The 144,179-nt window shown below is 34.3% G+C and overlaps 11 protein-coding genes and 1 long non-coding RNA gene across 13 annotated transcripts; 5 read left to right on the top strand and 7 right to left on the bottom strand.

Moving 5' to 3' along the window:
- The first annotated feature begins 30,822 nt into the window (after positions 1–30,822).
- LOC112762804 (uncharacterized) lies at positions 30,823–32,457 on the top strand. Its single transcript, XM_025808641.1, has one exon. The coding sequence runs from the start codon at positions 30,823–30,825 to the stop codon at positions 32,455–32,457; it is 1,635 nt and encodes a 544-aa protein (XP_025664426.1).
- A 1,478-nt stretch (positions 32,458–33,935) lies between these two features.
- On the top strand, positions 33,936–35,678 carry LOC140180490 (uncharacterized). The gene is made up of 3 exons (XM_072221692.1): positions 33,936–34,211; positions 34,410–34,762; positions 34,994–35,678. The coding sequence occupies exons 1-3, from the start codon at positions 33,936–33,938 to the stop codon at positions 35,676–35,678; spliced, it is 1,314 nt and encodes a 437-aa protein (XP_072077793.1).
- Positions 35,679–49,800: 14,122 nt separating this feature from the next.
- Positions 49,801–51,692, top strand: LOC112765318 (uncharacterized acetyltransferase At3g50280-like). The gene has a single exon (XM_025811225.3). The coding sequence runs from the start codon at positions 50,006–50,008 to the stop codon at positions 51,449–51,451; it is 1,446 nt and encodes a 481-aa protein (XP_025667010.1). The 5' UTR covers positions 49,801–50,005; the 3' UTR covers positions 51,452–51,692.
- Positions 51,693–58,221: 6,529 nt separating this feature from the next.
- On the top strand, positions 58,222–59,457 carry LOC112765510 (uncharacterized). The gene has a single exon (XM_025811407.3). The coding sequence runs from the start codon at positions 58,648–58,650 to the stop codon at positions 59,242–59,244; it is 597 nt and encodes a 198-aa protein (XP_025667192.1). The 5' UTR covers positions 58,222–58,647; the 3' UTR covers positions 59,245–59,457.
- Positions 59,458–61,647: 2,190 nt separating this feature from the next.
- On the bottom strand, positions 61,648–64,828 carry LOC112765162 (26S proteasome non-ATPase regulatory subunit 7 homolog A). The gene is made up of 10 exons (XM_025811041.3): positions 64,433–64,828; positions 64,266–64,358; positions 64,072–64,153; positions 63,263–63,359; positions 63,021–63,096; positions 62,840–62,898; positions 62,530–62,652; positions 62,296–62,353; positions 62,129–62,214; positions 61,648–61,952 (listed from the first exon to the last, which is right to left on the bottom strand). Exons 1-10 carry the CDS (start codon positions 64,617–64,619, stop codon positions 61,881–61,883), a joined length of 933 nt encoding a protein of 310 aa, XP_025666826.1. The 5' UTR covers positions 64,620–64,828; the 3' UTR covers positions 61,648–61,880.
- Positions 64,829–69,359: 4,531 nt separating this feature from the next.
- LOC112767164 (WUSCHEL-related homeobox 5) lies at positions 69,360–70,938 on the bottom strand. Its single transcript, XM_025813044.3, has 2 exons — positions 70,523–70,938; positions 69,360–69,779 (listed from the first exon to the last, which is right to left on the bottom strand). The coding sequence occupies exons 1-2, from the start codon at positions 70,806–70,808 to the stop codon at positions 69,526–69,528; spliced, it is 540 nt and encodes a 179-aa protein (XP_025668829.1). The 5' UTR covers positions 70,809–70,938; the 3' UTR covers positions 69,360–69,525.
- Positions 70,939–90,535: 19,597 nt separating this feature from the next.
- Positions 90,536–93,168, bottom strand: LOC112766488 (probable aquaporin PIP-type 7a). Of its 2 annotated transcripts, XM_072222424.1 has the most exons (5): positions 92,719–93,168; positions 92,264–92,562; positions 92,031–92,171; positions 91,746–91,753; positions 90,536–90,975 (listed from the first exon to the last, which is right to left on the bottom strand). In XM_072222424.1, the coding sequence occupies exons 1-5, from the start codon at positions 93,053–93,055 to the stop codon at positions 90,891–90,893; spliced, it is 870 nt and encodes a 289-aa protein (XP_072078525.1). In that variant the 5' UTR covers positions 93,056–93,168; the 3' UTR covers positions 90,536–90,890. The 2 variants fall into 2 exon arrangements, with proteins under 2 accessions (XP_072078525.1, XP_025668170.1); XM_025812385.3 differs by having other exon boundaries at positions 90,536–91,753.
- Positions 93,169–100,697: 7,529 nt separating this feature from the next.
- On the bottom strand, positions 100,698–101,396 carry LOC112762803 (uncharacterized). The gene has a single exon (XM_025808640.1). It carries the CDS (start codon positions 101,394–101,396, stop codon positions 100,698–100,700), a length of 699 nt encoding a protein of 232 aa, XP_025664425.1.
- Positions 101,397–122,397: 21,001 nt separating this feature from the next.
- Positions 122,398–124,801, bottom strand: LOC140181097 (uncharacterized). Its single transcript, XR_011875754.1, has 3 exons — positions 124,624–124,801; positions 124,479–124,533; positions 122,398–122,720 (listed from the first exon to the last, which is right to left on the bottom strand). It is a non-coding gene; the product is annotated as an uncharacterized lncRNA (long non-coding RNA).
- Positions 124,802–131,031: 6,230 nt separating this feature from the next.
- Positions 131,032–132,384, bottom strand: LOC140180489 (uncharacterized). The gene has a single exon (XM_072221690.1). It carries the CDS (start codon positions 132,382–132,384, stop codon positions 131,032–131,034), a length of 1,353 nt encoding a protein of 450 aa, XP_072077791.1.
- Positions 132,385–135,002: 2,618 nt separating this feature from the next.
- On the bottom strand, positions 135,003–135,431 carry LOC140180488 (uncharacterized). The gene has a single exon (XM_072221689.1). The coding sequence runs from the start codon at positions 135,429–135,431 to the stop codon at positions 135,003–135,005; it is 429 nt and encodes a 142-aa protein (XP_072077790.1).
- A 184-nt stretch (positions 135,432–135,615) lies between these two features.
- Positions 135,616–139,138, top strand: LOC112762801 (uncharacterized). Its single transcript, XM_025808639.1, has 2 exons — positions 135,616–135,682; positions 138,687–139,138. The coding sequence occupies exons 1-2, from the start codon at positions 135,616–135,618 to the stop codon at positions 139,136–139,138; spliced, it is 519 nt and encodes a 172-aa protein (XP_025664424.1).
- Positions 139,139–144,179: the final 5,041 nt, after the last annotated feature.

Raw genomic sequence — 144,179 nt, 5'->3', positions numbered from 1 at the left:
CACAAAAAAAAAAATCAAAATAAAACCTTTTTCATTTAAATTAATTTTTTTTACATGATTAAGTTTAAACTCTTAAAAATTGTTTTGCATAAATTCAATTTAATAAAATTATTATAATATATAAATACTTTAAGTAGTATAAAATGTATAATTATATCATCAAAAAAAGCAACAAAACAATAATTATGGGTCATTGACTTTCTTTATTAGATAGTATATATTATTCATAATTATGAAATGTATTATTTATATTGATTACTTTTTAGACTTTTGATTCATTTTATTCTTAGATGTGTATTATTTAGTTATATCCTTTCATAATGTTAAAAATGGGTGATGATAGTTACACACCTAAATGGATGTGTATAATTAAAACATTTATTGAATTTAAATGTGAAGAAAATAAAAATAGAAATAAAAAGAATAAATACGTGACACCATATTATATTCTTCATAATAGTGGTAAAATACTAAATTAGATGAATAAAAGCAAAATACTTATTTATTAGGTGCATAAATACTATTTTGACAAAAATATTTCTCTAACTATATATCACTCCCTCGTATAAAAAAGAGCTACATTGCTCTATGGAAATCTAACGTAAGTTAAAGTTTCACAAATTTGTCAAGCATAGTATGCTAATAGAATTAACAGAATTATCAAAAACAGATTGTTAGTCATAGAATTTGTTGGTTAGTTGATTTTGATCTCTTAGTTTTCTTGACTTGTGACTAGTATATATGTATGCTGCACTTCTTTTCTATAAAAAGCAGTGTTATTTCTTGGTAAATACACTATAATTCAGTATTTTTTACACAATAACATTTTTATTTTATCATACGTTTACAATTTTCAATTTCTAATTTTTTCTGCAATTTTTTAGTTTATAGTTTTTTGTTATGCAAATGTTCAGTGAAAATTCTTTCATGGTATCAATATTTAGTAGCTTAAGGTTCTTAATCGATTCATAACTGAATTTGTATAAAATTCATCCTTCTCTTCAATTAATAATATCTCTAATTCAGATCTTTCATCAAATTACAAGTAGTTTAAGATTGCTGAATCAAAAGCTTTTCAATCTAATCTAAGATAAATTAGGAGAGAACAATCATAGAACTTGGCAACAACAAGCTATTACAGCAATTTATGGCCAAGATCTACAAGAACGTCTTTTTCCAAATAAGATTTCAACCAGCTTTCCTTTAAAAAAGATAGGTTTGCAAATAAAGAATCTACTACATACAAACAATGGAGGCAGGAGTATTACAATTTAATATCTTGGAAGTTAGCTACACATCTTTCAACAATAAAATGGTAGGACTTCAATTTGCTTATTATTGAACAAACTAAAGCAGAGAAAATGAGAGCAGAGAGCTAACGCAATATGATGAAGGTTTTGAATATATTCCTCAATTGTATTGTACAAGAGTCATAGATAGATAGATAGATAGATAGATATAGCAATGTGCAGAAACAAATTCTTCTAAATGGAATAACAAACTCATAACAAACTCTGTCTAGTCAGTAATATAATTCTAACTAACTACTAGACTTATTTATATGATTATCCTTAATACTCCCCTTCGAACTTAGAGGGGAGGCATCACTGACTCTAAGTTTGGACCGAAATTTTGCAAATAATGTGATGGAGAGAGGCTTTGTTAGTATATCGGCAATTTGATCTTGTGCTGGGATATGAACAACATAGAGAAGTTTCTGATTTAGTACGTATGTCTCTAAGAAAGTGTAAGTCAAGTTCTAAATGCTTACAATGGTTGTGTAAGACGGGGTTAGCAGCTAATTGGCAAGGACTCAAATTGCCACAATAAATTGTTGGGGGAAGAGGCTGAGGAATCTGAAGTTCTTGCAACAATTGTGTGATAGAAATAAGCTCAGACAAAGTAGACGCAAGAGATCTATATTCGGCCTCAGTACTGCTGCGGCTCAACTTTGTTTGTGACATTTCCATGAAATTAAGTTGCTCTTCAGGTAAATAGAATAGCCAGTGACTGATTTGCGGTCATCCATATCACCACCCCAATCTGCACCTACAAAAGCCAAAAGTCTGAAATCAATGCATTTGTTGAAGATTAATCCATGTACTGTACCTTTTAGATATCTGAGAACTCGTTTTGTAGCTTTCCAATGCAGAAGAGTTGGGGCATGCATGAATTGTCACAATTTATTAATGGAGAAGGACAAATCGGGTCTTGTTGTAGTGAGATATTGTAAAGCTCCAATAATAGAGCGATACAATTTGGGATTTTCAAATGGTTCTGAATCATGTAAAAATAATTTCTGATTAGAGAGCATAGGAATAGGCACTGGGTTTGCTTCCAGCATTGAAGCTTTCTTAAGAATTTCATGAGCATACTTTTTTTGAGATAATAATATCCTGCCATCAGATAAGTAGATAGCTTCCAAACCAAGAAAATAATTAAAAGTTTTCAGATCTTTAAGAGAAAAAATAGAATTTAATTATTTGATCAAAACCTCAATTTCTTGTTTATTGTTTCCTGTAAGTACAATATCATTAACATAGACTAGAAGGTAAGCAACTGAATTAGGAGTTTTTCTCACAAAAAGAGATTCATCAGACTTAGTATTAATGAAACCAAACTGGTTTAAAGTGGCAATAAGGGTTAGAAACCAAGCTCTTGGAGCTTGTTTCAAACCATACAAAGCTTTATTCAACTTACAAACCAAAGACGTATTTGGATGAGAGTAGCCTTTAGGTCGGTGCATGTAAATTTGTTCATTTAATTTGCCATTGAGAAATACATTGTTGAAGTTGAATTGCCTCAATGGCCAACCATTTGAAAGAGCAATTGTTAATATAATTCTGACAGTGGAGGGTCTAATTACTGGACTAAAAATGTGATCATAGTCCACACCCTCAGTTTGATGAATCATCAAACTGATAAATCCCAAGTTTTACACTGCATAAGGGCTTGGAATTCTTGATCCATAGCTGCTTTCCAGTTAGGATTGGTTAAAGCTTGAGTGACAGTTTTTGAAATTTGTTTTGATAATTCTGGAGTTATTGAAGTAGTGAGAATTTGGGGAGGCTGTCTAATAGACTTTGATCTTGTAATCATAGAATGTGTATTAGTAGTAGTAGTAGGTGGTGGTAGTGGTGGTAAACATATCTCAATATTCTGGATTGAAATTTGAGATGGTGGACATACTAATGAGGACTCTAAAAGTGTATGGTGATGCAGAGGATTCTGGTCTAGGAGATTCATTATTAGGAGTAGTAGTGGTGGTCAAGGTAGGTATAGAAGGTGTTAGGTAATTGTTAGAGTGTGTGTTGTCAGGCTTAGGAGAAATCTAAATTGGTATGGTAGACATAGAATCTGATGAGGTATTTGAAGAAAAGAGTGGTGCTGAAGGAAAGAGTGTAAAATATGAAAATTCTTGTTCATCAAATATCAGGTATAAAATCAAATTAAAAATGAATAATTAACTTAATCAAAGAGAAAAGGTATATTAGAAAAAATATGAAGATACAATGGTAAAATAATAACATTAGGGCTGAAAGCGTCATTAAAAACTTAATGAAAACGGTAAAAAGAAAAGTTAAATAAAAAAGACAAAATGGTAAAATGTGACAAGGATGAGACATTTTAAGAAAGAGCCGGGTACAAGTTTTTATAAAAGAAGGGAGGAGAAGTCCCTTAGAAATAAATTCTGTTGAGATGTGTCGCGGAAGAAGAAACTGTAAACCCCAAGGTGCTAAGAAGTACCTGGTAGAGCGGACTTCCATCCCACCAGGCCAGAGACTATATGAACGTGGGGACTCCCGTCATATGGATTGCTACTCACTGAGAGCACCTTGTATTTTTGGTCCATTCTTTATTAGTGTCGCGATTGTATTTCGGGTACTGGTGCCCGATCGACCCAGTGGAGTAGCCATATCCGGACTTGGACTGGGTAACGTCGGGCTGCGGGTAGCCAACTGACACATGAGCTCATGATCTGCGTAGGACCAGACATGCATCATACTTGGTTGCTGCATTTTCTTGCTTGTTGTCTTCTTACTTGTATATGTGACTACTATACTGTTATATACTTGTGATTGCATCTGTTTGTATGATTGATTACTGTTGTAGCCTTATAAACGATTAGACTTAGACTGCGGACCTCCTTAGATTTTTCGTATAGTATCCTACTGGAACCTTAAGTTCTCACCCCCATTTTCCCATGTCCGCAGATGGGGACCGGCGTGATCTTCTTTGAGTACCCAGCGTACGGCAGGTACGTGGATCCCGTGATGGAGAGGGCGGTATTTTGGGATAGTCCACGTACACGCACCTACTATCTTCCTAACTGTCCTTTCTCTTACCCTCTGCCCAGCAAGGAGTTTGATCCTGACATGCCTTATGATACACTGCTATCCGAGTTTCACCCTTGTAGATGCCAGTATCCTTTTTCGCCTTACCCTATGAACATGGCAGAGCCAATACCGGAGTCTCTGATCATTGACATACCCGAGTATCCACCATAATTCAACCCCGAAGAGGATCAAGTAGTTCCTGACGTACCTATGCCTGACGCTCCACCACCACCCCCTGTAGCCGAGCCAGGATTCGACAGATCAGGGGTGCCTGAAAGCTCTGGTTTTGCACCTTCAACCGAGTTTAGCTCAGATGCGTGGATTAACCAGATGATGGCGGATCTGTACTCTAGCTATTTTGAGACCGGGGAAGAGGATTCCACAGAGGATGCGAGTAGCAGTAACATCACTAATGTGTCAGAGTGATTCCGTCGCTTCAACATATTGTGACAACAGTTTCTGGAGATCTAGTATCAACAGCAACAGCAGTAGTAGTAGTAATCTTAATAATAGTGGTCCTTGCCCTCACTCTTGAATAGCTTTTTTAGAGGGCTAGCTCTTTTTATTTATTTCATAATGTAGATCGGGTCCCAGTTTAGGGTGGCTCTTGTGAGCCGGGGCCTGTAAGTGAAAGATGAAGTATGTAATTAAGTATGAATTTGGATTTTGTGATGAATTAAGCCTGTGGGCATTTCATGTATGATATGAGTATGCTATGCTATGCTTTTTCCGTTTCCTATATTAACTGCTTAATTTATAATTATTCTAATATGCGCGACTAGATACACGATTCTCGACTAGCGCTACAGGCTCATATGCATACACTTAATATATAGTCTAAAGTATCTAAAGTCAGCTAAATAGTAGCGCCTGGCTACTAGTCTTGGTCATGACAGGCTAGAAGTTGGGTCGTTATATTTTCAGCTTTTGTTCAATTCAAAACTGTTATGAAATATCTCACAAGATATAAAATTAAAGAGTTTCAATCAGATCATAGTGGTGAGTATAGTTCACATCGGTTCTCAACCTTTTTAACTAATAATAGCATTCTTCATAGGCATTCTTACCCTCACACACATGAACAAAATGAATTGGCTGAAAGAAAGCATAGACATTTGATAGAAACTACCTTAGCTATGCTTTCTACAACATCCATACCTTTAACCTTTTGGGATGAAGCTATAGTTACTGCAGCATATATCATAAATAGATTTTTCACACAAGTATTAGATGGCAAGATACCTTATGAAGTTCTCTTTTAACATTTTAAAGTATTTGGAAGCACATATTATTCCCTCTTAAGACCTTATAATAAAACTAAGTTTAATTACAAATATGAAAAATGTATATTTATTGATTATGCTGCTAATCATAAAGGGTATAAGTGTATGTCTAAAACTAGCAAGATATATGTCTCTAGAAATGTTACCTTTGATGAAATGCATGCATTTTCCATACAAAAAATTATTCTTATCTTATCAAAATATTTTAAACATCAAGCATTCCAGTGAGAAATTAGATAATTTTTTTTATTTTGTTCCTCATACTATTCTTGCAATTGCTAAAGTTATTCCTTCTTATAAATCAGATTCTATATCACATACTAATATTTTGTCCTCTTCACAAGCCTCAAATAATATCCCTAACCCCCTTCTATCTCTACTGATTCCACAGCTCCTACACTTCCCACTTTTGGTTTTGAGGTTCTTCTCTTTCCTGAAAGTACTAATCCTTCTATTGAAACTCCTTAACCATCTCAACCAAATTTCAAAAATATTTCTACCAAAATATATCCTATGATTACTAGGACTAAAACTCAAAAATTAAAATCCAAGATTTTCACTACTATTAACACATATAGATCTCTTGATGATGACATTCCAAAGACTGCTACTGCAGCCCTAACTATTCCTCATTGACATCAAGCCATGAAGGAAGAATTTAAAGTCTTGGTTAGAAATAACACATGGACCTTAGTTCATCCTCCACCTAATGCTAAGATTATAGGTTCTAGGTGATTTTTGCTGTAAAATGAAACCCAGATGGATCTATTCAAAAATAGAAAGCTCGATTAGTGGCTCAAGGCTATATCTAATTTTAAAGTATAAACTTTGATGAGGTATTTAGTCCTGTTATTAGATCAACGACCATTAGATTAATTCTGAGCTTAACTTTATCTAAGAATTAGGTTATTAGGCAATTCGATTTTAATAATGCACTTTAGAATGGTGATCTTAAACAAGTTATTTATATGAAACAGCCCAAAGGCTTTGAGATTAATGCTTATATTCAGTGTTGCAGGTTGAATAGGTCTCTATATGGTCTTAAACAAGCGCCAAGGGAGTGATTTCTTAACTTAAACAATACCTTGTCTCATTTCGGTTTAAAAAATGCTCAATCGGATACATCTTTATTCATAAAGCAATCTGCCATATATGCTATCTATATTCTTTGTTATGTTGATGATATCATCATCACTGGAAATGATCCTTTTGAAGTCGATTCTATGACTAAACAATTGAACTCTATTTTTACCTTAAAAGATTTAGGAGAATTAAGTTATTTTTTAGGCATTGGGGTTAAGAGAACAAATTTTGGACATTTGCATCTCTCTCAAACCAAATATGTCACTGACTTGTTGTCTAAAATTAACATGGAAGAAGCATCAGCAATGCCAATTCCTATGGTATCCTCTTTATAGTTGTATTCCACAGGTTTTGAAGATTTTCAAGATTCCAAACTGTACAGATCCACAGTTGGGAGTCTACAATATTTATTTGCAAGCTGAGCCAGTTTATATGATAAAAATATAATTGGGGTTTAATAAATTCAAAGTATTAAAATCCTAATAGAAGGGGGACACGAAAAGAATGGCACCAAGAAGAGGAATTTATTAGCATAAAGAGACACAGCGGAAACATAAAAGATAGATAAATATTTTCCTATTAGACCTCTAAGATACCTGTTCTTAGCAACCTAGGTCACCGAAAAGGATTCCCTACTAGACCTTCAAACAACTTGTCCTTGACAACCTAGATCAGAGGGACGAAAACTGAAAGAAACCACCACGCAGATCACCTTAGTGTTGGATCCTCCAATCTTCCTTATGCAACAAGCGAAGCAAATCACTCACCTCACTTCTCACACAATAAAAACGTGCTTAAAGCAACTGAAATTTATTCCTGTAAAAGTTATTCCAAATGGTCTCACCAAAGGTGTTTAAATAGGCCCTTAAGGCCTTAACAAACTAACAAAAAGATAAGATAAGATTTTAAAATTTAAATAAGATTTGATCTTAATGGATTAGATCAGATTTGATTTAAAATTTAAAATTTCTAAAAATATGATAACTAATTTAAATCAGATTTGATCTTAATGGATTAGATCAGATTTGATTTAAATTTAAAATTTCTAAAAATACTACTAAGCATAGCAGATTTAAAACAAGTCTTCTAACAAACTTTTGACCACATAACAAACTAAAAAAAGTCTAAAATTTTGAAATTTAAAGATAAATTATGCCTCCCACTGAATTTGGAAAGCATTATTAGGCTTCTTGCTATCCTGACTTAGCCCAATGGACCTTGCCCATTCTTACTTGGTTAGAACTTGATGTAACTCCATATGTATAAGCGTTGCCAAGTTCTCAAAGCTCTCCTTGAGCTTCTTTGCACGTGCTCTAGTGATGGGGCCCTCTGAAAGTGTGAAATTTTTATTCTGTCATTTTGTCTTAGAATCTCCAATTGTCTTTCCAAACATGTATCATTATACATAAGCCTTTGCTTACACATTGGAAAGCTGTTAAAAGAGTGCTGAGATACTTAAGTGGAACTAAAGAATATGGCTTGAGTTTTCACAGCAATTCAGATTTTAGAATCTATGAATTTTCTGATCCTGATTGGACATGTGATCTAGAGGATCGAAGGTCAACTTCAGATTTTTGTGTGTTTTTCGGCTCTAATTTAGTATCTTGGTCTTATAGGAAATAACATACGGTTAGTAGATCGTTAATTAAGGCAAAGTTTAGGAGTTCGGCCTCTTGTGAAGTTGAAATTGTATGAATCGAAAATCTGCTAATAGAGCTAGAAGTTCATCTTCAAACCTCACCTATGATATTTTGTGGCAATTTAAGTGTTATGATGCTAACTCAGAATCCCGTTCTTCATGATAAGTCCAAACATTTTCAATTGAATATCCAATTTGTTCGAGATAAAGTTCAAAAACAACACCTTCAGGTGACGCACATACCTTCAGGAGCAAACTTAGAATTATTCCAAGACCAATCATAAGTTTGAGGGAAGATGTCTAACATAGTATACTCACATAATTAATAGAATTACCAGAAACAAATTACTAGTTATAGAGTTTGTTAGTTAGTTGGTTCTATGCTGCATTTTTTTCTTATAAAAAACAGTGTTATTTTTTGGTAGACACACTTATAATTCAATATTTTTTGCACTAACATTTTTATTTTTTCATTACGTTCACAATTTTCAGTTTTTGATTTTTTCTGTAATTTCTCCGTTCATAATTTTTTAATGTGCAAAAATTTAGTAAAAATTCTTTCAAAATCACTGAGATTTTGAAAATTGAAATTGGTCATTAGAATAATAAAGTTAGATGTTTAAAATTTAAAAATTCAATTAAAATTTAATTGTATAAAATATATATTTAAAAAAATATGTTTTATTATTTTAAATTGATTTAGTGTTAAAAAATTGAATCGAATCGATTAATTAATTTGTTTTTCGACCAATTTTTTTATTTTTTTACTGATTCATTACGATTTTTTATTTAAATTGGATTAATTTAGTGACCAATGCTCAGTTCTCAAAATCATTCAAATCACACTTTCTTTTTTTTCTTCTGAAGTTTTTAAAACTCCCTGCACCAAAAAAAAACCCAATTTTAGTTTATTGTTCCCCCAAAACAACACCATTAATTTATTATTGCCACTAGAAACAAAGATTGATTTGATTTGTTCACCGATAAGCTGCTTTGACATCTTTCTTCCTAGGCTTGAAAAAAACAATAACAACAATAATAATAGTAGTAGTAGTTGAATGCAGAGTTGTGTAATACACTAATTCATGTGTGGTCATGTCGAATGTTAAATAAAACAAAAATTAATGTCGCAATCATCAAGCTGTTAACACCAACCAATGAATATTTTTTCCTGCAAAGACCAAGATCCCATCATTAATATCATGGCAATTTGGCGAAGTTCATCTCCCCGCAACTCCCCAACCCTATACACCTAAGGAAAAAAAGAATAAATAAATGAAAATTAAATTATTGAGTATAGGTATTTCCCCGAGCCACTAGCTAGGTAGTACAGTGTTGATTTAGAAGACAATTTGCAACCGATATTCATCTTCATGCATGCATTTGGAGGGTGCATGCGTGGTTAGTTGATCTTATCTTTTTGACATAATGTAACAATAATTTTATATTTTATAATAAGACTTCAAAAGAATATTCACAATAGCAAATGCTAATTATGCATGCTCTCCATATATAGATTACTATAGACCATGTTTGGTAAGTTTGTTAGTATATATAAAATTCTAAATTATAACGGTTATACAAGTGTTATTAAAATTAAAAATATATTTTTTTATATTTTGATAAGATTTTTTTAGTAATATTTTTAAAAAACATTGTTAAATAATAAAAAAATTACTTTATATACTTTTTAAAATATCATAATTATTATATTGTAGAATAGACATACTAAAAATTATTATGTATATTAAATTAACAAAAAATCTGGCTGGGTGAATAATATAAAATTTTGTACAAATAGTTCAAAATTAGATCTCATTTTAGATATTATTTTATTATACGAAGATTGTTCTCACTATTATCATCGAAAATATTCGAACTAAAAGATAAAAACAACTACTAAACGAGATTAGAAGTATAACATAAATTCTTATATTAGTTCCTAGAATCAATATTAGAAGTTAGTTGCATAAAAATATAAAAAGACTGCTCTTAAGTCTTAATAACTATTAGTGGGTCTTGGAAATTAATTCACTTTAAACATCCTACTAATCTTCCAAAACATAGATGCATCCAAAAGTAGCGACGATTTTCAAGAACAAATCTCAAAAGAAATATATAAGCTGCAAAGTTCTACCTGTTGGTGACGGTAATTGTCCAAGTTCAAGTCACTGCTGATATATATTCATAGTGCAGGATGGACAATAATAATGGAATAAAATGTACCTAAATAAAAAAAAAAGAAACACATAATGGATCATGGAAAAAATATATATAGCATGATATTATATGTATGTATGGGGAATAATCTACGCCAACCACTGCACATATGCGTTATTGATGTATATAGTAATTGACCATAGATGATGCATCTGATCTATCCAATGCAACAAATTAAATTTGAGTTGGAGTACTTAGTGGTTTGCACTTCTTTGTTGGAATACTTAGTGGTTTGCACTTCTTTATCATTCAATGGTCATAAAATTATTTATTCTAAAAATTTTAATCAATAAAAGAAATATGATTAAATAATTTTTTTATATTGAAATTATCATGATTTTTTTGGATTAATAAAAATTAAATTTTTCAATTTATATTATAAAATTATTTATTTTAAAAATTTAAATTTAAAAAAATATATAAATAATTATATTTTTAATATAAATAACAACAAGAATATAAAATCTTTTTCTAAACTGATAAAAAGAAATGCTATATAGCCAATAGTTCATCAATGTTTAATCTAAAATTTAATTTTTTATATATTCACTTTCTAATATTTTAGAGAACTAGTTAAAGAGAGTTGGAGTAGCTGTCATTATAAAAAAGCAATGTTATATAATTTCTATATAGAACAAAAAACTAGAACATGAAAAATAAAAGAAGAACTAGAACGAATAAGTAAAAGAATATCTGAAAAATATTTTTTATTACATAGTGAAAGAAAATTTTTTTCTTATCTTGTGGAGCTATGCATAACATGCTATATGTACAACACAGACTCTCTAAACAAAACCTTAGGACTTTCAAAATAAAAAATAGGGTTAAGGACTTTTTTTTTGTCTCTAAAGTTTGGGGTTAAAATTACAATTGTTTTTGATCTTTTTTTTGTATTAAAATCATCCTCAACATCATAAAACGTTATAAAATTATCTTTTTTACTTTAAAAAGATAAATTTACCTTTACAAAAAATAAATTTTAAAATTAAAAAATATAAAAAATAAATTATAAAATTAAAAATTATAAAATTAAAAAATTAAATCCCATTCTCTTTCTCCATTCCAGATCCCACCATCATCTTCAGCCTACCCCTTCTTCATCAACATCCTCTCGTCTCTCTTATCTATCCCTAAAATAACGACACCCACGCAGCTGTGCTGCCAGCCTCCCAACTGGTGCTGACGAGCTTCCATCCGCAGCAAACCGCCACCTGTCAACTCACTGGCGACGACGACCACAGCCACCACAAAGAGAGTCTCGAGCACCGTCGACCAAGTGCTGCACGTTCTCTAGACCTCTTCGCTGGCGACGACGACCACGGCCTCACGAACGGAGTTTCGAGCACCATTATTGTTACCCCGCGCAACCAAAGCTCTCAACCCCCGACCCTATGCCGTCCGTTCCTCCCGACGAAGAAATTGACGGCATCTCGTCACCACAGAAGACGACGTCAACAACCACGCGAAGGTAGTCCGTCTCTTTCTCGCGCCTAACCACAGCCTCCGTCAGCCCTAAACCCACTGTTTGTGTTCTGTTTGTTGTTTTTCTTTTTTTTAAACCATTAATTGAAAGGAACAAACATGAATAAATTAATTATTGTTAGTGCTGTTGTTGTTAGCAGAAGAGATATGGTAGTTGGTAAGGAAGAAAATTGTTGTTATTCCTTTCTGTCTTTTCTTCTATTGTTGTTGCTAATAGTATTAGTGGATTGTGAGAAGGAGTCTGTGGGTTGTGTCTGGTAGTGAGAGATGAAGGTAGAGGTGTGGGTGATTCGGTGTATATGGTGATAGGTGCATGAGATTCAGTGGGTTACTGGTATTGGATGTGAGGTTGAACGGTGGTGGGTGGGTGAGAAGAGCTTGACTTTCATCAAAAAGCAAAACGGGTCCCCTCCCAAATCTGGTGCATATGAAGTAATTAATAACTTTTGTGATGGAATATTATCTTTAATTTCTGGAGCTGGTGGCAAAGCTTCCGTATCTATTATTTCATTTATCCCAGCATCTTTTGCAATGTACTTGTGGCCAATAATGTAACTAGAATGAAGAGTTTTGTTGGGAAAAGGTTTTTTAATTTTAAAATTTATTTTTTGTAAGGGTAAATTTTTTTTAGGGTGAAAATGATGATTTTATAACATTTTGTGATGTTGAGAATGATTTTAATACCAAAAAAAAGTTGGATACGATTTTGATTTTGGCCCTAAACCTTAAGGATGAAAAAAGTACTTAACCCTAAAAAATACTATCATAACCAAATTCGATTCTCTTGATCTTACTTTTTTGTTTTGCTAACAACTTCTAAAATAAGGGAATTTACATTCTCATCCTTAATATCTAATAAAATTGAGAGAGTACGTAAAGAAATTTGTATATTAATTATTCAATTGAGAATAGAAAAGAATGACTAACTATATATATACACAAATGTAAAACAAACTAACAAAGTTTTAAATTTTAAACTATGCTAACAAACTAAAAGAGTTTTAAATTTTTAAACTTCTTTATGGACTTCTGAAGGTAGTTGATTTAATATGTCCCTGCAAGCTGGAGAATGGTATATATCGAGAATCCCAGCTTGGAAATGAAACGGTTGAGTAGGCAAAGGTATAAGGTCCCACATTGGTTGGGGAGGGAAACGAAGCATGCTTTAATTATAAGGGTGTGGATACCTCTCCCTAGTATGACGCGTTTTGACGAGTGAGTGTGGGGGCTTTTGGCTATCATCCCTATCATCAAAGTCAAAACCGTGAGGCCTTGTGTGCCAAAGCGGATAATATCGTACTAGCGGGTGGTCTGGGCTGTTAGAGATGGTATCATAGCTGGAGCCCGGATCGATGTGCCAGCGAGGGTGCTGGGCTCCTGATGCAAGGCGGAAGTCAGCCAATTAAGAATTCAATATAGAAATAGCGTTGTGAGTACAGTTTTTAACCAGTTAAAATCCGCTCATCAATTTAGAAAGGTTGTCACAAAATTAGAATAAAAATACTGGGAGTATGAATCCCAGGTCGTCTCCCAACGAGTTGACAAAAGGGTGCTATCTTATTAATCAGGAGTATTCCGAGAAATTTGAGAGTTGAATGCCAGAAAATAAATAATTGTAAATTAAAAGAGAATTATATATTCTAATTAAAAAGCCTTGGCTGGGGGAATGATTAATTGGAAATTTCATCTTTGTTGGAATTCTCTCAAGTGTAGTATAAAGAGGTTGTTGTTTTCACTTAATTCACCCTTACTAAATAAAGGAAAGTCAAGTGATTGAACTAACTCTTATTCGCAAATCCTAGTCCTCTCCCTTGGGAAGGTCTAGCATTAGTAAATAGAGAATTAGCCAACAACTTCCAATTTAACTAATCACTTGAGCATTCCAACTCAAGTGTCTCCTTTTAATCAACCCCCATGTCAAGTAGGGAATCTACTCCATTGACATGAAAATTACTTGCATAGAATTAAAAAGGGAATAAAAAGAAGACATGATAGATAATAACTACAAATCAATTAAAAGTAAAAGTAATCCTTTGCATTAATAAATTCTAAAAATAATCCAATTGTAACTCTAAACAAGAATTAAGAATATGGAATAGTAAAGAAACAAGGAAACAAACTAGAATAATATCTTCAACGGAGGTAATGACTCTTCAATATCCAAAGCAAAAGCATAAAACTAAGAATATGTGAATGTAAAAGAAAACCTAGAGGAAGAGTAATTTCTCTCTAAATTCATATCTAAAAACTAAAACTATGCTAATGAGAATCTGTGTTGAGTCTCTGCTCATTTTCTGGCTCTAGTCTATGTTTCTGGGACGGAAACTGGGTCAAAACTCGGCCCAAAATCGCCCCCAGCATTTTCTGTTATTTCTGCAGATCATGCATGTCACGCGTACGCGTCAGTCATGCGTACGCGTCGCTGGTTGTCTTGGCGTGTCACGCGTACGCGTCATCTACGCGCACACGTCTTTGTGCAAACTCCAATCAATGCGTACGCGTCAGGTACGCGCACGCGTCACTGTAAATTTCTCCATGTCGCGCGCATGCGTGAGCCATGCGTGCGCGTCGATGCTCGCTGGTTATCTCCTTAGTTTCTTGTGTTCCTTCCATTTTTGCAAGCTTCCTCTCCATTCTCTAAGCAATTCCTGCCCTATAAAGCCTGAAACACTTAACACACGGATCATGGCATCGAATGGTATAAAAGAGAATTAAAATACACAAATTAAAGACTCTAGGAAGCAAGTTTTCAATTATAGAACAAAACTAGGAAGGAATTGTAAAATCATGCAAATCATATGAATAAGTGGGCAAGGACTTGATGAAACCACTCAATTGAACACAAGATAAACCATAAAATAGTGGTTTATCAACCTCCCCACACTTAAACATTAGCATGTCCTCATGCTTAGCTCAAGGAGATCAAAAGACTAAATAAGAGAAAGTAAGACTCATGAGATGCAACCTATGTATGAATACAACTATATGCTAAGATGATTCTGCCTATTTGGTTAAGAGTAAATAAGTTCTTCAAGACAAACATAAGTCAAATTCTACTAATTCAAATTATACAATAAAGACAAGTAAACTTGTAAGAAGACAGCTCATGAAAGCAGGGAACATAGAATCAAGCATTGAACCCTCACTAATAGTGTATGTACACTCTAATCACTCAAGTGTATAGGGTAATCATCTCTAGTCTTCTCTAGTCATGCTTTCTAAACTTTGTTCTTCACCTAACCAATCAACAAGTATTTAATGTACCAATACAAACATCATGAGGTCTTTTCAAGGTTGTAATGAGGCTAAGGTAAAGGTGAGGGTATATATATGGCTAAGTGAGCTATAAATTGAATCTTTGATTAACCTAAACTCTTACCTATACACACACTCTATATACTTTTAAAATCATGCCTAGCTACCCAAAAATTCCACTTTTGTATTACATACTCATGCATCAACTTTTCTTTTAATTTTATCACATATGCATTGATTTTTCATTAACTTAATATTGGGGTAATTTTATCCCCTTATTTATTTATTTAATTGAATATTTTATTTTATTTATTTTTTTAAATGAAAGTAAATATAACTTATCAATGCACATGGATTTTTAATTTTTTTTCTGGTTTCACATGAGTAGGTACCCAAATTCTCAATATTTTATTAAAGTAAAAATATAACATATTCCCTTATTAACCAATGTTCCCACAGTTTTTCCACACTTAATTGACACACAATTTCTATTTTAAACTAACCAAAGATTCAATTGGGGTAATTAATTTATTTTTCTGCTTAAGGCTAGTGATGTGGTAAAATATAGAATAAATGGGGATTAAAAGGCTCAAAGTGGCTAACAAAGGTAAATGGAAGGGTTGGCGATTTGGGATAAGTGAGCAAAAACAATTAATGGCCTCAATCATATGCATGCATATAAATACATTAAACATTGGACATATAGGATGGAACAAAGTAAAAATTACAATTATAGAGAAGAAAACACACAAGAATAAAATATTATGGTTAAATAGTGTAACCATACAATTAGGCTCAAAAATCTTACTGGGTTGTGTGTTCTTAGCTATCATTCATGTTCCAATTTACAATCTTCAAACAAATTTAACAAAAAGTTTTAATTTAAATTAGTGAAACATTATAAAATAAAGTCTTGAAAAGAATTTTAGTTACTTTAATCAAGCAAACATACATGCAACCTATTATTATCATGCAATCTATTCTATCTAACAAAAGAAAAACTAAAATGTTGGTGTTAAGAAGAAAAATTTACCTCCGGAAGTCAGCTACTGACCGACTTCCCCACACTTAAAGCTTGGCACTGTCCTCGGTGCCATCAGTTAGGAACAAAAGGGGCTGGTAACAGCATCTCCACAGTCGGGATTGTCATGGCTCCCTGTTCTAGTAGATGAAGCGGAGTCCGGAGTGTCTGGTTCTTCTTCAGGTGGGTGGTTGCCAACAATCAGCTCCTTGAGGTATGTAAATTGGCGCTTGTTGCGGTGCTCCATTCGCTTTGCCTGCCGGTCAAGTCGGTCCAACCTCTGAAGTATCTGTAGGAGCAGCTGATTTGTTGAAGGTGCTTGTGGTGTGGAAGGAGAAGGAATATCTCCGGCCGGGTCTGTGGTCCGGCTGATAGTGGCTGCTGGTGGTCTGATATACTTCCCTTAGGGGGTGGATTTTAAGGTCCCACATTGGTTGGGGAGGGGAACGAAGCATGCCTTATAAGGGTATGGATACCTCTCCCTAGCATGACCCGTTTTGACGAGTGAGTGTGGGGAGCTTCGGCTATCATCCCTATCGTCAAAGGTAAAACCGTGAGGCCTTGTGTGCCAAAGCGAACAATATCGTGCTAGCGGGTGGTCTGGACTGTTACAAAAGGTTTGGTGAGGAAGGAACGTGAACTAATTTCATAATCCAGGCTTGAGCTTTTTGTCGAATACGGTGACAATCAACCTCCAGATTTTTGGTCCTCTCATGAAAAATCAGGTTGGATATGTAATGTACTCTGGTTATCGCAAAATAGAACCGGAGGTCTTTCACAAGTAATGCGAAGGAATTGCAGCAGATTTAATATCCATAAAGGCTCACATGTTGTGTTAGACAAAGCATGATACTCTGCTTCCACAGAGGAACGAGAACCAGTGGTCTGCTTCTTAGTTCTCCAAGACACTAAACAATCCCCAAAAAGAAGCAGTAGCCATAAGGAACGGCGGGGGCATCCGGCCCAATCGGAATCACTAAATCCACAAATATGAAGAGTAGAGTCTCTAGGAAAATACAACCCTTTGCCTAGACTATTCTTGAGATAGCGAAGAACCCGCATTGCAGCTTTATAATGAGCCTGAGAAGGAGAGGCCATAAACTGGCTAAGCTTCTGGGTGGCATACATAATATCCGGTCGAGTAGTGATCAAATAAATTAACTAGCCAACAAGACGGTGATAAATAGAAGGAATCTGAAAGAAGAGGACCATTATCTTGGTAAAGCTTAATAGTACTATCCATAGAGACAGCAGCAGGTTTAGTACCAAGTAATCCAGAATCATCTAATAAATTAATGTATATGCTGAGAAAGAGAAATACCCTTTGAAGAGTGAGCAACTTCAATGCTTATAAAATACTTTAGTGTACCAAGATCCTGTTGTGTTAAGAAATTAACTAATTTTAATTGATGATGACAAACATTATTTTATTAGATTAATCATCCAATTAGTTTTTAATCATGTTTGATAAAGTGATGCAGGCCAAAATTAAAAGAAAGAGTAGCCCAAATGCAAGGAATCAAAATCATTGCTGGTGGGTTTTTCTAACACTCGAAGCCCAAAGAAGAATAATGTAAAGCAACAGCTGGGCTAAATAAAAAAATCCAACCCAAGCCCATGAAGACTCCATCAAGCTGAAGATCTCCAAAGCCAAAGTTCACAAGTTTGCTTCGGTCAGAACCTCAGATAAAAAGAGAGAGAAAGCTTCGTTCTTCCTCTTGCTCAATTCATCAAAGAAGAAAGAAAGAGAAAGGTGAAGCAAAAGCAAATGTCTAATTGCCAAAAACAAACCGTGTTAAGCTAAGTCAGAAGATAAAGGTGATTTATTTCCATTTGCATGCATGTTAATTTCTTCACTCCTTCTCCAACTTTCTGCGATACCATTTTTTGTTAAATGAAGAAAGAAGTCTTTGATCTCTACTGCTGTAAAATCAATGGTTCACAAAGTTTCTTGGAGTCAAAGCACACTTTTAATGGTTCAGATCTGGGATTAACATTAAACAACTTTTTCATTGCTTCCCTGAGGCTTTTATCAAGCAAAAAAGGCTCAAATTAAAAATTCCTAATTTAGGAATTAGTTGAAAATGGTGAAATGGTAAGTTGGTAGCACACAGCTCGAGGAGTTGACTTTGAGGAAAGTAGTTCAGCAACTTGGAAAGAGATACGAAAGAAAGATTTTCAATTTTTTGAGGTAAGGAGAAAGAACCAGAGTATGAGTTTCATTGAGAGCTTCTTGAGAAAGGTTCAACATTTTTGACAGTGCTATCTAAAGAAAGAAGCATTCCACCAAGATGAAGAACTTGATAAGTGCTTGCTCAACCCGGTTAAACTCATAGCAAAAGAGGCTGTTAAAGTATCAATCTCCTTCATGTTTTACAGATTGTAATTTCATTTTCAATGTTTATCTTTCTGTAATTTCTTGAGTGGAAAAAGGCTGAAAGTGAGAAATCAAGAAAAAGCCTATGAGTGATAAAAGTCTGAGTGAAACACTTGAGAGAAGAGTCTAGAGTGATTTCAGATTTCTTTAGGTTAGTTCTTATTTCTTGTGTCTTGTATCTAGTACCAGTGAGGTACCCATTTCTTAGTTTGGTAAGCACTAAGAGTGAAGATTTAGGTATTAACATAGGCAAGTCAAGTTAGGTTAGAACTTGAGAGGGAAAGGATTGTGTCAATCCCATGGAATTGGTGTATGTAATACTTTAACTATAGTAAAAATTCTACCATTGTTGCGGTGGAGACTGGATGTAGGTTGCATAGCACAAGGCAACTAAACCAGGATACATGATGGTGTCAACTTCTCTCTTCTCTTATTTGTTTTGTTTTTTGATATTCATGAGACAAAACGAAATTGTCTCATAAATTTTCTGCTGCTGAGTTCAAATAGATTCAGACTGAAAGTTTGTAATTAAATGGATATTGCATTAAAGTAAAAGAAGGCCATAGATTCAACCCCCCTTCTCTAAGCATTCTACAACCTTCAATCCTTAATCTTAAAATTACAGTCTAAAATCTTTTTAATAAAAGCAATTTCAGCAGCAGAATTTTCAATAACAATGATGTCATCGACATAAACTAACAGAATGCATATGTCATTGCCCAGAATTTTGACAAATAAATTATAATAAAAAATTGTCTGCTGATAACCACAAGAAAGAAGAAGAGAAGAAAGTTTCTCATACCACATTCTTGATTGTTGCAACCCATAAAGAGATTTCAGGTGCTTGCAACACTGATTGGGACGGGATAGAGTAATACCAGGAGAAAGTGCTATTTAAACTATTTATGTTAAATTGCCGTGTAAAAACGTATTATTGACATCCAATTGCTGAATTGACCATCTCTTCATTGATGCTAAGGCAATAACAATTTTGATCATTGCAGGTTTCACCATTGGTGAGAAAGTCTCGAGAAAATCAACCCCCTCTTTTTGTGTAAAACTCTTTGCTACGAGTCGTACCTTGTATCTCTCAGTAAAACCATCCGCCCGGCATTTAATCTTGCAAACCCGTTTGCAGCCAATGGGTCACACTTTTGGAGGGCAGTCCACTAATTCCTAAGTCTTGTTTAATGCCAAGGCAGCAATTTCCTCATTCATGGCATTTTTTCAGTGAGGGACCTTTTATTCTTCCTGAAAACTCCTGGGTAGAATACAAAGATGAGACATATTTATTATGTGAAAGAGAAAGGAAATCAAGAGAGAAAACTGATGAAATGGGATACCTAGAACTTGAGGAGCGAAAGGTTTGAGAATTAAGAGAATGATTTCAAATAAAATCAGAGAGATGAGAAGGTGGTCGGGACTGGCATTGGCTCCGGTGAAGGTGAGGAATTGGAGTTGGTGGGGAGGCACAAGTAGCTGGGGAGGTGGTTTGGTCAGAAAACGAGAGAAAGGAAGGGACATGAGATGAGGGTGGTGGTGATGGGAGAGATGGTGGCGATGGTGAAGTGATATGGGAAGGATGTTGTCTGGAGAAGATAGGTGTTGGGTCATGCAATATTTTACTTGGTCCAATTGGAAGTGAGGGAGTGTTTGGGCCATGGGTAGTGGGCTGGGAAAGATTTTTTATCAACGGAAAAATGTGCTCATGAAAAACAACATTTTTAGATACGACAACTTTCTTATGATCCAAAATATAGACAATATAACCCTTAAAACTATTTTGAAAGCCTATAAATATAGTCTTGTGTGTCTGGTATGAAATTTAGAACGCTGATTAGTGCTAGTGGAAACAAAACATAAACATCCAAAAATTCTTAAATCATTAAAGTTTGGTTGTTTATCAAATAAAAGCTCAAAAGAAATTTTTAAACTTGACAATACAGGATGGAACTCTATTAATCAAATAAACAGCATGATGAATGGCATAGCACGAAAAAGTAAGAGGTAAATTTGATTGAAACATAAGAGCGCCTGCAACATTCAAAATGCGTCAATGTTTACATTCGACCCTCCCGTTTTGGTGGGGAATTTCAACGCAACTTCGTTGATGAATGATGCCTTGAGATGACTAAAAATCATGTAAAAGAAATGCAGGCCCATTGTCAAAACGAATAATTTTATCCATTGTATTAAATTAGATTTTTACTAAAGCTATAAAATTCTTAATGTGTTGTGACACCTCACTCTTCGATTTTAGTAAAATGACCCAAGTAAATCGGCTAAAATCATCCATAATAGTTAAAAAATATTTGTGATTATGAATAGAGTTTTGGCAAAAGGGCCCAAATATCTAAATGCAATAATTCAAAATTAGCAGTTGCTTTATTTATACTAATATGAAAAGGAAGCTTTCTTTGTTTGGAAAAATGACATACATCACAAACTTCATCATGGTGTAATGGAATAAAAGAAAATTGTCTATGTAATATGTCTAGTCTTTGTCCAAAAATGTGTCTTAAATGGAGATGTCATAATTTGAAAGGCGTGAGATGAGTGGTATGGGTGGAGACGACGGAATGTGGTTGCAACGAATTATTGACAAAAAATGTTTGTGTAAAAACATACAATGCTTCTCGTAAGCTACCCAAACCAATTATCCTCAAGCTGTTCAATTCATGAAAGAGACAAGAAAAATTTGAAAAAGTGATTTGATAAGAATGCATATAAGTAATTTTAGATACATAAATTAGATTGAAATGAAATTGAGGCAAAAAAAGAACGTTGGAGAGAGTTAAAGAATTTGAAATTTTAACTACACCAACATAAGAAGCAATAGTGGTAGATCCATTTAGAATGTGTACGATCATGGGTTTGATTTTAGAATAAGATAAAGAATTGGACAAATTTGAAGTAATATGGTCAGTAGCACCTTAATCAATTATCCAAGCATCATTAAATATTGATTGAGATGAAGAATATTTTAAAATAAAGAAAGTTGAAGAAGAGCATAAATGATGGATTTTTAAAATTGGGCTTGGGAGAAGCCCAATTTGAGAAGAAGGAAGAGTTGTCTCATCTTTGGTTTGCGGATGCATGAGCCTCAGCTTTCTTCAAAAAAAAAAAAGTCATAAGAGTGTTATGTTGTGCTAGTGTCAAGCTAAGAACCATTTCTGGTGGATTACCCTTAGCGTCTTTCTCACGTTTATTTTGAATACTGAAGGAATAGAGAGGTGCGGCAGCTGCGCTATTGACAGAGTAGTAGTGTGATTTGGGAGGCGTGGTCGACCAGGAAAACACGGATGACTTGGCGGATAGCAGTGATTTGCATAATAGATGTCAACGGTGTGGCCTATTCGTCCACAATGAGTGTAGATTTTCGACCGAGCACCTCCGCGCGCGTCCTGCCTCGGCAAGGGAGGAACCATGCCCCGACCTGAGGAAGGGCATCGGCTATCGATGGCAGTTGTCAGAATTTTTTGTTCATCAGGAATGCTAGAGGCAGCGAGCAATTGTCGTTCATGTTGGATAACCATGGCGAAGACCTTAGTTGCTGGTGGAAGAGGATCGAGCAAAAGTAATTGGGATCGAACAACTGCAAATCGTTCGTCGAGCCCTTTCAAAAATCGAATAACAAAATCCGTGAGTTTTGATAGAACAAGCAAAGATGAAGGGGTCGGGAGTTTTGCATCTCTTCCCATAAAGTTTTGAGTGCTATGTAGAAGTCAACAACGGATAGGGAACCTTCTTCAACCCATATATTTTCTCTTGGAGTTCGACAATGCGGAGAAGATCAGTCTGTGAAAACCTCTCACGAAGGTCCTACCAAACAGAAGAGGCAGTAAAGAGGTAAATTACACTCTGGGTTATGGATGGTGATAAAGAATAAAAGAGCCAGAAGAAAACAAGATTGTTGCATCTCTCCCAGACAGAGAACAGAGGGACATCAAAAAAAATTATGCCAGTGAGGAATCCATATTTGTTTTTGGAGATAACTACCATAGAAAAAGAGCGGTTCCAAGAGTGGTAATTATTTCCAATGAGCACAGAAGAAACAAGAACACAGGTAGGATTCTCACTTGGATGTATATAAAAAGGGCTAGTTGGATTTTGAGAATGGTTGGCATCATCCGTGGTGGGTGAAGGTGAACCACCGGAAGAGACTAATGGTGAAGGTGAATTTTTTGGATTGGTTGTTTTAACCATGTATCGTCATCAGCAGAGCTACTAGGAGCTCTGATACCATAATTAAATTGAGAGAGTACGTAAAGAGAATTTGTATATTTCTTATATATATACAAATGCAAAACAAACTAACAGAATTGGCCATGGAACCATTCTGAGTTTATTTTTCTATTTTTCAAATGATACTGCAGATAAAGACTTTGTCAATATATCAACTCTTTGTTCTGTCTGAGGGATATGTACAACATGCACTAAACTGTTTTTCACTTTATCTCTAACAAATCGAATATCTAACTGAAAATTTTTGGTTTCATCATCATGTAAAATTGGGTTAGAGGTCAATATAATTGTGTTGAGGTTGTCACAAAAAATGGAGAAAATGGTATGCTCAACTCAACTTTCAACTGTTTGAGAAGGTTATGAATTCACACTATCTCAACTTCACAAGATGCAAGGCTTCTGAACTCTGCCTCTATAGAAGATCTACTGATTGTTAATTGTTTCTTACAAGACCAAGACATTAAGTACTTTCAGGAAAAACACAAAAAATGGAAACAAATCTCGTATCCTCTAAATTAGATGCCCAATAAGCATCTGAGAAAGTATATATCCTGAAATCAATGCATTTTTTGAAGATGAGGCCTTGATCTTTGTTCCTTGCAAGTATCTCAACAACCTTTTAACAGTTTTTCAATGAGATAAGAGTGGTCTATGCATAAACTGATTCACTTTGGTCACTACAAAGGCCAAATCAGGTCTTGTTACAGTTGCATATTGCAATCTATGCATCACAAACCTATAAAGCCTGAGATCCTCAAACTCCTCAAAACCTGCAGAGGTTAGTTGCAATGAAGAAATCATAGGGGTTGCCGTTGGACTAGTCTCTTTCATCCCTAATTTAGATAACAAATTAGATATATATTTAGTTTGGGAAAGATGGAGGCTACTCAAATATGTTTTCATAAATTCTATGCCTAGAACATAATTTAAAGGGTAAAGTACTATTTTGATCCCTAACATTTGGGGTGAATCTTATTTTGATCCTTAACGTTTTAGTGATCCTATTTTTATTCCAAAACATTTAAAATGGCATCAATGTTATCCCATTGCCAAATTTCACACTAACAATTAACAAAATCTATATACTATTAATAATACTTTTATTAAAACTATGTTTGCTCAACCTCTCTATCCTACTTTGACCCTCTTAATAAGTCCAAACTTCATTCTCCTACTCCTTTCTTCTTCCTCTTCAAACTCCTCTTGGAGAATTAATAGTGTAAAAGGGAGAGAAAGAATAGAGTAGGAGAATATGGTTTGGACTTGTTGAGAGGGTGAATGTAAGAGAGGGAGGTTGAGCAAATGTAACTTTAACAAAAATATTATTAATAGTACATCAATTTTGTTAATTGTTAGTGAGAGATTTGACGGTGGGATAAAATTGATGTCATTTTAAACGTTTTAGAAAAAATATAGGATGACTAAAATGTCAGAAAGCAAATAGGATTCACTCCAAACGTTAGAATCTAAAACAGTACTTCACTCCAATTTAATTCACCTAAGTCTTTAAAGAAAAAGATAACATTGATCTAGTTATTTCATCAATTTTATAATTTCATCTTGATCATCACCTGTTACAATAACAACATCAACATAGCAAAGAATATATATCACAAAAGTATCTCTTGATTTTATAAAAGGGGATGTATTTGACTTTGCACGATTGAAGCCAAAGGTGGACAAAGTGGTGCTAAGCTTTAGAAACCAATCTCTTGGAGCCTGTTTTAGGCTGTAGAGGGATCGATTCAGTTTGCATACATATGTTTCTGGATTGATCTCAAATCTCTTTGGCTGCCTCATATTAAAAGGCATTGTTACCTTATGAGCCAACCTTTTGAAACAGCAAGGCTTAAGACAATCCTAATGGTTGTTGGTCTTATGACCGAGCTAAAACCTTAATCAAAATCAAAACCTTCATTTTGATCAAAGTCTTGAGCTACAAGTATGGTCTTATAGTTTTGTATCTGGCTATTAGAAAGTCTTTTTACAGTATACACCCATTTGGAGCCAATAACCTTGGCATTAGGTGGAGTATGAATTAAAGTCCAAGTGATAGTCATCATAAGGGCTTTATACTCTTCTTGCATAGCATTGTACTAGTGAGGTTGTTGTGCTCACATTCTTGCATTGGGAGGATTTTAATAACCTGCATCAATGGATAAAATAATATAATACGCTTTTAGTTTTAACTTTTCTATTTTAGATCTTGTATTCATAGGATGTTGACTTTTGGTCTATTTGGTAAGCGGTGTAAAGTGGTGTTCTGGTGCAAAATTTTGATGAGTATGATGTGATTCTAAAAAAGAGAGTTGTAATTCAGTGCAGAAAAAGGTGTGGGTCTAGTATTGTCATTGTCTTCTATAGGCTTATTTAATGATGTTGAATTAAGAGTATTATGTGGAGTAGTATCATCTTGGTGAGTTGTAGGTGAAACTGATGAAACTAAGGAATTATATATTAGCACTTGAAGTATCTGTGAAATCAAAACTTCTTATAGCAGAATTAGCAGAATCACTAAAATTTGGCACAAAAGATTTATTTGTAGTAGTCGAAATCAGTGGAATAATAGTAGAGGATGCTTGCTATTTTTGTATAGATTGTGCATGAAATAATTCTTGGTAAGAAAAATTATATTCATCAAACAAAACATCTCTTGAAATAAAAATTTTACCTAATGGTGATAAAAATCTCTAATCTTTGTGATCTAAAGCATATCCAAAAAAATACATTTATGTGATTTAATGTCAAGTTTATGTTTATTATAGGGCCTCATTAAGGGATAACAAGCATTGCTAAAAGTTCTTAACATAGTATAGTAAAGAATTTTTGCAAATAATACCTCATAAGGAGATTTATTTTGAAGGATAGTAGGTGTTGATAACCTAATCAATAAGTGGCAGTGACCACAGTCTCATCCCAATATGTGAGAGGCATAAAAGCTTGAGAAAGTATTACCAAACTGGTTTCAACAATGTGGTGATATTTTTTATCAACTCTATCATTTTGCTCATGTGTATAAGGGTAAGAATATCTATGTAAGATGCCTTGTTTTGCTAAGTAATCTTTAATATGGGAGGTAAATTCACTTCCATGATCAGTTTAAAACTCTTTTATTCTACATCTATCATCTAGTGATGAGGTTTTTCACTAAAGATTTGAATTGTAAAAATGCAAAAAATACTTTGGGATTGATTCTTGAAAGAGGTGTCTTTCCAAAAAATCTTGGCCTTCAATGACAGCAAGACTTGTTATTGCCAAATTCTATGATTAGTAAAATGATAGGAAGCCATTAGAATTTATTTTTTTTGGTCATTACTTAGCTATCAATTTAATTCTTTTAGTCTAATAATCCAACAACACACTTTATCTCATACTTTTAAATATTGATGGCTAAATAATAACAAAAAATGATAAATTCTGATGGCCCTCTAGCATTCTTTCTATAATTATTTCTCATCCAATTTGTTGCCAATTACATTTTGAAACGATTTTAGTACGAAAGAAGAAGAATTGGAGAGAATTTGTTGGGTGTTGATTCAACATTATTGGATATAGTAGAGCTTGCGATGCCATGGATCATTGACCAAAAACTCTAATACCAAAAAGATATTTGGAGTAGTTGTCACTGCAAGAAAGCAATACTATAGAATAATAATTGGGGTGACAACCTGACGGAGAGCTTGTTGTTATTTGGACAACGCAGTTGAATCTTTCATGATAGATGTCATGAATTTCCAATTGCCTAGGAACTTTGCATTACCAATGACTCTGACTCCTTATGATGGCATGTGTGATCCCAAAAAACAGGTTAAAAAATTCGCTCCATTATGATAGTAAACGGTGTTTCTGATCCTATCTTATGTTGTTATTTTCCTACTTTTTTAGACGGCCCTACACTTGATTAGTTTTTCTCTTTGTCTGCAGATTCTATTTCATGCTTTCAGGAACTCGCCAAGTTATTTGAAGAGCACTTCGCTGCATCTTTCATATATCTATATGACTCCGGTTATTTGAACACTATCAATCAAGGACAACATAAAAGTCTTAGGGAGTATGTCACTTGCTTCACTAAGATAGCAATGAGCATCCCAAACCTCCACCCAACACTACAAGAAAAGTAATATTTGTAAAAAAAAATTGTTACAAAAAACCAGAATTTTGAAACAAAAAGAATTTATAACAAAAAAAGGCATGTTGCAGTATGTCCCGTTACAAAACATTTTTGTAACAAAAAATGAAACTGTTACAATACAAAGTAGTATTTTGTAACAAATTTTTTGTACAAAAATTGAAATTTGTTACAAAAGTGATAACAAATTTAACAAATAAATTCTTTTTTGTAACAATTTAAATTTGTATTATAATATTTTGTTACAAAATACTACTTACTTTTGTAACATTTTTTATTCTTAGTTACAAAAATAGATTCATTTTGCAATATTTATTTAAATAATTGATATATCAATTAATTTTCTAAACGTGCTAACTCAACATCTATATAATATATAATCATATAGATAATTAAAATATCTTGCATATAATTAAGATTCTTTTAAAATAAAATAAGTTCTATAAATTCAACTAAATACAACTTTTTCCTAACATAAAATTTGTATCATGTAGAATTTATAATCCTTGACTCTTCTAACATGTTTCAGGCAATATAAAGTCTAGCATGTTGTCATCAATTTTGTACCCCTGCAAACATAAATAACGAAAACCAAAATTAAAAACAATTTCGTCCAATTGAACATTAAGATAGAAGTTAAAATTAACTAATTCTTTGAGAATCTATTCTCAAAGTTTAAAACTAACTAATCAAGGATACAAATTATCAAGAATTGACAATTCAATATATAAAATTTGGGCTAATTAATCATCATTCAATCACAAATATACTTGACCTGTTTTTTATGCTTTTACACTCACAAAATTTCATACAAAAAAAGTGAGATTCATGTCAAAACACAAGAACAAAAACATGCAAAACAACCAAAAGAAACCAAATTTAATCCAAATTTAAATTACTTCCTTTAAACCAAATTTTAAACTCCTTTCATCTCATCCCAATTTAATCTACTTCCTTTAAATATAACTATTTCTAGCATTCCACACACCAAATTATAGCATAAAAGACAAAGCACCATACCTCTTTTACTTTATTTGCCATTTTTAGTTTTAGCCATGTTTCAAAACATGACAAAGCATTCTCTAACTATAGCCACATCAGATTTCTCTCCTTCAATGCTCCCAAAATACTTAAGAAAATTTTACATCTAAAAAAAAAAGATAGTGGACAATTTTTATGATCTCTCCATACAAAACACAATTTAAGAACTCTTCCAAAATAATGTCAAGTCTAGCCAACTTCTCTCTTATATTGAGTTTTTCATGCAAAATAAAATATATATACTAAACCTTATTTAAAATTAAAAATATGTAGATAAATTAAGGACAAGATGTGAAAGATAATATTACAAATTATCAGAAGAAAAATAACATGTTATTCTCAATAACAATTATTTATCATAAAGCAGCATAATATAGGGACAAGACACAAAGCTTTATAGTGCACACTTAATAAAGAAAAAGAAAGCTAAGAAACACACAAATCAACATGTTTGCAATATCAAAGTCCTGCTAGGTAAGCAAATAATGTAAATCATCCCCCTCTCCCCCAAAGACAAAACATCAAGCAAAAGCTCTTTATCACTTGGTGCAAAGCAGACAAGGTAGGATGGTTGATAGAAACATAAATGAGAATCGGAATAAGAATAAGATGAACCACATAATTTGATTCTTCTCATATTTTTACTTCATAAAGAAACATAATCATACTATAAAGTTTCATAAGACAGATTTGACTTGTGATGACAACAAAATCGATCATCTCACAATTATAACAATATATAATATATATTGATTACTTATTCAGTAACTTAATAATAAATTTGAAGTTCAAGATCATCTATTTTCAGAATTAGGACAGAAGAAAAAGAGAAACTCTGATAACAAGATAATAGCTCACTTCTTACACGCACAGATGCACTAGGCCATATTAGATCAAGCTAAACACAACACTGAATAATTTAATAAACACAACACTGAATAAATACAAGAAGAACGGTTCCATAGTTAAATAAAAAAAAGACAACATCTGAACAACAAGAACAGTTTCACAATTACTGTACAACAAAATAATCTAAATTACTCATAACAAAGAAACCTAAGAAAATCATTACTCATAACAATAACAGTTCAATAATATTCAATAATGTTCACTACTCATCATTAGTAATAAACTCATTCTTCAGAATAGAATGAATTAAAGCTTGCATCCAAAAAGTTCAGTAGAAATCAAAGTTAGGTCTTTGAATCACAAAAGAAAGTTCATCCCCAAAAATTGAAAACAATGAAAAACTTTATATTAAAATGGGAAAGGAAGGGTTATCGGGGTTTACACACTCAAAGGCTGCTTTCCATTGCTGGCGCAGAGAACAAGGAAGACGAGGAGAAGCGGCTGCGACGCCAAGGAGCTATCAGCGACGGCGATGCCAAGAAGCTATCAGAGATGGCGTCACGGCTTCGGCGACGGCGGCGGAGCCTTGGCGACAATGGTCTCATCCTTCACGGCGCGATTTCTCTGTCATGGTGTCTCCTTTCTCAACGGCGCTCTCTCCCCTGGCGCGGCACGTCGGCGGCGAAACGGGAAGCTCCTTGCAAGCGGCAGACCAGCGGCTTGAACGACGACGATGGTGGCTGGGCACGACGACGACTCCTCCGACAGCGGGCTTGTGGCAGGAGCGACGCTATATTCAGATGAACCCAAATCGCTTTCCAAATTCTTGTAGCTTGAAACAAAGAAAAAAACAAATCTACCGAAGGTTTTATTTCCAAAAATTCCATTAAAATTTCAAAACACCTAAAAAAAACCAAAACGCCCAACCATTTGAATAAAGTTACGGCGGAGCACAATTTAATTGTTTCAAAACATCACATTCAAACCCCATAAACGGCAGTTTCACTCGAAGTTCTTCTAATACACAATTATATGCATGTAAAAGTATTTAAAATAATTTTTCCTATGAAAAATGCAGTCAGCCCTATTGCATGGTGATACGTCACCCACATCCTCGGTCGCCCGGAATACTCGGCACGCAAAAATCTGAGGCTGGCGTTACATTAAACAAACTCAGAACGTGAGCAGATAAGCTCGGCCTCACCCGTTCGAATAATAAGGCACGTGCTCAACAAAACCTACTCACCTAAACAGAATATCATAACCAACCTATAAACTAGGACTTATCCACCAACGGGTAAAAATAACTCCTATAAAACCGAGCTAATATCCTCGGTTAGGTCTCAGGTTCTATCACTCTCAGTCTTATACTCTTTACCCTAAACTCATTTACTCAAAATCACTACTGACTTGAGCGTCGGAGTATCTTGTGCAGGTATTCCCGCCGCGGTGTTTGATTTTGGCCGACGTAAAGCTCTTCCCCTTCATCGGTGATTTGCTCGGAAGCGCATAAGCTCGGCCTCCCTAGTGTTCGGACGAACCACTTGGCGCCCACCGTGGGGCTTCGAAGTACATCTAACCCCACTTTTTCCTTCGTTTAGTCTTCTACTCTATTTTGCAGGATTTCCGATCCTCGGACATGGCTGACAAGGAAAATCCACAACTCTCACAGGACGACCTCCTGGCTCAAATCGCCGAGCTTCAGGCGGAGGTACGAAGAATAGCCGAGCTGTCAACACAGAACAGTGGAGAAAACTCCTAAGGCTCGGCTCAAGGCGCTACAGACCCTCAAAACATCGTCCCACCGAAGGAGAAGCTCACCCTCGACAACCCCTTCTCCGAGGAGATCACAAATTACCAGATGCCAAAAAACTTTACGCTGCCCACCACGTTAGAGCCATACAAGGGATTCGGCGACCCCCGAGCCCATGTGAAGAAGTTCCAGTCAATGATGTTCTTTAACGGCCCTAACAATGAGCTCGTCCTCTGCCGAGCATTCCCCACATACCTAGATGGTGCTGCGTTACTCTGGTTCTCTAAACTTTCTGCAGGTTTGATTTCCTCCTTTGAAGACCTCGCCAGATCATTCATTGATTATTTCGCTGCATCAAGAATCTACGTACATGGCTCGGACTATCTCGGCACCATCAAACAAGGTCAGCACGAGAGCCTGAAAGACTACATGACCAGATTTGCTGACGCCACTATAGAGATCCAAGACTTGGACCCAGCCGTTCACCTGTACGCTCTCAAGGCCGGCCTCAGGCCTGGCAAGTTCCGGGAGACCATTGCCATAACAAAGCCAAAGACGCTAGAGGAATTCCGAGAAAGGGCGGCAGGTCAAATGGAGATCGAAGAACTCCGAGAAGCCCAAAAATCGGACAAACAACCACATCGGAGAGATGAAGAAAGAACTTTCAGATTGCCAGGCAACAGGGACACTAAGAAACCTTCCAAGCCCGCGTCAAAGTACAACACATACACCAGATTCAATACCAGAAGAGAGAACATCATCAGAGAGATCCTTAACGCCAAAATCATAAAGCCACCAGCCCGAGCAAGAAACTACCAGGATCAAAGGTTCGTGGACAAGACAAAGCATTGTGCCTTCTATCGGAAGTTCGGTCACACTACGGATGACTGCATCATTGCGAAGGATCTCCTAGAAAGGTTAGCACGCCAAGGGCTTCTGTGCAAATATATCGAGACCCGGAAGGGCATAGGAGGAAACTCGGACAAGGTAGAGCATAAGCAAGCAATGCCCAGCGACAAAAAAGAGAGGACGACTCCTGATCGACCAAGAGGAGTCATTAACCACATATCAGGGGGACTTGCAGGCGGAGGAGAAACAAGCTCGGCCAGAAAGCGAAGTTACAGAGCAATGCTAGCAATCGAAGGAACCATACAACCAAGGAAGGACAAAGAACCAGACGTCACAATATCCTTCAACCAAGCAGACTTCAAATCGGCAAGCCCTAACCTCGACGACCCCGTGGTAATTTCCATCCAGGTCGGAGAACTGTTGGTAAGAAAAACATTGTTGGATCCAGGTAGTAGTGCTAATGTTTTATTTTACTCTACTTTTACAAAAATGAAATTATCAGAAAAATTGATACAACCCTCCTCCGGAGAACTAATTGGGTTCTCCAGAGAGAGAGTCCCCATCATGGGACACATATGGCTAAAGACCACAATGGGAGAAATTCCTATGTCAAAGTCAATTGATATTCAATACCTAATAGTAAACTGTTACAGCCCTTACAATATTATACTTGGGAGACCTGCCCTGAATTTATTCCGGGCAGTGGTGTTCACATTACATCTGTGTGTCAAGTTCCCAGTGCAGGAAAACAAGATCGCCACGGTATATGCCGATCATCAAGAAGCTCGGCAATGCTACAACGCCGGCTTAAAACCAGTTCAAACAAAACATGAAGCTCGGCCCCAGGTTCAAGCAATCCACACGTCTGCCAACAGCGACACTAGCCGATCTTGACCCAAGGGAAGACCTCGGCGAAAGACCTTGGCCAATGGACAATCTTCAACAAGTAACACTAACAGCAGACGACAAACAATGCACATATGTTGGAGAAGCATTAGAAGGGGCAGACCGGGCAAGACTCATTCACATACTACGTGAGAACGCCGACCTTTTCGCATGGACACCAGATAACATGCCTGGAATAAACCCAGAAGTCATCTGCCACAAGCTAGCAATTGACAAAATAATCCGACCAGTTGCACAGAAGAAAAGGAACCTCGGAGAGGAGAAAAAACAAGCACCACTTGAAGAAACCCAGAAGCTCCTCAATGCAGGCTTTATCAGAGAAATTCGCTTCACCACATGGTTGTCCAACGTGGTAATGGTAAGGAAGAGCTCAGGTAAATGGCGCATGTGCGTCGACTTTACAAACTTAAATAAAGCTTGTCCTAAAGATGCATACCCATTGCCTTGCATTGATAAATTAGTTGATAACGCCTCTGGTTTCAAAGCTTTGAGTTTTATGGATGCATACTCTGGCTATAACCAGATTCTAATGCACCCAGAAGACCAAAGCAAAACAGCTTTTATAACAGAACATGGGAATTTTTGTTACAAGGTAATGCCCTTTGGCCTAAAGAATGCAGGTGCGACATACCAAAGGCTAATGGACAGAGTATTCCAGCAGTAGATAGGCCGCAATATGGAGGTCTATGTAGATGACATGGTAGCCAAAACACCTATGCAGGGATCACACTGTGACGACTTAGTAGAAATCTTCAAACAACTCCGAGCATATAACATGAGGCTCAATCCAGACAAATGTGCATTCGGAGTACAAGGAGGGAAGTTCCTCGGATTCATGTTAACGTCTCGAGGCCAACCCAGAAAAATGCAAGGCCGTACTGAACATGGCAAGCCCAAAAACGGTAAAGAAAGTCCAGCAACTTGCAGGACGAATCGCTGCTCTATCACGTTTCCTACCCGCAGTGGCAAAGCGATCTTATCACTTTTTCCAGACATTCTCTAAAGGCAGGAAGTTCAACTAGACAGACGAATGTGAGAATGCTTTTACCGAACTCAAACAACACCTAACATCACCACCAATCCTCTAAAGGCCAGAGACAGGTAAGCCACTGTATTTATACCTATCAATATCTAACCATGCTATAAGCTCGGTCTTAGTAACAGAAACAGGAAGAAAGCAAAACCCAGTATACTTCATCAGTAGGGTACTACAACCAATAGAAACACAGTACCCGAAGATAGAACAACTGGCGCTAGCACTAATCACCACAGCAAGAAGACTGCGGCACTATTTATAGAGCCACACAATCATAGTACGAACGGACCAACCGCTAAGGCAGATATTAACCAGACCCGAGCTCGCCGGCAGATTGATAAAGTGGTCGGTCGAACTCTCCGAGTTCGATATTCATTACGAATCAAGGAAAACACTGAAGTCACAGGTGCTAGCCGACTTTATATCGGAGATGACTAATGACACACATAATACAGAGGTCAGTTGGAGCATACATGTGGATGGAGCGTCAAACAAAGAAGGCAGTGGAGCAGGGATACTACTAAAAGAAGGAGACAAAGTGGTGGCCGAGCAGTCACTACAGTTCTGCTTCAACGCAAGCAACAATCAGGCAGAATACGAGGCCCTACTTGCTGGACTAAAGCTCGCCCTGCAACTACACATACCTCGAATAACAGCCTACTGCGACTCTTCGTTAGTGGTACATCAAATAAAGGGCAAATTCCAGGTAAAAGATCCTTTGTTAGAGAAATATTGGCTCATAACAAAGGATCTAATTTCAAAATTTAAAGAATTCAATATTATTCATGTAAACCGAGAACAAAACACCAGGGCCGATGTGTTATCTAAGTTAGCCACAACTCGGCAAGTCGAAAACACATCGGCACTGTCCCATCTAACACTTGACAAACCAAGTTTTGAGCAGGATACAATTTTGAGCATTACACAGGTCCCAGATTGGCGAACACCTTTTCTCGATTACATCAACACAGGCACTATGCCAAATGATGAACCAAACTTACCGCTCTTCCGAAGAAGAGCAAGCTTCTATACAGTGCTCGGAAACACCCTATACAGGCGGGGACATTCACAACCACTACTCAAGTGCATCAGCAAAGAGGAAGCCGAGGAAGTTATGGCTGAAACGCATGAAGGAGTCTGTGGCAACCATATCGGCGGCCGAGCATTAGCAGCAAAGATCTTGCGAACAGGATACTATTGGCCGACGATAAAACGGGACTGCATCACAAAGGTCAAATCATGTGATAATTGTCAAAGGCACGCCACCCTATAAGAGACCCCAGCCGAGGAGCTCCATACCATAGAGGTAAGCTGGCCTTTCGATAGGTGGGGATTGGATATCCTCGGACCTTTTCCGAAAGCGCCAGGCCAGGTAAAGTTCCTCTTAGTGTCAATTGACTACTTCTCTAAGTGGATAGAAGCACAACCACTAGCACACATAACAGCAGAAAAAGTGCGATCTTTTCTATGGAAAAATATCATATGCAGATACGGTATCCCAAGAGAAATAATCTCGGATAACGGGAGACAATTCACAGATCATAAGCTCGCCACTTTTCTGACAAATTTTAACATTAAACATCACTTCAGCTCAGTACAGCACCCGCAGACTAACGGACAAGTTGAATCAGCTAACAGAATTATCTTGCATGGATTAAAGAAAAAGCTCGACGAAGCTAAAGGAGAGCGGGCCGGCCTCATTCCAGAAATTCTATGGAGTTACAACACCAGCATCCAATCTGCCACAGGGGAAACTCCCTTCAAATTGGTATATGGCGCAGAAGCGCTCATTCCAGTAGAGGTCAGCGTCCCAATGTTAAGGACCGAGCTCTATAATCAACCAAATAATCAACAAGCTCGGACAGCCGAATTGGACCTTGTAGAAGAAGACAGAGACGTTTTCGCCATAAAGCAGCGAGCCAGAAAACGATACCTAGAGCGAAGACACAACAAAAGAGTAGTTCACAGGTCTTTCAACAATGGAGACCTCGTACTCAGACGAACAGAAGATGCTCGAAAACCACCAGCACATGGCAAATTAGCGGCAAATTGGGAAGGTCCTTTCCGAGTTCTCCAAAATCTCGGAAAGGGGGCTTACAAACTAGAAACCCTCAGAGGAGAGCAGCTACCAGGAACATGGAATATCTCCTCTCTAAGGAAATATCAGTCATAACATAGTTTGTAAAATAGCGAATGATGGTACTCTTTTTCCCCTCCGAAGGTTTTTTCCCAAAAACACACGGGTTTTACTCGGGGAGGGTTTTAACGAGGCCGGACGCAACAAATCATTGTACCCATACAACCCACTGTGCAATCAAAACAGTTCTCATCCTAACAGTTAGCATACATTTCAATTAATAAACACTCCGAATTATCCGAGCATTATCCTCGGAACCCTAACATCACGAGCCGAGCATATTCCTCGAAAAACTTTCACCATAAAAATAAGTCAAAGTTTTTCCAATGAAAAAACTAATCCGAGCTTCATACTCGGAATTCAAAATGCGCATCATGAGCATATTACTCGGAAAAATCCAAATAAATACAACAAACATCATGTTTCCCAAGCAAATCCTAAAGGACCATTCTACCATAAACACTTCTATTAGAGCTAATGCTCTTCATCAACAATCAAGAAATAATTGCGACCGTCATCAACACACACACGCAATTTTGAAGAGAACACATCATCCTCATGACTTTGTTAAAGCAACCATCGACAAATGCCGAGCTACATGTTCGGAAGCCAAAATATCATTACCAAGAGAAAATCTTAAAATTGTTCAAAGTCAAATCCAAAACATACTACATAGAGGTTACAAAATAAAGCACAAACTAAAGACCTAATCTGCCTTATCACCTATGCTAGACTCCCCGCTATCATCTGAAGCAGCAGCCTCGTCACCCACAAGCTGCCCATTTACAACCACTTTAGTCGCATCAAGCATGTCCGCATCTGACCCGGGAAACAGCACCCGCACTTGAGAAACAGCACACTCGAAGCCTTGTGCGTATGACTCGTAAACCTCAGTCTGCAACTCCTTCACCCTCGACCCCAAGCGATCATTTTCAGCCTTAACGGTCTTCATCTCCTCTGCAGAGGAGAGGTGAAGGCGTTTCTCCTCAGCAAGCTCGGACTCTTTCAACCTTAACGAGGAGGACAATTCCATAATAGTCTTCTCCTTTTTCTCCAAAGCTGAGGACAGCTTGGCGACATCTAGGGCAGACTTATGTTCTCTCTCAAAAACTAGCTCTTGAGCATGACCAACAGCTATAATACGTGTACCAATCACCTAAAACAAAACCAAAGAACATCAACACAATATAACAACACACGCATACTAGACAAAACACAACCTTTACCTGCATAAAACGGCTCACTCCTACATGACCGACATCCTCAATCATCTTCATATCATCTGGGAAGCAACAAAGCTCATCATCCATGACAGAAAAAGGATACAGTTTTCCCCATAAAGACCAGCTATGAACATCTTCCGAATAGCCGTGCAGCCTTTTTTGAGATTCATAAGCAGACTCCACTCGCTGAAGCTCCATAGAAGACTCTCCTTCCTTCAGGAAAGCCTCAGCAATCTTCTCTTTCGCAAGACCCCTCTTTCGTTTAGACTTAAGGGCAGGCTCGGGCTGAATCACAAGACCTTTGTCAGCATTGGTAGCCGAACTCTCCTTTTCAACTTTCTTCCGCTGATTGAAGAATGACTTCAAACCAGCAGTAGTAATCGTAGGCGCCTTGTCACCTGCACAGAAGGCCAACAGAATAAGAACAAACAAGGACAAAACAACAACAAAGCAAAAACAACTAATTTACCTAGATATCTCAGAACCGCCTCTCTATCAGAATCCCATTTTAACAACTCGGACACAGATAGTAACCCCTTTGGGCCCAACCTCTCAAACAGAAACTCCATCACAAGTTGATCATCAACCGACCTATCATCCACGTCTAAAGCTTGCACAAGTTCGGAACACCAAGACAGAGGGAACTTCTCAACAAGAAAATCATTTAGATAGAACGGAAACTCCTCTGGTACACTCCTCACTTTAACATACATGGTTTTAAAATCCTTAAAAGAAGACTTGTAAAGACCGAAGATAGCACGACGGGGGTAACTACTAAGATTAACCCAAAGACCTCGATTAACCCCTTTAGCCTGAAACAAAGAGAAGAACAACCGAAGAGAGGGCGGCTGCTCAAGGAATTCCATCAACACCTCAAAGGCCCTAACAAACCCCCAGGAATTTGGGTGAAGTTGACTCGGAGCACAGTTCAACCAATAAAGCACACCACATTCAAAATCAGTAAAAGGAACCCTAACTCCCAACTCAGTAAAAAGGCAACTGTACATATAGAAGTAAGCCCAGTCCTCACGAGAATGGAAAACCCGGTCATCCACAAGGAAGTATCTCTATCCTTATATCGCTACCACTCCTAACCCAAACATTCGAACCCAGCATGTCAACAGACTCCTCATCACTAAACTGAGACACATACTCCTTAACCCTAGAGTCAACCCAACCATACAAACTCCCCTCACCCTCATCAGGAATTTTACCTTCCATAAGAACAGGGAACAGAGAATCAAAATTAAAGAAGAAGGAGGCAGCGAGAAAACAAATTAACACTCACCTTTCTTGCTCATTTCTCCAAAAACACAGAAGCACCCAATACAAAAAAGAAAAATACTAGGGAAAGCAAGCACGTTTATTACATAGTGAAAAAGCAGTTACATATGAAACATTTCCCTTTGATCTACCCCCTCGAAAAACCCACGATCAAAGTTCAGCGAATCAAACGGTCAGGGGCTCCTCGAAACTTGCAACACAATCAAATCAATCATTCATTAACGCACGAAGAACCACGCAGGCAATTAATGCTACAAACCGTTTCAAAACACAAATACGCCAAAACTAAGACAAGCTCGGGGGCTATAAGGAACACACATAACAAATAAAGCAACCGAGGATTTTGCCATCCGAAGTGTACAAAGCTCGCCTTAGTCTTGTCCAAACCAAGGCAAGTTTGGGGCTATGATACGTCACCCACATCCTCGGTCGCCCGGAATACTCGGCACGCAAATATCTGAGGCTGGCGTCACATCAAACAAACTCAGAACGTGAGCAGATAAGCTCGGCCTCACCCGTCCGAATAATAAGGCACGTGCTCAACAAAACCTACTCACCTAAACAGAATATCATAACCAACCTATAAACTAGGACTTATCCACCAACGGGTAAAAACAACTCCTATAAAACCGAGCTAATATCCTCGGTTAGGTCTCAGGTTCTATCACTCTCAGTCTTATACTCTTCACCCTAAACTCGTTTACTCAAAATCACTACTGACTTGAGCGTCGGAGTATCTTGTGCAGGTATTCCCGCCGCGGTGTTTGATTTTGGCCGACGTAAAGCTCTTCCCCTTCATCGGCGATTTGCTCGGAAGCGCATAAGCTCGGCCTCCCTAGTGTTCGGACGAACCACATGGTAATAATTCAATCTGCACACCAGACTCTGCCCTCACCAATTTTGATGCATCTATTTCACCTACACTACCGTCATCCACAAATAAAGACCCACAATTTTTACATCCTCACTAACCCACTTGTACGAACCATCATCCACATCTTTCTGTATTTCCTTTCCCTTTTTATCAACTATTGTTTTTCAGAAAACAAAAATGAAAAAGAAGAAGAAGGAGGTACGATAAACAACAACTAAAACTCACCTCTTTTACTCATATTTTTATTACTCCTTTTTCCAACACGTTTTCAAGAAAGAGAAGTTACCTTTATGAAACCCTTTAGAATTTCAAATAAATACAACGTCATATTTAATGAAACATATTCAGTTCTATCACAAAACCCTAACTATTGCTTCATTTTAAACCAACGGCCCTGATTGCATTGGAAAATGGAACGGTGACCTTTTACATTCAATGACAAGACTATTCTTTTCTTTAAAATTATTTATTTCATTTATTTCTTTTTTTTTCATTTATTTTAATAAAGTAAATTGAACTGGGGGCTCAATACCTATAACTGAAAGCGCCGAGTTATAACTCATCATTTAAAACTCAACCTGCTTTATCAAAATATTACCAGGCCAAACTTAAGAACTATGATATGACTGTTATAACTCGGTTATACGTTATAACTCGATTATACGTTATAACTCAGCTATAAACACTATAGATCGGTTATCAATAATAAGTATCAAAACAAATTATAACGCTCTAATATGCTATTATTTCTTATTTAAATAGAATACTCGAAAAGTATAACCGTTTGTACCTCATCCCAAATATAAAAGGATGGTAAGAAATTATTTTTGAGATACAACATTACAGAATTTATTATACACTTATTGACTTGAGTATCGAAGTACCTTTTATAGATATTCATCCCTTATTTTTTTACCGCCAAAGTATAACTCAATTTGACAAAAAATTTGTTATTTATCAAAAGACGAACTATATCTCGAAAGTCCATCCACATCAGAGTAACATTAGTATTTTATAAAAATTGTGAAGTATCTTAGATATTTTGAATTCAAGCTAGGAACCTGTAGTATGCATCATATAAAACGTTTATATTTGAACCATTATTAGAGCAATATCGGTACTTTTTTGCTGGCTAGAAGATCTTCGTTCTTAGCAGTAAATTAAAGTGTCGGAAACATTGATTGAAAAAGATTATGAATCTCATCCACTACAGCCGCCCTTTTAATTGGTCCAACTCCATTAATCAGTTGAAAAGAGATGTTGGATCGGATATGCTTTTATCTCGGGGGTTTTATTAATGTTTTGTCTGCATCCAAGACTTAAAATTAATTAATAAAATAATAAATTATTAATTTTATTTATGAATATTTAATGTGTTAAAATATTTATTAAAAAATAAAATTAACATTGTATTATGAAAGATGAGTTACGATAAATAAAATTATTTAAATATTAAAAAATATCAAAAATTCTTAAATTATTTCCTTTTAAACTACAAAAAATTTCAATTAATATAAAAAAAATAAGTTTTAAATATGTGATGATATAAATTAAGTTACAAAAATATGATGTGCCAAAAATTAAAAAGAAAGTTATACAATCCATATTGTATTTATTTTTTTAAAGTTATCCCACCTTGTGAAGGGTTTCTTTTTTCAAATATTTTATAATTTATTATTATTATTACTACTTAATGCCAAAACTTATTTTTTTTCTTTAAGGTTAAAATATTTTACTTTTTAAATATTGGCAAAAGTGTAATAAATAATAATATTAATATCACATCTTATGCATGATAGATTTATTAAAATATATTAAAGCAGCAACACTTGTAACATTTATTTTTTTTTTGGAAACATTTTTTTTTTGACATAAATATAAGCAAAATTGTTAAGCGAAAGCAAAAGATGAAACACACAAATTTGTACAGCACAAAAAATCAAATTCATGCAAACTGAAATATTATTGTACGCCTTTATTTGTATTTGTTGGTGTACGAAAGTGATGGAAATCAAGATGTATGGGATCTTAGAAAAGACTACTAAGTTATTATGATCATGTGTATTTGCTAGGGAAAAAAGAGGAATGGTAAGTAGTATAATACTTAAAATTCATATAAAAAGGGCTTAAGATTATTTTATAACGATATATAATCTTAATTTTATATTATGTAATCGTTTGAAAAATAAAAAATTTTAGATTGATTTTCTAAAGAAATTAAATAATAAGAGGAATACTACTATATTAACTAAATATATAAATAAAGAAATGCAAATGATACTCTTATTATCATTAATATTATGACTTAAACATAATATTCTATCAATGAAGAGTTTACAATATAAATAAGTGCTAAGTTTACCGAAGCAATTTAAAAGAGTTAACGTGACACAGGCGGCACTGCGTGCATGAATTAATTACCGACCAACTATTTTATGCCCACGTTATATTGTATACCAACCGGCCGCTTGGATTTAACCACGTTTTCAACTCAAACGTTTTCATCGTTCATTTTATAAAAATGCAAAACAAATATAATACTCAATTTGGTATATGATATCTCACTTGAGTTTCTGTTTAGCCCCTCTGTTCTAAGCTTATTTATTAGTTTGCTCTTTGAGTTTTGTACATAACAGTAAATTACTTTTTTTACGAATTAATAAAATACTTAAGTCTACTATTTAATTGTTTAATAACTAGCTCACATGATATTAAAAATATCAAACTCAATTTGATATTTTGAGGAATTTAATTTTGTCTATCATCAAAGCACGAAAATATATATTATGTGCACACTAAAAATTAGTTAATAAATTAATTATTATATATTTATATATAAATATATATATTATTTAATTTATTTTATTTTATATTTTTATTTCAATATATTTTATATATAACTGATTTTTAGTCCATACATAATACCATTGATTTTATAAATATAGACGACTCAATTTAGTCCATTAGAAAACCAAATTGAGTTATGTCATACGGTTAATTACATTAGTGTAACTAGATATTTTTTAAAAATTATTTATTATTCCGTCTTTAAAAGAAAAAGAAATTAAAAAACAAATAATTTCTCATAAAAAATAAATATTTTTTTATAAAAATAAATATTTAAATTAATTAAATAATATTATTGAAATAAAAAAAAATTTATTAAAGACTAAAAATTTAAAAAACAAATAACATTTCTCTAATTGCATATACTTAACGATTTGTAATTTATCTTTGATGGTAATATTAAAAAAGATTGACTATAAATTAAAGATATTTGCCAATGAGTTATAGTTCAAATGGCATAGATATTTGCGGGTTCGAGTCTCCTATTTTTGATAAAAAAAAAATCAAAGATATTTCCTCTCTTATTTGGTCGAGACTTGCACAAACGATATTAAAAAAACTGCATACATATATAGGTGATTATAAGTGAAACCAAGAGGTCAAATTAAGCATTTTAAAATAAAAAAGCTTCGCAAAAATCCAAAATCGCCCATCATTTTTTTTTTGTTTTTATATATATTGTATGTAAGTTTTTTTTTGGGTCAAAGCAGCTACCAAATCTAGTATGGGCGCTTTTAAAAATTTAAACTAATAAAAAATAATATAAATAATTATATCTCTAACAAAATTTTACCATATAATGAAAAAGAAGAACTTGCTACCAAGGAGAGGGGAAACGCACAATGAATAAGAAGAAGAAATTGCGACCGACAAGAAGTAGAAGAGGAGTTGCTGTGAGTTTTGTCACTCTCGTGAGTTTCTGGAAAAAAAAAAAACAAAGATTTCATGTATTTTGAGCGTACTTTAATAAGATTTGTAGTGATATTTTTTCTAATATTTGTATAGTGTGGGGTCATTCCATATTTTTATACAAATAGTAGTTAATTGGTGGTCGATTTATCATATATATATAACATGACTAATCATAAAAGAAGTTTTCGGAAAAAAAGAAATATCATGAAATAAATAGAGAGTATATATGTAATATTATTCTTTCACAATTACATACAAATCACACCGATACATGTAAAATAATCAAGTAGTACGAAAATTAAAGTGTTTTTCAATAAAATAAAAATCCAAGTTTGTTTTTTCCTTAACTAGCTAGTAAAATGTATTCTAAATTGATAGAACATCCGTACATGCACACATCCCTAAGCAATAATTTGAAATAATAATCCCAATGCATGCAGAAATAAAAGTGTACTTAGAAAGAAGGCAAAGTATTCTATCGAACTTTCACGGAAATCTCCTCTCCATGGAATTGTAAAAAATAATTATAGATTCGCTCCAACCTAATTCTGGATTTTTTATTTTAATATGGAAGAGTGGAGAGAATTTTACGTTAATGTTATAAAAAATAGAGTTTTACAATGTTATAGGAGCGCTGTTTTGTGCAAGCACAATACGTAAAACACGTATTGTACTAACAATACGCAGAGTGTGTATTTATAATACGCAGTCTGTGTATTATTTTTATAAATTAAAAAAAAATTAATCTAACAATTCGTACTCTGCGAATTTTATAGTCCCAGAATTTTGTAAAACACCATAACTTCCAATATTAAAAAATTACACTCATTTTTATCCAATATCCAAAAAAATTAACCCCTAATTCTCAGCTAAAGGTTTGCCATTTTTGATCGGTAAGACTTTGATGTCTAAAAAATAGTAAAATTACGAGTGTTGATTTTTATGAACAAATATTGATATCTAAAAGATAACGTGTACGAATATGATGATGATAATAAAAAATTATTTTAAAAATATAAAAAGTTTTGTTAAAAATATATAAATATAAATTAATAAATTAAGATAAATTTATAAATATTTTTTGGAGTTTCATTAAATTAGAGATGACAATGGAGTGGGTTTTTACTTTACCTAATCCCGTTCTGTCTACAAAAACTCGCATCGAATTCGCTCCATCTCTACTCGTAGGTAGTAAAATGTTAAATCTTAACCCGTCTTTGTAGGTATCCGTCCTGCCCTTATTCACCCCTATAATTATTAAATCTAACAAATAAAATTAAATTTTAAAAATTATATAACTATTATTTACATACATAACATAAATTAAAATAAAAATTTAAATATGATACAATATTATTAATTATTTTACTAATTATTTTATATTTATTACATATATTATATACTAAAAATACATATATACTGAAGCGGATAAAAGTGGATTTAACCTAAACCCAATCACATCCCGCTCTGTCCAAGAACTTATTCCGGTGTAAAAATAGATAATTACTCACTCCAAATAAATAAAGACAAAATAAACACCCACAAATTCAAATAGTATTACCACCCCTACATTAAATAGAGTTCTTTGCATGAATTCCATAGAATACTTTGCCTAGAAAGTAGGATTAATAAATTTTGGTTTCATGGTTGGTTTTGCACTGTCACACACATGGCAACTGTCACACAGAGAAGGCTTGTGGCTGGCTGGCCCTGAACTGTGAGACACGTGGCTGATTCCAAGCTACATTGTGGTTACTGAAAAATTCCCAAAAGGATCTCAGAACTTGGACACATCCACTCTCCATAGCGGCAAAAGCCAGAACACACTTCGTTACTTAGCACTCTCAAATTTATTATTTTCAATATCATATCAAGTGGCCTCATGTATTATATTCTTATTCTTTCATTATTAAATCGGATGTAAATAAACTAATGAGTTATAATTTAAATGGTATAATTTTTTTATATTTAATTAAAAGTTTATGAATTCGAATCTCTTATCTTTGATATAAAAAAAAATCGGATGTAAATAATTAAAATAATTTTTATAATTTTATTAAATTTATTATTAATTTTTTTAATTAAAATTTATATTATTTTTAATTTTATAATTAAATTTTTTTATGTCAAAAATATCAAAATTAACCGAATATTTTTTTCAAAAAATATGTAATTAAAAATTTAATTATATTTTTATTTTAGATATTTTTAATTTACAAAAAAATATTTTGTAATTTTAATATTTTTTATATTAAAAATAATATAATTAAAAATTTAATAAAATTATAAAGACCAACAAAATAATTAAATCTAATTAAAAATATTATGAATATATTAAAAATCAATTATTATATTAATTAGTCATATAAAATATATATTAAAATATAAAATATATATGATAGTTGATTTGACAGTTAATTTTTAATATATATATATATATATATATATATATATATATATATATATATATATATATATAATAGTTAAAACTCATATATACACATATAAGTATTTCTTATTCAAATGATTAATATTCGAATGTGAATTATAGTTAGATAATATATATTAGATTTTGATGTAATTAAATGTTCAAAATAATATAGATATTTAAAAACAAAATAAATGAATTTCATGCTCATCAATCTACTAATAAAAAATGTATGTTAAGTTAAAAGTTAGTACAAATACAGCACAATTTTAGACCGATTCCTCTTTATCAAGTACTTGTATTCTATTAATTGAAGCTAAGGTCCAATATAGTAATATATACTCTATTAGTCAAACAAATTAAATATCTCACAGGCCAAAATTAAATGTGCTATTAGCTAGCTTAGCTAGTACTTCAATTATTATTATTAGTATTATTATTATTATTATTTGCAATGACAATCCACACCACCATGTATATATATAATATTAATGGTTAGGATGATATTATATTATGCTGACACAAACCGACAAATCACAATGGCGGTTGTGAGATTCCTGGAAGTTGGTTTAAACGGAACTTTTTTTTGCAATCAGATGATCTAAAACCTAAGTTACAATATATTATATAAATAGGAAAATGGATTCCATAACATATAATAAGGTTCAAGTAGCCTTAACAATATTTGGTTTAGGATATGAGACAGTTCAAGATTAGCTAAACAGTTGAGATTCTATGGAACCGACCAATTTGGGATTTGAGGAATCACAGTTATTCACAGCCTATATACTTGCAAAAATGTAAATACCCTAGTGGGCGCTATGCATGCCTAATGCCTTTCTTATTATTTCTTTAATATTATTATTAGGATCTAAGTTTGATAAGCAAATATTTAAAATAACAAAATAAAACATGCAAATTAATTAAAAATCTTTTTACAACTATGAAAATATATTACATTTCGTGTCATTGATAGCACGCTAAGTGCAGTTTGGATGAGAAACACTTGACCAATTAAGGAAATTAAATTGGGACGTTCTAAAAATATAAATATAAAAATTAAATTATTTTTATTGTAAAATATTTTTTATGTAGATAAAATAATACCTACATAATTTTTTATAATGTTATTTCATATATTATTTTTTGGATTATATATTTTCATAAATTTGTAAAAAGAATAAGTAATATTATCAAAATAAAAATAGTAATTTTTTATTAGAAAATATTTTTTTTTATGGAGCTTTAGTTAAGTCATCGGAATTCTTAGTTATAAGATTCAGATATTAAGAATTCAATTGAGTCATAAAAATTTAAATTATATCTAATTATTCTGTTGGTCTTTATAATTTTATTAAATTTATAATTAATTTTTTATATTTTTTAAATTAAGTTTTTATACTATTTTTAATTTTATAATTAAATTTTTGTTAATATAAAAATTATTAAAATTAACTAAATATTTTTCTACAAATTAAAAATATTTATAATTAAAAACCTAATTAGATTTTTGACAATTTAATCACATATTTTTTTAAAAAAATATTCTGTTAAGTATAATATTTTTTATATAAAAATAATTTAATTTTAAAATTAAAAATAATATAAAAATTTAATTAAAAAAATATATAAAAATTTAATTAAAAATTTAATAAGATTACAGAAACAACCAAAATTAAACCTATCTAAAATTATTGTAAATGAAAAAGAATTTAGGCTCTGTTAGAAGGATTGAAGTGATATATTTTGAGTGATTGCAATAGTAGGAGACAAAATAATCGGATCAGCTTGCAATAATCTGTCATATATTTGCATTTGCTTACTTCACGGAAGACCACACACCACGAAGGAACCTCACTCCCAAGTCCCAAGGATTCTGCTGCGATTTTAAGAAAAATCTTTGAGATCTTTGGTAATCTCTTCATTTGTTTGCATGTTCTTTTCTTATTTGGATTTTCGGATACTACTCGTTTACTTGCTAGCTAGTTTTTCCATTTCAGATATAATGTCACTGAATCTTTAATTTAACATCTCTTTATTATTATTATTATTATTATTATTATTATTATTATTATTATTATTATATGTCTACCATTCCAAGAAAGCCTCTCCCAAAAACCATATCAATGCTCATCCATCTATCTCATAATCATGGGACAGTCCCACGTGGCTTTGTTTACCCTCGCCAACAAAACCCTTCATCACCAAGTGTCACAAATGCATTATATTGGAACTATATGGGTTATCATTATTTTATCCCTAAAATTGTCAAATTTGTTCGACGAAGACTCACATCTAATTATTTTTATATAAAATTATTATTTAAAAATTATTAATAATAATTTAATATTTTATGAAATTATTATTAATAATTTTTAAATAATAATTTTATATAAAAATAACTGTATATGAATATTTATTTATTTGTTCGGTAGTAGACAAACAATAATAAGGTTATCTAATGATGAATTGACAGTAGTTTTGTTCTAATCTCTAAGCTACTGTACCTTATTATTATACACCGGCACATCACGCTTAATTCTTTATTTTTTAGTTTTTTTAAGTAATTCAACTTCCTTAATATGAGGTTGCGTTATTATTGTCATCAGCTTTAAATTCATTTAATAATGGAGTGATGATTTAATCATTTAAAGAAAAGTTAATGGTATACGCCATCATCTCTACTTCTTTGTATTGTCATATTAATGTAAGCACAAGTGCAATGTAAAGAAACATATAAATAAACATCATTATCCCTAATTAGATTGGATATATCTATTCTACATTCTTGCTACTACTGTTCTTTTATCATCTTCTACTATTTTGTTTTTAATAATTTTACAATAGAAAATATAAAAATATGAATCATCATAACAGTTGTTAATTAAGATAAGATGAAATGATTTGTTCATCTATTCCAAAGTTTGTTTAGAATAAAAAAAAAGAATACATGCTAGTGATATTACTACAATTAAGTTAAAGTCTAAACATTATTAATTACCTATCATAATTTTTTATAAGTGGATTTCGTACTTAAAATCCGTACTTTCAGTTCTTTGGCAGGATAGCTTATGTCTAACCCACACGCTGAAAGAAAAAGTGATTATTTACATGTATTATTTACCTTAGAATTATCAAATAATTTAATATATTCAATTAAATTATGGTTCAATAATTTTTATATAAAAAAATAAAATTTAGCCTAAACTTATATGCACAACTAAAAATAAAATTTAGTGTAAATATATTTGTCACGTCTAAATCAATACTATTTGTTTTTTTAGAACATTATTAGTGGGAGATACTTTTTAAAATTATTTACATGAAAAAAATATTATATTTTGATCGTCTTATTAAGTAGATAACTAAGTCTCTCAAAATTTAAAGAAGTAATTCATAAAATTCTTATTATTTATTTAGAAGACACTTAAATTCCAAAATACTATAATTATAGGACTAAATTGTACCTGTTGTTAGCGGGATATATACGTGTACTCTATCATTTATGTAATTGAGTACTTTATTTTTGTCTTTTTCAAATCATTCTCCAAAATAAAATAAAGGTATAATTTCATAAGATACATGCATTAAAGTAACAATAATATTAAATTAAATTCTAATAATTTAAAGCAAAATCATTTTTGAAAGGAACTAGAACTTCTAAATTATTTTTATTTCTAAATTTCTTTACTTGATTATTAAGCCGAAAATAAAAAATCTTTATTGCCCTAACCAAAAAATAACTCTCTCTGAAAAACGCATGCAATGGAGTTAGAGAGAAGGGCCACATAGTAGGACTACATTAGGAGGATCATAAAAAACCACACATGACAAATGCTAGTAAATAAAGCAAAGATCTTACTTTAGTGTCTCTTGCTGGTGAATTTTTGGCACCAAATTAGATGTCATTAGAGTCCTATGGTGCAAGAATGGAATGCCACACTTTTGCATCATACAAAATACCAGCATTTTATTTACTATGAAAAAAAATATTTTTGACACATAAAAATGCAATGTTACACGTAAAAACATAATATTACATATAGGATCATCGCGGCCTTTTATATTGGCGGAAAGCTTTGCATAAAAGCCAGATACAATGAATAGAGGTTGCAATGGTATTATGCGTTTATCGGGAATAAATAGGCGAGTTTAGTAAAATCGTTAACAACTGCAATAAAATTTTACGCTAAATAATTGTATGTAAGTAATTGCCACGATAAAAATTAAAAAAATTATAATAATAATATTTTTACATAAAAAATTTAATACTTTTTACCACCAAATTTGCGAGTAAAAACGAAGAATTTTAAAATGCAAACCACGTCCAAATTTAAAAATAATAAAATAGATTTAAGAAAATATATCATATAATATCATGCTATCTTGACAACTAAACTAGGATGGAATATCGGATTTTATAAATTTCATCTCACATCACAATTTAAAAAAAAAAAAAAAAAAGAAAAGTATATACCTTTGAGACAACCAGAGAGGTTGATTACATTACATAGTAGTTTAAATAATAATATCTTAGTTTAAGAAAAGAAAAAATTAAACCTCCCAAATTAAGGCAGAGAGAGAGAGAGAGAGAAATGAAAGATGGGTGACCAAGTTCGATGCATGAACCAGGACACGCACACCGTCCTTTACCCTATAAATACCGCACACATACCCACTCTTTCTCTCATCTCCTCACTCAATATCACAAAAACAACCCAGAGAGAGGGTGGAGACAAAAATCTCCTTTATATATCCAAAGCAATCCCAATTAATAGCCAGACACACAAAAACAATGCCTTCTTCAGCACCCACTTTGGTTTCAAAATGCACCATCTTTCCTGACCAAAAATCCTCGCTCTCAAAACTCAAACTTAGTGTTTCAGACCTTCCTATGTTATCCTGCCACTACATCCAAAAGGGATGCCTCTTCACCCAACCAACTTCCCTCTCTTCTAACCAACTAATTCCACTCTTGAAATCCGCCCTCTCACGAACCCTCTCCCTCTTTCCCCCTCTCGCCGGTCGTTTAACCACTGACTCCCACGGTTATGTCTATATTTCCTGTAACGACGCCGGCGTCCACTTCCTCCACGCCGCCGCACCCGCTCTCAATGTTCTCGATCTTCTTTCCCCCCTTGACGTCCATAAATCTTTCAGAGAATTCTTCACCTTCGATAGAAAGGTTAGTTACAGCGGTCATTACTCCCCGATTATGGCCGTTCAGGTAACCGAGCTCGCCGACGGCTTTTTCATCGGAATTTCCGTCAACCATGCCGTCACTGACGGAACCTCTTTCTGGAACTTCTTCAACACATTCGCTCAGGAATGCAGAGGAGCCAGTAAGAGTATCCGGAATGTTCCTGACTTCCGCCGCGACAGCGTTCTCATCTCCGAGGCCGTCCTCCGATTGCCAGAGGGCGGGCCGAAGGTGACGTTCAACGCCGACGCGCCAATTAGGGAGAGAATCTTCAGCTTCAGCCGCGAAGCAATTCAGAAGCTGAAAGCAAGAGCTAACAACAGAAAATGGACGGAGGGTGCTAACTCCGTTGAGCTGTTACGGAAAAGGAGTAACGACAATCTTCTACAAAAAGATAACGGTAACGGTAAGGTAACGACACTCCTCGAGAATTGGTTCAAGAGCGCGGCTGAAACAGAAACGGTTACAACTGTCGAGATTTCGTCGTTTCAATCCGTATGCGCGCTGCTGTGGCGTGCGGTCACTCGCGCAAGGAAATTGCCGGCTTCGAAAACGACGACGTTTAGAATGGCGGTTAACTGTCGCCACCGGTTAGAGCCGAAATTGGAACCTTTCTACTTCGGAAACGCGATTCAGAGCATTCCGACGTTCGCCACCGCCGCCGACGTGCTCTCCCACGATCTGCGTTGGTGCGCGGAGCAGCTCAACAAGAACGTTAGGGCTCATAACGACGCTACAGTGAGGCAGTTCGTGAAGGATTGGGAATCGAACCCGCGGTGTTTTCCGCTGGGGAATCCCGACGGCGCGTCGATCACGATGGGGAGCTCGCCAAGGTTTCCGATGTACGACAACGACTTCGGTTGGGGAAGGCCGTTGGCGGTGAGGAGCGGTGGCGCGAACAAGTTCGATGGAAAGATTTCAGCGTTTCCGGGAAGAGACGGAAGCGGCACCGTCGATTTGGAGGTGGTTTTGGCTCCGGAGACGATGGCCGGTTTGCAGTCTGATCCTGAGTTTATGACGTACGCTACTGGACAGTTATGATAGTGTCAAACTTTAGAGCTCTTTCTTGCCGTTGATGGGTCCCACGGGGAATGGTTCAACGGTTAAGATTTGATGTGGGAAGCGTGGGGCTGAATGGACGATACACACAAATAATGTCTCCCCATCCTTTGTGACATATTGTAATTGTTTTGTTTAGTATTTTTCTTTCTTCTGGTTGATTTTTTAACTATGATAATGTCGTAACAAGTTGCGGAATAAGAAATTATTATAAATTTCCTTCTCTTTTGGACAATTTTTAAAATTTTCTGAATTTAATATTTTCGAAAAGAAGGCTGCTAACAAGTAATGAAATTCAATTCAATCACAAGTAATTAAATACTGAATATTAGCTTTTTTTTTTCTTCTTTCAACAAAAGATTATTTCGATTCACCGTAAAGAAGATGAATTGCATCAAATGATTTTTAAAGTCTTAAGTATAAGAGAATGAGATTCCCAAAAATGTAAAAAAAATTTGACCAATAATTAGCTAATAATATTTAAAATATAAATTAAAAATAATAATAAAAAATAATAAATTTTGTTGATGCTCAAATTTTTCTGTTAGTTTTTTTAGATGCCATGAGCCTAGGAATAAAGAAGTCAACAAATCATGAAGTATTGATGAGTAAAAACACCTTTTTCTCTTTTTATTCCTCAACTTGATGAAGTGAAGAATTTTTTACTTCTGAGAAGAAAAATATAATGTTAACTCCTTTTATTCCTTGTTCTCTGATAAAAGTCAAAAACTGCCCCCTTAGCTTCTTCTCTTTTTTTCCTCTTCAACATCGAATGATGGCATGAAAAGTCAGTATCTTGTGCACAGTCTTTCTCCTTTGGACGACAACTAAAATTAGCAAGTAGGTCCCTTTTAATTTGGACCTCACTGGATTTAGCAATTTATATCTTGATCCCATGCACCTTACTGCTTGATATAATATAATGTCCTACATGTCAATATCAAATTAACTTTTTATATAGTTAGATGATTTGTATGAACCAAATTCAGATGTACAAAGTTTCCGGACACACAACAAGTTGGTCCCCTTTTTGCCTCGTGAATATACATTGCCCCTCACATTTTCTTATGAGAAAGTTTAATTTGGTTTTCGTTGACTCTACTTTTTACGGATATCGGTTACGAAAAGGCCAAAAAGGCACGCTCAACAATCAACATAAAACACCACAATGGATAAACATACATGCCTACAAATAGCGACTTATATAATAGGTGCATGTGACATAATTCAAATAATCAAATAATCATCATGTATTATGGAAACTAATGAGGTTGTTAGTTGTAGCAACCATAGAAAAAAATAAATCACAACAATATAGACATTAGACAATAATGACATGTTTTAATCATATGGCTGTAAAACTTTATCATAACGATTTTGCTAAGTAAACAATGATTTTTGTAAATAATGTGAATAATAGGTTCTAGAATTGATCCAATAAAATAAAAAAATACTCTAATTTTAAATTACTTCCTAAACCTTAATATTAAGATAATCATATACATATCTAGTGAATTGAATATTCAGCTATTATTAATTGTACGTGAGTAAATTGGATAAAAAATAATTATTAATTAAAAATAATAAATATAATCATCTACATACCTATTGAATTGAACATCTAATATATTTATTATTCATATTATGTAGTATTTTCATTATTTACCTATATTTTTTTAGCATAATTTTCAATACCTTTTAATCTTGTCATATGACTTGCGGATGGGCATTACAATCGGATGGGATAGATGGGGGGTTGATTTTTTTTTCATTTGTATTGATTTGATATATTAGTATTGAGAGTGTTAAAATAAGTAGGTTTTGTGATTTGTAGTTTAGATCATATCGGCAATATATATATTTTTTTTGCAATAGTATATTAACGTTGATCAAAATGAATATTAGTTTGATGTTTGAAAGAGAGGCTATGTTAATTTAGTATCTCAATTATTAAAAAGTGACCATTTTTTAGATAATTTTATTCAATCATCTCATCAAATTTATATATTTGGGTAATTTTTTATATAATAAATGCAAAAGTTAATATTTTTACTATTACTACTACTATTACTACTACTACTACTACTACTACTACTAATAATAATAATAATAATAATAATAATAATAATAATAATAATACATAGTGAAATTAAATCTTTAAATTAATACTATGAGCATGAAATGCAAGACTGATAGATTGAATTGACGTCATTTTCTACCATTCTATGATGTTCAATTATGTTTCTTCCTCAGCAATAATATAATAGAATTTCTTTTTCAACTGTCACTTGTTTATCTACCATTATCTATCTATATATTTATCCTTTTTTATCATTAACTTTTCAACAAATGCTCTGCCTTAGAATTTAAGAAAACACTGAAAACTGCTCCACCATGAAGGAGGAAAAGTTTCAAACAAAAATCAAGTGATATTGATTTCGCAGGAACTGATATTACCGAGAAATTAACAATGGGGCCGTACTCTGTTTTGGTAGGATAAATCATAAATGTGTGGGGCTTATGAGACTCGTCTTTGCAAGATAACAACCACATTATTGATATGGGATGGTGGGATAGGGTATAATACTATAATGGGTTTGGAGCTTACTGCCACATATTCTTCTTTTTGAGAGTGAGCCACGATCCGTTCAAACACTTCTTAATATTTTGAATTTCGTAAAATTAGCACGTGGGATAAAACTTACAAGATGTTTATATTTGAGTGTTTGATCCAAAGAAAAACTTTATGTAACTAAAAGAGAAATTCTCCACGTACAAGCGTTTTTTCGTACAAGTTATTTATTATTTTTTTTTCTTTCTCTATTTCTCCTCTTTTTCTTCTCTTTTTTCTTCTTTTTCCGTGCCTTTTCTTCTTCTTTTTTTTTTCTTCGTTTTTGAAGTATTTCATCTTCATCGTCGTATTTGTCCTCGTTCTTCTTTTGATTTTGTAATATTATGTATTTTTTTTTTGTTTGATTTTTTCCTCCAAAAAGGAATTATGAGAATATGAAATAAAAAAACGAAGAAGAAGAAGCAGTAGAAGATGAGGAGGAGAAAGAGAAAGAATTCTGAATTATGCATAAGGTGTACTTCAACGAATTTTGGGTATATTTTTTAAATTCTTTGGGTGTATTTTTGTAATCCTTTGGGTGTATTTCTATAATCCTTTGGGTGTATTTCTATAATCGTTTGGGTGAATTCCTGTAACCGTTTGGGTGTATTTCTGTAACCATTTGGGTGTATTTCTGTAATCGGTTGGGTATATTTCTGTAATCATTTGAGTATATTTCTGAAGTTCCATTATCTTCAAAACGATTTCAAAGCTTGATTTCAGAAACCATGAAAATCGAAAAAAAAAACGAAGTAAGAATACCGGTGATAAATGTAGATAAAACAACGAATGAAAAGGCAACGAGAGTACGCACGAAGGAGATCAAATTTGGCAAGAAACTTGTTTTCATGGAGGAAGAAGAAGAAGAGTAGGAGAAGAAGAAGGAGAAGAAGAAGGAAGAGGAGGAGGAGGAGGAGGAGAAGGAGAAACGCGAAGCACGCCATGGAAATCGTATATGAGTCAGTGTGCTTTTTGTTAAGTTTCTCCCAACTTGTATAACTTGTAAACCAAATGACTTGTATGTGTAGCACTCCTCCAACTAAAAATACCTTTCTTAGATAATAGACTTTAAATTAGTTTTTAAATTTTTTTTTAATAAAATTCATTCTTTAAAAATTTTAAGTTGGTCATTTTATTCTTTCTGTCACTTATGTTATTAATGATGTCAAAATTTGTTAATATTACACGTTAAGTAGCACCACAATATATATTCTGTAGTCTTAATTGGCAGCTAACATGATAAATTTATGAAATTAGAATAAATTAATTTTAAATTGAGAAATTTCAATGTTTTAAGTTTTTTTCTTAATTAGATTTTTATTTGATCTAATTTCATAAACGGATCATACTAATAGTCAATTAAAACTTCTATGTGTATTCTAGTATCACTTAATGTGTCACATTAATAAAATTTGGTATCGTCAACAAAAAAAATAACAAAAGTACTAACGCGATTAATATAAAATCTTTAAAAGATGAATTTAATTAAAAAAAATTTAAAAACTAATTTAAAAAATAAATAATCTTTTAGGAATAGATTTGACTATTTACTCTATTTGAAGCATCCAAGATAGAAAAAGAGGTAGAGCTACCAAAAATAGAATTGTCTATCTACCACAAATCTAGAAATATAATATATTGCTTTATTGCTTTGTTTTTATCTATCTATCTATATTTATATTTATAAAATGATGATTGTTGTATTGTCTAAAAATATTGCTTAACTTACTAAAAAAATAATAATTAATTTTAAAAGTATAAAAATAAATAATTTTTAAATATTTAAAGCATACCACAAAAAATAAATTAAACAAAAATTAAACGTTAAATTATAGGTACCATAAAATTTATATTATAAAATAGCCAATTCTAGTGTGTTTATCTTTATAATATTTACAAACTACATCGTTTATACAAGTGTTGTTAAAGTTAAAATGATTTTTTTATATTTTAATAATATTTTTAGCAACACTTTTTAAAAAACGTTACTAAATAATAAAAAAATGTTATTTTTATTTTAACAACACTTCTTGAAAAACCATAACTAATATAACCGTAGTAACATATAAACTAATGCAAACTCTTCTCTTGAAGAATCATTAAGCACACAAGATGACTTAATTAGTCCACATAAATATCTACTTTGACATTGAAAGATCCCTTAAGCATGTTGGATGAATGGGACCAAATACTTTCACGTCAAATAACTATCTTAAACTGTAAAAGATCACCGAATTTAATTCAAACTTTAAGACGGATAACTCAACTTGCATTGCTTTCTTATTTTCTATCCCCCACATGCATTTATAGTCCCCCATAACCCATTGGCGATTTCTAGTGGCAATACGTAGCTATATAATTCACCATCAAAAATTCAGCCCCACAAGTACATCCTTTGAATAAATCATAAGAATTTTCGCAGGTTTATCATCCAATGAAACTTAGCTAATAGCCTAATATGCTACTTGTGCAATGAACCTTGTTTGGGGTTTTTGTGTACGTATGGACGTATGGTATACCAATTTGACTTGTACATGTATGTATTATGTGTATAATGCAGTTGCAGCCAAATAACAATGCATGGCTTTCAATTTATTCCAAGGCACAAATTTAAACCCCCAACGTATCTGCAAACAAATGAGGGTCTAACATTTCAAACGCAATTAGCATGTTATGTTCATGCATTGCACAGGCAAATGCTTCCCCATGCCTCACTAATTGTTCAATTGCAACTTTGATTCTGTGACGGTGGATTATTGTAGCACATTCCTAATTTCCTTCCTAATAACACTTGAATCTAAAATTGTGTAATCAAGCTATATATAACCATTTATCTTATCTTATGTTGACTATGAATTTGATGCATCCTTGTACAAGATGTATAGTTAAAATGTTAGTATCTTTTTTTTTTTTTTTGGTAATAAAATGTTAGTATCTAATATCATTAAAATCTTATTACCGTTTTTTTTTTGGATATTGATTTTTTTTTTTTTTGGTTTTGGTAAAATGGATATTGAATTTCATTATAATGCACCACACAATTTAATCTCTTTTGGGCTCTATTTCTTCCGTGGGTCACTATTTCACTCATAGGCTATATAGAAGTTTCTTCTCACCAAAAATAAGGGGCCCTAGTTGTCGTAGCAAAGAGGCCTCTAAAAACGCATTTATCATTTCGACCAAAGCTTGCTTCGTTTTATTTATAGCGACAAAAAGAGTGAAGGTTACTTCAATTGACCAACAATCCACGAAAGGCTGCCGAAAATGATGTTGTAAGATTAAAAAGAGTCTTTTTTTTTTTTTTAGGGCACGGAAAAAAAATCTCTTTTTTTTTTTATTTTAAGGGGCGAAAAATTTTAAGTAAAAGAAAAATATTTAAAAAATATTTTTTTAGAAAAGTTATCATTTTTATTTTTCTCAGATTAAATTTCTTATTTTAGAAAAAAATTTAATATAATAAATAAAAAAAATTATTTTTATGTTATTCTACTCAAATATAATTAATAAATAAGAAAATATATTTACATGAGATTGGATATTTAAACATCAAATTATTTTTATTTATTTAAAAATTATTTTAAAAAAAAACTTAAACTTGTTTTAGAAATTTACCTACAAAAACCCAAAGTCCAACTTACGTGCTTGGTAATATATTTGTTAGTATTCCGTTGTGTACTGCTAATCTTATTATCCCCTTATATTTTGAACTTTGTTTAATGAAATGTGCTATTCTCATAAAAAAATTGGAAAATAAAAGCTTGTTTAATAATTAAAAACTTATTTTGAGAAAAAATTATGAAAATCATTTTCATTGTAAATATCTATATTTTGTTACAGTTGTATAAATTAATTCTCTATAAAAATCATATGTCGGTTTTTCTCATGCAATTCTTTAGGTTTCATATGTTGGTACACTCTTTTGTGACATGATAGAGGGCTATGTATGAAATATGAATATGGGATGGTGTTTCCTTATACTTTCAACCATTTTCATAACCGTCAATTGTAAGAATTGAATTAAAATGGTCAGTTAACCCTGTCTAATAATTATAACTTAATAATTTTTCAGTTTTTTTTCCTAAGAATTTAACCGATTAAACTAATCAAATGATGAAAGACTATTTTAGGTACATATGGACTTCAATCTCCATTGAGTTTTATATAGATTAGTTTTTGGCAGTCCTAGAAAATAATAATTTTGATTTCGAAGAGCAAAATATAGAAATAAGGACAAAAAGCAAATCCAGCAATAGTGGCGGCTACGACGGAGTGTTCTATAAGAGGTTCTTCTATTTATCTGACAAGAAGAAGAATCCAAGTCACAGAGTGTCAAATTCATTTCAATTTTTAAGTCCCAGATTCTGATTTCTTAAGATTTTCGTTTTACCTAAAATGGGTATTGTACCTGATTGTATTTTATTCACAAGATCACTTCAAGTTTGAGCCTTTACCTTTTAAACTTCTGGTAATAGATTCCACTTATCTTGAATAACAAGGTTATAAAGTTCAAAACTTTATATTAAAATTAGTAAGTTTTCATCAAGTTTGATTCTGGGTCTTCACCAAAATGAAGAGGCGCATGTTCTTGAAGCATTCAACAGCTCTTATCCTCATTATGGTAACTATATGCTGCCTTTTGATTGTGATAGTCACAGTTCTCAAGCTTCCAGATGCATCAACCAAGAACAGCCAAATGGTATTGTACCCAAAAATCAGATCCAGAAAAATCCCTCATGATTTCAAGTTGAGCAAGCTCGGTAACATGATGCTTGAGATGTTGCCTCATGATCTTGCATTCACTGTTTTTGTTCCATCGGAGGAAGCTTTCAAGCGAGATCTGCGTCTAGATTTCAATGATAGCTTGAAACCTGACAAGTACAATGATACATATGCGATTGTGTCTCGTGTGTTGGGATTCTCAGCTGTTCCTAGATCAATTCACTCGGATAGTGTGAAACTTGGTGAGCTTGTGAACTATGATTCTTTATCTGGGTTCTCACTTTACATCTCAAAGGACATCGATGGAATGTTGGTTGTTAATAGGGTTCGATCTGAAATGGTGGATTTTAAGAGGAATGAGATTGTTGTTCATATTATGGATGGTGTTATTATGGATGCTGAGTTTGAGCAATCCGTTCTCTCTTATGAAACTGAGGAGGATTGAGTTTTGTATTCAATTGAGTCTTCATCTATACAAAATATACAACTACACTTGTATTTCATATAGGTATCATTTAGTTTTCTTCTTTTAAATGAAATTGTAAAGGTTAAAGGTTTTCTCTCCCTTCTTACTTAATTTTTTGGACTAACTTTGAAGATGTTCAATTTATGTACCCTTTATTTATATTACCTTAATAGATATATGGAAATATTTTGATATCTTGTTCCTCGTATGATGTATTTCTTGGAGAAGTATTTACAAATCTTCTAAATAACATTAGTAAGAATAAGTGGTGTATGATTTTCTTTTAAGATTTTGTGGGTCATTTGGCAGGGTATGAATTAAAAAATTTATGAGAACAAAGAATCGATGGCTAACAGGGAGCAAATTTACACACTTGTTAGACAATGAAATTTGATTAGAAAGAAATAGAAAATCAAGATGGACAGATGGTTGTAACCAGTGGTGGAGCTTAGTTCAGACAAGGGGTGGCCATGGCCCCCCCAAACTTTTTATAAAAAATTTAGTAGTATTTTTTTAAAAGATAAAAAATAGTTCACTTGACTTAAATACTTTACTATGATTTAAAGTATCTAATAAGTTCAATAAACAACACTCTCTCTATCTTTAGGTTCAAATATAAAAAATTAGATATCTTTTATTTATTTAATTTAATATTATTTTATATTTTACTATTTATTTAATTTAATGTTTTATATGATAAAAAATAATAGAATATTCAATAAGTATTAATATTATTGTATTTGTATAAATTGATAAAAAAATTCAATAAATATTATAAATTTTAATATTTGTCCTTCTAACTTCTTTATATATTTTACAGGATATATATTCAAATTTTTATATAAAATAATAATGAAAAATCAAAGAATTGATACATTTTTTAAGAGGAAGGCTAATATTTAAGAAGGAGAACATATAACTTTTACAATATCAACACATGTAGATAGTTCTTCTACTTTAATGAATCACGAAAAAAGTGAGATATAACCTTCAAAAGTTCAAAAAGTTATATCTGATGACTTTAACTTTAACTTTTTGGAACGAGATCTTGAAAAATGGCTTTAAATTTGACAGTATCACCCAAATCAAAGAGATGAGATTAGACGAGCTTATCTTAAATGAGGTCCATATAAAAAAATATTTTGACAATTATTTTCTATTTGGCCCCCCCAAAATTTTGTTTCAAGTTCCGCCACTGGTTGTAACTGAGGAGGAGGTAAGAATAGAGGGAGAGAGATGGTGGTGGATAGTGTGGAATATGAGCATCATTTGTAAGCATATATGGTTGGAGGATATCTGGAAAATGCAAAAGGTGAGTTAAGAGGATTAATGGGGGATGTAATATCTGAGAAGATGGAAGGGGACGCAATCTTACAAAGCCTTGAGATAGTATTACAAATATTATTGGAGGAAGATAATAGGAAAGAGGAGGGATTGATATTTATAATTGATAATAAAAATATTGTTGAATGGATGCATGGAAAAATAGCAAGTTAAGGACTTAAGAATGTTGAGGAACAAGACATATGTAGCAAAAAGTCATGCAAAATGTGGAGGTGAGGTTCAAGTACAGCAGTAACTTCAAAGAGAGGAAGACTTGGGAAAGATTGGAATTGGAGAACACCTGTAGATGGGATGCAATTGAATTATTGGCTTCGATGTTGAATTGGACAAGAAGACTATGAATAAAAGTAACTAAACAAGTGGATAACATGGAAATACAAAAGGAACATTGTTTGGTGAAAATATATGAGGAGAGGGATTTATTTGGTGTGAGTAAGTGAATGATATGCCAATGGAGGATGTCAAAATGAGATAATGTAATTGATGTGAATATATTCGTCTATTATGAATGTCTAAGTCTTGCCATGATGCTATTTGAAGGGTGAACATTTGGCGTCTATAAATCTAAGATGGGGTAGTGCGATTCATTTTTGTGTAATTTTGTCATCTTTTAGTCCGTAGTTTGTTATTGATGCAGGACTCTTTTGTATTTCATTTTTACTTGATGGTTTTTGATTGATTAATTATCCTTAAAAACAATGCCAAAAGAGATTTTAATTGATCAAAAGTTAGTCTTTGTACTTTTCTCCCCTATTTGGATCACCCCTATTTGGATCAAGACTATAACTCAAAAGATAAAAAAATTAACTGTCAAAAAATTTACAATAAGTAAAATTAAAACTATTTCAAATATTAGGGACAAAAAATCGATCATTTTTCTATTTCAAATGAATTTGCGTGCTTTTGTATCATTAGTCATGTTTGAGCTACAATGCACGGTTTGTAACAAGCACGGTTTGTGACAAGAATGATTCTCGTAACGCATCAAGAGAGCTTGCGGGGAATAGAAGATCAATTTCTGACTCGTGATCAATCTGCTTAAGGACAAATCGTTGTAACTCTTCCAAGATTGAAAAACAAAAATGTTCTCAAGAGTACAAATAACATAAAGCATGAGCATAACCAATAATATTCCCACTCCCAGGTTAAAAGATCTTTTGTGCCATGTTACATGTATTTCCCGAATCAGAATCCTCAAGAAGGCCGAAGGCCAATCAAAGTGACGGTTGAAGTGCAAAAGATCTTGGTCTATGTAGTCAATAATAGCAACTTTAACTTCCAGCTGTACTTGATACTGGTACTGACTTCGAGTCTTCTGCGCGTTCATGTTCTTTGTTGAGCATCTGCCAAAAGAGGAGTGTTTTTACTCTAACCCTCTGAAACTTACTCCATTTCATACTAAGTATAATAATAATAATAATGTAACACAACCAAAACTAGGACTAGCTATGAAACCAAAATCACCCACCAAACAACAATAACAAATAGATGCAGTAAGATTGAGCATAGTGTATCTAACCTTATTGTTAATCAAGTTGTGGAGCGCAATTACACTTCTGATAAGGGACGACAGGTATATTACCAGCATCATATCATTTGTTTTCACTGCAACAATGAAGAAAGATATCAACAATAAAGGCCATTGCAGAAAACCATAACACATACATATTCATTCACATTCTTAACCTGCAAAAGCCTTTATCAGATCGTTGACATTAAGGTTTGGTAGCAGGTTGAACACATCCTAACAAAATTCAATAAATCATGAGATGGTGAAACACAGTAATAGAGTTAAGCCAAAAAAAAATAAATTGAAATGTAGATCAGCTGAAAATTCTTCTAACATATCTTGCTAAACCATGTGACAGTGGCCAAATAATTGTCAATTACAAAGAAATACATGTTTGTGTGTAAACCAACCTGCAGATGGTACAAAATCTCATGGTTTAAAGGAAGCTTTCCATCGATGACAAGGTCAAGATAACTTCTTATCTCTTTAAGTCTTGCATCCAAACCTTTCAAGGCTGTAAGTTTTCCACTTACCTAAAAGAACTCAAACAACAATTTTAACATTTGTCATTAGATAAAATATATATATCTTAGCATACTCAGAAATACGATGCGCGCAGAGAGAAATATAAATACAAGGATAACAATAACAGCAAAATAAAGAAACAAAAACATTCAGTAAGAAATTAATATATAGCAAGTGATGAATCCAGTCACCCACCTCTGTAGCAAGGGTGCTAATGGTTGTATCCTTCACATCTCTAAGCAAGTGTTCCACCCCTAAACAAGGGAAAGAGGAAAATGTTCAGACAACCATGAAGAATACAAATAAGGTAACTTTTTTTTTCTTTGAAAAAGGAAAAATAACAGAAAATGCAGCACTTTTGGATTTGATGGCATACCTATTTCCTCAACTTCATGAGCAGCGATTTCTGATGGCACATGCACAAAGACCTTTTGGCTTTTCTGAGTGGCATTCTGCAGTTAGTTTAAGCTGCTTATCAGTTCTTGTGTCCACTGATTAAGTTCCACACAAGCAAACACTAGCTAGCTACTCCCATCATTAATAATTTTCATAACTTATGCAGGTATCAAAGAAACCACAAGTATATTTAATCAAAGGATAGAAGTACTTCAGTTCTACCTCTTTAACCTCTTCAACTGCATAGTAAGCTTTGGTAGGAATTCCCAGTTCCTTAGGCTCAACATCAATTATAACCAAAACAGGATTGGGAACATAGCTGCAAAAATGTGGAAGGTGACAAATTGATAAATTGATATAAATATTGAGATAAACAGCAGCATAAAAAGTTTCTTGTTCTATCATGCTTCCAAGTAAAAGGACTAATCCCCAGTGGTGAGAAAATGTATGTGCATAACCACTGCACATAACAACACATAACAATCAGGATTACACAGAGATATTACTACAAAGCAAGCGAAACATGCCTCAAGTTGCTAAAGCATAGAAAAGTACAAACTGTGCTTGAGGATATTGCCGAACAGCATTAGGTGTAAACCTTGCTTATCAAAGCTATAATTATTCATTGCAAAAAGAAACAAACTGTTTAGAACTAAGAAATACTTTTGCATCGTCCTGTATTTCGGGATTACCAGCTAATATTAGAAATTTATTATTCCCTCTTTTGAATAACTAACATTTACATACACAAATTATGCTTTGTCTCACTCCTGTAGAAGTACCACCCTAGCTTTGCACCTCACTCATCACAGCTAGGTATGACATTACACTAATAGCATATTTTCTCTCTTTTGGTAAATACACTAATATCGTATTCGTTAGATGAAGTTTCAATCAGATCATGGAAATTACGTTTACTTCACACAACCACAGCCCTCAATCGAGTTAAACGAACAAAAAAAAAAAGATAAACATCAATACTAAAATGCGGAAGATTTTTCTGTGAATTTGAGCTGAATAAACAAACATACTCATTGAACAAAGCATGAATGTCAAGATCATTCTCTCGGAGCTTGGGGCCGGAGCTGTACCACCCAACAACATGCTCCTTTGCTGAACAAAAAAAAAAATGTCAAAATGGAAAAGATTAGATCTGATCTGAAGAAACAGAATCAACACAGAATTAAGGATTAGAGGAATGAATAATAATAATAATGAAAGGTACCGTTAATTCTCTTAAACATGGAGAACATGGACTCGTGATAGTTATGGTCGAGAAACCATATGGAAGGATCCTTGTCATCTTCTTCAAAGGGAACTGTAACGAACCGAAATCAGTTAGAGGAAGTAGTTGAGGTTGTTAGAGAGTGAGTTAGTTAGTTAGTTAGTTACCGGCATAGCTGTTGGTGACGTCGACGGTGCCTTTGAAGGAAGAGCCGAGGAGGACGCCGACGACGCGCTTGCGCGTGTCCTTGGCGACTCTGTTGTAGTTGTCGACTATGCTGAGGAGCACAAGTGGGTGCACCACAACTTTCTCTATCGCCCTCCACGATATTTGCTGCGTCTTTATCACATCCATTCTTAACTCTTTTCTTCAAACTCAATTGATCGATCAATTCTTCAAATTTCAATCCCCTTCTTCTTCTTCTTCTTCTTCTTTAGGTTTTGCTTTCTGAATTTCGATCCTCACCTCTCAAGTCTCTACACACAAGTTGTTTGTTTTTCTTTTCACTTGGGAGGATCTACTATTTTTTGGACTGATGTTTTATGGGCCTGCTTATATGGCCCATTCATTTGGACCTACTTTCAGGTTATGAATATCCGAAGTCCGGCCCAAAATCTGTCACCAAAATAAATAAATCAATGAAGAGAATATCTAAGTGTTAAATTACTAAAATACCTACTGGCCAAGAGAAAAAAAATATTTAATACATGGTCAATTCAAAACTTCAAGTGAAGGGATTCATTCCCGTAAATTATTACATTTTGAAAAAAGGTTTAACAATTGGTATCTATAATTTTGTAAAATTTTTAATTAGATTTTTATATATTTTTTTTTAATTAAATTTTTGTATCAATTTTTTTTTAATTGAGCTTTTATATTTTTTTTTATTATTTAAGTTTCTGTATCAATTTTATTTTAGTTGAATTTTTATATAATTAAGTCAATTACTATCAAAAGATACTTAATTGAAAAAAAATTTAGTGCAGAGATCCAATTAAAAAAAAAAGTACAAAAATTTAATTAAAAATTTTGTAAAATTATAAAGACTAACAGAATAATTAAACCTTAAAAAATATAGGTAACCAATCATTTTCAGCTAATAAACTAATTAACAATTCACAACAAAAAGGAATATTCAAAATTAGAAATAATAAAAATATTTAAAATTTAAATAAAAAAATTAAAATTTAATATTTAAAATTTAAAATCTAAAATTTAATATTTAGAATATATAATTTAAAATTTAAGATAATCTGGCAGCTTGAAGCGGTTGGCGGTGGTCGTCAATAACGAGGATAATGACTAATGCCGAATGTAGCTGGTTTGTGATTGTAGATAAAATTGAAGTGATGAGAGAATGAAAAAAAAATGATAAAAGAATAAATTAAAAAAAAAATAGAAAAGGATATTGAGCTCATTTAGATTTTTGACTGATTTTTTATTAGGGAACGACTCACATACAGATAGTAAAAATGTCTTTTTGTGAGGATAATGCCTAGTAAAGTAATATGTATCCTATTTATTTGAGTTAAATAAATTATTAATTGAACCAAAATCAATGCATATAATAAATTAGACTTTAGACAAATAAAATAATGAACTAATTTATACTTTAAGCCAATGCTTTGGGTTTCTCTTTTTATAATTGGACATTTTTGTAGTTAAATTATTTTAAGAGTAGAAAAATTAGGGAGAAAAAGAAGAAACAATGAAATGAAAAAAAATAATTGAAAAAAGATAATAGAAAAATAAAAATTCAAAAAAATATAATAAATTAATTGTTATAGTACCTAAAAATAATACTTATTTACTGACAAAAATTAAAAATTAATATTTAATTTAAAAAAGGTAAAAATAAACTATTTTTAAATATTAAAAAATTATTATAAAAAATAAATTAAATAAAAGTTAGCACTTTCAATTCTTATTTTTCTTCTTCTACTTAGGTAAATTTAGTATTTTTCTCTCTTTTAATTTCTTTTATTATCTTCCGTATTCTTCTTTTTAATTTTTATTCATATGTTATTTAGCGCTTTCAATTCCTATTTTTCTTCTTCTTCTCTCTATATTTTGAAAAAATTATTTAATTCTATTTAAGTTGTAAATTATATAAATAAATACAAATAATGTTTATACTTTCTACTTTTATCAATAATAATAGCATGATAACATATTTCAAATACATACAATTAAATACGTATGTGATATTTATAAAATCAAATCATCATATACGAAATAAAATAATAAAATAGACAAAATAAATTTAAATTATTATGTGAATATTAGATATACAAATGAACATAACTTATTGGAATAATTAATAAAATAAGCTTATATAGCATACGTACAAATATTAATTTTCTACTCTTAAAATAATTTAAGGTGTATTATCATATTTTAATTATTTGAAGTAAAATAATCTAATTAAAAAAATCTAATTTAAAAAAAAATTCAGTACAATTAACCCAAAATATTGACTTAAAAATATATATCAGTTCATCATTCTATTTGTTTGAAATCTAGTTTATTATATGTATTATATGTGCATTAATTTCAGATCAATTAATTTATTTAACACAAATAATAAATTAAATAAAATACATATTACTTTATTAAAAATTATCCTCACAAAAAAACTTAATTTGGGTAATTTATATGTGAGTCCTCCCCTTTTTATTATTAGTTAGCTGGTATAGCGATTACATTCTACTGTGTATATGCCAAAAAATATGCTGCATTCATAATTATTTATATAACATAATATAAGATCTATAATTTTATAGCATAACATCTATAATTATATATTTATACATTTAAAATAATATAATTATATAATGAGATAATGTCTAAAATAACCTTTAAAATTCTCAATTCGCTTTATATTAGTCTCCCACTTTTTAAAATGACCAAATAAGTCATTCACTCTTAGAATCGTAAATTTCCGATAATCCAAAGTTATTAGACCTTTTAACGGCGCTGAGGTGTACAGTTAACTGCATGCTGATGTGGACAGACAATGAATTCAACTTAAATTGGTACTTCAAATTTGATTAAAATACCTAAATTGATCCAATTCTCACCTATAAAACTCTAACCCTCAAATGTTCATTTTTATTCTTCGTCTCCACTCCTCTCCTCCTCCTTGATGTTGTTCATCTTGGCACTAATCTAAAGGATAATCTAATCTCCGGTAACCCTTCGTTTTTATTTTCTGATCCAACCAAACAACGCCTCTAGTTTCTTTTGGTCTCTGCCATACTTTGATGTAATCTTTTTTTTTTGTTATGAAAGTTCCATGATGCGGCAATCTCAAAAATAATGTGTTTTAATTCTGTTTTGGTTGTTTGTGCCGTTTGTTTTAGAATTAACCGAACTACAATATGGTTGTTATTTTTCACTTCTTCTGATGATGGGGGCGGGAGTGATGGTGATGGGGAGCAATCTTGTTGGTCATTGTTGTTAAAGAGAAGGGGGTTGGAAGAATATAGAATGTAGAGTAAGATGGTAGTTAGGATCAACTAAGAGATGATGATGCTTTTGGATCCATTATTGCATTGATTAGAATAAAGGTGCATTTGATTTGCTTTTATTAATTATTAGTTTACTTTTAAGGTTCGATTTTCCTTTCTTTGAGGTTGTTGCTTTTTTATAAAAGTGGTGTATGTATGGAAAGAAACTTGGAAGTTCAAAATAGTTTGAATCACACAAAAATAGAAATTAAGAAATTGTTTTAATATTTTTATTTTTGTCTAATTTATTTTCTTCTTTTTTTTTTTATTTTGTTATTTGTGATTTTGATATGTGAAGTTTGTTATGGCTAGAACAATATCAATGAGGAGGAGAGAAGTGAAGACAAAGAATAAAAATAAATATTTGGGGATTAAGGTTTTATAGGTGAGAATTAGATCAATTTGAGTGTTTTAATTAAATTTGAAGTACCAATTTGAGTTGAATTTATTGTGTGTCCATATCAGCGTGCAGTTTGGCACTTAACTGTACACCTCAGCGCCGTTAAAGAGTTTCATAATTTTTGAACTAACGGAGATTCACAATTTTGAGAATGGAGGACTTATTTGGTCATTTTAAAAGGTGGAGGACTAATCTAAAATGAGTTAAAAATTTTAAGAATTATTTTAGACATTACTTCATTATATAATTATTCTAATAATAATTAATAAATATTAAATAATACTGTTTGAAATGATTTTTTATTGTCTTTAAAATATTATTGTATTTATATAATGTGTTCAAGTGATGGAATCCTTAAATGATAATAAGTAATAATCATGATTTGTCAATCCAGTATTCATAGCTTCTTCAAGTAATCAAGTCATATGTGCAAACAACTTGAGCAAAACATTGCATTAAATAGGATTTATCAATATGATTGAGTTGTGGTTACTAATATGGAGAAGAACATTTCATTCTTGTAAATGAGTTATAAATATGGAATTTGAAAGTACAGTTATATATATATTGTATGTACTTCCAAATCACCTAATGCTATTATTATTATATTACTATTTTGATAAAAATAAATCCGAAAACCACGAGTTTGCAACTTTGCATCATTGCCAAAGGTTAGTGATTCTTTCAATGGACAATGTGTGGACAACACTTTTCTCTAGTTAACGAGTAATGGTCAAATAATAAGTAATATATAATCTCATTAATTATTTATTTGTTTGCCTTCACACGTGATCTAGCTATACATACATATATACCTTGCTAGCTCCATTTGCATGTGAGCATGAATGAGACCACTGGTCTTCATGATTAATCTAAGTCTTACATATATTTCCCCTTAAAACACATAAACCAACATTAGGATTAATTTGATAATAACGATGAATAACATTCCCAACTTGTTTAGATATGGTTCATGATCATATTCAAAGATAGAATCACACCCGGCGAGGTATGACTATACTCGTTTTGTTATCCAATAATCTTTTATGTATTCCAAGGTAAAACATCTCATGACTACAAGAGAAACTAGAATCCCAAGTCTTAATAATATATTGTAATAAATTAATAATCCAAACGAGTTTTAATTCTCAATTAGAGGAAATTTAACCAAGTTGAATCAGCATGTAGAAGAGAAATTTTTATAGCCACATATTATAATAGTGATAATTAATATTAAAGTATATTTGCTCAACGCTCCATAACCATATATAATGCACTAAACCTACTAATTAATAATTAAGTTCACTAATTATAGTTAATTAACAATAGTAAAATTATTACTACAATTAGTTTAGAGGAAGCTCAAGCGCAGGTCCAATGGAGGATACTCCATTTGTTCTCCCATTAATGTGTATGAGAACATAGTATCATCATCATGATCCATGCATTGATGATGATGATGATGATCACCATTTTCATCATTTGCATGCACCCTCAGCTTCTCTGATTCGGATTCAACATAAGAGTTTAAGGGAAAGAGCTGAAGAGTCTCAATCACCCTATTATTATTCTCAGGCTGTGAAACTTGATACATCTCAGCTAAACCTGCAAAAGGAGACAAAATTAGAATTGGGCCTTCAAGATCCAAAACCTATTCAATAATGATCCATTTTTTACTTTGTTTGTTTCGGTCAAGTTTATTTTTTTAATATTTGATAGAGAATTTTCAGTTAATTAGATACATTCATTAAGCTCATAATATACGAAAAGTTACAGACTTACAGTAACAAATTATAATAGAAGGAAATAGATTGAATATCACAAAAAACAGAAATGTTTGGTAACAAAAAAAAAATCAACCAAAAACAGTAATAACTTATCTTATTTAACATTCATTAATTGTTGTGACAATTAATTAATGTTAAATAAGAGAAGTTCTGGCTTTTTTTTTTTTTCTACTTAGCATTACAAAAAAAAATGATAGTTTTAATAAATAATATTCAAAGTTCAAAGTTCAAACAAAGATTATATATAGTCTTATTTGACTAATATCACTCTTAAGATTTCATATACACACTTAACACTTAAATTTTTAATCTAATTCATATGAAAAAACAGCCGTAAAATTAAGTATTGTATAAGTATATATTAAAATAAAAATATATATTAAAAATAAATTAAATAATCTATATTTATAGACGAATATTTAATAAATAATTTTTTGTGTATAAATAATGTTTCTTAAAAAATAAAATTGGGTATTTTTGTGTAGGGATGGATGAGCCCAAATTAAAATATTTAAGAATTGAGAGATTAATATTGAAGATAGAAAAAAGAAGAGTAGTTACTTTGAGAGTGAAGAAGATTGAGATGTTTGGAGTGATGAGGAAAGGAAGAAGAGAGCTTGCGGCGCTTGTTGTGTCTGTCCCTAGCTTTATGGTTCTGAAACCAATAGAAGACATTCTTACTCTCAATCTTGCCGTAAAAGCTGAGATGGTTGGAGATACGCTGAATCTGATCAGTGGTTGGGGTGCGCAGACCAGAGCTGAACAGTTCACTCAGAACCGAAACTTGTTCTGCCGTCGGATTCCAACGCCCACACTTGCTTCCACTGCTCCCACCTTTCGATTCCATCTTTTAATGTTTTTCTCTCTCTCTCTCTCAAAACAAACCAACAGCTTTACCTCTCATGTGAGTTTATCTATCCCAACCATAAAGATCCTATTCCGTGTGCATATATTTATATAGAGCACTGAATAAATGACCATTTATACCATAAAAGATGAAAACGCTGACATATGTATTCATACTAGATCGAAACTAAACTTATATCTACGCAAAATATCTTTCGTGTAACAAAAGTACCCTCTAAGAATACTTTTGTCACACAAAAAACATCTTGCGTAGATACAAGTTTAGTTTCGATCTAGTATAAATATATATATATCAGCGTTTTCATCTTTTACGGATACAAATAGTTATTTATTCCAGAGTACCTCAACTCATGAATCTATTCCCAAAATCTTTGTCTTTTTCCTTTGATTTTTTTTACAATAACCTCTGTATATTATCACTGTAGCTAATTGGTATAAAAACAAAATATTAGAATAAAATATTGACTAATACTAATAAAAAATATCAATTTCTTAACTTTTTTTATTGCTATTATTATTAGTTTATTTATTGATACTTGAATCTTGTTATCAAATATTTCAATTAATCTAGTTTAAGAAATTGAAATGGTTTTTATGGTAGTAAATTTTTTACACTACTAAAAATTTTAATGTTCGATAACTAAAAAAAATTAGTCAAAAATAATGAAAATTTATTTTATTTAATATTTATTAATTATTATAATAATTAATAATTATTAAATAAAATAATTTTTTTAATATTATTACGGTTTTGTTGGATAAAGAATAATTTTTGTAAATAATATGAACAATAAATTTTAAAATTGACCTAATAAGATAAAAACACACTACACCTTAAAAAAAGAAGATTAGTGTAATACTGGGTATAACTACACCATTTACAAATTTTAATTTTTTTTAATTCTATTGTTCATGTGGTTCACTATTCCCATTATTTTCTTGTACTTTTCCTATTACTATTTACAAAAAAAGTCTAGTATACTATCGGATTTTAAACCACAGTATTATCATTGGATTTTTCGTAAAAAATTCTTAACAGTAACAATTTAATTGGAAAGTCTCGAAACATCATTGTTGGATTTAGAAATCCAACACAAAATGTGGCGCCAATCAACTAGAGCTTAAATTGGTGCCATAATTGTCGGATTGTATTGTTATTACTGAATATGGTGTGTTTATTCTCATTTAAAATGGGATCATGTTCAATTTAATAAAAAAAAATGTTAAGTTGATTTACCTACAAAATGAATACAATAAAATGACCGACCCGGTTGAAATAATTATCATATAAGTATATAACTAATCAAATAGACTACGAGAAGTTTTCAACTTTGAAAAGATAAAATTTTGTCTTATTTTGTAATTGCATTTGTGGGGATCACAGATCTGATCTGCACTATGTTATCAATTTACGTTTTGTCTGCTTCGAATTTAGGGAATATAAGGTTGAACAGATCGGTTTCACTTGGGCTACTGTATATTATTGTTTATGTGCTGTGATAAAAAAACAAAAAGATAATAAAGACATGCGCAAAAGCATATACATTGTTCAACGTTTCGGTTTTGCAGCACAGAGAAAATATAAGTTTCACTAATTGTACTTAAAAAAAAAACATATATTCTATAGTTTTTTGGTTCCTCGAGTTCATCTTCTGAGACACGACACGATGTGTTTTTCAGTAAAGTGTGCACTTACTCCTAAATTTTTATACTTATTATATGTGTATATATATTGGTTCCTTTTATGTTTGTGTAATTTTCAATGTCTTTTGCTTAATGTTTAATAAAAATATTATTTGTATATTAAATTAATTATTAAAATTAATTATTTATATATATAAATATATACGTATAATTTAATTTATTTTTAATATATATTTAAAATTAATGATTGATTTTAATAACTAATTTTAAAGTATATGTGGTATAATCGAATGTTTAATTAGGCATCATATTTATCATATTGATCCAATTCTATCAGGACACGTGAGTTAAGCAAATCTTTTAGATATTTAATTTTTAAGTCCAAGAGATATATGAAAGGGGAAGTGAAAGTCAAAGTTACACATTGTTTGATCCATATTGGAGGTTTGTGATGACAGCAGAAGAAACTGACAGATTCTGACTTAAATGACTAAGGTTCACGGAAATCTTCTTTTTAACGAGTAGAAACATAAACTAAGGGACAACAATGTTGGAGAATAGAAGTGTTAATTACAGGGGTCGGTCTTAAATATATATTGAGTTTATTTTTTAGATTCTAATTTCGTCTTAAATTTGATGAAATTTAAATATTTTTGAGTCACAATTATACCAAGTTCAAATTGAATAAAAACTGAACTTTTAAAATTTTAATAATAATTTATAAAGAAACTTATTTATAAAAAAGAAATTTGTTATCGAGAAGTTGATATTATATTTGAACTTGAATTTGTCCATAAATTCTAATTTGATACTTCTTTGATCTATTTTCTAATTCAACAAGTGTGAATAAAAACAAAACAATGAACTTATAATTAATATAACATAATATTAGAATTAATTTAAAACATATATACATTTTTTTAGTTCCTTAAGGTGCACATGGATCGGATGAAACCGGATTCGCCTTGACACATATCTGACCCTAAATAATGATCGGGTCTATTTTTGAAACCCTTAGCCGGCCCTAGACCCGGTGAAATCACACCAAATTAGTTCCTAAAATGTTTGGGTCTGGGCCGAGTCTTTGAGCCATGTACACCCCTAGTTAGCTCCTTAACAATATAACATTATTTAGTTAGTAAGTTAAGTTACTTATATTTGTTAGTTAGTTAGAGAAATTAGTTTAGTAATCTAGAATAGATGGTTAGTTATATAGTGCAGATAATTAGCTGTTAGTTAAACTTATTATGATTTGTATATAAGGAAAGCTTGCATCTGATGTAAGTGTGATTTATTATTCTAATAAATCAGAATTCATTTAAGAAGTTCTCAAAATTTTGTTCTAGCAATCTTCTCGTTGTCACCAAATCATCATCAAGTTCTTTCTTTGCTACCTGAGACAAAACTTTAACATGGTGCGGTGAGCGTGGACAGTTGTAGAAATCCGTGAGTACCTTCCACCATTCAAGGTTTAATTGCTTCGTAAATTCTAATACTGTGGTTCAAGCCCAATTTTGGTGAACACATAGGAAAGAACAGTAGATTAAATAAATCTAGAGAATCAAGAATTCACCATGTTAGATTTTTAGAAGTTTGCAAAAATGATAGCACAATTCTCATTGTTTCAATCACAAGCTGCAAAGACGAGCACCAGCCTCAATCAAGACCCATCGAGTCCGTTTTTTCTACATCCTAGTGAGAATCCAGGTACCGTTCTTATTTCAATTCCCTTATCAAACCAGAATTACCACTCTTGGGATCGATCTGCGTGAATTGCATTGAAATCGAAAAATAAGATCAAATTTGTGGACGGATCTCTTCCAAAACCTGATGAAAATGATAGTACTTTCAATGCTTGGGATAGATGCAATACGATAGTACTTTCTAGGCTTCATGCATCTTTGAGTCAAGAAATCTTGCAAAGTATATTATGGTGTAATGATGCCTATGAGATTTGGACTGGCTTGAAGCATAGGTTTTATGAAGGAGACATTTTTAGGATAGCTGAATTACAACAAGATTTGTTCACAATGAGACAAGGAGAAATGTCGATCACATCCTATTTTACTAAACTTAAAGGAATTTGGGAAGAGTTAGATGAGTTTAGACCCATTCCTCTATGCAAGTGTGTTGAGACATGTTCTTGTGAACTTGGAGTGATGAAATGTTATAGGAAGCAGACGAATGTCATCCATTTTTTAAGAGGACTCAATGAGCAGTACACTACTGTGAAGTTCTAAATAATGTTGATGTAGTCCTTCCCCGATGTAGCTGCAATTTTCTCATTACTTTTGCAACAAGAACGACAAATAAACCAAATTGAAATCCTGAATTCTAGAACTGTGATCAATGCAGCAGTGAGCAACCTAGTTTTCAGCAATAGAGGAAGAAGAAGGGGTCATGGAGTATTTGGTAGATGAAGAGGTCGAGCATCTATAAAGATGTGCTCGCACTATGAAAAAATTGGCCACTTAGTTGATAATTATTACCACAAATATGGGTTCCTCCCACACATGCAAGAACCCAAAAAGGAGCAAACATTAATAACCTAATAGTTGCTACAGGTAGTGATGAAAACGGCAACAAAACTTCAACTCTGGAGGAAGAGAATCAGAATTTCAAAGAATTATTTTTCGAAGATCAGAAAAAAGCAATAATTGCCATGTTTCAACATCATACACAAGTCCCTACTCATAATATTGATTCACCAACAACAATATTGATCTCATCCTCAAGTGTTTTTCAAATACTTTCTTCTTACACTCACACAGATTTTTCTCATAAATAGATCTTAGACACAGGAGCCACCACTCATGTGTCATTTTCTCTAAAATTCTTCTAATCACATAGGGTTATTAATCCAGTAATTATAAAGATGTCGAATGGTTCACAAACTGTTTCAACCATATGTGGAACAATCTATTTTTTCAGTGAATTCTACCTCACTGATGTTCTATATGTTTTCAATTTTTCATTCAATATAATTTCTATCTCTAAGGCCACTAATGATTTGTCTTGCCAATTTTTATTCAATCACATAAAATATGAGGTGCATGATAAGCTTTTTTTGAAGACGATTGAAGCATCTAAAATTGAAAAGGGTTTGTACATACTGGAAGAAAAGAATCAAGAGAAGGCATCATTAGACCTACGAGCATATAAAAAGACTCAGGTCACAAATACAATAAAGCACACAAGCACATTAATTCCCTCTTATGATCCTGATGTATGGCACTGTAGGTTAGAACACATTTTATTTAATAGGTTGAAAATAATGAAAAAGAATTTTTTTTTTATGTTAGCTCATTCAAAAAATGATATTCCTTGTGATTTTTGCCACTTTGCAAAACAAAAACGCTTACCATTTTATCTCAATAAAAATAAATAAAAAACTCTATTTGAACTACTTCATGTTGACATATGAAGGCCATTAGCCACTCCCTCAATGGATGGACATAAATATTTCCTAATCATTATAGAGGACAGCAGCAGATTTTTATGACTTCAATTCATGAAGTCAAAAATAGAAACAACTCACCTTTTAGAACAATTCATTTTGATGGCTGAGACTCAATTCAGTACTCATGTTAAGTGTGTTAGGTCTGATAACAGGAGTGAATTCAAACTCAACCAATTTTTATTACAGAAAAAGGGATCCTTCACCACACATCTTCTATTGAGACACCTCAACAAAATGTGGTAGTGAAAAGAAAACACTAAGAGATCCTCAATATGACTAGGACACTTTTATTTAAATCTAGCTTGCCTAAATATTTTTAGGATTATGTAGCTGCATATGCTACATATATCATCAATAGAGTGTCAAGTTCAATATTGAAGGACAAAAGCTCTTATCATATCTTACACAAAAAAATGCTCCTAATTTAGCATCTCAAAATTTTTGGTTGCCTCACATTTGCCTCTACTTTGACAGCAAACAGAAAAAAATTAGATAAAAGAGCAAAGAAATATATTTTCTTAGGCTTACCACCTACCACTAAAGGTTATATTTTAATAGATATTGATACTAGAAAAAAATTTTATATCAAGAAATGTAATTTCTATGAAAAAGTTTTTCTATTTCACACCACTTTGGCCAACATAGCGTTAAATAGTGCACCAAGAATCACAGTATCTATTTTTCCTTCTATACATACTCTTAATCCTTTTAAAGGTCAATTTGATTCTCAACATAGTATTTCTAACACTATAACTCATGCCAATGACATAAAGACCATCTCAATGCCTAATGATGATCAAGGGAGGAGCATGACACACATTGATTTACCTAATTACAGCATATCTCATTCTCACATACATAATACACTAGCATATCATACATCTCATGCATACATTCCAACTAATTCTAATATCATCACACCTCAATCACACACACAACCACCATTCATTGAACATGTTAATGATACACCTAGAAGATCTACAAAAATTAAAAATAGGCCTCGATATCTAGATGATTTTCAGTGTATGTAGACCTCAATTTTCTGTACTGCTGACTCCAATGTTAAGCGATATCTTGTATGCAACTTTGTAAATTATGACAAGTTGAATAGTGACCACAGAACATTATTGATTGTGATATCCAATATCAAAGAACCACAATTTTATGAGCAAGAAATTGTGCATTACTACTGAAAAGAGGCAATCAAAACTGAACTTGATGCATTGAAGAGAAATAAGACTTGGAAACTGACTAAACTTTCACCCGGAAAAAAAACAATCGACTATAAGTGGGTATTCAAGACAAAGTTCAAAGTGGATGATGCCATTGAAAGGCACAAAGGACGACTTGTAGCTAAAGATTTTACTCAAGTTCAAGACTTCGTTTATTTCGACACTTTCATCCACGTGATTATGATGACTACACTACGCATCATGTTGGCATTGGCAGCTAAGAAGCATTGGTACGTTCACCAACTAGATGTTAATACTGTGTTTTTGCATGGTGATTTACTGGAGGACATTTATATGAAACCCCTACTAGGCCTTGAAGCCCCATATAGCATGGGTTTGCAAACTTGAGAAGCCCCTCTATGGATTGAAGCACGCATCAAGGCAATTGAATTCCAAATTATGTTGTGTACTCCTCAATTTAAGTTACACGCAGTCAAAGGCTGACCATTCATTGTTTACCAAGAATTCAGGTTCTGACTTTACATCAATATTAGTGTACGTTGATGATTTGATATTGGTTGAGAATGATATGCAAGAGATCAAATTTGTGAAGAAGTTGCTGGATGAAAAGTCCAAAATTAAGGATATCAGGAAACTAAAGTTTTTTTGGGGCTAGAGGTGGCTCGAAACAACCAAAGAATTTCATTGTATCAAAGGAAAGACACCTTAGATTTATTAAAAGAATGTAGATTACTAGATGCAAGACCAGTTGCCACTCCCATGAACTACACAACAACATTCTCGAAGTCATCAGGGGGGTTTCTTTGGATGATCTCCAACCTTATCGAAGATTAATTGGCCGACTCATATATCTTACAAATACTAGGCCTGACATTTGCTTCGCTGTTAGCAAATTGAGTTAGTACCTAGATTATGCAATGGATGCTCATTTTAAGGCTGCCCTACACATTTTTAGATACTTCAAACAAGCTCTGGCCAAGGGAGTTTTCTTCCCAACTCAATCAAATTCTTAACTCACTGGTTACTCAGATTCAGATTAGAGGATGTGTCCGGATTCGAGAAGATCCATGACAAGTTACTACTTCTTCCTCAGATCAGCCCTATCTCTTAGAAAAGCAAAAAGCAAACTACTGTTTCTTGCTCCTTCGCGGAGGTAGAATATCGAGCTCTGGTGGCAGCCACTCGCAAAGGTTTGTGGGTGACTTATATCCTCAATGATTTTAAATTTCAACGAGAAAAACCAATCACTTTGTATTGTGACAACCAAGTAGCCCTCCACATTGTCGCAAATCCAGTTTTTCATGAAAGAACCAGGCACATAGACATTAATTGTCATGTAGTTCGTGACAAGACTCAAAAAGGTATCCTTAAACTTCTGCCAATATCTTTAGCAAATCAAACTACCGATGTACTTATCAAATCACTTGCTCCAGGACCTTTTTCAACCTTTCATTCCAAACTTGGCTTAATAGATTTTCACATGCCAAGCTTGAGGAGGGATGTTGGGAAATAGAAGTGTTAGCTCTTTGATAATATAACAAATTTGAGGAAGAGATGACGAAGGTGGATGATATGATCAGTAATGGATGCTACGATGATACAATGGAGTCTAGGCGACGGGCGTTAGTGAGGTGCTGTGAAAAGTGGTATGCAAGGCAGGATATTCACTGGAAGCAAATGTCTAGATCCAAGCATGCTGCGGAGATGGATAGGAATACAAGGTATTTTCACAATATTGCTTCGGCGAGAAGAAGGAATAACAGGATTGAGTCAGTGGTGATTAATGGGAGACAAGTGCGGAATCTTGCAAGAATAAAAGTGGCAATTAGAGATTTTTATAGAAGTCTGTATCATCAAGAAGCAGCTCCAAGCTTGAGTTTTAGAGATGGTTTGGTTAATCAATTAGGAAGGGAGGAAGCTGAAGCTTTTGAGATGATGCCATCGATGGAGGAAGTGAAAGAGGCCGTTTGGGACTGTGAATCATCTAAGGCTCCAGGATGTGATGGGTACAACATGAACTTTATCAAAAAGTGTTGGCATGAGATTGGTACAGATTTCACTGCTGCTGTGTTGAACTTCTTTGAGACGGTAAGGCTACCAGCAGAGTCTAATGTCACGTGGGTAGCGTTGGCCCCGAAATTCGTTGGGGCTAAGGAGATAAAAGATCTCAGACCTATCAGCATGGTTGGATGCGTTTACAAAGCTATTTCAAAGTTGTTGACAAGAAGAATGAGGACTGTAATGTCAGGTCTAGTTGGAGAATCTCAGAGTGCCTTTGTGAAGGAAAGGAAGATACATGATGGAGCTTTAATCGCATGTGAAACGGTGCATTGATTTAAAATGAAGAAGAAGGCGTCAGCAATAATCAAACTGGACTTTCAAAAGGCATATGATAGAGTCAAATGGTGCTTTGTTGATACTGTGTTAGAGAAAATGGGATTTGGAAGTACATGGAGGGCATGGATTAGAGAGTGTATTACATCGGCATCAATTTCTATTTTAATCAATGGTTCACCAACAAAACCGTTCAAGATGGAGAGGGGGCTACGTCAGGGTGACCCATTATCGCCGTTTCTATTTGTTCTGGTGGTGGATGTACTCAATAGGATGATCGGGGAAGCGGTAAGGATCGGAAGAATCTCTCCACTGTTAGTAGGTAGGGATAATATAGAGCTATCACACTTACAGTTTGCTGATGATACTATATTGTTCTGCCCACCTGATGAGGAGACAGTGAAAAATTATCAGCAGCTCCTGAGGTGCTTTGAAATAATGTCTGGGCTGAGTATTAATTTCGACAAGTCTAATCTGATCCCTGTGAACTGTAGTCAGGAGTGGGTGAGTCGAATGTGTCTTCTTCTCGGATGCCAGTAGATAGCTTTACCGGTAAGGTACCTTGGAATTAGCCTTGGAGCAAATCCCCAGTTAACAAAAACTTGGAAGCCAGTTATAGATAAGGTGGAAGAAAAGCTCAGCCTGTGGAAATCTAAGGTTCTTAGCAAGGCCGGAAAACTGGTACTCATAAAGGCAGTAATAAACAGCCTACCTATCTATTACTTGAGCTTGTACAAGATGCCAAATGCGGTTGCACAACGAATAATCTCTTTGCAAAGGAGATTCTTTTGGGGGAAGGAAGATGGACAACCTGGCATGGCTCTTGTTAAGTGGGAGATGGTTCAGGCTCCGAAGAAGGTAGGAGGTTTGGGGGTGGGAGATATGGTGGTTCGTAATACTGCGTTATTGTTTAAATGGTGGTGGCGTTTCTCAAAGGAAGATTGTCCGTTATGGAAGAAAATCGTGTGCTCCTGTAACAACTTAAATCCTAATCAGTTGCTATCTACTCAGCCTATACCAGTGAAAGGAGGGCCATGGAGAGACATATGTCAATTGCAAATAAGGGACCAACAAGTCCACCAGAAGATGATTGATGGGCTGGCTATGGAGGTAGGGGATGGTAGATTCACAAGATTTTGGGAGGATACCTGGCTCCAATCGGGAAAGTTGAAGGACTGCTTTCCGAGACTCTTCTTAATTTCAAATAAAAAAGGATCAGTAATTGGGGATTGTGGTTTTTGGGATGGGATAGAGTGGGTTTGGAATTTTCAATGGAGGAGGGAACTCCGCCAGTGGGAGGTTGACACTCTGGATCAGATGCTTCACGTCTTGCAATATGTTAGATTAATAGCAGATGTGCAAGATAGGGTGGTGTGGAAATTTGACAAGGAAGGCGCTTATTCTACTAACTCCTTTGTTCAGGTTTTGCAGGAACAGGCTATAGCTGATGATATCTTAAACTACAAATTCACAAAAGAAATTTGGAAAGGACTTGTCCCGCCTAAGGTAGAGTTGTTCATCTGGTTTGTGCTAGTAGGCAGAGTAAATACAAAGGAGCGACTAAGCAGGTTCGGGATCCTTGAAGGGAATGATAATATATGCGTCCTATGCAAGAAGGAGGTTGAAACTGTACTACACTTATTTGTTACTTGTGAGTACTCCTGGCAGGTATGGTGCGCATGGATCAAGGAGTTTGGACGAGAATGGACTATTCCAGATACCTTAAAAGATCACTTTGAGAGTTGGCAGTCAGTGCAGTTGTCAAGAGAGAGGCGTAAGGCCTGGTTAATTGGGTTTTTTGTGATTATATGGAATATATGGTTACGAAGGAATGATGTTATATTTGAGAACAAGACAACAGACGTGGCGGATTGTGTTGCTAGATCATTTTGTTCTGCTAAGGACTGGTGTGGTTCTTAACCCATGTTGTTGATGGCTATGCCGGAGATGACATAGGAGTTGTCTGTTTGTTTTTTATGTGTTATATTTCTGTACTTGTTTGCTCCACTTCGTGTGTTGAGCCTTTTCTTTCAAAAAAAAAAAAAAATAACAAATTTCAGTTAGCAAGCTAAGTCACTTGTATTTGTTAGTCAGTCAGAGAACTTAGCTTAGTAATGCAAAATAGATGGTTAGTTATATAGTGCAAATAATTAGTTATTAGTTAAGCTTATTATGATTTGTATAAAAAAAAAAACTTGTATCTAATGTAAGTGTGATTCATTATTTTAATAAATCAGAATTCATCTAAAAAGCTCTCAAAATTCTACTTTAGAAATCTCCTCGTTCTCACAAAAAATTCTTTTTCTGAGACAAAATTTCAACAAACAAAGCAACCAATTTGTGAGAGATTTGGAGGAAAAACTCAAGATCAACACAATAACAAAAACAACTTGCCTTTCATAATAGATTTATTTTTTATTCTTGGATAAAATATATTTATCTTTAAAATTTTTTAAAAAAATTTAAAATATTCTTTAATTTTTAAGTTGTTTTACATATATTTACTATAATTTTATTGGTATTTATTTTTCCTTAAATATTGAATAACCCATTCTTTTCTATCATTTATTGAAATTTATATGATATAAGTTCTACATTCTATCTAATTTTATAAAAGAATAAATTGAATTATTGTTTAAGAAAAAGTGAATACAAATATATATATATATATATATATATAAATAAATATTTCGTCCTTTTTATTGACGCCTTTGGTATTTACTTTTGAGTGGATGCTCAAGTCTCCTCTTGTTCTTGAGTTTTGAAGAGGTCAATTTTTTTTTCAATTAGTATAATTTCTAGCCCTGCAATTTTTAAGTGAGACTTAATAGTTTCAAAAGATTAATATACATTATCACGCACCATGTCATAGGAAGGCCTCATCAACTACACAATATAAACTCTGTTAAAATTAACCCTTTTTTCTGTTTAAATTAATCTTAAGGTTGTGTTTAATTTTCAAAATAAAAGAAGATAAGATACTGAGCAAAACACAAAAAATAAAAATATAAAAATTAATATTTTTATATTTTGTTTAATAGTAAATTAAATGTAAGATAAAATAAATAATAAAAAATTTATTATATTTTTTTTACATAAAATTTGGAATAAAAAATAAAATAATAAAAATTTAATTATAAAAATTTAATTAAAATAATAAAAAATAAAAAAATAAATTGTGTCTTCATTCAATATCTCTCCATATGTCCTTTCCATTAAGAACGACATAAAATACACACTAATTCAATTTTCAAAACATAAGATTTTTGTTTATATTTCACCATTAAATATAAAATATACTAATTCAATATTCCAAAATATAATGTTTCTATTTATTTATGTTTCATCTGCCATCTAAATTTATGTCTTAATATTTATAAACAAATTCAGCCTAATTGCTTTCTGATCATGGATGTCTCTTTTCCGTAAATCCATCATCTAGGGCTCTCCCTAGGTTCAGTATTATTCTTTTGGCCGAATGTTGATTAAGTCTAACAATAATTGTGAATAAAAAAGGAAGGCTAATGGATAATGGAACAAAAAATTCAATGGCAATGAACGGTGAGAGTAAGAATTATGTAGATGCATGTTAAATCAAAAGAAACAAAGTGTGTTTTGGTAGTTGTTGAGCAATAGGAGTTTTGTAGTGAGTAGTGACTAGTCAAGCATAGACAGAAGAGACCACTTTTATGTGCACTTTCTACAATTCCCAAAGATGTTGTATTATGCACAAGTGTTGTGTTGTCTCTTGAAACTTGACACTAGCGGTATGCATGCTCTAAATTCTAGGCCATTTTGGACCCAAGCTGTTTATTGTTACATTACAATTTACAAGTTAGGCAGATACTTTTAAAACTTTTTTTCTTTATTGCATTCTTAAATATCAGAAAGACTAATATTATTTGTAAAAAGGGCAATGTTATATGTATTATTTTTATGTAAATTTTTTGTATACCTTTTATTTTTAATATTGAAAGTAATTAATAAAAATATAAACAACTTATCTTTTTATACGATAAAAAAATGTATATACAAGAGAAATAATAGTGGTAGTGTATAATTACTATAGAGGAGTGCTAGGGGCCAGCAACTTTTGTGTTTTGTAACAATCAATTAGCTATCAATAGTGTTTTTAATGGTGTGAGATTACATTCAATAGTGCGAGATCACTCACTTTTCTTTTAATGGTTAAGTGCTGATCACAAAACACAAAAATGACTAGTCCCCTAGACTTTCTCATTACTATATGGTTATGTGTTTATTTTTATTTTCTTTTTCAATTTTTACTCTATATGAGAAAGAAGGACAACGAATAAGTTCATATAATTCGTGTGAAATGAGAATTGAGGTAACAAAAAATGAAAGTCATAACGCTCTCGATATATAATTTTTCATAGAGCTTTATGACAACTATATCTATTATTGGTAGTGAAAACTATACAAATATTTAAAAAGGTACAAATATAATTACTTTAACTAGCATGAAATCTCCAATAATTATGCACTACTAACCATGAAGTGTCTATATATCTTTAGCCAACTTGCTACGCCTTCTTGTAACGTCCAAGTGTGCATCATGAAAGAAAGACAAAGGGGCAATGAAGAATAAAGACCTTGATTAAGGTTAGGATAGGGGAGTCTAGAATGGGGGTATGGCAGGCGTGAAATCTAGGAACGCCGCCACCCTTCTCCGTATCAACCGTGTCTTTTACTTTTCTTGTCTCCCGTACTTTTTGTCCCTGCTTTTCGTAGAACAAAACTACCTACTATGCGGAAACAACAACATTAAATTAAAAAAAAACTTTTATCTTATCATCGTGATCACACATTCGCTTCTTGAATAAAGCCAAAAAGGAAAAGTAATCAGTGATCAGTGATCCCTGTTAGTTTTAGGACACAAATGTCGTATGTTCCTTAGAATGTGGATGCGCTTTTTCAAGTCATGACAAAAAGATAACACTGAGAATGATACTCACGCACTTAGCACTTAATTAGCACCAGTGACAGACAGCGACAAACATTCTACCACTTACCATTTTCATATTAGAGCACTGCAAATGTGGACAATGAACACACTTCCAAATGTTAGCAACTACATCAATTGAACAATTTCATGTGTTATATTATAAATGAAGATCCCCAAAAATGAATATGCTAAGGAAAAAAATAAAGGAAAGATGCGCATGATTGCATGAGAGTGGTGCAAAATAGCTTTTTTTTTTGTCAGATCAATTACATAGCTCCCAATTCTAAATATAATTATCCGAGTTTGTATATTTCACTACATGGGTTAAACCCATATTTGGAACCTAGATACAACTGCAAAATAGCTCTAAATCAGTGTCTAGTCTTATAAATCCCGGAAGGAAAACTACATACATCCACTGTCACCGCTCCGTTCTGAACTTGCTTTTGTACCAAACAAAGAATTGTTTAAAAGGGTCATGAATTGAAGATTATTCTTATTCTAATGTTGGACTATTCAATCTCGCTATGTAACTGTTGATGAGTAAAGACAACGACATCGACATCATGATTTAGTTAAATTAGTGTCTGAGTAAGTATCAAGCAAACTATTTTTCTCTAAGAACATAAGAATCCAATATGCGCATTATTATATACAGATCACCCACATTTCCATTTAACACTAGAACTTCTGAACACAAAATTCTCTACTTTAATTTCCTTTAGAAGTCTACACATTCATCCATCCTTTTTTTTTTCTTTGGTTATGCCTATTAGAGGCTATAAACTTAGATAAAAACCATACAAGATAAGTCACTTTTAACCCACTCAATAAGAAGTAACAAACCGTAACCTTCCTTCTTCCCTTTCCTGTCCTCTCTTCTCTTTGTATCCCTTTTTTTTCTCATCTTTTATTCACCTCAAATTCCTTTTGTAATGCAAATATAACATAGTAATTATTTCTTCTTCAATATGTTTTCATCTTGACTCATACTTCAATATGGTATTAGAGAGACTCTGTCGCACTACTCCAATTTTACTAGGTAAACAGTGACTTTTGTAAATAATGTGAATAATAAACTTTAAAATTGGTCCAATAAGATAAAAACACACTGCACCTCGAAGAAGGGAAGGTTAGCATAATACTGGGTGTAAATTTACAAATCTTTATTTTTTTTTAAATTCAAAATCTGAAATAATTAGAAGTTAATTAAATTAATTGATTTTATTTTTTTTTTGTTCTATTGTTCAAGTTGTTCACTATTTTTATTGTTTCTCTATACTTTTTTTTCGGCAAAATATCCTTGCTTTGTAGATTTTTGGTTTACTTGTTGCTTTATGAATTGGGCTAACATTGCTAAATGTTGATCCATAAAAATCAAGGGAACCTTCTTGCCTTATGTAGGCCCAGTATAAAATCCTGCCCAAAACAATTCTATATGGTGTACACATTTCACGTCACCAACTAATTCTTATATAGTTCCACTAGAATTGTAAAAAGTTAGAATTTTTCAATTTTTTTAATAAAAATTGTAAAATATGATTTTTTAATCTTTTAATTTTTTTTTTCATATTTTTTCTTAGTCTTATGAAATATATATATTTACACATTACCTCTTTAAATTAAAAAAAAAAATTACAAAAATTCAATTTCAATAGTCAATAAACTTTTGATCAACATATTGTATAGCTAACATAAAATACAAAATATAATGATTTATGTGCGTATAATCTTTATCAATTTATAGCTCATCCACTATCGGATGAGAATATAAAATTCACTTAACTTCGGTTTATAGATGGATTTTCCATCGACGAATTGATAATTAATTGCAGCGTTTTGATTGATCGTTTTACCAGCAGGTTTTCTTTTTCGATAATAATTTTCTAACAAAATTATTTATTTTTACCGGAAAATTTACGAATTTGTCGGTAAATTTTTTAGAAATTCATCATCTCCTTCATTGCCAATAGAAAATCCGACTTAAATTTCATTGGTAATTCCAATTGAACAATTCCGTTACTAAGATTTGTCGGTAATAGCCTGATTTCTAGTACTGGGTTAATTTCAATGAATTTTTTTTTTTTTTTTTTTTTTTTTTTTTGGTTTCCCACGGTATCCCCCAACCCAGCAGGTCAAGGACTAATCCGTCGCGGTACTGAGCTCCATTTAAGGGTTTGCCGCTGGCCAATGGGTTGCTGCATGCACAAGGTTAATTTCAATGAATTAATCTCCAAGGATGATAGTATAAAAGTAGAAACGTCATGTGGAGACATTGGATACTATATTGTAGAATATCTGAATATGTGACCTCTTAACAGTTTTCATAGCCCATATATATACTCATTCTAGGAATACGATGGAACAGAATAACGACACAAGGTTAAGGAAGTACTATAATGTTTAACTGTTTTGGGAGGAAGACAGTTAAATGTTAAAGAGAACAAAGAAAGGAACAAAAAGCAATTACCAAGACAGCACCAAAAATCATCAGGAACAAAAGAAACTAGATGACAATTGAAGCCAGAGTGTGTAAATGAAAAAGAGAAAAGGCTAAGCAAGAAAGCTAAGATCCTAGAATGAGGATATGGGGTTGTTGCATAATTGCATTGGAGTGTTCTATCCACTTGTGTACTCATTCCTTTTTTAGCTTCAATTTGAAATTTGTTGGGGTCATGTATTGTGTTGTCAAGGCGGTGGCGTGTTATTTTCTGAAAGCGATATTACAGCTCAAAATAAAATTGTATTTATCTGTTAATATTATTTCTCTTTTATGGACGTTAACAACAGGCTATAAGTAACATTCCTATTAGGAGTGCACATGGGCCGGGTGAAGTCGGGTTTGATGTGACCCAGACCCGACCCGAAATATACACCGGGTCTATTTATTAGACCCGAATCCGACTCTAGACCCGATAAAACCAATACACTTTCGGGCCACAATTATATCGGGTGAAAACCGGGTCGTTAACATTACATTATGTTGATACCTTCTTGTAAGCTAGCATGTAAAAATATCCAAATTTTCAAAACTCCAACTATTATTTAACATGGTAAAATTCACTTAGAAAAATATAACAAGAACCAACCCTTCTTCAAAATTAAAGTATAACCACAATCAATACTAAAGTATAACCACAATCAATACTAATATTGTCTAATAATACCAAATATTTAAATCAATACAAATAACACAATATTATGCATTAGTCTAAAGTCTAATGCATTCTAAACATAAAACATTAACTTATAGTCTTATAATGACTAATAACACAAAATATTAAGATTTACAATACTTAAATTTCACATAAGAATAGTCATGATCCATCACTAATAACACAAAATATTAATTGTGTATGATGATCGGACCATCGGGCCGACTTCGGGTGACCCGAGCTATGGCCCGGATCCGACCCGAAATAATGATCGGGTCTATTTTTGAGATCCTTACCCGGCCTTAAACCCGATGAAATCACACCAAATTAGTCCCAAAAGTGTTCGGGACCGGGCCGGACCTTCGAGCCGGGCCGGGTCTGTGCACCCCTAATTCCTATGGGCTGGTTCAGTGATTGTGCTTGGCATGGGGTTCTCTCGTATAATAAATAATAGGAGAAAAAGAGAAATAAATTTTTAATTTTTAATTTAAAAATATATAAGTTTTTGAAAATACAAAAATATTTTTAATTTTATAAAATATGAAATATTTAAATTTTTTTGTCTAAAATATATAAATACAAATCAATTTTTTAAAAAAATTTAAATGTCTCGTATTTTAAAAAGTGATGAACGTTTTTATATTTTTAATTAGTCAATAATTTATTTGTCTTCGAAATAAAAAATAAAAAATTTATTTATCGATTACTCTATAGTGTACTGTATTACAAATTATATCTGGAAAATTATAATATTATTCCTATTTTCTATGATCACTTCATATATAATTTTTTGACATTGTAAGTTTGTATAATTAAATTAAAAAAATAATATTATTAAAATATAAACGACAATATTCATTCTCATTATATTATGCATTTTTAGTTGTGTACATGAATTAAAAAAATTATTTTATTTGACAAATTTTTATCTTTATGTTTTTTTTTATTATATTATTCAACCGATAAATTAAGGATTAATTAATTATAAATTTAAATTTTATTTAAAGATTATTATTATTTAATAAATTGTTATATGTGCAAAATAAAACTAAAATTATTGACACTTATTTAAGTAAATATGTGAACTAATCACTTAATTAATCTAAGTTGATTAGAAATTCTTTTTTTTTTAATAATAAAAACATGATTAAAAAGAATAAAAAAACACATTATAATCTAAAAATAATATATATTCGAGACAAATAAGTATAGAGAGTTAATCAATATTAGTTAATTTGTTACTGTAAAATTGTTTTTTATTTTTGTTTTTATAAAGTTTAATGTTTGCAATTTGAATTTAAATTTATAAGTTAAAATTTAACATTTAAAATTTAAAACTTAAAATAAAATAATAATTTTTAAAACTAACTAATATTAACAAAAATATTATATTTTTTAACAAAAATATTATCTGTACATACAAAAATTAATATTAAAATCCATTAATATATTATTATTTATAAATCTATATAATATAATTTATTTTTAATGTATATGTTATATTAATAGTTAATATTAATGATTAATTTTAGTTTTTTAAATTCTCCAAAATAAATTTGGGTGGGAGTTGAAAAGAATTAGTGTTTTCTAGAATAAAGAAGAAACTCATAAATGTTTACTTGTTTATTGGGTAACCATTAGTACGCTGTACGCAACCATATTCAAATAGCACATTGTAGATCTTTCTTTAGCCTTCTAGTTTATGTTATCCTGTGAATGCTGACGATTTGGTGAAAGCCATAGAATACTTGTAATACACGTCCTCTTATTCGCTTGATCATTAAGAATTTCTACTACTAGTATCCACCAACTTTATTTGTTTACTTCATTTGAATGTTAGTGACAACTCTGATTAATTTGCAACCAAACACCTGTAGCAGCTCGAATTATATATGACCTTAAGTCATACTCATACATATACACACACAGTAAATTAAAATAGCAAATTTGCGTCATTTCACTTCTGGTTGTGCCCTACAACTACAATCTATTGAATCTACATATTCTATTAAAATTTTGTTTTCTAATATCGTATATATAATTAAAATTATGGGAAATGAAATTTTTAAAATATATAGACATAGATTATCCATTGGCGAAACCTTATCAACTAGCTTCTTTCCTGTCTCACATCACATGCTCTATAAAAATAGAGTTATGTTACGTGTACACTAAAATCAGTCACTAGTATAAAATACATATTAAAATATAAATATATATTAAAAATAAATTAAATCACATATGTATTTATATATAAATATATTAATAACTAATTTTAGTAGTTAATTTTAGTATATAAATAATATTTTTAATAAAAAATAATATAAAAATATTTATACACAAATTATTTTATGTATAAATATATATTATTTAATTTATTTTTAATATATATTTATAAACATATATATTTTATATTAATAATTAATTTTAATATATACTTAACACAGTTAAAAATAATGATATATTATTTACATTTACTAAAATAAAATCTATATTAAAATAGAAATACACATTAAAAAAACATTTATATTCAAATTCAAATTCAGGTACTCGCATTCACTTAACAAAGCAGAAACAACTTTACAGTTTATATATTTTCTTGCCGTTCCATAATAATGAAGCTTGACATTACCAAAACTATGCCTACAAAAACATTACAACAATGCACTTATTATATTTTCCTCCTCAAAATGCTTTCGTCATAAATCATTATTGCTTAGGGTACCAAACGAAATTGCATTATTGAAGAAGGTGGTGGACCCATGTTAGGTAACATCATCACCCACCCCTCTCTCACAACGTCCCTCCCCGGATTTTTCCATAACAAACCACAACAATAACACAAGCTCCGATAAAGATAATAGACCATGGCATATACTCTTGGAAAGAAGACAAAAATCACAGCGAGGACTCGATGTTGATAACTTGATATAAAAAAAAATAAATAGATCAGGATGACTGGCAAAACAGTAAAATTACACAATCACAGCCGTACATCACACATGAGATTGGGCCCACTCCAAACTTAAAAGCAGAGGATAACTGGCCCACGACGGAGACACATGCACCACCACCCTAATGTTTAATTTAGTAGTAATAATAATATTCATTCTTCATCATAAAATTACATACATTCTTTACATAAATTACAAAATACAAAGCCTTAGAGAGAAAAGGATAAACGGATAATGATGATGATGAAACGAACTCCAGTACTCCACAAACATTCAATGCTTCATGATTATTTTTCTTTTTTCCTTCTTGAGTTTTCACAACTTGGTTGGTCATGAACCGTTGGATTTTGAGATCATCACTTGGACTTGAAGGGAATGGCTCTGATTACCACCACGTGGTAGAGAGCTGCAAGAGCTGCACCAATGAATGGTCCAACCCAGCAGTGGCGGAACTTGAAACAAAATTTTGGGGGGGCCAAATAGAAAATAATTGTCAAAATATTTTTTTATATGGACCTCATTTAAGATAAGCTCGTCTAATCTCATCTCTTTGATTTGGGTGATACTGTCAAATTTAAAGCCATTTTTCAAGATCTCGTTCCAAAAAGTTAAAGTTAAAGTCATCAGATATAACTTTTTGAACTTTTGAAGGTTATATCTCACTTTTTTCGTGATTTATTAAAGTAGAAGAACTATCTACATGTGTTGATATTGTAAAAGTTATATGTTCTCCTTCTTAAATATTAGCCTTCCTCTTAAAAAATGTATCAATTCTTTGATTTTTCATTATTATTTTATATAAAAATTTGAATATATATCCTGTAAAATATATAAAGAAGTTAGAAGGACAAATATTAAAATTTATAATATTTATTGAATTTTTTTATCAATTTATACAAATACAATAATATTAATACTTATTGAATATTCTATTATTTTTTATCATATAAAACATTAAATTAAATAAATAGTAAAATATAAAATAATATTAAATTAAATAAATAAAAGATATCTAATTTTTTATATTTGAACCTAAAGATAGAGAGAGTGTTGTTTATTGAACTTATTAGATACTTTAAATCATAGTAAAGTATTTAAGTCAAGTGAACTATTTTTTATCTTTTAAAAAAATACTACTAAATTTTTTATAAAAAGTTTGGGGGGGCCATGGCCACCCCTTGTCTGAACTAAGCTCCACCACTGCAACCCAGAACACCCACTGCACAAATTGCCAAAATAAAAATTCAATTACTACTAATAACACCAACAATGTTATTTGTTAGCAACAAAAATGACTAAAATATTCATAGATTAGATCAATATTAATCTCAGTAATCCACTTGCTTTTGTCTTTACTCTTGAATTTAAACATCAAAAAGATCTGTAAATAGATATCAACTTTGACTATAGATATGTTTTCCTGGAACAATTTCTGATTCAACTTCCAAATTATAAAAGATTTAATGAAATAATTAAGTGTGAAATCTAGAACATACGTGCTCATGCCATCCATCGTGCTTGTTGAAGATGATAGCAGCACCAAGACTGCGAGCAGGGTTGATACCAGTTCCGGTGATAGGGATGGTGGCCAAGTGCACCAAGAACACAGCGAATCCAATTGGCAACGGTGCCAAAATCTACTCACAAAGTGACAAAACCAATCAAAGCAATAATTAGTGATCAGCTCATCATCAAATCGAAGAAGAAGAGTTTGTAACTAGTGGCTTACAGGGACGTGTGAATCTCTGGCGTTACGCTTAGCATCAGTGGCGGAGAAGACGGTGTAGACAAGGATGAAGGTACCAACGATCTCAGCACCAAGGCCATCGCCCTTGGTGTAACCGTCGTTCACCTTGTTGGCACCACCTCCATAGGTTCCGTACAAGTTCTTTCCCTCGAATCCCTTCACCACACCTGCACCGCAGATAGCTCCAAGGCACTGCATCACTATGTAGAAAACCGCCCTTGTCAACGACAACTTCCTCGCCAAGAACAACCCAAACGTCACGGCCGGGTTTATATGACCCCCTGAAAACCACACCACACACAAAATTAAACTAAGAGCATAATTTATATTCACTCTCCACAATGTACTCATGAATAAGTATGTAGACAAAGACAAGTGAGTGATCACCAACTTATATAGAAGATAGAATTGAGTACTGAGTACAAATGATGATGTACCTGAGATACCGGCGGTGCAGTAAACGAGAGCGAAGATCATACCACCGAAGGCCCAAGCGATACCTTGGATACCGACGGAAGCGCACTTGTTGGGTGCTCTGTTGACGCCCATGACGGTCAAGATGGTGATGTAGAGAAAAAGGAAAGTGGCAACGAACTCCGCGATTCCGGCTCTGTAGAATGACCATGACGTTAGCTCAGATGGCTCGAACAGTGGAGCTGGCGGTGGCTCCTGGTAGTCCTTCGGCTCGTCTTGGCTCTGCGCCGCCGTACCGATCGGCTGCCTTTCCGGGAACTTGTTAGCTCCCAACGACACATCCTGCTCCTTCGCTTCCATCTCTTCTCCCTTCTCTTCTCTTTTCTCTTCTCTTTCTTTTTCTTATGTGAGTGGAGAGCGAGAGTGGCTGGGTGCGGATTTATAACCACATTCAGTTCTTGTTAATTCAAGTGAGGACGAAAGGTGGTGGGACCCACTCCGCGTAACTTATTGAAATATTTTTAATGTTTCTCTTATGATAAGGACCCCAGCATGGTGGGGCCGCGGGTCCGAGCTGGCGTTGTTGTAGCCACTCGCGCCAAAACCCGCCATGTTCCTCGCAGCACTTGAACCTGGCTTACTGCTACCGGTTAAATTCTTACGCATTAAAATTTGCTGCCAAGAAATAATAATTGCTACCTTACTCTAATAAATTCAACTCAAATTATTGATTAGTGGTACCACCTAAACTGAGAGCTCCTTGTAGAGTTTTTGAATAAATAACCAGTTATTTTATTATTGATATAACAGTTTCTCATTTACTATTGTGAAACATGGTGTGGGCGTCACATAGCTATAGGGAGATTGTGGTAACTTTAGTGGTAGCACTCTAGCACTTCAATTAATCAATTTTGATGCAAAGTAATTTAGCAATTAGCGATTAGGAAAAATAGGTGGTGATTGAGATTTGATAATATTTATGGTTATTAATTCCACGTGTTACTTGAAGAATTAAGTTGATGAGGGGGGCGGTGCCGATTGTCGCAGTGTGCAAAATAATCACGTTGAACTTGCGTCGAAGAGTGGACACGTGGCAGTAAAGCAGCATCGCATGGGTTAAGGGAGAATTAGAAAGGAACACGCAAATGCACCTGTGGCTGTGGCTGCACACTGATAATAGTAGTAGTTTGGTACTACTACTGTCAGGAGTCAGTCTTCCTTTTTCTCTTCTTTTGCTTTCTCCAAAATTCAGAAAAAGTTTAGGACCATGCTCTATTAAAAATTTTAAGCCCGTGCCGTAACAATGCAAATTTATTATTTTAGAATGAACAATTCTCATTTTTCCATTTCAGATGTAAATTTGTGTACCAGAGTGTAGGTTAAGAAAGCATGTCACTCTGTAAATTTACAAAAAAAAAAAAAAACGGTGATTTGTCTTTATTTTTATTTTATAAATTTTTTTGTAATTGAATATTGTATTCTTTTATAGATTATAATTTAACATAAAAAAATTTATTTTGTTTTTTAATTTTAGATCTAATGTTTCTGTAATTTGTAACTTGTAAGTATCATTAAACTATTTTTTTAAATGAAAGTTTTTTTTTTCTATAAATAAAAAAATGTTGAGAACGAAGATACAGATGGTGGTGATTCATGTTCGTTATTTTGTCTTTTTTTTTTCTGTTTATTATGTGAATTTGTTATGATGCAATTCATAAATTGATATCCAGAAACATACGAAATTGATGATAATTGATAAAGTATGTTCAAAAAATGAATTAATTTAGTGTCTTATGAACCAATTATAACATCGAATACTTCATAAACCATATTGGCTTAATAATGATTTTTTAAAATTTATCTTAAACATCAATCCTATATTCTGTTTAAAAAAATTATATTTGATAATGCAATTGCCAAATTTTAGTTAAAGAGGGATTTTTTTTTATGTCATTGGTGTAGAGTCTTCATTAGAAGTCAATGAAAGAAATAAATGATTGGACTACACAAATAAGGTTCGTGAGTCTATTACTATTTTGGAACTTTTCTTTCTTTTCATTTTATAAAATCAATTTAGAAAAATGTGGTCGGTCCATGGTCGTAAGCAATTATTTCTTATTTGCCGTCAATTTAAAAAATATATTAGTTACTTATTGCAATACCTCATCATCTCCCTGCTCATTCATAAACTAAACATAATGAATTTTTTTGCATATTATTTTTGTTCCTATGTTCGAGGATGAGACGATGATTAAGTCTTTATAAACGTTAACATGCTTATCTATACCATTGGCTTTATTTTATTTTATATTTGTTGGATAATATTAATTTTCTTTAAGTAATACGCACAAAGCCATGGAAGCAGTTGGGCAAAAAAAGGCAAAGAAACTATTTGAATATTTATTGGATGGTTTATTATATTAATCGTACTACCTAACATGGATTAGTTTAGTGCCTTGATTAGCCTCAATGACTTGTCTAGATAACATAAACAACAAATAAACGGCTCTTGATCGTTTTGATTTTTGAAAGGAAATTATTATGAGCCAAAATTGTATATGGAATCTTTGCAAATTATAAATCTCTTAGTCATTCTACTCTGGCAACGTTCATTTGGATGGGGTGGTATAGCAAATTTTGGGTGGCAGGGCCCTCAATATAGCATCTTTATTATGGCTTTGTTTTGTGGCTTGTAATTTAAGGAACAGACAGAAAAAAAAAATTGTGAGGCAGCTAATTAAGGACTCCTCCCTTTTTTGCTATATCAAATTATGATTTTCCTTTTAATTTTGATAGGTTGGGGTAGGGAACTACATATCCAAACACATATTTAATTTAGCAGATTGCTCAATATCCCATTTTAAAAAAAATGTATATGACATTTTATGTGAAGAAATTTATTTTTGATCCAGCCATTACAAATATCAAGTCATAACTCGGTCATTATAATTCATAACTCGGCAGAACGCAGCATAGTTCGGCGTTATAGTATTAATCAGCAATCTGCATCTTTAATCGACAAGTTACGTTACAACTTAACAGATTATGTAAATGTCCAATGTAACGTCATCCTCCATCAAAGCATAATCATTGCTCTTCAATTCCTAAGACCAACAGAAATGTAACCGACCTTATTCACCTATAAAGGTATGGTATTCTATCTTAAACAGACATATTGAATTCTCAATACTGACTTAAGATTCAGAGTGCCTTTGCAGATATACTCTCCCCTTGTTTCTTACTCACGCTCTGCGCAATTGGACATCCCCTCGAAGTAAAGCTCGAACTTCCACTAGGCTCAAAGGTCGGCACCAAAGATAACAACTTGGCGTCGATTCCCAGAGGCCGAGCTCTCCCTTCAAATATCCATACAAGAACAATTTTTTATTACTTTTTTCTTTCAATTTTTATTTTATTCGATTTATTTAAATAAAGACAAACAGATTATTTTATTGTCATGTTATCAATTTTGTTATTAGTAGTTATTAGAATATATTACTCACATTGCATTTACATACAGGGGGTTGTTTACTAGAGAGCTCCAGAGGATGAGTTCAATGTACATTTTATTTTTTTTAGAAGTTTGTCAAAAATTTTAAAAATATTATTAAGTTTTATTTTATTTCAATTTTATCACTAAAATTTTTTATTTCTATCAAATATAGTTCTGATAGCTAAACTTTAAAAAAATTTATAACTAATTTAGTAATAATGCAGAAGAAAAATTTATCTAAAAGGATTTTCAAAATCGTCTTCCGCAGCACTCGATATCCAGTCTTTGTTTTGGGTCGAATTTCAAGACCTAAACTCAAATTGCCATGAGAGAAGCTTCTCTGAAACTGATCAAAACTGTCTTTATCCTTAAAACTTAATGTAAGTTGAGAAGAAGTACTTGGGATATAATCTCGTATAACCTTCTTGCAAACAAAAGTTTTAAAGCTATAAAAATGGATAATGATGATGATGAGTCTCAAGAAGAGGAAGCAAAAGAGTTTTTAATTTTTACTCTTTACAAGTATTTAAAGTTGACACTTGACACTATTACTTAACACATTAGCAAGTAACTATATTATCAGTTAATATGTCTATTTTTTAAATAAAATCCTGATTAAAGTATAAAAATGATTAAAATGTGTTATATTTTAGAAAAAATGTCAAGAACCGAATATGACATTTACTCCATTTAAATCAATTGTCAAGTTTAATTAATACTAATAAACAACTGAAATGTCAAACAATGATATAATTGACTTTCATTTTGTAACTTCATAGATTATTTCACAAAAAGAATTTAATTTATCTTATCTTAAAACATTTGAAAATTTAAAGGGGAAGAATGAGTTAATAATGGGATTGTTAAATACGAAGCCCGTAGAGATTTCTATAATTAACTATAGATTATTGTATCATTATCATTATAGCAACACATTACTGAATGCTGATTGTTCCCGAATAATAATATAGTGACTATCTTATCTTATGCGGTCACTAAAAGGTGTCTCTTTCATTTTAGGGAATCATGATGGCACTGATTTTTGAATAAATGTGTGGATAAAACTTAACAAAGTGGGCGATCATTTCTCTCTTGCCATACTTTTATATAAATATATTCCTAAAGTTCAACAACCAATGACAACACCATATGAATATACCGTAAATTATTCAGCCGATACCGTCTACAAAATTATGGCCACAGGTTCTTAGTTGATAGTAAAAGCTAAGGGCTGATTTATATATAACTTGTAATAATCATATGCTTAATTATAATGAGATAGTAGTTTCCATTAGGGGCTGCTGGGGCGGTGAGACAATAGCCATGGAGCATTAGCCCCCCTCAATTATTATTAGTTTTTTAAATGACAAATGAAATTATATGAAGCTTTATTTAATTGTTTTCCTTTAATAAATTTTGACCCCAATATCAAGTGAGAAACAAATAGATACGTTTTTAAAATATAGGATAAAATATTAAATTGTCCTATGTTTGGGCGTAATTCTGTTTTGTTTCTTAAAATTTAAAGTGTCCTATTTGAATTCAAAAAAGTTTTATTTAGCTTTGATATAGTTCTATCGTGAAGTCAAAATTAAATAATTAACGGAATATTATACATGACAGTAGTATAAGAACAAAGTTAATCTGAAAAATAAGCAAGTATAAGCTCCAGAGACACAAAATCAACCGTGGATGCATTAATACATTTATTTATCATTTTTCTTAGTTCTATAGAAACTATTTCATTTAAATTGTAAGAAAAATGATAAATAAATGTATTGATGCATTTACGATTTTGTGTCTTTGAAACTTGTACTTGTTCTACAGATTCTCAATATTGTTTTTGTACTGCTGTCATATAAGATATGTCGTTAATTATTTAACTTTGACCTTACGGTAGGATTACATTGAAGTTAAATGAAACTTTTTTAGATTCAAATAGGACACTTTAAATCTTAAGGATCAAAATAAAACTACGTCCAAATGTAAAGACCAATTTAATACTTTACAATTACGTTTTTGTTTATATTATGATCCAAGCGATAAGCCCAACACCAGCAGCATAGGAACGGGGATCTCCCCCTTTATCTGGGCCACGCATAACAATTCAGCCCAAACCATGAACAGGCCATGGCCCCCGAGTTCGACCCAACTTGGAGAATAAGATAAAGGTTTTCCCCGTCCAAAAAAAAAAAAAAAGATAAAGGTTTTCAATAATTTTAGTACAGTCGTACTAGGACAAGCATATTTTGTAATTGTAGTTATTAATTAATAGTATAAAATTATATTTAATAGTATAAAATTATATATTTTTGTTTTGATGGTTAAATGCTAATTAGATTTTAATAAAATTGATGATCTGAAATTTTCTTTGTTTCATATTCACATCAAAGGAGAATAACTATTCGCTTTGGAGTAATCTCTTGCATAATAAAAAATAACTTCTCACTAAGATATGATTTTCACTACTGATGATTAAGTTATCATTAACTACTCAAAAAATATCATCATTTTTTTAGTTTTTAAACTATTGATTCTATACTTATTCTGTTTAGACTTTTGCTGATTTAGGATTGCAGTCTTTCGCAAGTATTTTTAATTGTCATTTTGGAACTACCATAAAGTCACATACAAACACCTTCACAATATCTCTGAGTTATTTTATTAAGCCCATTTATTCATAAAAGGAGTATTAGGTAAATAATGACCATCTTGAACAACATAAACAACCATCAATCAAATAAAAATATATTACATTCTAATTTAAAACTACTAATTAAATTTAAGATTAATTTACTTTTTTAACCTTATTAATTCACATTGTTCACACATTATTTAAAAATATTGTTGGTTACCTATACTTTTTCTATTCATAAATATGTTCCAAGTACACTTCAAAACATATTTAAAGTTTAAGTTTTATAAATAAAAATGTTATAAGGAAATAAATAGCAACAATTCTTTATGATATTTGATCTTTTGTCCCATCTCTATCTATTTCAGCAGACCTTCGATTTGAAGCAAAAGGGAAAGGTTCATCTTTGTGGTGGACAGCATTACTTTAATAATAATCATAATAATTATTATGATGATGATTAGTTCAATTTGACCATAGTACATGGTATACTATATGGGGATATTCCTTAATGACGCAGTTTTCCTTGGCAGAAAAAATTTTGAAGGTGTAATAATGTTGGATTGGATTGAATTTAGAAATAAAAACAAAAAAAATTAATAGTAAGGATTATTAAGAGATCTTAATTAACAAAAAATCCAATTATATTAAAATTACTAAAAAGAAATTAAATAAATATTATATTAATAAAGAAAAGAATTACATAATGATTATAAATAGACAATAGTGTTTTTTTAATCAATTATTTGGTTTTAATCCTTAATTTAATATAATAATTTTGTTTTTTCCATCACGATTATTCTTCTCTTTCTCTTCTGCACTTTGTCTTTTCTAAGAGTTTTATCATGTTTCCTTTAAATAATCATTTATGTACATTCTAAGAATCTCCCTAATTTTGTTGTTTTTACATGAAGACTTGAATTTTGTTAGAACCAATAATGGGTTTTGGAAATAAATGATTTCTGCAACTATATTTTTAAGATACAAATTAACAAAATCCATTTTTAAATGTGCGTTTATTATTCAGATTGTCTGTTTCATAAACGTATCAAACACATTGAGATTAATTGACATTTTGTTCGTCACCAAAAAAAAAATTGACATTTTGTTCAGCAACGCATTTTTATTAATGCTGTTCGTCTCATCGCTGTTGGAACACTCGATGATTAGACTGCTGATATCTTTACGAAGGCTCATCATCCGACTCGTTTTCAGATTTTGGTATCCAAACTTAAGATGGTATCCTTATTAGATCCCACTTGAGTTTGAGGGAAATGTTAAAAAATAAATTAGAATCAATATTAGATCAATTAGTATCATTTATATTTATATAGTATATCTGTATATTAATTGTAGAATTATATACTTTTATTACTCTAATTCTTCTAACACCTATATATATCCTTGTACATTGTACTTTTTCACAAGTTGAATAATACACTCTTTCAGAGTACTTTCTTATTTCTAACATGATGTATGAGGAGAAGGTGAGGAGAATTCTACCAAAAACATTTTTCAGGCATAGTATTAAAATAAAAATTATGTTAGGTATTTATCAAAATCAGTTATCAATATAGAATACATAATGAAATATAAAATATATATTAAAAATGAGTTAAACTACATATATATTTATACACAAATACATAATGACTGATTTTAGTAATTAATTTTAATATACAAATAACATTCTTGTTAAAATAATTGTCAAATATTTACAAAATAACTCTTAAAATTATATATTGAGGTTGGAGATTTTCCTATCTAAAAAAATTACATTTTATTCACATTTTAACAAATACTAGGATAATAATGCTACATAAGCATAACATAAATAATAATAATAATAAAAAAGAAAAGTTCCTTCCAAGAACCTATTCATCTCTCGGTGAGGTTGGAAATATGTTGCAGCGGCACAATGGGCAAGAATAGGGCGAGTGACGGTCGGCACAACGCCGAAACCAACGGAATATACAACATTCATGGAACACATGCGAGCAATTTGTGCGAACAATTGCTACACGTGAATCTTCAATACCATGTCCAAACTCTTCCAAGCAAATAGCACATTGTTCTTCAACATCATCATCTTGCTCATCAATTTTCGATCTCTCCAACAGATTCACGAATTGAGCTGGTTCAGGAACATTTTGACCGATATCATCATTATAGAAATCAGAATCTTCAATAACAATGCGCGTGGTAACATGGAGGTTCACAAAAATACCCCGCATATTGGTGGAGTCACACCCTTCATGGCTTAGAATCGTTCTTGCAGTTTCGCCCATGACAGGTAAAATTTGGTCCAATATCTCAGGGGATATAGGCACTGAAGAGAAGGTTTCATGTAAGAATGCAGTGTTTTCTCTGAAGTTACATAGGATATCAGAAGGAACCAAGAACGATTCATTGGCCGTACTTGTAGTAGAAGGAAAATTTGTGCTTTGAGTTATTTGGATCAATTCTTTGGTGAATCTAAAGATGATGGAAAAACAATCATCGAAATAGGAGTCTTGTGGTATGCTTGGATCTTCTTTAGAATTGATTTCCCATGAAAAAGAGGTGAACTCCATTGCAAGGTAGTGAAAGTAATTAGTTTAGAATTTTGATTTCTTTTACTCTATGGTTATGCTGCTTTAATAGAGTCTGTGAATTTCTTTAATAGCAGAAGAAAATCTCTTTTATAATGAATTTAATCTTTATCTCAACTATAAGTGGTTTTAAATTTCGTTATGACTTGTTAATCGTTACTAATTGATATTTTTCATAGATCTTAAATTGTTAAAAATATTTGAGAAACTGTTAGAGAATCAAATTTTATGTTTGAAATTAAAGTTGGATTGAGTTATTATTGTTTTAACTGTATTAAAAAAAATTACCAGAAAAACCTCACAAAAATCTCACAATAGGAACGTAAGGGTCAGTTTGAAACAAATAAACAATAGTACAGAACCATCATCTAAACATAAACTAACCAAATTACACTACTAATGCATAAACAAGTCATCAAAACTACAATATCATCTATACAAACCGTATTAAAACTTACATTCTGAATTTATTCTTAAATAGATTTAATATCTTTATGCTTAATTTTTAAAGACACTAAAATATCTTTTAAAAATAATTTAAAAAATACTAAAAAATAAGAGGTTGATTTGTTAGTTTCTAAAAAAGAAAAACCTTTGCCAATGCATCATTAGATTTGAAATACAACAAAATGATGAGTTTAACTTCTATCCAATTTATAACCGCCAAAATTTTTAACTAAATAGTTTTAAGAATTAATTAATGGCCCTTCTAAATGTCCAATAGTTTTTTTGCTGAACATGTAATTAACATTTACATGTTTAATTTGCTTGAGAAATAAATAAAAAAAAGATTAAAGAAAAAAGTAGATTACATAAAATAACTAAAATAGATTTGATTGCTATGAAAGACAATAAAATCCTCGCAAAGTAATGGTGTCGTTTGTGTCTTACCTACTCGCACCCTTATTTGTCCATTTTTTTTTTCTGACTCCTTATTTGTTCGTCTGCATTAGCATTAGCATTGCCGGTGTTTTTTTTTTTTTTTTTTAATTTTTGGATAAATTATTAAAAATGCATTTAAATAATTTTATTGTTGACAAAAATACACTTAAATTTTGTTATCAATAAAAATACTCTTGAATTTTTGTTAACGCGACAAAAATACTCATTATTTCTTTTGTAAGTGACAAACACCTTTTATATTTGACAAATTGCTTATGCATTTTTTTTGTGTGATGGAAAAGTAACAATAGAACAAACAAGAATAAGGAATTGCTTAAAAAATAAAGTAGTTCTATTGAATGCTACTCTCAAATTCTTTTCAAGACAACGGAAGCTCCACTTGGTGAGTATGAGTCCTCATCGTCGTCTTTGCCATGATGTCTACCGGAGGTCAACACGTTATTTCCAAGACATGATGTCTCGGATTTTCAGCACCAAAGGATCAACAAGACCAGATTTGTCCTGAAAATTATTGACAAGAGTAAAGGCATCTACACAATCTGTTTCACAAATAACATCTCCTTGTCCCAAGTCTCAGGGTAAAAGATATCTTTTTCAAATAGCAAACAACTCTCCTTGCAGAATATTACGACTCTCAATCGTTCCCAAACGCCTCATTGTCAACTTCCATTCTAATCTCTACTAACACATGCAAAACCAAAATGATCACCAATACCAAGATAACTTGCATCACAATTAATCTTAAAAGTACCCATCGAGGGGGGAATCCATCAGTCACTAATGGTAGAGAGGATAAAAACTCATTGCAACCCAAAAATATTTTGAAACTCCTTTCCAAGGACAAAGCCATACTAGTCACCTTATTCTGGGGCCAAGACTCGTGTGTATGAAAGATCTCATCATTCCTGGAATGTCAAATCCATCATAGACCAGAAAAGAATATAAAAGGGCGGTCTTTGCTATAAAGCAAGAACCAGTTCATCAAATCCAGAGGTTGATCAGAAATCTCCAAAGCTTGCCAAACTAGCTGAGCTTTCAGACAATCCCGAATACAATAAACAACCGATTCTTGACCATAAAAATATTGTGGACAGTTGTCCATCGGTGAGATACCCCTCATAAAACAAAAAGCAGCAATGGATAAAGCCTCCCTAAGACAAAGCCAGACCAAGCATTTATGTTTTTCTGGAACAAGCTTACGCCAAAGCCAAAGTCAATTTCCCTGGTCCTCCCAACCAAACTTCTTCTTTCTGAGTCACAAGTAACCACTACGAGAGTCATAAACCTTTGATGTCGCACCAGACCAAAACAATCCTACCACTGAACCTTCTTGCACATCTGGATTATGGAAAAAAATGTTGCCTTGCAAAGACTGGTTTAGAGGAGAATAGATATTTTGAAGGTTCCAGTGTCCAGATGACCAAAGATCCAAGATCCAAAGATTCGAATCAGAAATGTGAATATAATCCATCTCATGACAAAACTGCCCTTCTTTTCTCCAATAAAAAAACTAAAAGTTCTGATTTAGATCTCCAATGCACAAAATAAAGCCATCCTTCAAGAGATCTCAAGTTTTACATATACTCTTCCAAACATAAGAGTTTGTGTCTCGAGACCGACTGAAATAGTCATTGGGAGAGGAACAATATTTTTTTGCCAACAATTGAACCCATAACTTATTTGGATGATAAAAAAATTGTCACACTAGCTTCCCAAAAAGAACAATATTAGCACAAAATGGATATTGAATCCCCAAATCACCAAACTTCTTAGAGGTGACCAACATCTTCCAACTAACCAGATTCATTTCTCTATTATCAGCTTGACCTTTTCAGAGAAAGCCCCGTATCATAGATTTTATCTTATTAGATATCCATTTAGGGAAGAAAGATACTTGCATGTGCTAAGAAAGAATCATAGCCACTACTGAATTGATCAAACATATTCTTCCCACTTTGTTAAGCAATCTCCCTTTCCAGATAGCCAGCCTCCCCTGAATCTTGTCCAGAACATCATTGAACACTGCTTGCGTCACTCGAGAGTGACTAAGGGTAACCCTTAAATACTTGTCCAAGTTTTGGACGAATATGATGGATGACACCCCAATAAAAATCTCTTTCCTTATCGCTGAGACATTCTTGTAACATAGCACTTTAGATTTCTCTATATTAACCTTCACTCCCGAGGCTTTACAGAAATTATCCAAAGCAACCATTACATTTTGGATTTGCCATTTTTTAGCTTTACAGGAAAGAAGCAAATCATTGGTGAATATTAAATGAGAAATTCTTGGACTCCCTCTAGAAACAGCAATCGACTTCCACCAGCCCCTATCAACTTGATGATTAATAAAGCAGGACAATATCTCTATACACAACACAAACAGATATGGTGACATTGGATCTCCTTGCCTGAGTCCCCAACTAGGAGTGAAGCTATTTAAGCTCTCCCCATTTCACAAGATAGACAACGAAGAGGCAGTGATACAACGCATAATCAAATTGATTGTAGGGGTAGAAAAGCCAAAACTCCCAAGGTTATATTTCAGAAACCTCATAGACTTTATCCAGATCAATCTCAAAGGCAAGTGGAGAACCTCTTATGCAATAATAATGTTGTCAGGGATTTTTCTTCCTAGAATAAACCCTCCTTGAAGGGGCCCAACAATGTCTGTGAGATGAGGACGAAGTCTATTGACCAGGACCTTTGTTATAAATTTGTAAACTACATTACAGAAACTGATAGGTCTGAAATCCATCATGGAAATCGGGGCTTCTACCTTCGGACTGAGAATCAGGAGAGTTTTCATCATTTTCGAATCAATGCTCATGCCAGAGAACGCTTGGCTAACCATAGTCCAAACATCAAAACACATAATCTCCCAATATTCCTTGAACAAGAAAGCTTGAAACCCATAAAGACCCAGCGTCTTAAAAGAATTTATACTAAAAATAGCCAACTTAACTTCATCCAATGTAACTAGTGCTATAAGGTTATAGCAAGTGTCCTCATTCAGGGAAGGAAGCGGCACTTCACCAAGACATTCCAAATCCACATCCTCCGATTGGTAGAATAAGATTTTAAAAAAGAACTCAACTTCCCTGCAAAGGACATCCGGATCCGTTTTTTACACCCCATCATGGAGAAAGAGACCATGAATGTTGTCATGCTTCCTCCGCACTAGAGTTTAAAAATGAAAGAAATTGGTATTTCTATCCCCAAATTTTATCCACTTCTCTCTGAATTTCTGAAATCACAGAAGTTCCTCTTGCATAAGAGTGTTATTGTAATCCTCAATCAACTGTCGCTCTTTTTGTCGCATAGAAGAATCTTCCATCACTTCCAGCTGCTTCTGTAGGAAATTCATTTGGCACTCCAACTTGCTTTTCCTAACCAAAATATTTCCTAACACTTTAGAATTAAACTCTAGAGAATTCTTCTACACTTCTGAAAGGTTGACATGCACCTGTCTATAGTTAGACTGCCACGATTGGGTCACAATATCTCTATACCCCCGATGAGTAGCTCAAGTCGTAATAAACCAGAAAAGTCTATTCTTTTTCAGTTGGGGCTGCCCTTTATAACGAACTAGGATGTGACAATGATCTATTAAAGTCTATTTAGTATTTTCATATAAGCCTCTGAAAATAAAGATAACCATCCACTATTAATACAAACTCAATCAAATTTTTTTGCCACCTCAACATAATTTTTCTTCCTTTTGTACCAAGAAAATCATCTTTTGATAGTCTTTCAGTCAAACAGATCGCTATCCTCTAATGAGGAAGCAAACCGAACTATGCGCCGACTCGAAAAAATACAAGCCTTAGATTAATGAGAGAAGAGGACTTCTTTAAAATCACAAAGAATGATCCATATCCCACAAAAAGAAGATGACTGAGTCACAACAAGAACTCTGGTATTAAAATGAGGACTACCATAAATACCACTACACCTCCAAATCACATTATCTAACTAAACTTCCACCATAACACACTGATCAAAAGCATCTACCCACTTGCAGTAAGCATCCGGCATTGTAGAAAGAAACCATGTACCCCCTTATACCTTGTTGCCTCCACGGTACTAATAGAATGATAACCAAGCCTTGTCCAGAACAGTTTCAAGTGTTGAAAAGGACAATGAGTTTCAAGTGTTGAAAAAATTACAATAAAAAAGATAGGTTTACATTTTCTAACAAGATCTTTGTAATTTCATACGGGCTAACTTATTAGATGCACCCCTAATGTTCCATACTATTATATTTAAGTGAATATAAAGTTGGTTCACTAATCTCAAGATGAGGCTTGAATCACGGGACAGACTCCCTCATCCCTGCCTTCCCACGGTGCTTCATTTGATGGCAAGACTTCTATCCCTGGTGGTACTGTGATAAGCTAAAATCGTCGTCGGTCTAGATTTTTTTCTTATATAAAAGAATTACTTCGTTGTAAGCATAGCTCCAAACTAACAAACAACTCTTGCATCAAATTTAATTTGGTTTTGTCACAAGTACAAACCCCAATAAGAATTAACTGAAGTATTTAAACCTCGGGTCATCTCACAAGGAATTGCAATGAAGTGGTCAATTATTGGCTATGAAGAACAAGGGGTTTGGTTGATAAAAGGACAAGAAATTAAATGGGCAAGAATTTAAATGACAAGAAAAGTAAATCAAGAATTAAGAAAGGCAAGGTAAGGAACTCTTGGCTACGACATGGGAAATCGAGATCACCATCCTTGTCAACAAACCATATATTGACAATTATGAGGAACCGAGCTCATTAAGTCTGCTTACAAAAGCCTTAAGTACGTAATATCTACTCCTAAGCTCGAAGTACGTCAAATGGCTTGATCAACATCAATCCATAAGTCCTAACCTAGCTATTAATTAACTTAGTAGTAGGCTAGAGTCAATCGTTATCAAATTGACCACTAAGGGCTCTCAAATCACCAATTCAATGAAACCCAATGACTCAAGGTCACTCAATTTCCTTAGCCTAGGCCAAGAGTAAAGAAAACTACTCAAAAACTAGAGAAAATATTTCATCAAACACTTAGGGTGCAATAGAAGTAAACATCACAAAATGCAAGAATTAACAAGATCCATGACCATCATGAACAAGAAATCAACAATAGCAAGAAAGATAAACATAAAAGAAGACATGGGAACATAAAATTGCATTAGAAGAAATCAAGATCCAACAATGGTTCATCAACATAAAAGAGAGCATGAAAAGGGAAATTAACACTACAAACTAAGAGAATCAAGATGTAGAAATAAGAAATTATAGAGGAAACAAGATGAAATCAAGTAATCAAATCTAAATCTAAGAGAAATTACCCTAATCCTAACCTAATTCTAGAGAGAAGAGGGAGCTTCTCTCTCTAGAAAACTAACTAAAGGCTCATGTTGACTAACAAAGTGCTCCCCCTAGCTCAATCTTCAATTATGCATGAAATACTTTCAGAAACGAGTTGGAATTGGGCTTGAGCAGCTCAGAAATCGCCCCCAGAAATTTCACTTTAAGTGGGTCACGTGCTAAGCGTCACGCGTGCGCGTCGATGGCAAAAACTCCTATCCACGCGTAAGCGTGCAGGACGCATGCGCGTCGCTTAAAAAATCTCCATTGCACGCGTGCGCGTGCATGACGCGTGCGCGTGCATGACGCGTGCGCGTGCATGACGCGTGCGCGTGCATGACGCGTGCGCGTGCATGACGCATGCGCGTGGCCCTTAATCCTCCATGTTGCTCATTTCTTCATGGATTCTCCACTTTCATGCTTTTCTCTTCATTTCATCCATCCAATACTTGCCTTATGAACCTGAAATCACTCAACAAACACATCAAGGCATCGAATGGAATTAAAGTGAATTAAAATCGCTAATTTACGGGCCTAAAAAGCATGTTTTTACACTTAAGCACAAATTAAGGGAGAATTACAAAACCATGCTATTTCATTGAATAAATGTGAGAAAAGGTGATAAAATCTCCCAAAATAAGCACAAGATAAACCACAAAATTGGGGTTTATCAAACCTCCCCACACTTAAACTAAGCATGTCCTCATGCTAAAATCAAGAAAGAAGCAAAGGGTATCAACATTTATTCAATGCAAACTAACTATATGCAACCTATCTATATGCAATCTACTTACATGAATGTATCTACTTGGTCAAAATAAATCAATTTCTAAGAATACATAAACAAGTACAAGGGCTAAAGCAATAGCAATCAAAGTAAACCCACAATTGAATTGAATCATTGAAAGACTTAACAAACTTGCAAGAAAAGATGATCATAGGTGGAAACATGTAATTGATCAATCGAACCCTCACCGGATGTGTATCCGCTCTAGGTGCTCAAGTGTATGGGGTTGATTCACTCAATTCTCCCCTAATCATGCTTTCTAAGATTCGTTTTTCATCTAACAATCAACAATTATTTCATGCATGCATACAAATATCATGAGGACTTTTCCATAGGTTGTAATGGGGCTAGGGTCAAGGTAGGATGCATATGGTCAAGTGGGCTTGAAATTTGAATCTTTGATTAACTTAAATTTTCCACCTAACTTATGACAACCTATACAATTCTAAATAACCCTAACTACCCATTCTTCACTTTTTCACACACTCATGCATTCTCTTTTGATCACCACACATATGCCTTGATTTTTATTGAGCTTTATTTTGGGGCATTTTTGTCCCCTTTTTATTGCAAGTCTTCTTCTCTTTTTTTTTTATAATAATAAAATATATATACAAGTACCAATGCATATAGTTTACACATGATTAATACATGAGTATGTACCCAATTTCCAAGATTTTCAACACAAATGCAAAATATACTTTTATCTCTATCCAATGTTCTCAACTCTCCCAAAATCAAATAATGAACACTCTCACTAGTCTAAGCTAATCAAAGATCCAAACAAGGGATATTTATTATTTTTCACATAGGTTTGCGATGTGCTACAATTAAGAACAAATGAGTTAAGCATATGCTCAAAATTGGCTAACAATGGAAGATAAAAGGTAGGCTATTTGGGTAAGTGAGCTATTTGAAACAATGGCCTCAATCATGTAAGTGCATTCATACACAAAATAATGGACATAAAGAATCAAACAAATCAAAGATTGCAATCATAGGAAGAGAATAATGCACACAAGAATGAAAATAAGTGGTTATATAATGTAACCACACAATTAAGGCTCAAAACTCACATGCTTATGTTCCTAGCTCAAAAATCATGTTCCACAATATGTGGCTCAAGCAAGTTCTAAAAATTTTTTTCATTCAATTGGGGTGCCCTATAGATAAAATCCTTGAAAATTTTTATTATTTTGACTGAGCTTATCCTAATTACAGTGTTGTGATTTAGAAATTTTAAAATTTCCTTAGTTTACCCCTTTTTTTTTTCTTTTCAATCAAACCACATCTCATATGTAAAAAGAGTGAACCAAGCTCCAATAACCCACAATTTTAAATCACAACCACTGAACTAAAGCAACTACATATATACATACTATCAACTACAAATGTAAATCTAACTAAAAATCTAAAAAGTATGTCCAAACTATGGTGCCAAATGTAACAACTAGAGCAAATGTAACAACTAGAGTATAAGTATCCACAATACTAGTATATACAAAATAAAATGCAAAATAAAGCAAAATAACATAAACCAGGATATAATTGTCCGAAAATGTTCACCAAAATTAGCTATCCACCGACGGCGACGACGGTGACCTCCCCACACTTAAGATGAAGCATCGTCCTCGATGTTACTGCTCGGGCTCAGAATGGGGGTCAACAGTCGCATCTGGATGCTGGGACTGAGGATGTGGCTGCTCAGGGGGCTGCTGAGACTCTGGCTGGGGCTCCTCAGGCGGCTGCTGAGCTTTTGGGATGGCCTGTGTTTGTAAATGTGCCTTTGTCTGAGCTGGCTCCTCCTCGTCAGATGCGAAAGAGTCGGGAAGAGAAGGTACCTCCACGCTCAGTGCCACAAATATCTGATCCACTCTGTCCAGGCGTCGCATGATGCGGTGCTCACTGCGCTCTATGAAGCGGATCAGATGCTGTACTAAGAGATATGTCGGCTGGGGTGCTGGTGGTGGTGCAATGGATGCTGCTGGTGCTGATGATGAAGAAGGTCCGGCTGCTGCTGCTCTGGCTCTAGACCGGCGTCCGGATGGGGGCTTCTCGTTCACCCATGTCCCCCACGGAATGAAATCCTCCTTCCCGGGGACAGGAGGGGGTGGTGATACGTCATCTGCTAACCATGGGACCCCGGCCAGCTGAACCATCTGGTTGACCAATGTCAAAAAGGGGAGTATGCCACGAATGTGTGCTCGCCATATTAACCTCCTGATCAGCCGGGGAAAATATACCTCCTTCCCCTCAATGACACAGCTGATCAGGATGAGCATAGCTACCGGAATCTCGGTGAAGTGGGTGGTCGGCATGACGTAATGGGCAAAGATCTGCTGCCACGTCCTAGCCTCCCTACTCAGATGAACAAAATGCATCCCCTTGGGTTTCCTGTTGTCAGAATCCATCACCCAAGGGGCATCCGGGGTGGCAACTATCTCCCTAAAAGCACCATATTCGAATGTCATACAATGTAACTCCGTCTCAGCCAGCTCCATTGCATCCTTCTTACTGGTCTTAGGCCTACAGCGGAGTATATCCTCAATGGCAGCCTCTGTGATCGGTATCTGCTGGCCTCGCAGGTGAACGGAATCAAGGGTATGCCTGAAAAGATTGCAGTAGAACTCCTGAACCCATGATTCGTTCACTCTGCTTAGCTCCCTGTCAATAAAGGCTAGGCCCAGCCCCTCAATCCGGGCCCAAATGGATTGTCTCAGATCGTTCAGGATGGCTAGCCTCTTTTCAATGTTCAAGTTCTTCCCCACATAGTTCGGGAAGCAGAGCTCACATTATAGGTTAGGGAACCTATCTGTGTTAGTGCCAGGCAGCTGCTGATCAGCTTTCTCCTTATCATTGAGAGGATTCTTGGCATAGTCATAGAAAAGAGAAAGAATAGAGGCTTGATGTCTCTTCTTCTTTCTTAAAGTAACCTTGGCTTTCCCTCTGTCGGCCATCTGAAAAACAGATATGACAGGATATAAACACTTAGGCCAAATAGAGGAATAGAAAGCAAGGAAATGATATATTCAGAAAGCAAGAGGATTTACATGTATCACGAAGTGAGTTAAGAGAAAAGAATTATTGGAATGCAAGAAACATAATTCAGAAGTCAAATAAAGCCACAAACCAAGAATTCAAGTCATATTTGTACAATGCTTGTTCATTAAGCTCAAGAAACGTCCCAAAAGAATGGTTAAAAGATTAGTTTGAAAACAAAAAAGAAGAGTTAGTTGGTTAACCAAGTTAGAAGTTAGAAAACCGGTTTAAAGATTAGTGGTACGACGGTTATCGGCTTAATTAAAAGAATTGCACAAAGTACAAAAAACAAGCATGCTCACATTCATGAGGAAGGTGCAGTCATTGATGATGAAATATGAAGGTGCATAAGAGCATATAATGAAAAATAAGTCATCAACAATGTCATGGTCACTAAGTTTGCAAGAATTGGTGGAAAGAATGAAATATGCACTAGTGTAACCAAAACCAAGTTGAGAACCTAATTGAATCAAAAGAGGGTTACACTAGTGGAATATGCCAATTATTGCAAATGAATGAACCATATTCAAGAAAATTCAAGTTAATGTCAAAAAGGTAAACTTAGTATGAGTCAAAAGGCATTTGACTTAACTTGAACAGTAAAAGCACATGAAGGTTCAAATTGGTGAGTTAGGCAAGGGATTGTTCGACATAGAGATCCGTCAAACAATTCCTTGACTAACTATTTTAATGCATATCACGGGAGTTAGAAGAAACACGGAAATGCCAACCAAAGTAACCTAAGAATTGAACTTGATGTAAGTTAAGCAAACTTCAAATTCAAAATTGTCAAGTTCAATTCTAGATATCAAGTTGAGAAACAAAAACAATTTCTAGAAATTTGGACAGCATTCTGGCAGTAAATCGGATGTTCCCGGATAGCAAATAGCAGCAAAAATCACATATGAATCCAAAGATTACAACCAACAATAGAGAAACATGGACAGCATATGCTTAGGCAGCATCAAACACATTCACACAATAAAAACTCAGCAAAGCAGTAGTATGTAAGAGCATATAATACCATCACCTAACAACCAAGCAATTTACATTTAGAAAATAAACAGGAACGGAGCAATTATCAGGCCTAAAATCTTCTAACCACAACCTAGCTACCTAACAGTATACATCTCTATCTATCCTAACAAACAGAATTCAAACAGCTAATCTAACAAAAATTAACAAACAAAATTAATAGCAGAATGTAAAGAAACAGAGCAGAAGGTAGGGGAACCTGGAAGGGAGAATAAAACAGAATTGGAGAAATGGTAAGAGGAGGAGGAAAGCGGCGCCGCCCAGTAGTGGTGGCGGTTCGGTGGTCGCGGTGGTGCATATGAGCAGAGGCGCGACGGCGTAGGGTACAGAGTAGAGTGAGGAGTGAGGTTCAGCTCCTTTCTATGGAAGCAACGAGATTGAAGGGGGGGGGGAAGTGAAAGACGTTGGGTTGGTGGTGCGTCGAGGGTTCACCAGTGACAATGGTGGGTCGCGGCGGTGCTTGACGGAGGTAAAAGGGGGTTGGAGGGGGAGGAGAGACAAAGGTGAGAAGAGAGGGATATAGACAAGAATAGGGAAGAGAAGAAAGGAGGGGTGGTCGATGGCGGCAAGACGGGGTTGCCAGACGTGGCTGGTTTTGGCGGTTGAGGGTGGTTATGGAGGTTGGAGGGGGGGAACGTTAGAAGGGAGAAGGGTTAGGGCACGCGACTGCGCTAAGGCTCGCGTCCCTTGGGGTTATGGGTTTTAAATCCACGCGTACGCGTCCTTGACGCGTGCGCGTGGGTGGAGCGAAGGGGGAACTGACATGGAAGCGCCAAGTGCGCTTAAGCGTGGATGAGGGAGGTGCGCGTTGATGTGTACGTGTGAGGTACGCATCCGCGTGGGTCACAGCTTGTGCGAAACGCGCATTGCACGCGTGGTGTCCGCGCAACTCTTGGGTTCCATGTATGAGAGCTGCATCCACGTATCGACGCGTGCGTGTGCAGCGTACGCACGCGTCCCTGCCTATTTTTTTTTGGAATACTAAGAACAGCTTAAAATTCTCCTAACCTTCTCTATGATTCAAAAACCATCCAAAATGCAAAATTAACCATATTTTTGAATTTCAAGGATTTTTCAAACAATTTGAGGAAACTTGCAATCCAAGCAAAAACTCAAATTCAAAGAATCATCCTTATTTAATGCATAAATTGTATAAACAACCTAGCAAGCAAAACAAAACATACAAAAGAGTAAGTAAGCTATCTACAATGGCAACTCAATTCATTCATTCATGATATCTACAAGAGAATGGGAAGAGTTTACCATGGTGGGTGTCTCCCACCAAGCACTTTCAGTTTAAGTCCTTAAGTTGGACATTTGAGAAGATCCTTGTCAAGGTGGTTTATGCTTGTGTTCATCCTTGAACCTCCAAGAATGCTTGCTTCTCAAATGGTTGTCAGAATTTTCAACCATCTCCACCAAGCTTGGGTGAGGTTCTTCCCAAGATATGAGCTCCCAAAATTGGTCTTCTTGTTGTGATCCAGGATCCCATACTTTGTTTCCACACCCCTCTTCAATTTGATCACTTTGATTCCGTTTGGGTGGTAGAGAGGCCGAATTCTCATGAAGACACCAAATCATTCTCCTAGACCCATTCAATTGAGCACTATACTAATCCATGTTCCTCAACTTCGAGCTTCCAACCATAATGAGCCTAGACTTACAATGCCAACCACTAAACATCCTCCTCTTACGCTTAATTCCACAAAGCGCCCTAAGTTGGCCATCCATTTCAAGCAAACCAAATTCAAGTGGGATGATAAAGCTAAGAGTTAGAAGTTTTACCCACTCAAATGAAGGATTAGATGATAACCTAGGTGGAGGAGTTCTCAACAGTCTGGACAAAGAATGCTCCACTCCCGTCCATCCTCTTCTAGAGATGGCCACCTCTTGGCAAGGTTCTTCAAGCTCTACCTCTTGCCAAGCTTCCTCAAGTTCACATTCTTCTTCACTAATTTCTTCCATCTCTTCCCCATCACTCAAGTCATAAATAGGAGGTCTAGTGAAGTCTAACCCATCCTCAATTCCAAGCATAGTGGGGAAGGATTTATCAAGCTCAAAAGGATCATATGTTGATGCGGAATCATCATAGATAGGAGGGTTTGTTACTCGGAATACTTCTTCTAATTCTTCACTCACAACTTGCCTTGGAGGTTACACATCCTCCTCAACGTCACTTTCTAATCCAATGAAAGAAGGCTCAACAAGATCATCAAGGGGATTGATCAATGTGGACAAAAAATCACTAATGATAGAATCCGTTTCTTGATCAATTTCCTTCAACTCTCTATCCACTTCCTTGACATCACTCTCCTCTTTATCGTCAACTTGAGATTCCTCTATGTACTCAACATATCCTAAATATCCAACCACTACTTCCTTCTGTTCAATAATTTTTACCTCCTCCTCTTGTTGCACTTCTTGCTTTAACTCCTTTTCCTCACCTTGAAGCTCCAAGTTCACTCCCTCACTAAGCTCTTTGGGTGCTTCTCCACATTCAACAATGGGAGTGCCTTGATCGCGTAGGCTTAGGCGGGACGAAATCATGTTGCTAACAGCTTCTACCATGATAGCCATTTTGGCTTCTAGCTCCTTGAACTCCCTTTCCGTCTCCTCTTGTTGCCTTAGAATATAAGATCCAATATCTCCTTGTTTTAGCTTGAGGGCTTGGAGGATGGTGGTAGAAGAGAGTGTTCATTGTTTGAGGGAAAGGTATTGTAGTTGGAAGGTGGTTCATATTGGTGAAAGTCTTGAAGTGGTGTATGAGAAAATTGCGGTTCTTGGGAGTATTGGTGTTGGAATGGTGGTGGCTCTAGATATGGTTCACATGGTGGTTGGTGTGGTGAATATGAGTTAGGATCATATGGAGATGAATGGTGGTATGAGACTTGTAAGTATGGTTGTTGAGGGCTATGTCGAGGGAAGGGTTCATATGTATGTGGTGGTTGTGGTTGACAATCACAATAAAGGTCATCACACACATTAGATGGGTATGCATTAGGATTCGGATTGTACCCATAAGAATCCAAAGAGTAGTCATGTTGGGGTGGCGCTTGAACGGCTTGGGTGGCATAAAATGCCTTTTGGTCCATGCGTATCTCCGTGAGGAGAGTAGTCATGTCCCCTAGCACTCTTGTCAAACTCGATTCGGAAGGAGGTTGTTGCCAAGAAGGTTGTCCATAAGCTTGGGACTCCTCCCTCCTTTGATCTCTAAATCCTTGATGCACGTCTTCATTAAAGCTTCCATTTCCTACAACACAGTTTGAACTAAACTCATAGCCAATGTGAGAATTCATGGTGATAAGAGAAAATAAAAAACAAAAACTAACAAGAATTAAAGAAGACAAAGTCCTACCACTAGCAAAAACCAACAAACAAACCAAAAATCAAGCTATTCACAATATATACAATAGCTAATAACATAGCACCATTGCAAGTCCCCGGCAACGGCGCCATAAATTTGATAAGCTAAAATCGTCGTCGGTCTAGATTTTCTTCTTATATAAAAGAATTACTTCATTGTAAGCATAGCTCCAAACCAACAAACAACTCTCACATCAAATTTAATTTGGTTTTGTCACAAGTACAAACCCCAATAAAAATTAACTGAAGTATTTAAACCTCAGCTCATCTCACAAGGAATTACAATAAAGTGGTCAATTATTGGCTATGAAGAACAAGGGGTTTGATTGATAAAAGGACAAGAAATTAAATGGGCAAGAATTTAAATGACAAGAAAAGTAAATCAAGAATTAAGAAAGGCAAGGTAAGGAACTATTGGCTATGACATGGGAAATTGAGATCACCATCCTTGTCAACAAACCATATATTGACAATTATGAGGAATTGAGCTCATTAAGTCTACTTACAAAAGCCTTAAGTACGTAATATCTACTCCTAGGCTCGAAGTACATCAAATGACTTGATCAACATCAATCCATAAGTCCTAACCTAGCTATTAATTAACTTAGTAGTAGGCTAGAGTCAATGGTTATCAAATTGACCACTAAGGGCTCTCAAATCACCAATTCAATGAAACCCAATGACTCAAGGTCACTCAATTCCCTTAGCCTAGGCCAAGAGTAAAGAAAACTACTAAAAAACTAGAGAAAATATTTTATCAAATACTTAGGGTGCAATAGAAGTAAACATCACAAAATGCAAGAATTAACAAGATCCATGACCATCATGAGCAAGAAATAAACAATAGCAAGAAAGATAAACATAAAAGAAGACATGGGAACATAAAATTGCATCAGAAGAAATCAAGATCCAACAATGGTTCATCAACATAAAAGAGCATGAAAAGGGAAATTAACACTACAAACTAAAAGAATCAAGATGTAGAAATAAGAAATTGTAGAGGAAACAAGATGAAATCAAGTAATCAAATCTAGATCTAAGAGAAATTACCCTAATTCTAACCTAATTCTAGAGAGAAGAGGGAGCTTCTCTCTCTAGAAAACTAACTAAAGGCTCATGTTGACTAACAAAGTGCTCTCCCTAGCTCAATCTTCAATTCTGCATGAAATACTCTCAGAAACGAGTTGGAATTGGGCCTGGGCAGCTCAAAAATCGCCCCCAGCGATTTTACTTTAAGTGGGTCACGTGCCAAGCGTTACGCGTACGCGTACATGGCGCGTGCACGTCGATGGCAAAAACTCCTATCCACGCGTAAGCATGCAGGACGCGTGCACGTCGCTTAAAAAACCTCCATTGCACGCGTGCGCGTGCATGACGCGTGCGCGTGGCCCTCAATCCTCCATTTTTCTCATTTCTTCATGAATTCTCCACTTGCATGCTTTTCTCTTCATTTCTTCCATCCAATACTTGCCTTATGAACCTGAAATCACTCAACAAACACATCAAGACATCGAATGAAATTAAAGTGAATTAAAATCACCAATTTACAGGCCTAAAAAGTATGTTTTTACACTTAAGCACAAATTAAGGGAGAATTACAAAACCATGCTATTTCATTGAATAAATATGAGAAAAGGTGATAAAATCCCCCAAAATAAGCACAAGATAAACCACAAAATTGGGGTTTATCATACTGCCGCTGCAGCAACCTTCGCGGAAGTGTCCACCACCGCGCTTCTATTCTTCTCCTTTGGTGAGCTCTGGGCCGCGGTGCGCTGGGGTCTGGTGAGAAGAGGGCATTGCAGACGCATCTTCATTCCTCACACACGACTCACGCTGCTAGAGCATGGTTCGAGATTTGATCATGGCTCATGAAGAAGTGGACCCGTCAGCAAGAGGAGCATGCAACGTGGGCTTTGCTTTCCTATCCGAACATTTGCTTGAGTATTCCCTTCTTTAGGTCTTAAAAATATGCTTTTGGCCCAGCTTATATTTTCTCTTCCTTAATACTTTCTCACAACCCACTTCTTGATTCCTACATGCCTCTTCAGCATGAACCTCATGCAAGTTATTAGCCAATGAATTATCATTCATATTAGGTTCGTGATCCTCACCAACAACCACGCCTATCACAACATCATCCGTTGCATTTGATTTTTGAATTTCTTTATCTTTAATTGGCATTGACTTTTCACCAACCTTGGTCTTGACGGTACCAGGATCAATACTCTTCCCTTCCGTTGTGATTTTACCCAAGCATTATGCCTTATCATGACCACAATGTGCACAAGAAGCACATATCATATTTAGAATTTCATACTCTACTGCATGAGTTATCCTTTCCACAATAATATTCTTGATCAGTGCCAGTCCTAGATTTATTTGAACACATGCTCGGGCATATCTCCCTCTCTCTGCCAATTTAGTGGCCATGTCCACTTTAATCGGGACACCTATCACAGAAGCAATACGCATCATAGGCTGCTCTTGGTAGCACCAGGTTGGAAGTCCTGAAACTCGAATCCATACAAGCGTCGACCTGACGAACTCTTCACATGGCCGAAAATCTACATCCCATGGTTTTACAACAACATAATGCCCTTCTATCAACCACGGGCCACCAAGCATGAATTTATCCCGATCTTCAGCGGCATCGAATTTCACCATAAAATACCCAAATCCCACGTCTGGAAGATCGAAGCCACCTTTGATGCGACAGACCATCTGAAGCTTATGTGAAAGAGCTGTGTAACTGTAGTTCTTGTCCAAGACCTTGATCACTAAGGCATTTCTATAAGGTTCTGCCAAGCAGAGCTTTGTCTCTTTTGTGAAGCTAACACATGGAAGTTGGGAATCACCCTAGTTACTTACCACTGTCGCTATACCATCCTCAAAAAGAGATCCTACAAATGCAAAGGCCTTAGATTTCTTTGTATCAATAACTTTATCACTAAAAGAGACCTTTGAAGCCTTTGAAAAACCTTCACGAGAAGAATCCTCCTTGCCATCGGGTGCACACCCATCCTCACTCTCCCTCTTATTTCTTCCGACGGCATGACCATTATCCTCTTCGTATTTTGCTCTCAAACTTTCTCTCATCAAAATTTAATTTTTAAAATATTTTTTGAAAATATAAATTTAATGTTAGGTATTTTTATCATATTTTTAAATTATTTAAAGATATTTTTATGAATAATAAAATTTGAGTATATTTTTATCAACAATAAAATTATTCGAATGTATTTTTAGTAACTGACGTTTAATTTTTTATAGAATAAATTCTCTTACAAGGATGTTATAGAAAGAAACATACTCTTAACGAAAAGGACTATTACATATAGAATTAAATATATAATACATGAACTATATATTTTCAAGTGAGCCTTGAATATTTTCTTTACCTGATAAAATATCGTTGGGATAAGAAATTAATTATATTATCTATTAATTAATAATTATGTTACGTGTATATAAAAATTAGTCACAAAATTAACTATTTATAATATTTATATTAAAATATAAAAATACATAATGATTAACTTTTAATATATACATGATACTTTTTAGATAAATTTTGTTTAATATTTCCTTTTAAATAAAAAGTAAGTTATCTCATGTGACATATTTAATAATTATTAGATGAAATAAATTATGTCATCATAGTAATATTAACTTTTAATTTAAATTGAATTTTGATAACTAATTAGACTAATTAAATATAACAAAGAAATTTTGTGTAAATTATAAGAGTTACAAAAAAAATTTTATTTTATAATTTTTTAAATTTTTTAAAACTACATATATATTAATTAGATCTAACGATACAAAAAAAAAATTAGAAAACTAAAAAAAACAAATGAAAAAAAATTAAAAGGCCGAATCACAAATTTAAATTAGAAAATAAAAAAATATTAATTGAGTAAGGGTGAATTTCATAATTGTTAATGGGGCTGATATGATATAAGAATTGTGTGATTTTGTAGAGTATAAAATTCAAGTGATTTTACTATAAAAAATTAGTTTGGTTGTCAAAAATCAAGTTAAATTAAGAGTTAATATTAATAATTTGATGATATAATTAATTTTATTTTATAACTATTAGATTTATCATAGAGAATAACGTACTCTTTATTTGAGAAAAAGTAGGATAGAATTTATCTATTTTTTTATCTGCTAATATTTTTTATTTTAGAGTTATATAGTATCTCTTTAAATTATTTTAACACTTAAATATTATTGCTTATAGAGACTATTTTAGTTAAAGTTTTTACGCCTTATATTTGTTCACATTGATACGGTATTTGTTTATTTGAAACTGTATTTGAGTCTTTTTAATTTTAGCATAATATCGTAAATGGTATATGTCATGAAAATTCGACAAAATTCTATATGGTAATTGAGCGTCTAATACAACTCTCCTTTTAGTATTGGTGTTTTAAGGGTGAACTTATTTTTCTTAAATGGTGTTACATTTGTGAGCTTATGTTGCTTGCAAACATTTGCGAAGTAAAATTTTGGCTTTTGTGTCGTGTTTTCGTTCAGAAGAAAGGGTACTCTCAATTCTGTAATGATGATGAACACATGGAAGAGATATGATCTTCTAACGACCAACGACCAAGTCCATCCTTTTTTGTTGGAATTTTCATGCATTATTTCCTGTTCTTTGTTTTGTTCTTCAATATTTTTCCTCTAATATGCCATTTCTCAAAACAGAGAAAGCACTAAATTTTAATTTAGGGGTTCAAAACTAAATGGCAGGTTTTAAAATTGAATTTGTATTTTAAATTAATGTAATAAAAGGTTGACTAAAAAAATATGGAAAAGTATGGAGAGCCAATGGAATATTTGTACAATGCGTACAATGGAGGTTTAGGGAGTATTAGACATATAACCATTAGTGTTACCTTTTCCCATCAGCGTAAGCCTCTGGGATGAGTGGTATCATGACATGGTATTAGAGCTCTAGATCCAAAAGGTCAAGAGTCCGATCCTTGGTAAACCCCAAAATTAGCTTAAGCTTTTGGGATAAGTGGTTTTATGACATGAGATGTTTATTATTCCTAATGTAACACCCTACCACACTAAACTTTACGCTTAAGTCGTAAAACAGAGGTGGTGTGTGATGCGTGAGCATCTTTTCTATCTTTTCCTAGTGAATTTGTATTTAATTTGTTGAGTTTAATCAAGAATTAATTATATTTTAGCCACTATGGATGCTACTTTGAGTCTTGTGCAATTCTGTCTATTTTAGGTAGCATTCGGCTAGATTTGATGGAGTTTCTGCAGCACAAGAATTAAAGAAGATACCAGCAAGGAGCGACGCGTACGCGTGACTGACGCGTACGCGTGATTTGAAGATTTGCACGGCGACGCGTGCGCGTACCTGACACGTCCGCGTGACACGCGAAAGAAGACCATCAACGCGTACGCGTGACTGAGGCGTACGCGTGACGTGCGCCACGTGCAGAAAATGCAGAAAAAATGCTGGGGCGATTTCAACTGCTATTTTGACCTAACTTCCAGCCCAGAAAACACAGATTAGAAGATGCAGAATGGACGAAACGAGTGGTCCCCACCCATCAACTGAAGACTTGCTGATTATTCTGATTTAAATTCAAATATTATTTTTTTAGGAAAAGATATTATTTTAGTTTTATATAATAGATTTTAAATTAATTAGGATTTGATATAAAAGGGAAAGAAACTTCTCTTTTAGGGACCCCATCCATTCCATCCCAGACTACCAAAATACATTTTATCAGAATCCTAGTTTTTCACTCTGAACCATGAGCAACTAATCCTCCATTGTTAAGGTTAGGAGCTCTGTCTATTTGTATGGATTGATTTTATTGCTTTTCCTATTTTAATTCATGTATGGATTTATAATTTAAGAATTGTTTTCGCTCTTCATCTTATGAATTTGGGTGGAACGGAAGTATGACCCTCTTTCTACTTGAGTTCTTGTATAACTTGGAAAAGCTCTTTACTTAAACAACAGCTTGAAAACATTTCTCCTAATTTTTAATTATCTAGATTTAACGGGATACGTGACATATAATCCTTTTATTTTTGGGTAATTAGGATTTCTGTGGCATATAAACTGAAATTTGATCATCACCCTCTAATTGGAATTAATTGACCAAGGAATTAGCAGTTGATGAAAACTAGAGGAGACTAGAAAGGTCTAATGCTCTTTGAACACTCAAACACTATTTTCTGCTTGTCTGACTAAGCCAATCGATCAATCATTATTGCTTGATCCATCAATCCTCGTGGGATCGACCCTCACTCACCTGAGGTATTACTTGGTACGACCCGGTGCACTTGCCGGTTAGTTTGTGGACTATAAATTCCGCATCAGTGTGGTATTACGACCTCTAAAATAAAATGATTTTATATAATAACAGAAGAATTATAATATGCTAGGAGCCTTAAAGAATAGAGTAAATAAAAATCGTGAAATAAAAGCACAACACTCAAGGAAGGAGTTAACTTGCGTGCTAAGAAAACCTTAACTTATTAAACATAAGATAACAGAAGTAGGAATAGACTGCCAAAGATACAAAATAACAAGCTCCTAACTCAGCCCGCAAAGTCAAGACTGGCCGGAGAATATTTACGCATATATACATACATATCCAAAACCCAAAAGTTCATATACACAGTCCTGCCTCTCCATAAACCTCTAAGAGAATAAAAAAGAACAAGTTATGCGGAGAGAAAACTAAGTACACATATATACATCACTGTACAGCAAAACTACCTAGTAACCACTCCGCTTCAAGAGTCCAGACGCCTAACGAGATACCTCTCGACCTGCATTTGAAAAATAACAACATAGTATGGAATGAGAACCGGAGGTTCTCTGTATGGTAAAGATGCCACACACATAATATATAAGGTCCTGGAAATGCCAGAGGCAATCCTAGAACGCCGACACTCGGATTGTAGAGCTTAAAGTATTAAATAGAAGCCATAAGAGGTGGTTTTCTAAGAATATTTAAACCTAACTTAACTTAACCTTGAAATCTAAGTCTCATACTGGCCATTCCTCCATACCTCCAACTCCATCATGCATTTTCACAGACAAACAAACAGATAAAGTCAAGCACAAGAAGGTTACAATTACTGCAGGTAACAAATACACATTTAACATGGCAAGTACATATAGGCACACCCAATTAAAGCATAAGCAAGTAATTCAAGTATTATGCATATGATGCATGCCTATCCTATGGCTGATGAGGCTCATCTGTCGGTTATCCAGCCAACTCGACAAGTCTGAATTGTCCTTAGACTGTTCCCTGACGTGCATCTCCAAGAGTCTATGCATAGCTTTTTCTCAAATAATCAATATTGCTCAATGGGGGTAACATTCCCGGGAATTTATATAGTGTCCGGTCACACTTACGTCGTAGGGTCAACAGAGTATCGAATTTTCAACCTGGTACACGTGGTGGCAAGTCACGGCACTTTATCCAGGGAATCTCGTATCTCAGATTATTCAAATTCATAAGCCATATAAATAATTCAATTTTAATTCATCAACATCCACATCATTCTCAATCGTATCTCATTCATCATCATACATCAATCATATTCAATCCTTATCCTTCATTATCACACCTCCCATTCCGTCCATCAATAGTTCCAATTCAAAACATAATTCATCCTTTTCTAAATGAATCAAACTTAAAACATACTCATTTTCTTAATAACTCAAAATCAAACCATATAACCTTTGAATCTAAATCTTTTTAAATAATCATATAAACAAAATCTCTAATTTTTATAAAATTTCGGCAGCATCTTCTCTAAAACTCGGACTTTGCCACCCTTTTCGGGTCCAAACCTGCATTCTTTTCAATTTAACATACCATTCCTCATCATCATAACAATCACCATAATAAATCTACCTCAGATCAACAATTATACTCATACAATATTCAAATCCAACAACCAAAATTCAACTAAGAATCATAGTTTACAAATCCTAGGCTTTTAACACAAAATACATCATTTTTCATTCAAAATTTCCATTCCAATTATTTTCAAACCTATTTCCACCAATCCAAATTGCCAACAATAATCCTCAACAAGCTCCATATCTTTTCATCAATCATCATTCAACCAAACCAAAATATAGCCATATAATCAACAATTCAATCACATATCCTTTCAAAGATCCAACTAGCAACCAATATCATCTTACAAACAAATCACCAAACTAAACCAAGCATATTCATCAACCCATTACTAAACATTAAATATAAACCTGCATTCCAACTTATCCTATGGTCATTTAGCCTAAGTTTTCACAGAACATTATATATTAAATGCAAGAAACCTAGACCATACCTTAGCTGATTCCCAAGTATTATTCCAAGACAATTTTTCTAAAGAACACAGCCCTCAAAACCTCAACTAATCAGCTTTCTCCAAGTTCTAATATTCACAATTTCAAGCTCCAATTATTTATTCACAACCTAATACACATTTATAACACATATATATCCAATTTAATACTCAAAGCTCAAATTCAATAAAATTAAAATAGAATTATCGTATCCTCACCTTACCCAAGCTTCACATAAGCAAGAGTGAACATTTTTCTCAAGCTAATTGGATCCTAAAACATCAGAAATCAAAGAAATTCAATATTCCTTCTCAAATTTGAAAATTGGGGGAAATGAAAGCTGAGTGTAAAATAACGAGTTACCTATGAAATTGTTCTGATAGAAACGTAGAGCTCGACGCGGTCAACACGTGGCCTCAAACGATGCGGCGATCGGAGCTCGGACGGAGAAGTTACGGGAGTTGAAAATTGACGTAAGGGTTACGGGATATTTCTCGTTTCTCTTCTCCCTGGAAGCTGAAGGCTTCATTGCTGCTGTAACGAGGGAGAACACAAAGCTGGGTTCATTTAAAAGGGCTGGTCCGGTTGGACCGACAACCCAGTTTGGGTTCGGTTCAACTGGTTCGGTCCTTTCGATCCAATCTTGAACCGATTTCTTCGAAATTTGTGTCAAAATTCTCGTTTCGATGTGCTCTATCCTAATTTGATATTATTTTTGAATTTCTAATTTTTCTTATTAAAAACTAATTTATCAACTAATTATTTACTATTTTAACAGGGTTTACACCTAGTATCCGGATGATTATTCTGAATATTATGGGTGATGTTCATTTTGTAATTCATATAGCCCATTATACACATTGTACAAATAAGCCATTAGCTCCCTAGCAGAACTCTTATTTTAAAGATACCTAGTTAAACTGAACTAATAATTGGCATCAAGAATTATGTCTATTTTATTAAGTAGTAAGTGTGAATAATATAAAGAATTAATTTCACGTTAAAAAAAAAAACAAAAAAAAATTATAAGAGAGACAGATTAATTTGACGTCTTAAAATTTTGAATTGAATATAACGTCTAATCTTGTATCTCTTATTTGATTATTTTTCTAAATCAACCTTAAAAAAAAGGAGAATTGCTAACATGAATTAAATATGATTTTGGATAAAATGGGATAAGATATTATTATTGTTGATGAATTAATTGGCATCACCAGTGACATAGTTTTTAAATCTTGTGTACAATTTAGTTAAAATATTTGACTCTCACAAACTGATAGCCTTTATATAGAAAAAATTTAGGGATCAGCATTTTTATTAAAATTTAACCAATACTTAATTATTAAAAAAATAAATAATTTTATACTACTAGATATAATTTTACGTCATTAAAAATATTTATAATAATTAATTAATTAATAACTACAAATCACAAAATTTGCTGATCTCGTAACACTCCTCTTTTTATATATTCCTACTAGCGGCAACCTAATTTTAAGAGATGGGAAATGAAAGCTGATGAGTTGAACTTTAGTAAGACAAGAAGGGATTTCATCTCTATCTTAAACTAGATGTTAATCCATAATTCTGCAGTTCCTTATTACATTTGCTTTATTAAGTTTTTCTATGTAAAATTTCAAAAACTTTTTAAGCTAATGCTTCAATTTATTGAATGTGAAGGCTGTTGGTAGCCGCAATAGTTGGTTTTGGTGAGGCTGGATTTTCATGTTTAGTTGTCCAGAGAGTAAGCACGTAATAATAAATAATAACCAAAGTCAGTTATTTTAGTTTGTACATAGCTCAGCAGTTAGTTATTTTCTAGTTAGAGATTCGTCACGTAAATTTGTTTACGAGTAAGTAGTTAAGTTTCATTCTATTCGTCAAATAACATTTCACCTTTATATGTCATTATTTTCACACAAAGGCTAAGTGGAAAATAATTTTTCTTGTGAACACATAAGAGTAGCAAAACACACTGAATTCGTCCTATCGAATAATTGCTAAAAAAAAGAGTCAAATTAAAGTATCAATTTTTAAAAATTTGTCTAACTCATACTGTTAAATTTACTGACTTTAACAGGACGGAGTGGATTAACCTGACGGGTCAGCAATATATATATATATATATATATATATATATATATATATATATATATATATATATATATATATATTAAAAAATTGTATTTCTCATATTTCTTATAAGGATATAAATAAGAAAAGAGGAGTACTATGAAGTCAGTAAATTTTGTAATTTATAGTTATTAATTAGTTATTATTAGTATTTTTAATAGTGTAAAATTATATCTAATGATATAAAATTATTTATTTTTTTATTAATTAAATACTGGTCAAATTTTAATAAAAGTGTTGGCTCCTAAACTTTTGGAGCCTCAAGCCTCACCCACACTCATTCTCTCGTACTCTATTCTCACTTCTCTCATTCACTCTCGTTGTCGCTCTCAACTCAGAGCTCTCCTCATTTCTCAGTGGCACACGCATCAAGTCGCCCCTATCTCTCTCGGTGTTTGTCTCCGTCTAGCATCCCATTTCCGATCGTCCAAGCTCTCCTGTCGTTGTCATCGATTGCACCAAGGTCGGTTCCAGATCGTTCTAGATATCAGCCTCTATTTGCCTCCTTGTTTCTATTCTTTCGCTGCCCAGTTTCGATGTGTCCAAGTTTCTGCTCCATCTTCGGCAGCCAAACACCAACATCAGTATTTCAGTGAGCAGATCCTCCATCAGTGTCGGCATTAGCAACTCAGCGTCTTCCTTCAGCATCGACGCTTTTTTTTTCAGATCTCCTGCATCAGCTCTGGTGTCCTTCAACAACTTTAATTTTGTTCAGTTCTGAGTTCTGACGTTCTTCAACTTTGGCGTCCTTTAATATTTGTTAAAATTTTTGTTTAAATTTCTATTGGTCTTTTAAAATATTATAACAAAGATTTTGTTCGGTAGGTCGGGTACCGGATGATTCAGGTGGGTGTCCTGGTTGAAGAGGGGGGAGGTCTCGCCTGGTCGTACATCACCGGGTTGGGGTATGCGACGTCCCGAGCACTTCGAGTGTGGAAGGGGGTGTCACCTGCAAAGACACTCCGACACTCAAGTCAGTGAAGTGTGTAGGCGAATAAGGATTGAGTGGTATGTGACGTACCTTGGGGAAAGGGTAGGTCCTTCCCCATTTATACCGTGTCAGAGGTGGGCACAACAAGGACAGGCCCACCTTCTTCGAGACCTCCCCTGCACAGCTATAGCGAAGCTGTCAGGGACGCGTGTCCAAGTCAGCGGACGGGAGCCTTGCTCCTAACCGTTCGGGTCAAGTTGTTCCCGGGTCGGGCCGGCCCACATTCAGTTTGGGCCAGGGCGTAACAGTGCCCCCGATGCGCCAGCAACGACTATGAGGGTCGTTGGTGGCGTGTTCTCTCCTTTCATGCGTTGTCGCCAGGTCGGCCGTCCGTGGAGGGGACGTGCCTCTTGTGCGCGTGTCTGTTCGTTGCTGGAACGGCCGCTTGTCACCCCGTTCTTCGCGTGGAGCATTAAATGCTCATAATGGGTTGGAAAAACTGTATGCAAAGACCATTTTGCCCCCAGGCCTTTCGCGCTTCTTGAGTGGCAGTTTTAAACAGTTTTGCCTTGGTTTTTCCTCTCCCACTCTTGCTCCTCCTATCTCTCTCTTCTTCACTCCCAAAGGTCCCAAAGCTTCGTTCTAGCATCCTTGCGCATCTTCCCTTTTTCCTTCCCAGTTTTCGCAATCAATACAGGTAAGCATCAATCCCTTCTCTTTTCTGCTTCGTTGTTTCTTATCCTTATTGGTGTCTTTCTTGTACGTTTGTTGTCTGTATTTGCTTCTTGTTCTTGCTGTCTGTTTGGTTTTTGCGTGGTAGATAACTTTTTAGTGTCAAGTAGGTGCGTTAGGGGGTTACCATTCCAGGATGTCCACTTTCTTGACTTGGATTGTGCTTTAGCCATACTTGATTTTTAGTTTTTGAGTGGGTTGAGTATAGTTTCTGAGTTTTTCCGAGCTCCCGGCCTATTAGACTAACCGAGTGGTAACCCCACTGTAGGTATGTCTCACGTCGTCTCACGAGCTTCCACCTCCGCCGCGGGCTACGACCCGTACGCTTGGGTTGTTTCCGACTTAAAGGATTCTCCAAACCAGATGGCCGAGGAGGAGCTGACGGAGTTCCGACAAGGCGAGTATTTATGCGGAGGGACAGACGAGGAGGCTAATTATGACGTCTTCGTCCCTGCCCCTAGCGAGCGGTTATATGAAATTAACTTCCACTCCCCTCGGGTTGCCGACTGGATCTGGTTTTATAAGGCCATGTTCACCCAAGTGGGAGTCTGCATCCCGTTCTTCTCATTTCAAATGGCGCTTCTTAACCGGATATCCGTTGTGCCGTCACAGCTGCACCCGAACAGCTGGGCTTCCATTCGTTGTTTTGAGATGGTATGCGAGTACTTGGAGCTACCGGTGTCTGTTGATGTCTTTTTATTTTTCTTCAACCTTACAAATCCTTCTAAGGAGGGGAAAGCAAGGAAGGGGTTCATGTCCTTCCGATCTGCCCAGGGGCAGAGGATCTTTGGCTTGTTCGAGGACTCATATCATGGGTTCAAGGATAAGTATTTTAAGGTGCGTCCAGTCAAGGGTCGCCACCCCTTTTGGTTGTCATTGGAGAGGGAACGGCTTATCCCGACGTATTGAAGTTTTGGAGATGGGTCTAACACCTTCATTAAGGTGACTTATAAGGGAATGTCGGCCACAGACAAGAGAATTGCCGATGTGTTGTGAGCCATTTTCGGGAAGAACCATGTAAACCCCCACCTCCTCATGGGTGAGCGGTAGGTCGCTAGGAATTATATTTGTGAGCTGCTTTGTCTTGTGTTTTTTGCATTGTTATCGCTTTATTTGGTTTTATCGGCTTCACGACTAACATGCTTGTTTGTCCGTTGCAGTGGAGATGTCGGCTTCAGTAACAGGGATCGAGGGTTTATATAAGACCTTCTTGGAGGATAGCGATGAGGAGAAGGCCGACGAGAAGGTTGCCGGGAAGCCGGAGGACCTTTCTTCGGAGAAGAAAGATCAGTCGGTGCCTTCACCTCGTGACGCCGAAATGTCTGACAAGAATCCTATCGACGTGCATGCTTCCCCTATTCCCGAGGAGACGGCTGGCATTGGGCATTCCTCCTCACGACAAGAGAGTCCCGACTTAAAGCTTGTTCCCACTCCCAAAAGGCAGAGGGCATCCTCTAGCCTTGAGGGGACTCTTACTGTGATGGAGAGGAACTTCGATGCTGGGGCTTTCATTGACTCCCAACTGATCCCCGGCACGGAGGATCACTTCCTCGATACCGAGCTAACGAGCCAGGCGAGGTGGATGTATCGCACGCTGCTTCATGGAGCTGTAATAGCTCGGAAGGCCGAGTTCGAGTTGTCGGGGATGCAGTCACTACGAAGAAAGCTTGAGTCTGTTGCCACGGCCAACAACGAATTCAAAGTTCAAGTTGAATTGCTTCAAGGGCAGCTGTCTGAAGCGGGGGAGAAACTCAAGATTGCCGAGGAGAAAGCCATGTCTGCCGAGGAGAAAATGAAAGCCTCCGATGAGACCGTGTCCCGTTTAGCCGAGCGGGAGATGACTCTGGAGAGCCAGCTGAACGCTGCGCAAGGTCGGGTGGTGGCCTTGGAGAAAGAGCGTGACAAGGCCGTCTCGCTGGCTAAGGCTGATCAGGCCGAGGTTGAAGAGCTCAAGAAGAAACACAAGGTGACTAGAGAGCAGGGGAAGAACACGATCTTCATGACTGAGGAGGCCCTTAAGGCCCAGGTGAAGATCGTGGCTCCCGATTTCGACACATCAGCGATCGGAGTATTCAAGACGATCAAGGATGGCAAGATCGTTGAGATGCCGAGGAAATGAGCTCTTGTTCCTTTATGTTTTTATATGAATTTGCAGTTTTTTGTTGTAGAACTTGTTTACATTGTTATACTTTAAAATACGTTTGATCGGTGTATCTTTACCGTCGTCTTTGCCCCTGGTGGTATTTTTACTTCGTTATGTTGCCGTTTTGTTGGTGTGAGCTTAGTGCTCGTTCATTTACTGTTGCGTTGGTAGCGGAGCCAGGTCGTGGCCTTTTGTTATCATTGTAGCCGTCCGTAATGGCTGTGGTTTAGGTGGCCCCCGGGGTGATCAGTTCTGGGGTGCCGTATTGTGGTTCCGTTTAACGTGTCGTGGAACTCGTTGTCGTATGATGTGTAAGTAGGAAAAAGAATAATAGAAATAAAATTGGAAGAAATGATAAGTAAATATTAATCGGCAATTAAGCAAGTCTGTTACCATTGACAGATACAAAGGTAAATGATCAAGCCCGTTAGGTCGCCTGGCCGGCGTGCTTAATCTAAGGGTAGAACCTTCTCAGGTTGCCTGCATTCCAAGTTCTCGGGACCTCCCTTCCATCGAGCTTCTCCAATTTGTAGGCGCCGTTGCCAATCACTTCTTTGATCCGATAGGGGTTTTCCCAGTTTGCCTTCTCCCTGGGCCGGCGGGCCGATGTCATTGCGCCGCAGGATGAGGTCGTTCTGTTCAAATTCCCTTTTGAGCACCTTGGTGTTGTAGCGCAGGACCATTCTTTGCTTTAGTGCTACTTCCGACAGGTGGGCCTTCTCCCTGGTCTCATCTACTAGGTCCTTCTCTACTGCTTTCTCAACCCCCTTGAGAAGTACCCGTGGGCTCGGTTCGCCGATTTCTACAAGTATCATGGCGTCTACCCCGTATGTCAGGCGAAAAGGGGTTTCTCTTGTTGCTGACTGCTCGGTTGTATGGTAGGACCAGAGGACCGAGGCGAGCTCGTAATCCCATGCTCCTTTCTTACTGTCCAGTCGCTTCTTGAGGCCAAGTAAGATGACCTTGTTTGCGGACTCGACTTTTCCGTTTGTCTGGGGTGTTCTACCGAGGAGAATCTCTGTTTGATGCCCAAGCCTGCGAGGAACTCTACAAACTTTTTATCGGTGAATTGCGTCCCGTTGTCTGAGATGACGACCTCCGGGATGCCGAAACGAGTTATCACCTGCCTCCACATGAACTTTCTGCAATTGGACGAGGAGATGGTGGCCAGGGGTTCGGCCTCTATCCATTTGGTGTAATAGTCAATGGCGACTATGAGGTATTTTACTTGCCCTGGGCTAACTGGGAAGGGTCCCAGGAGGTCGACTCCCCATTGTGCGAAAGGTCGGGAGGACGTCATCAGGCTCAGTTCGGTGGCCGGTGCTCTGTGGAAGTTAGCGTTCTCTTGGCACTTGACGCATTTTTTTACGAACTCCTTGGAGTCTTCCATCATCGACGGCCAGTAGTATCCGGCTCGGATGAGCTTCCTTGCTAGGGCTTTGTCCCCGATATGGTGACCACAGCACCCCTCATGGACCTCTTTGAGCACGTAGTCCGTCTGGTCGGGGTGTAGGCACTTCAGCAAAGGTTGGCTAAGTCCCTTTTTGAATAGCTGATCCTGTATGACTGTGTACTTGGCAGCCTCCCTTCTCAACAATTTGGCTTCCTTCTCATCTCCAGGGAGTTTGCCGTTTTGCAAGAAATCGACGATGGAGTCCATCCAGGAGGGGCTCATCTTGGTCAGGTGGAAGGCGACTGCTGGTTCTTTGGTGATGCCTTGAATGAGGGATCGGTTGCCGGCTCTAGGTTTTGTGCTCGCTAGCTTGGATAGGAGGTCTGCCCGTGTGTTCCTTTCCCTCGGAACGTGTTGGACCGTGATCTCTTCAAATTGTTTGCTCAGTTCTTTGACCTTCTCCAAGTATTTCTGCAGTAGCGAGTCCCTGACTTGGTAGCTTCCATTTACTTGCGCAGTGACGACCTGCGAGTCGCTGCATACTTCCAACCTTGTGGTCTCGACTTCCCATGCTAGAACCAAGCCCCCCAGTAGTGCTTCATATTCTGCTTGGTTGTTTGATACGGAAAACTCAGACTTAACCGATTGTTCGTAGATGACTCCGTCCGGGCTTTTTAAGATGATCCTGGCGCCCTCGGATGTTTGGTTGGAGGCTCCGTCCACATGGAGCTTCCACCGTGTGTCCGCGTCCTCGGTTAGATTTCCGGTTACCTCCACTAGGAAGTCTGCCATTGCTTGCGCCTTAATTGCATGTCGGAGTTCGTAGCTCAGATCGTATTAGGACAGCTCGATGGCCCAGGTCATCATCCTTCCCGCCAGATCGGATTTTTGGAGCCTCTGACGAATCGCTTGGTCCGTTCTTACGACCACTTGGTCACCTTGGAAGTATTGTTGCAATCTGTGAAAAGAGGTCAAGAGTGCTAGTGCCAGTTTCTCCAGCTTGCTGTATCTAAGTTCTGCCCCTTGCAGCACTCTACTCACGAAGTAAATCAGTTGCTGGGCCTTCCCTTCTTCCCGCACCAGCACCGCTGCAAGCGCTCCTTCTGTTATGGCCAGGTATAGGTAGAGTGGTTCTCCGGCTCTGGGTTTACCGAGCACTAAGGGTGCTGCTAAGATTTCTTTGAAGTGGTTGAATGCTTCCTCGCACGCAGGAGTCCATTCAAACGCTATTCCCTTCTTCATCAGGTTGAAGAAGGGCAGGGCTTTTGCTGCCGATGCACCGAAGAAACGGGACAACGCGGTGAGCCTTCCCGCCAACCGCTGAACGTCTTTGATGCAATCCGGGCTCTTCATCTGGGGTATCGTTTGGCATTTTTCAGGGTTGGCCTCCACTCCCCTTTGGGTTATCATGAATCCTAGGAACTTTCCGGCCTCCATGGCAAAGGCGCACTTAAGCGGGTTGAGCCTCATGCCGTTTTGTCGGAGGGATGCGAACACATTCTCCAGGTCGCTTATGAGATCACCAGGTTGGGTGGTCTTCACAAGGATATCGTCCACATAGACTTCTACCGTCTTGCCAATGAGATTGCTGAATATTTTGTTCATCAGCCTCTGGTATGTGGCCCCCGTATTTTTCAGGCCAAAAGGCATCACCTTGTAGCAATAGGTTCCTCCTGGTGTTATGAACGCCGTTTTTTCCCCGTCTGGCCGGTGCATCGGTATCTGATTGTAGCCAGAATAGGCATCCATGAAGCTCAGATACTGGTACCCTGCAGCCGCATCGACGAGTGCATCAATATTGGGGATGGGGTAGCAGTCCTTAGGGCATGCTTTGTTGAGATCGGAATAGTCGACACACATCCTCCATCTCCTATTGTGATTTTTTACTAGGACCACATTTGATAGCCAGGTCAAATAGTCCAGCTCCCGGATAAACCCCGTTTCGAGGAGGCTGGCCGTTTGTCTGGCCACCTCCTCTGCCCTTTCTTGAGACATCTTTCTTCTCCTTTGAGCCACTGGTTTGGCTTCGAGCCTGATGGCTAGGTGGTGCGACATGAGTCGGGGGTCTATCCCTGGCATGTCGGCTGGCGTCCAGGCAAACAAATCACCATTGGCTCTGATCACTTTCATCAAAGGCTCTTTTAATTCATGGGGGAGGTTTCTGTTCACGAACGTGAACTTTTCCTCCGTATTCCCGACCCTAAACTTTTCCAGGTCCCCTTCTGGTTCGGGTATGGGCTTGTCGTCAACCCTGGCATCCAGGTCGGCAAGAAACACCCCCGATGCCTCTTTAGATTTTTTCCTTAAGGAGAGGCTGGCGTTGTTACAAGCGACTGCCGTTTCGAGATCTCCTTTCATGGACCCTACCGACCCGTCTTCAGCTATGAACTTCATTATCAGCATCCTAGTGCTGATGACTGCCCCTAGGTCGTTGAGGGTCTTCCTCCCTAGGATGATGTTGTAGGCTGTGGAGTCTCGTAGGATCACGAACTCGGCCATCACCATTCTTCTCCTCTGACCTTGTCCCACGGAGGTCGGCAAGGAGATTATCCCGTCCGGCTTGATGAAGTGGTCGCCGAGCCCTACGACGCCGTGCTGGTGAGTCTGTAGGTCGCCGTCTCTTAGGCCTAAAACGTCGAACACATTGCGGAACATGATGTTTGAGTCTGCCCCCGTGTCTACAAGGATCCGTTTGACGAGACTGGTTCTTACTCTGGCCGTTATGACCATGGAAGGGCTTTCCCCGACCTCGTCAAACCATTGGTCCTCCGGGCCGAATGAGATGGATGGGAGTTTCTTGGTGCTTCGCACAGAGGTTGAGGAAATCGCGAGGACCTTGGCGTCCTTCTTATGTGCCGACTTCGACCTGGGCGCCGCGTTTCTTGCTGTTACCACATTTACTATGGTGAGGCCGTGATCGTTCTCTTCCGGCTCTTGGCGCCGCTTTGCTGCCCGTGTTCCGTCTTCGCTCTCGTGGTCGCGGTTCCATCTCCTCGGCTCCCTAATGAGGTGGGAGAACTCGGCTAGCTTTCCATCTCTAATTTCCTGCTTCAGCGCGTCCTTCAAGTCAAAACAGTCCTGAGTATTGTGCCCGTAGCCCTTGTGATAGTCGCAGTAGAGACTCCAGTTTCTCCCTGTTCGCTCCTTCAGTGGTCGGGGCTTCGACAAGATCTCCTTCTCGGCTATTTGTTGGTAAACTTCCACAATCGGCGCAGTGAGGGGGTGTAGTTGGTGAACTTCCCGATGCGAGGGAACGGCCTGGGATTCTTACTCGGACCGCCGTCTCTGGCGTGTTCCTTCTGCCTTTCTCCGCTTCCGTGGTGCCGGTTTTGACTGTAGGAGGGTTGCCATTTATTGGCAGCCACGACCTGGCTGACTTCTTTGTCATTGATGTATTCTCTGGCTACGCATTAGATCTCCTGCATTGTCCACACCGGCTTTGTCGTGAGGTGCTTTCTGAAGTCTTCGTTTAGGAGACCGTTCGTCAGGCATAGGCTGGCAACTGAGTCGGTCAGTCCATCGATCTCCAGGCACTCATCGTTGAAACGATCCAGATATTTTCTTGTCGGTTCTCCGGACCTCTGCGTCACTCCCAGCAGGTTGATTGGGTGCTTTGCCTTGGCTATCCTGGTAGTGAATTGGGCCAAGAAGGCGTGGCTTATATCCGAGAACTTGGCCACCGAGCCCTGCAGGAGGCTATTAAACCATCGTATCGCAGGTCCCGCGAGGGTGACCAGAAAGGTGCGGCACCTTACCTCATTCCTTACTCCCTCCAGGTTCATCCTGGCCTCGAAGGCCGTAAGGTGCTCCTGTGGGTCTTGGGTTTCGTCGTACCTCATGTCTGTTGGCTTGTCAAAGTGCTTTGGCAGCCGGACTTCGAGGATGGAACGATGAAATGGGGTCGTGGGTTCGATCCCACAGACGGCGCCAATGTTCGGTAGGTCGGGTACCGGACGGTTCAGGTGGGTGTCCTGGTTGAAGAGGGGGGAGGTCTCGCCTGGTCGTACATCACCGGGTTGGGGTATGCGACGTCCCGAGCACTTCGAGTGTGGAAGGGGGGTGTCACCTGCAAAGACACTCCGACGCTCAAGTCAGTGAAGTGTGCAGGCGAATAAGGATTGAGTGGTATGTGACGTACCTTGGGGGAAGGGTAGGTCCTTCCCCATTTATACCGTTATAGAGGTGGGCCCAGCAAGAACAGACCCACCTTCTTCGAGACCTTCCCTGCACAACTGTAGCGAAGCTGTCAGGGACGCGTGTCCGGGTCAGCGGACGGGCGCCTTGCTCCTAACCGTTCGGATCGGGTTGTTCCCGGGTCGGGCCGGCCCACATTCAGTTTGGGCCAAGCCGCAACAGATTTCAAGCATGTATAAAATCTGGTATGATATAAACTTGTGATTGTAAATTATGATTTTCTTTTTGTTGTAATATACTGTGACTTTGAAAAAATATAATTTGATATTGAAAAAATTTAAAGATAAAGATGTTCTTTCATACTGTGATTTAATCATTTTAATATTTTATATTTATAATTTTTTTTAAAAGGCTTGCGCGACCCACTAATCCGCCAATCCAACATTTAGCAGGATGGAGTAGTAATTTCAACCTATATTATTTTGGCATAATAGGATAGAATGGACCCGCTTTGCTTTCTGTGAATTATTAATCATACCATCAATAGATATAAAATCAAAAATCAAACATATTATTATACATTAAAAAAATGTTCTATAGCTAAAATTTTATTTAGGCATTGTTAAATGCCATTAAGGGGACACAACAAATATTTTATAACAAAAAAAATTAACCATGTTATATGTATACAAAAAAATTAGTTGTTGAAAAATACATGTTAAAGGTAAAATACACAAAAATAAAAATATGTAGAGTAAGATATGTAGAGAAATACTAGAGGATTAGTAAAATTTATTATTTTAATTAATAATTAATTATTAATATTTAAAAATATGAACTAAAGTATGTTATTAAATTATTAAACTAAAGAAATATGGTTGATAACTAAAAATATTAACAAAAAAATAGTAAACCCTGATCAATATTTTTCGTATATATAATATACATATTGACTAATTTAATAACTAATTTTTTTATACTGAAGTGCTCCATATTTCTAAAACTGAATTCAAAGTTTTTAATTTCTAATACAATTAAACAACCATATTCATAAAGGGATATATTAGTTTTTTAAAAATTAACTAAAATGATAATTTTCTTATTTACCCATTAACAAATCCGATATTTTATTCTTCTTAAAATAAATCAAGTTCAAATATCTAATATCTAAAGGAATTAAATAACTTTAGTCTAAAAAAATATTATTTTAGTTTTTTAAAATTAATTATGAAAGTATTATTATTGTATTTTTAATATAGTTAAATTCAAATTTTTAACTTCTGATAAGAGTAAACAACTTTACTTATATAAGGATATTTTAATCCTTTGATTCCTAAAAGATTGCATTTTAGTTTTTTAAATTAAATCAAATTCAAAATTTTAATTATTCACATAATCAAACAACTCTAATTCTTAAAGGATATATATATTAGTATTTTTAAAATTCTTTTAAAAGGATTATTTAATGGTTTAAAAATTAAGTATAAAGATATTTTATATTTTTAAGATCAAATTCAAATTAAACAACAATAATAATTCCAAGGCAACTTTCAAATTTAAGATTTGATTTATGTGTTAAATTAAATCATATCATTCATGTATTAAAGTATTTAGCTAAATTCTATTAAAGATATTTAATTAAATTATTCGTATTAACCATGTAAAAATCAATAATATTTACCACCAAAAAAATATCATAATAACACGTTGCTCTTTTAATATCTTATCAATGCAAAAAATAGATCAAATCTTTAATATTTTAGGATCTATAGAAAATATCAATTCATGTCAACAGGAAACTAAATTAAAACCATTTTTAATTTAGATAAAGATTTTTTCTCTTAAGCTATTAAAGAAAATCAAGACTCTATAAAAGCTACATAGCATAGAGTAAACGAACCCATCACTTTTGTTACTTTGCCATGGAATCCACCGTTTTTTCGTTGCTAATTACTCCCATTGAAAATCAAGCCATACCACATGAGTTTTATTTCGATGATTGTTTCTCCATCATTCTCAATTGCACCCAAGAATTGATCCAAATAACCCAAGGCTCTGATGTTGAATTTTCTTCTACTACAACTACTTAAGCAATCTTGGTTCCCTCAGATATCCTATGTAGTTGTACTCCATTCACAGACCTCAACAGAGAAGACCAGTGGCGGAACTTGAAAAAAAATTTTGGGGGGGCCAGATAGAAAATAATTGTCAAAATGTTTATGATATAGACCCCATTAAAGATAAGCTCGTCTAATCTCATCTCTCTGATTTATGTGATATTGCCAAATTTAAAGCCGTTTTTCAAGATCTCGTTCCAAAAAGTTAAGGTTAAAGTCATCAGATGTAACTTTTTGAACTTTTGAAGGTTATATTTCACTTTCTTCGTGATTCATTAAAGTAGAAGAACTATTTACAGGTGTTGATATTATAAAAGTTATATGTTCTCCTTCTTAAATATTAGCCTTCCTCTTAAAAAATATATCAATTTTTTTATTTTTTTATTATTATTTTATATAAAAATTTGAATATATATCTTATAAAATATGTAAAGAAGAAGTTAGAAGGACAAATATTAAAATTTATAATATTTATTCAATTTTTTTATCAATTTATACAAATACAATAATATTAATACTTATTGAATATTTTATTATTTTTTATCATATAAAAAATTAAATTAAACAAATAGTAAAATATAAAATAATATTAAATTAAATAAATAAAAAATATCTAATTTTTTATATTTGAACTTAAAGATAGAGAGAATGTTGTTTATTGAATTTATTAGATACTTTAAGTCATAGCAAAGTATTTAAGTCAATTGAACTATTTTTTATCTTTTGAAAAAATACTACTAAATTTTTTATAAAAAATTTGGGGGGGCCATGGCCCCCCCTTGTCTGAACTAAGCTCCACCACTGGAGAAGACACAATCTTATTGCATGAAATCTTCTCTTCAGTGCCTGCATCCCCTGAGTTATTGGACCAAATTTTACCTGCCATAGGCGAAACTGCAAGAAGGATTCTAAGCCGTGAAGGGTGTGACTCCAACACGCTGGAGATTGTTGTGAACCTTCACGTTGTTACCAGGCGCAACATTGTTCAAGATTCTGATATCTATAATGATGATCTCTGTGAAAACGTTCCTGAACTAGCACAACTCGTGAATCTGTTAGAGAGATCCAAAATTGATGAGCAAGATGATGACGCTGAATGCGCTATTTGCTTGGAGAAGTTTGGCCATGGTAACGAAGATTCAAGTGTAGAAGTTGTTCGCATAAATTGCTCGCATGTTTTTCATGATCGTTGCATGCTCCGCTGGCTCCGATGCTGTGCCGACCATCAGTCGCCGTATTCTTGCCCATTGTGCCGCTGCCTCATATCTCCAACTTCACACGGTGACGATGAATAGGTCTCCTGTGTTCTCAATTATAATCAAACTGAAAGAATTTTTTAGCGTTTTGTACAGTTTTACACTTGAATTTACGTCCTGCTTATGTAGTATTATTATCCTATTTGTTAGAATGTGAATAACAATTTTTTTTTCAAGAAAAATTCAAATTTTGATGCATAAAACCAAATTCAAAAAAAAAGTAAAGAAACCTTATTTCTTAGGGCAACTAAAGCAGTGCGACAAATTAATTTGAGTTGGTCGAGTTATTAATTTACTGATTAAGTATGATTATATACACAATAAGACTACATTTTTTATGTATTATTTTTTAACTCTAAATTTTATATTCTATTAACAAAATAGAGACACTTTCTAAATATAATACAATAAAAACTGTTGTCAAGTACGTAATAATATAGGTGGTTAGAGGATCGTCTTTTAAATCTTCAACACATGTTGTCGAATGGAGAAGTAATAAACTTTCGCTCTATAAACCTCTCAAATTTACTAGAATTGCAAACTAGCATTTTGTTGAACTAGTAAATTCATTTGATTAATAGGATACCACCTAAATTGATGGATTTCAATTCTTAAAATTTGAAAGTATATATAAACTTGTTTGTTTTGTGTGTTATTAACAAATTTTCATGTGATGTCCTGTTACTCAATAACTAACACTTGTGTTTGAGTTTGATGATAGATAGAAAAAGTTTCTTAACTTACTTATTTTATTAGTAATACAATAGAAAAGTGTTTAAATTTAAACCGATTTAAATTAAACCGTTTATTCAAGATTTTTTTATTGAAATAAATACAAAAAAAATTATTTCTTTAAATACAAATAGATCAAAACCTTTTTTTAAATGCGCAGCACCAAATTATGGAAATCACCCACGAATTAGAAATAGCCTACATCTCAACGCTGACGCCCACAAAATGGGACCTTCTATAGATGACTTCCACGAAATAGGCATGTCAATGGTAGCACACACGAATTGGGCCATTTCAATGGGCCATTCCAATTCTAACACACACGAAATGGGCTTCCTCGTTTTAATTTAATTAAAATCGGTATTTGAATAAAAAAAACGTTTGTTAAATAATGATCCCATATTTTAGATGCACTCATAAAACAAAATTAATCATTAAGGAGCCAAAAATTCTATGACAAAGAAATCATCAATCTTTCACAGACCAACTTTCAAATTATAAAAATGGTGGTTTAACTAACTTAATTAAACTATAGCATATTCGGTGGATCAAAGATTACATAATTTAATTAATTAAGTGCGTGGCTGAGATTACAATCGTTTAGGCAATTAATTCTTTATTTGCTCTCTTATTAGTTCTATTTATTAGGCAATTGGTTCTTCTCTCGTAGTATCATTAGAAAACAGTGTTCTTGTATGTGGTGAATAATAATAAAATTATAATTCACAATAATCTTGATAGCAATGCCAAAGAAATTATTGTGTAGTTAGTGTTTGCTGTTTTATTGTGTATGATATCAGATATAGTAGGTGAAAATAAAAAACAAATGTGAAATATGTGTCATTGTATCTTTTGTTGCTATTTTTATTTATTTTTTATTCCTATTAGAACTCTCTCTTCCTTTATTAGGGTCAAGAACTTGATGTAACTAACTATAAAAATAATAGAAAACTATATAAAAATAAAATCACATGTGAAAAAAATAAAAATTAAACTAAGATTTCATGCCACACAATGTTACAAACAAATTTAATAATAAAAATATAGTGATAAAATGATTAAAATAAATATCTAGAAGGAATATCTGCAATAGGTGGTTTAAATGAAATATTATTTTAAAATGGTGGTGGATGGTCCATATTTTTAGCAGATAATTACGTGAAGATGGTGGTGGAGGATCCATACTTCTAGATTATTACAACTTAATTGCTGCATTTCGTGTTTGATACTAGTGAATTGGGTCCAATTCGCGTCTAACCCCCTTGAGTTTGGAAATAGATCCTCTCAATTTTTTTTAACAATTGAGATCACACTCTCTCCATTAGTTTTATAAGTGGGACTAAGAATAAATACGAGAGAGAGCAATGGAGGGTTAAATATCACACTTTAAACTCTCAAATTTTTTTTTTAACAATGGAAAGTATTCATTCCCCTTGAATTTTTCCTCTGCCACCATTTCGTGGGTACCACCTCTGTGATAGCCGAATTCGCATTCACCATACCTGAGAAGCCCATTTCGTGGGCGCTATACACAAGATGGATTTATGCTAACATTTCCTGGGCGTCAACGTTGAGATTGAGGCTATTTCCAATTCGTGGGTGCGTCCCATGATTTGGTGCTGCGCATTTTGAAAAAAGTTTTGATCCATGCGTATTTAAGAAAATAATAGTTATTCCAGGGGTTACCTGGAACCAGATGGGGATTGAGCTTGCTTACGAGACCCAAACGTTCAAAGGAGTGGTCTCTGACTTGTCCTGCATCAGAGAGCTACCGTCTGAGTTGTGTTTTCGAAAAGGTGGGAGGTGGTACCTACAAGACACTCCGATGCCTAAGTCAATAAGGGGTTAATCAAGTTTTAGCGTATTGGAACTTAGATGTACCTGAGGGTGTCAGAGTATTTATAGGAGCTGAGCTAACAACCACTGTTGAAGTCGTTCCACTTCTGGTGGTGGATAACCGTCCCTTTATCTTAGAGTTGTTGGTATCTCTCCTCTAGAAGTGGGTAAGAGATATAAGGAGGCAATTACTTAGTTGGATAAGTGTTAAGCACCTGCTGGTGTTGACCCCGATCTCTTTGTAGAGGTCGGATAGGTGGCAAAGGCCAACCTTCATGATTGGGCCTTTTAGCTTAATTTGGGTCTAGCTTATAATTTGGGTCAGGGTATGAACAGTGCCCCTACTCAAGTCTGATCTCTTCAATAGGAGTTGGACTTGAGTATTGATAGAGCTCGGGACTGCCTAAGTCGTTATCCTCTTCCCGAGTTGAAGAACCGACGTGTTTTCAAGTTGAAAAACCGACGTGATTTCAAATCATCAATCGTCGTGTCTTGTCAACTGTCGCGTCCGTTTGGCTTTTTGTATTTACACGTAGAGGCAGTTACATTGGTAACGGTGCGCTCTTTTAATGATTACGTCGTTTTACAATTATGCCCCTAGTATGTTATAAATTCCTTTCGTCTCTTTCTCTTTCTTCTTTTCGAATTTTTCCTTAGTACTTTCTTCCTTGTTCGAAAGATCTTCGCGCTTTGGTGCTTGCTGTTTCCGTTCCTGGAATTTTCAGCGTTTTCGGCATCCCCTTCCTTCTTGCTGTCCGTTTTCCTCCAAGAAAGGTTAGTCTTTCGTTACTTTTCACTCTTTATTGGCTTCGTTGTTTTTATTGAGTGTACTAAGTGATGGAGGAAGAGGTTCTGAGTAGGTTTTGGTGGTGCTTTCACTATTTGCTTATAGGAGACTTTGGAATTTTTGTGTTTTTCTTTTTACAAAAATTGTTTCTTTTGATGCAATTGGTTGCTTTGTATGGGAAAGGATTGTCTTGTTTCAAAATCTGCTTTTGATAATTATTTTTTCTTTGTGTAATGTAGATATATCTTCTTGTATATCTTCTCCCATTTCTGAAAATGTCTTCCTGGATTATGGAGGCTTTGTTAAGATGGGTAGATTCCTCCGTCTTGTCTGAACACCCCATTGTCGATAATGTATTTGTAACTGAACTTCGTAAACACCATAGGATCTGCATTTCTGATGTCGATGAGACAAAGTATGAATTAGTGGCCCCAGACTCAATGAACCGGGTTTACTGTGGGAGAATGAACGATTCTGATCCCACTTCTTTTTTTTGTACGACTGTCTGTTCACTTGTTTAGGGGTTACCTTTTCCTTTTTCGACTTCGAGATAGAGGTGTTATCCCACTGTAGGGTAGTTCCTTCCCAGCTTCACCCCAATTTCTGGGGTTTCCTCAAGATTTACCAGCTTGTCAGTCATGCACTTGATTTTTCGATCTCTTTAAAGACCATTTTCTATCTGTTTCATTTAGCCTTTTAGTGCTAAAAATAAGCAGCAGTGAGTTTCCTTCCGAGCTATACAAGACCAGAAAGTTTTTTTCATTTTTGATGAGTCTTTTCATAACTTCAAAACTTTCTTCTTTAAAGTTTAAGCTGTTAAAGGTCATCATTCCTTTTTTCTAAATGAAAATAATGATCCCCGATTTCCTCTATATAGGGTCGAGACTTCTCCCGTAGAGAAATATGGCTTGGTAGATTTGGACGAGGTAGAGGAGGTTGTGGTAGAGTTTTTTCGAAAGGCTTGGATACGGGCCCCAAACCTGGACACCAAAAAATTTTTTCTTGGATCTCCGAGCTATATTAGGATCGAGCTAGGTAGTTTTTGTGTTTGATTTTGTAGGTGACTTTTCTTACTTCCGACTTGTGCACTAATCGTTTTTACTTCCTTTTTTTAGAAAAAATGAAGAGTGGGTCAAGAGCTGCTTATCAGAAGGTGCAGGAAGTCAAGAGGAATGCTCGTACCCGAGCTGCTGCACAAGAGGTCGGAACCTCTGCCACTCCTCCTCGGCTTCAAAGCTTGGGTTTGTGGACCTCCTCCTAGCCAATTTGGGTAAATCCAATTATTACTTCTCCTCTTCCTCCTCTTGCTCCTATCCCACAGTCCTTTCTTCCTCGGAACCTGAGAAGAAGAAACGCAAGATCTCGGAAGCCAGTGCTTCTAACATCGGGGACACCAGCTTTGACGGAGTAAAATTTTCTAGGAAGTACATCCTTCCACATAGCCAAATTGCTATGGATGATGCTGCTATCTATAACCATCTTCAAATTTTAATCCAAGGAGGAATTCGGACTGCTAGGGTCTGTACCTCTCTTCTTAATATTTTTAGAAAAAAACCCTTTTGAGTGTGACTCAGCACTATTTGGAGAATCTCTTGGGACGAATTGCTATGTATCAAGAAGATGAGAAGAGGCTGTAGGAGGAGAATGCTATGATGAAGGAAGAACTCTTCCAAGCCCAGAAAAGAGAAAAACAGTTAATGGGTTCTTGTGCCATGACTGAGGGTT

The sequence above is a fragment of the Arachis hypogaea genome, chromosome 17 (assembly GCF_003086295.3).
Source record: "Arachis hypogaea cultivar Tifrunner chromosome 17, arahy.Tifrunner.gnm2.J5K5, whole genome shotgun sequence".
Lineage (NCBI taxonomy): Eukaryota > Viridiplantae > Streptophyta > Magnoliopsida > Fabales > Fabaceae > Arachis > Arachis hypogaea.
Note: the sequence above shows the minus strand (reverse complement) of the source record. Positions and strands in the feature narration are given on the sequence as shown.

Coding starts and splice junctions, on each gene's coding strand:
- LOC112765318 (XM_025811225.3), top strand. CDS start 50,006: ATGCCTTCTTCAGCACCCACTTTGGTTTCAAAATGCACCATCTTTCCT.
- LOC112766488 (XM_025812385.3), bottom strand. CDS start 93,055: ATGGAAGCGAAGGAGCAGGATGTGTCGTTGGGAGCTAACAAGTTCCCG. Junction 92,563..92,718: donor CTGCACCGCCGGTATCTCAG/GTACATCATCAT, acceptor TGTGGTTTTCAG/GGGGTCATATAAACCCGGCC. Junction 92,172..92,263: donor CCAGAGATTCACACGTCCCT/GTAAGCCACTAG, acceptor CTTTGTGAGTAG/ATTTTGGCACCGTTGCCAAT.
- LOC112762804 (XM_025808641.1), top strand. CDS start 30,823: ATGCCAAAAAACTTTACGCTGCCCACCACGTTAGAGCCATACAAGGGA.
- LOC112765162 (XM_025811041.3), bottom strand. CDS start 64,619: ATGGATGTGATAAAGACGCAGCAAATATCGTGGAGGGCGATAGAGAAA. Junction 64,359..64,432: donor CGTCACCAACAGCTATGCCG/GTAACTAACTAA, acceptor GGTTCGTTACAG/TTCCCTTTGAAGAAGATGAC. Junction 63,097..63,262: donor CAGTTGAAGAGGTTAAAGAG/GTAGAACTGAAG, acceptor AACTAACTGCAG/AATGCCACTCAGAAAAGCCA.
- LOC140180488 (XM_072221689.1), bottom strand. CDS start 135,431: ATGAGGTACGACGAAACCCAAGACCCACAGGAGCACCTTACGGCCTTC.
- LOC112767164 (XM_025813044.3), bottom strand. CDS start 70,808: ATGGAATCGAAAGGTGGGAGCAGTGGAAGCAAGTGTGGGCGTTGGAAT. Junction 69,780..70,522: donor CAATCTTCTTCACTCTCAAA/GTAACTACTCTT, acceptor CTCCTTTTGCAG/GTTTAGCTGAGATGTATCAA.
- LOC112765510 (XM_025811407.3), top strand. CDS start 58,648: ATGAAGAGGCGCATGTTCTTGAAGCATTCAACAGCTCTTATCCTCATT.
- LOC140180490 (XM_072221692.1), top strand. CDS start 33,936: ATGACTAATGACACACATAATACAGAGGTCAGTTGGAGCATACATGTG. Junction 34,212..34,409: donor AAATAAAGGGCAAATTCCAG/GTAAAAGATCCT, acceptor AGTTTTGAGCAG/GATACAATTTTGAGCATTAC. Junction 34,763..34,993: donor TCATGTGATAATTGTCAAAG/GCACGCCACCCT, acceptor TATCATATGCAG/ATACGGTATCCCAAGAGAAA.
- LOC140180489 (XM_072221690.1), bottom strand. CDS start 132,384: ATGGCAGACTTCCTAGTGGAGGTAACCGGAAATCTAACCGAGGACGCG.
- LOC112762801 (XM_025808639.1), top strand. CDS start 135,616: ATGCGACGTCCCGAGCACTTCGAGTGTGGAAGGGGGGTGTCACCTGCA. Junction 135,683..138,686: donor AAAGACACTCCGACGCTCAA/GTCAGTGAAGTG, acceptor TCTTCTCTTCAG/TGCCTGCATCCCCTGAGTTA.
- LOC112762803 (XM_025808640.1), bottom strand. CDS start 101,396: ATGGAGTTCACCTCTTTTTCATGGGAAATCAATTCTAAAGAAGATCCA.